Source organism: Xyrauchen texanus, chromosome 46 (assembly GCF_025860055.1).
Source record: "Xyrauchen texanus isolate HMW12.3.18 chromosome 46, RBS_HiC_50CHRs, whole genome shotgun sequence".
Lineage (NCBI taxonomy): Eukaryota > Metazoa > Chordata > Actinopteri > Cypriniformes > Catostomidae > Xyrauchen > Xyrauchen texanus.
In genome coordinates, this window is record NC_068321.1 from 18,239,030 (window position 1) to 18,368,411 (window position 129,382).

Sequence of the window (129,382 nt, forward strand, 5' to 3'; positions counted from 1 at the left end):
GGGAAGAAACAGAGGAAAATACAGTTATTACACACCCATGGGCTCATTTTTTCAGCTCATTAGCCACTGGCCTCCGTGACCAATTAGGCTTTGTCACCATTGCCGGGGTCATTATGCTCACATCTTCTTGCATGCTCATTCAGCTCTCTTTAGGGAGAAAATAAAAGATTCAGAAAGAGAGCTCATTGATTGAGGCAGGAAAAGGCAACACCTTATAAATTGATTGAAAATTAAAGAGAAAGTCACAGTGAGATCATTTTGCTGCTAATGCTGCCTTTAATGGTTGGGTCTTCATGAGTGTGAATGTGTGAAATTTACAGACGGTCCCTAAATGTCTCCTAATTGATGCCGAACCATTGGGTCACTTTTTTTTATTATTATTTTCATATTTTTGTCAGGTGCACAATCGACTGCATTAAAACATTGTGACAGTGCCCGTATCTACCTCTTTAATTTGTTAAAATGTTTGATGCTTTGATCCGGCAACTGCCTAAAGTCAGATGTGCATACATTTAGTTTTTAAACAAAGTGGTTGAAATGTTTGCCCAATGCAATTTTAGCAGTTTTAAGCTTGTATCACTAATGAAACAAAGTAACTTTAACTATAAGCAAATAATAAACATCTAACTGCTTACCTGAAGTCAAATTAATCTCGATTTAAAAACTCTCAGCGAGCAAAGTAAGGCAAAAGCCGGTTGAAAGATTGGTGTGTTACCTCCCCTGTGCAGGTCAGTTTCTGGCCAGTATGTGTAAATGGGGTCCATGGGGAGAGGGTAGACCCAATGTCAATCACAGAGTTAGCCCGTACAAAAGACCATAATTGCCGTGAGTCCACCTCATCCCTGCATCCAAGAGGACTGTTGGCACTGTGGGGCCTCGCGAACCCCCCACCACCCCCAGACTGACCACAGGCCATTTATCAGAGATGGGGGCAGTTTGGCAGCCCCTACACACACACTCCCCTCTGAAAGCAGTGCACACACACTCTCAAACAAACACACACACACACATGCATACGACCAAAACAAATATGTTGGGGACCGTGGCAGACACACCATGTAACAACAAATTTACAACAGCACCATGGAGATGGCTGGGTCAATATGATGACTAATGGTGTAACACTGCGTAGATAACAGAAAAGTGAAATAACCAGATTGCATGTTTATCTTTAGAGATCGGAGCATCATCGAAAGGCAAGAGAGATCATTCTGTCTGCAAATGGGGGCTGAAGTAACTTCTCAATTAAATTAAAGAAAATATCATTAAAATGAACATGGAAGATAATGAAAGATCATGCAACAACAAATAGATTGGGGTTGAGGCATAATATTTTAGATAAAAATGTATGAGATTTTTAAGTACAATGATTCCATATAGACTCTCAATTAAAATAAGGTAATTTAAACTGCATGAAAAATTCTACAAGAATGACCAAAATACTGTTTAAAATAGTTTTAGATGGAGTATATATAGCACATCACAGACATACAGACAGGACTCACTGTGCACTTTATTAGGAGTACCTGTACTACTTATTCATGCGATTATCTAATCAGCCAATCATTTGGCAGCAGTGCATAAAATCATGCAGATACAGGTCAGAAGCTTCAAATAATGTTCACATCAACCATCAGAATGGAGAGAAAATGTGAGCTCAATGATTTTGACCATGGCATGATTGTTGGTGCCAGACGTGCTGGTTTCAGTATTTCTGTAACTGCTGATCTGGTATTTTCACACTCAAAGGTCTCTAGAATTTACCCAGAATGATGCCAAAAACAAATAACATCCAGTAGTTGGTAGATCTAAGGACAGAAACACCTTCTTGATGAGAGAGTTCCACAAAGAATGGCCAGACTGGTTCGAGCTGACAGAAAGGCTACGGTAACTCAGATATCCTCTCTGTACAGCATCTCAGAATGCACAACACGTCAAACCTTGAGGCGAATGGGCTACAATAGCAGAAGACCACGTCAGGTTCCACTTCTGCCAGCCAAGAACAGAATGCTGAGGCAGCACAGGCTCACCAAAACTGGACAGTTTAAGACTGGAGAAACATAGCCTGGTCTGATAAATCTTGATTTCTACTGAGGTACACAGATGGTAGGGTCAGAATTTAGCGCCAACAGCATGAATCCATGGACCCAACCTGCCTTGTGTCAACCGTCCAGGCTGGTGGCAGAGGAGTAATGGTGTGAAAAATCCTTTCTTGGCACACATAGGGCACATTAATACCAATCAATCATAGCTTGAATGTCATAGCCTATTTGAGTATTGTTGCTGGCCATGTGCATCCCATCTTCTAATGGATACTTCCAGCATGATAATGCACCATGTCATATAGCAAAATTCATCCCAATCTGCTTTCATGAACATGATTCTGAGTTCACTTTTCTTCAGTGGCCTTCCTTGTGACCGGATCTGAATCCAATAGAACATCTTTGGAATGTGGTAGAATGGGTGATTCGCAGCACGAATGTGCAGCTGACAAATCTGCAGAAACTGTATGATGCAATCATGTCAACATGGACCAGAATCTCAAAGGAATGTTTCCAACATCTTATGGAATCCATGCCATAAAGAATTGAGTCTGTTTTGAGAGCAAAGGGAGGCCCTACCCAGTATTAGTATTGTGGTCCTAATAAAGTGCTCAGGATTGTAGATATGTTTTATGCCAGATTCCAGTACTTCTCAGCAGGCTGTGTGTTTGCTCTCTCTTTAAATGAATAGGAAACCAGGCTGCTAACAGAAGGCTGAACAGTAGGCTAATTCCCTGTGTGTAATACAAAAGGACCAATTATATGGTAATCAGCACATCTCAGCACAGCTTCAGCTCTCCATCCTTCACTGGCAGCACAAGAGTTAGTCATGCTTCCTTTAGGGCCACTGACTTACCTCAAAGTCTGTAGTTAAAGAGCTCTTGTGGGCCAATTTATTATTCAAAGTCTGCTGTGGAGTTCTAAAATTAATTGATTGAGAATTTGTTGAAAATTAGTAAAATAGTTAAAAATTTATTTCATTGCATTTGAAAACTAAATGACCAAGTGGCATTTATTTTAAATAAAGTCAGCAAACACACATTTCAGGACAAATGTTTTTACAAAAAGAAGTGTTTTCGGTTTTAACTTAAATATTAAGTTTAAAATACTGTTCAAAATAAATACAAGAAGTAGTTCAACACATTCTGGTTTACCAAACAAAGTGGAACATGTCCATAATTAATGTGATGAACTACAGCTGTGGTAACTCTGCTAGGACACTTGTGTGAACTTGAGGGGAAGTGGCATCGTAAATCCACAAAAATGACTGATGGACCACCACCAGCGCTCGACTGGCATGATCAGTGTTTCCATGGGAATGTTCATTGTTCCTAGGGCGGTGCTGATCATGCCAGTCCATGGGAGGTTTCCTCACCAGCCCCCGTGACATCTGTGTATTCTGGACGTTTTGAAGCCTGCATTTTGTATCCTACCCCGTATTCAGGTGAGGCTGAATCCTTCAGTGCATTCATCTCACAGTGTTCCCTGTTTTTTACGTTGCAACCCTTCACGTTCACCTCGGACACCATAAGGGTGGTTTGTGTCACTGCTATGTGGGACAACCTACTTCCCTGCAGCGCTTCATATCAGACATTTATTTCGGAGCTCCGCTGAGAGTTTGATCACTCGGCTCAAGTTCGGGAGGTGGCGAGGATTTTGTCTGGACTCTCCCAAGGAGATCGACGTGTTGTGTATTATGCAATCGAGTTTCGCACTCTTGCTGCTGATTACGAAAGGAATGATCACGCTATGAGAGATCGCTTTCTGCACAGGCTTTCTGATGATATTTACCTCCACGCTTCCATTGTTTGGTGGATCTGGCTTTTCAAGTTGATCACCACTCTATGTCACCATCACCACAGATGCCGCTTTCCACCTGCTATGGCGGTAGATCATCCGCCCTGCCCAGAACATTGACCTGATCATGAAGCCATGCAAGTCGCCAGGACTCAAATCTCCCATAGAGAGAAACAGAGGCGCCTTATTAATGGACTGTGTCTGTATTGTGCTGCCCCGGGTCACCTTGCTGCAGCCTGTCCATTAAAAGACATTGCTCGTTTGGTAGGAGAGGGGTTACTGGAAAGCGCAACACCATTGGAAAAATACCCTGGACTTCAGACACTTCTAGCTCAACTGCATTTTGGACTGGCTGGTGATACTGCTTTGATTGACTCTGGTGCTGAGGGTAATTTTATGGACCTTTAATAAGCATCCAATTGGCAACTTTCCACATTTCGGCTGGATAAACCTATCAACGTCCATATCCTGAGTGGAACATCACTGTCCCTCATCACTCATTCCACTTTGCCGGTCACGTTTATCTCCAAGAATCATACAGAACATTCCTCCTTATCATGTCTCCATCAGCTCCGGTAATGGTGGGGCATCCTTGGTTGGTAAAGCACAACTCACACATTGATTGGTCAACCAACACTGTTCTTGCTTTAAGTCCTTATTGTCTGTTACACTGTCTTAATGCTGCTGTTTCCCCCGTCCAGTCTTGTGTTTCGTTGCAGGATGAACCAGCAGACTTATCCGGAGTGCCGTCAACATACCTTGATCTGAGGGCGGTGTTCAGCATTACCCGCGCCGCATGTACTCCTCATCGCCCATACGACTGTACTATCTATTTGCTCCTTGGCACTTCTACGCCTCAGGGATGGCTGTATTAGCTCTTGGCTCCTGAAAGGGAGGTCATTCTGACAGCCGGTCTCATTCGCCATTCCTCCTCGCCGGCTGGGGCAAGGTTCTTCTTATAGATTATCAGGGGCTGAATGACATCATGGTAAAGAATCAGTATCCTTTGCAGTTTATGTCCGCAGCCTTCGAGCTCTTGCAGGGGGACCGTCTTTATGAATTTGGACCTACACAACACTTATCACCTTGTCCAAATTAGGGAGGGGGATGAGTAGAAGACTACATTAAAACACCCATAGGGGGCATCCTGCACTTGGAATATTTGGTTACACCTTTCGGATTGGTCAACGCACCTGCCGTCTTCCAGGGACTCATAAATGACATGCTTTGAGCCATGGTCTATCAGTCCGTGTTTGTTTATCTAGACGATATTCTGATCTTCTCCTAGAATATCCAGGACCATGTGCAGCATGTCAGGCGGGTGCTCCAGCGACTGTTAGAGAATCATCTTTTCTTCAAGGCAGAGAAGTGTGCTTATTATGTACAGCCGGTCTTGTGTCTGGGGTTCACCATTTCGGAGGGAGTGTGCATGGACCTGACTAAGGTAAAGGCTGCTTCTGATTGGCCTGATTTGGAGTTTCTACCTTGCCTATTCTAATTACTCCCGGTCCCGCAAATCAGTTCGTGGTGGAGGTGGAGGAGACAGAAAGATGCATCTGTGTGCTTTTACTCCGCATCTTTTAACCTCAGTTGAATGGAATTATGACATAGGCAACCGAGAATTATTGGCTGTCCCATTGACCTTGGGTGAGTGGCGTCACTGGTTAGAGGGTTTGGGGGTACCTTTCGTGGTCAGGACAGATCATAGGAAACTTAAGAGTATGTTCATAGTGCCAAATGTCTCAATTCTGTTGTATTGCCCAGGCTCAAAAACATCAAGCCAGACTCTCTCTCTCTCTCTCGATGTTTTGAAGTTGAGACTTCCACTGTCCCACTGGATACCATTCTACCCTCCACTCGCTTAGTGGGTATGGTATCCTGGGAGGAGGAGGTAAAAGTCCACATGGTGCTATGCAACACTGCGTCTCCAGCCACATGTCCAGCAGGTCGGTTATTTGTTCCGCAATCTGTCCGGATGCATGTCCTACAGTGGGGTCACTCATCTAACGTAGCTTGTCATCCTGGGGCGACTCAAACCCAGACGCTCATTAGACAACGATTCTGGTGGCCATCACTAGCGCAGGACATACGTCGCTTCGTTGCAACTTGCCCCATTTGCGCGACTAACAAAACATCCTGTGAACCCCAGCCGGGCTCCTCCAACCTCTACCTGTACCTTCGAGACCATGGTCGCAGATAGCCATGGATTTTGTAACTCCTTGCACTTCCAGTGCAGCCTCGGTTAACCACGCGCTCTGTTCCCTGCTCAAGTACCCGACGTCCAGTTTCCGTCCATTCACGCCTTTTTGCAGAGGTGCTAACACACCTGGAAAGCCACCAGAGAAGCCCTCATGCTAAATGGCACTCGCTTTAAGAGGTCTGCAGATCGGCATCGGGTTAAGGCCCCAACTTAGGCCATATGCCCACCAGAGCATATTTTGCCAGCTGAAAATGCCAGCCGCTCTTCTGAAAATACCCAGCTGGGAGCGCTTGAGAGCACTTTGGTGGCGCAGCATTTTTTCAGCTGAGACACTTTGGTTATTATGATACGGAATATCTGCAGAAGTAATGTGTTGTAAGTGCCTAATTTCTCGCAGATAGTTTGTATTATCAACCAGTACTGAATGTAAAAATGTCTGCACAAGGAAGAGTACTTGCTCTGGCCCTTGCTCTGGATGAAGGGAAAGCTGAAGCATTATTTTTCATATTAATATTGTGGTAGTCCAGGAAAGCCAATTTGTACAGACATGAATCCTCAGAGACCAGCAAACTTCACCATTGTTGTTCAGTCATTGTACAAATAGGATGTGACAGTTGTTTGGTGTGGTATTTGCCCTGCCCCTCCTCCACTGTGATTGGACAGCTGGGTAAAAAGTGACAGTGACGAAAAAACTGCAGCGCTCGGCATGGAATAGATGCTCAGTGCTTCGTCACTCTGCTGGCTTTTTAAAATATGCGGCACTCCCATTGCAAAGAATTGAATAAATATGCTGGCCTCTGAAAAAACGCTTTGGTGGACACACGGCCTTACATGTGTGGGCAGAAAGCTTGGTTGTTCTCTAAGGACATCCCTCTCTGACTCTCCTCACCTAAGCTGGGTCCCAGGTTTATCGTACCGGATGCATACGCTTGGCGATCTCCCATCGCCAAGGTCATAAGCTGGTGGTGGTTCGTCTCAAACTACCTCCTCACTTCAAGCGTATGCATCCGGTTTTTCATGTTTCTAAAATCAAACCTGTTTAATGTTCTGAGTTACATCCCGACACTCCCGTCCCTCCACATCTTATTGACGGCTCTCTGGCATACACCATCAGGAGACTGATCTCCAGGAGGCCAATCACGCCACTGCTTGTTGAGCAACACCTGTTCCAGCCTGACGAGTCCTTTTTTTACCCTAAATCTCCACTTTCACTTTCAGATTTAAAAATGAAAGTGGAGATTCAGGATAAAAAAGGTTTCTCACCCACATCTATCATATTGCTTCTGAAGATGCAGGTTTAACCACTGGAGTCTTATGGATTACTTTTATGTTCTGATTACCATACACTTGCATTGTATGGACCTAAAAAAAAATAGATTCTAAAAATCTTAATTTGTGTTCTGCTGAAGAAAGAAAGTCATTCACATCTGGGATGGCATTAAAGTGAGTAAATGATGAGAGAATTTTCATATTTGGGTGAAATATTCCTTTGAGTGTCCAAATACTTTCCGCAGCCATTGTATTTTAAAAGTATTTTGGTAAGCATCACTGTTTAAAATACATAGGGAAGTGTGTCAAGATGCAGTTGCAACCTAAAATAATAAATAAAATAAGGAACGGTTAAAAAGTAGGTCTGAAATTTCCACATAAATTCCTTATTCCTCACTTATTGCAAATGTCAATCACACCCACCAAAACCAGCATCAGCACCAGAAAAGCGCCCATAGCAGAGAGGAAGTGAGTACCCCATGTCTTGGCTAATGATTAGCAGCCCTTTTGTCTTTTCGCAAAATCAAACAGCATGACTTACAGTCTTTCATGAGCCCAATTCAGCTGAGGAGACAATTGTTTTAATATGAACTTCCTTAAGTGTTTTCATTAAGTGTAGACTAGCCCACTGCTATCCAAGCGGCCTCACCCCATTGGAATATCTCCACCCCCAAAGACCCAAAGAGTCTTTCTTAATCAAATGTACATTTACTAGTCGCTTGACTTGAGACATCTGCCCGAAGCAACCAGTCAATATTGTGGCCCCAGTTCAAAGCAGTCAGTTCATTAGCTGTGTCAGCTTTACAACCAGAAGGTAATGGGTTTGAAAGTGAGCAACGACAATGCACGGCAATGCCAGCCTCATTTAATAGTGATTTATCACCAGCCAAAAGCCCTGTTTAACCTTTGGCCAGTGCAGACCTCCCTTCCTCTCTCAAAGGATCTATTGTCAGCTCCCCAGGGTATCTTACTATGTGAATAAGCAAAAGATGATCTAGTTAGTCACATTTTATCAGTATCCATCCATATCATTATAAGTGGAGTTGTTTTTTACAGGGTAGAGCATCCGGTTGGCAATTCGAGCATGCAGACGTTTCTGTTATTGTAAAGTTATTTGGGTTTCCAATATCAGCTGAAAAATAATTTTTGATGCATGCAAACAGTTGTGTGCAAGATGTAATTTGCCATCACTGTTTTATGCTTGCTTGTGTCTATTGTATCTTTTTCATTTAACCTTCGAAACCCAAGCATTGACACTTTTGATGCATTTTCTTTTTCCCTTTTTGAAAGTGTTTTTAGGAAGCCACTCATAAAAATCTAGAGTTCTTTTTTCCGCATAATTTTCTTTGGGGTGAATTGGGTACGTTTTTACTTAAACAGGCGGTGAGATTTAATATGCCATTTTTCCCACCGTAAATGTTGATGTGACACAGTTAAAAGTGTCAGCTACTGTTGTGTAAAAAGGTATTAATGAATTGCTTAAAACAAATGTAATTCTGCTACGTTCTCTAAGGGTTAAAGCACATATAATACTATATAATACTTTATATAATACTAAACAGACACATGTCTATTTAAAATCCATTCATTACAGTCATGCCATCATCCTTTACCATTTGTGAACACATGAGCCAGTCACTGAAAGTTGCATTACAGAGAACAGAGCGCACAGAAATATGAAAGCATAGTGTTCCTTGCATATGATGCCCAAAAATTCTGTCTAGGTAAGTAGCTTTAAGGCACAGCCATAGACATAATTCAAAATCAAGATTTTTTTAAAATACAAACTTTTTTAACAGAGTAATAAAACTACATAAAAAAAAAGACTTCTGTTCTAAATAAGTTGATTTGGCCCCTTCTTTTAATTTTATTGTATTTTGGGTTACCGTCAAAGTGGTCTGCATAGGTTATGCTAGTGATCTGGTATAGTTAGACCAGAACAGTCCTGTTAAGTAGTCCAGTGACAGGTTGACAATAAGGAAGCTTGGTGTGGTCCATATGGACCGCTTCGGTCTTTGACAGCACCCTCTGCACTTTATTAATCGCATGTCTTACCAGTGCTTAGTAAACTGTTTTGTTAACAAAGCTTTGGCAGGAAGAAGAAAAAAGGGGGTCGGCGTTGAAAATGTGAACAGTTGGTGCGATGTAAAGATACGGAAAGCCTGATGGTACCTCCCCCACCCCACATCCACATCACCTCCCTCTCTGCCTTCAGTCTATACCACTCCGCCCCATCCTTACAAGGCATGGCTTAGTCACACCAGCTGCCTGGACCATTCTTCACAGGTTGATCTGCCCCCTGTCAGGGCCAGAAGCCAGAGACTTGCATCCACCCTGCTAAAGAGAAAATGCCAGACGGGTTAAGTGGGCCAAAGTCTGGGGGTCTTGAGATGAAGTGATCAGTACAAAACATATATCGGACCGGAGAACACAGAGAGCAGTATTGACAAGTTAGAAAGTTTGTTTAACAACTGCCCTGCTTTGAGTTCCTTTAACTGAAAGATTTAGATCAAATTCAGTGTTAAGACAAAAGCACATACAAACGTGTGTATACACGTACAAGTGTGGGTGAGAAACAGGTCAATATTTAAGTCCTTTTTTTTTACCATAAATCTCCACTTTCACATTCAAAATGTTAAAGTGGAGATTTATAGTAAAATAGGACACACATATTGATCTGTTTCTCACCCACACTTGTCATATCACTTCTAAAGATATGGATTTAACCACTTGAGTCATATGGATAACTTTTATGTGGCCTTTATGTGATTTTTTGAGCTTTAAAAGTCTGGTCACCATTTACTTGCATTGTAAGGACGCGCAGAGTTGAGATATTCTTCTAAAAAAAATTATTTGTGTTCTGCATATGAAAGACATACACATCTGGGATGGCATGAGAGTGAGTAATTTTTGGGAAATTAGCTCTCTCTTTAAAGAGGGAGAACTGAAGTCATTGCAATAACAGATAGAAGTATGAATTTTGCTATTAAAACCTTAGAAATAAAAATAGAAGACATTACATATGTATGGTCATTACATAATTCCCATACTTCTATTTGTGTTATTTTATAGTTTTGATGACTTATAATGATTATTCTTATAGTACTCGATTCTATGGCTATTCCATGTCAAATCAATATCAATATCAAATAAATAAATATAAATGAGACAAACATAAATTAGAACAATCTATATTGATAATATTTCATAAATAATCAATTATTTTGTAGTGTAAAAATGACAATAACAATTTGAGCAAAACTCTAAATGCCTGTATGAATGTGGCAGTGTAATTATTAAATTTTTACGCGAGATAGATACATCTGTTGCTACAATGAATTGACTTTAGCACCCCTCATTGCATTATATTCCAAAGCTGTGAATTAATAAATTGGGAAAACAATTTTTGTGTTGTTTTTCTAAAGTTGGAGTGCCAATAATTCCAAAAGAATGAATAATATATTTTCCTTTTAGATTCTAGTTCCGAATAAACGGTCATTTTGGTATCTTCAATTTTAGGGCTCAATGTGGTTAAATCCAAGAAAGAGGACTCTCAATGTGACTCAATCTATAAAGTTACATTTTACAGTTTGCAATGGTCGAAAAACTAATGTTTGTCACAAGGTATGAGGCTAGTTTGTCCAAAAAGACACAGGTCTGAAGTACAAATAATGTTGAAACTAGAAATGTACCCTAATTATTGTATTGTAGTATATATGTATTTTCAGTATTTTGTCACATTTTACTAGTTCCTTTTTCAGATATATTTTTCCTTTTGTTAAATATTGAAATTCATCAGAAGTTGAATGACAGGGAAACTTTAACCTATCAATTGGCAAAGATTGTGATCTTAGAATTAATCTGTCCTGATGAAATCCCTAAATCAGAATTCTAGTACAGATGTTCATTCGCCAGTTCACAAACCAGCCAACTAAACTAAAAGAAAACACACACACACGCACACACAATTCAGGCAAAATGACTGAACTCCATTTAGAGCCTTACAATAATCCTTTTCTACCCTGACAGAATTTGTAACATTTCAATTTTCTTTGAAGTAGTTTTCGGCACATTTGATGGCGAGCTTCGAAAGCACAGCATTATAGGCGCAAGAATGGGGCTTTTCAAGGTGTTTATAGATTTCAAAGATCTCTCTCGTAGAGCACAGATTGTGTGGTCTGATTGGGTCATTCCCTCAAGAGTCACTTGAAAAATCCACAGTATTTGGTCTTACTGCTGATACTATGCACAAGCCATGCTAAGACTCTAAGGCATTTGCTTTGTAGCGGAATCTGCTTAGTTTTTTAGTAAGCATACAGAGGTTGTGCGACACAAAGAAGCCCACAAAAACATTCCCAAGAACAAGTAGTAAAATTGAAGAACGGAGCGACCCATCTACTGAGCAAACAGAATGAACTAATGGATCAGCCATCTTCTCCTCCCATTCCAATTATACAGATTCCATGTTAAGAATATGGCCACATTGGGTAACGGCAATGCTAATACAGATAATCCCTAACATACATATACATATCACATTCAGACCGGTCAGTTAGCCACCAAGCCACCCAAGCAGTCAGAGTGCAGGAGTTGAGACCGCCATGAGAGAAAGTGCATCCTTCAGGTTTGAACAAGCTAATGAGGAATATGTAAATGCTGTTGGGGCTTATGAGATTACCACTAGTCTGATAGTTATTACAGGTGTAAGTAAACCAGAATTAGGAGTCTAGTTAATGATAGTCCATTCAGACCCTGATTGATCTCTTAATACTAGTGTTTGTAGATATGTTTGCTGCCCTGTGAGGACACAGGCTTGGGCTGTGGTGGGTCCACAGTGTGTACTCAATTCTCAGACACAAATTTGCTCTCTGATTTGCTCATTTTCTCACTTTTCTTTAGATTTCTCCCTCTCACACACTTGTTTCCACATGCACACAGTATTCAGTGACATAATATGCTTGGACAGCTTCAATAAGATAAATTCAAGCACATAGACGTCATCTTTCCCATTTTTGAGTGTCCCATTCCTATACCTTAGTCTATAAACTTCAGGTCTTCCGTGAAAGTCTCCATTTTAGATTTCTCTGCTCATTTGCTCTCTTTCGAACCAGCGCTTGCAAGTTTAAGTCATTAAGCTTATCCAGACATCACAAAAGAAAGATTTTGCAATGGCAAACAAGAGCGTCAAATCAAACAGATTTGCCAAAGAGGCTTTGGTGTGAGTTGGTGAGGTCCATACCAATTTGGAGATTTCAATGCTCTCATTCTCACTCCTGGGAAAACCACTGAACTTGTTTGAAGAAGACAAAAGCACTAAATATGAAGAGAACAACTCAAGCACTGATGTAAGAGATGAAAGATTCAGTATCCCGTTCCTCAAAGTGAAACTCTGATTTTTATGTGCACCTCTGTAGCCAGCCGAGTATGGAAATAAGTTTATTAGAAAATATATCCAGAATTTATCAACCATAAAAAATAAAACAATATTTATACATGTTAAAATCTAATATAAATGTATTTTTCTGTAGCCCTCAACTAGAAGATCAAACTTCCTTCTCTGGATCAACAATTGGCTGGACCAACTGACCATGAATATCCTGCGAGTCAATTAATGACAATAAGATATGACGATAAAGCAGTATGTACTACTGAATTTAAAGTAAAATTTCATTGCTCACTCCAATTTTCACCACCTGGCCAGAGCAGTATTTTTTAAGATTTGCCTCTAATGGGTTGGAAGGTTGTGGGAAATTGTTGAGCAGATCATAGACCAGAGACGCATAGCACAACATTCATCAAGAGTGTCCTAAATGACAACATTCTTAATTGGTCTAACTATTGAGTTTGTATTTATTGATCATACATCATTTCCTAATTGTATTGTATTTGATGCATGATCAATAAATACAAACTCAATTTAATTTCTCATGATCAGATTTAAGCCTGTTTTTCAAATAATTAAATGTCACTACTTTATAAACTTCATTATAAAGTTAATTTATCATTTACTATTTTATGGCACTAATTTATTAATTTATTATTATAATGCCAAATTCACAGATAATACATATTTATTTATTTTTGAAGAAACACTGAAAATGTGTAATCATGTTTCACTAAATCAGCTATAAACAGATGTATGCTTTTAAAAAATTCTGGAAAACCAAACATCCATATGGGCACACAACTAAAAATGTCTATGAAGAAAATCATTTATTCTATTTATTAATTGTATATACTTAATCTGTTATTAAAGACAGCTCATACAAAGCAGTCAAAAACTAATACATGTTGGATTGAGACAATTTGTTCTGCCTTTTAGCCAAGTTAGTCTGTTAGAATTTTTGGCAATAAAAGCATTCTTCTCTTGAAGATAATACAACATTGATTTAAAAAAGAAAGAAAATATTGCTTGCTAATATATTTCAATTGCTCTAACTATAAATCAGCTTCCATACATTTCCATATTTACTTAGCTGGGACTGCCAAAGTAAAGCCAGTTTTTAACTTTTTATGAAACAACCATATCACCTCTGTAAGAATTAAGTATTTATCATTCATATTAATGTGGCATAATCAGTGTACTACTTCATCGCAAGTTCATGGGTAAGCCCACTTAAATGGACTTAAATGGCCTACCTACTTTGATTGAATTATGAATGCAAAATACTTTCGCTGTCCGTGCAAATGTCGCCCTCTGCTGGCTGCAAAATACAACAGTTGTGGACGTACCTTTTAGAAAGTTTGGAAAAGAAAGAATGGACCCTTTTCACATATACGTGTTTGGAATACAAAAGTAAACGATCGATAGCAGGGAAAACTTGTAGAGCGGTGTATGGGAGACCACATCAAATATCAATTTTGTTTACCCGTTGCAATGCTTTCCAAACGAGAGAGAGAGAGAGAGAGAGAGAGAGAGAGAGAGAGAGAGAGAGAGAGAGATGGCAAATTATTGGTCACTTCCTCTCAACTAACTCGTTTTTGAAAACGTATTCCATGATAATCTAATAAAAATTATAATATTATACATTTACTGTACATAAATAAAACATTGCAAATAAATTGTGGAAAAAATATCCGAAAAGGTTTAGGCTACTGTGAAAATGGACTATAACGTTTTATTGAGCAAAAACAAATAAGACAACACACTCTCACGGCAAAATCGCAAGGAATCATACAACTTTTCTAATTTTGGCTAATTCGTATATCATAGGACTGAATTGAAAAAGCCAATGACGTCGTTGGACATCGTTTTCACGACAATTACTTGCTTCAGTCACACACAACATCTTTCCTGTCATGTTTACACACTCTACTGATCAGTTAGGTTTAGGGGGCTTTCACACTAGCACTTTTGGTGCGCACCCCGGTTCGAATGACGTCAGAGTTCGGTTCGTTTGGATGATGTGAACGCTGACTTCCGAACTCGGGTGCGCACCCGCGAACCGTACTCGGGTCCGCTTAAAAAGGTGGTCTGGGGTACGGTTCATGTGAACTCCAGTACGGTTCGCTGCTGATATGAACGCAATCGAACCAAACCGCGGAAGTGAACCGCTATTGATGACGTATAATGTGGTCATCAGTCTCACACGCGTCACTTTCAAAATGAGCGGAAAGAGTTTACATTCGTGCGTGCGTGCGTGCGTGCGTGTGTGTATACACTTACCTTGACGAAAAGCGGGATTGACGCACACGCACACGCACTGCAAGCAGAGAGATGATTTCTGCTTGCCTTCGCAAAAATTGTCTTCGGCGGACAGCCCGCTGTCTTTTGAACGATTTCAGTATTTTTGCGGCAGACAGACGCAAGTGTGTTTCTGTATCTTGATGTTGAAAACAAAACCAAAGTTTAAAAAAAAAGAAGAACAAATGTGAACCGAGCAAGTCTATTCATTGAATTTTGACGCCTTTTCATTTCGCGGTTATCAAGCAACAGGATTACGCACCAGCTGCAGCTTGATGACGCAAGCGTACCGCGGTTCGTATACAAATATATAACGTGAACACAGTCCATCGGGGGCAGGGGGGAGCAATCGAACTCGGGTTCGGAACAGGCAATCGAACCAAGTGTGAAAGCCCCCTTAGATATGGGGTTTGGGTAAGGGCATCATTTTAATAAGCATGGCTCATGCGAGGCGGAACTTGCGCTTACACATGATGAAATCATACAAATGTATTGGAACGAAATCATACGAAATAACCAACTCGTAAAATATGTATGAATTTTGATGAGATTGGGTTGAACAGGAAGTGTATTACTGTTTAAAAGGGACTTGATGAGGGATTCGAAATGTTCAGTGGCATATTGGCCTACTAGATATATTTGTTTGTTTTGGAGCAAAAATAAAAGTATTAGAAAACTTTTTTATACCAATAAAAATCACCGTAGACCTATATATTTAAAACATTTTTAAAGAAAGAAAGTCAGAAAGAAAGAATAGTTGACAAAGGGATCACAATGACAGAAAACAGAAAATGCCCATCAAATAAGATTTAAATGTGTTAAATGTGTTGATTATATGTGTGAAAACGAATGTTCTTTCCAATATTGTCACAGCAAAGCTGTTCCCTTGAGAAAACGCTAAACACCATGTAATTTCAACTCTGCCGCACAGTTTAAAAATTCATTGTGTTTCGCAACCTGAGACGAATTCGCACGATTCATTTAAAAGTTCTTAAACGCGATGTTGGTTTATTATGTTCCTCTTGTTCCAAATGTGACCAACAACACAAGCCTCGTCATTGTAACACGGCACTATTCCACTCTTAAAAAGACCAAGAACGATGGGAATTCACGATGCAAGCATTATTTCAGTGGTGCCACCTATTTGCTGCTCAGAAAAACAATATTTAGGTTGTGCTCGAGCGTCACCTCGCTGAATAGACCCTATTCATATGGGGTTAAGAGTGTAGCGTGGGTCCTGTGAGGAGGTAGCGTGGGTCCCTGTGTTTGAGGGAGGAGCTGTTTCGAAGGACATGGAGAACAGAGACCCGCCAGAATCTCATGCTTGGGTTCGAACCATGGCGATTTAACTGCATAATCAGATTGAAAGTGAGCCGCGGAATTTATGTCAGTTCACATTTAATCAAACGGCGAGTGTGAATTGAAGTCGACAGAACAGAGGGTTAATCCAGAACTAAAGGCAAAATAATTAGGGGGCCCCCATCTAATCTCCTGCTCATTCTAATACCCTTGAATGACATTAAAATATGGCAACGCTTGCTGTTGGCAGTCAAATGTGTTTCCCAAATTTAAATGGGCCAATCAAAGCCCGTGGAATAGCCAAAGTTTGGTCGATAATAGTTTTGGATGAACAGGGATGTCATCAGCAATGAATTATTCATTTAAATGTATTATGTCATAATAAAACATGCAACAACATTTATAGGAAAAACTGTCAATAGAAAAGCTGCACTAATGTAAGTATATCAATTCATATGAAAGAATTTAAATTTTGTAGTTAGTGTGTGGCGCAGACCCTATAAATTGTATTAAATACATCTCTGCAATGTGCTTCCAAGACACAAAGAAGAGCATTCTGAAAGGGAAATTAAGTTTGTAATTTTTTTTCCAGAAGTAAATTGTTAATGTCATATCCTGAATTCAGAGTCTACTGATAAACACTTTTCAACCTTAAAGGAACAGTAACCCAAAAACAAAACCACAGTAAAGTCGATACGACTCATTAACTATATTCCAAGAATTCTGAAGCCATATGATAACTTTGTCTGAAGAACAGAATTAAAGTTGTTATTCAATCTGAAATCAAATCATCAATAAAGTATTGAAATAAAATATGATGGTTACATCAATAACGTCAAAACTTTTTTCCTCCTTTTTAGAGTTAGACAGACCAGAGTCGTAAACACTGTTAAGACGTTTTTTTAAATTCTCCCTTTGTATTTCATGGAAGTATTCATGCAGGTTGGGGCAACAATACGTAATATGAGTAAATAATGAGAGAGTTTTCATTTTTGGGTGAACTTTTCCGTTAAGACAAAGTGTCATTTAGCTGTGATCATTTCCAAAAGTTCACCAAAAATTGCCTCTAAAAAACTAACCTCACCCAGATAAAATCTTAACCATGGCCATGACCAAACTAGCCTGTACTATGCAGGAATGTAAAGCCAACCTTTACTCTGCCACGGCACACTTTTTATGACAAAAATTCTACGACACACCATTATCCCACATAGCCTAACCATCATCAATATTTTTCCTTTTCAAGAACTTATCCATGTTTTCTACCCATCTTAGTAGCGTGTTTGCATGTAATGTTTGAAATTCGGCTATGCAAAAAAAAAAAAAAATAATAAGTCATATAGGTTGCAAGTGGCAAAAGCACTAAATGGGTAATGAAAAAACAACAACTTTGCTTCTTTAGATTTGTTCTTGCAATGCCACAACAAATTACAGGGATGCAAACTCATGAGGGGTGAACAAGCTAAGACAATCAATGGTCCACAAAACATTTTCTGGGGGTATTTCTTTAAAGAATAAGCTAAAAGCACCAATTCCAGCTATTTTAGTGATTCAAGTTTACAATTGTGTAGAATAAGCTGCAAAATAAAGAGTATTTTGGTGAGGCTTGCTTCTGTTTCACAAATTTGTTACATTTGATTAACTGATCAGTTCAGTGACCCCTTCTGGAAATGTCACTAGGTGGCGACAAACGAGTGTCTTATGTGCTATGAGTGAGTCAGTGAATCATTTTGAGTCATTCATGACCGAAATCTACCAAGATACTTTGTAGTGTTTAAGCATTAAAAGAAAAAAGCAGATCTATAGTCTTCATTCAGTCTGAGCATTATTTTTCATCCAATAATAGTGAGTTTCAATAACATCCTTCTCCTTTATTAAAACTTGCATGGCTACAAATCTATTGACTTCAGTATAAGAATTATCAACACAGAGTAGATCTATGGTATCATTTTCCTACAGTATTTAAAATGCTGAGCATGGCTTTTACCAGAAAAGACCACAATAATAGACAAATAATAATAATTTTGAGTTTTAATAATGTTCTTTCATCATTGTAATGCGCATTTAACTTGAGTTGAGTCAAGGCGTCAACGCTCCGTTCAACTCCAGCGTCAAGCGCCGCATCACCCTCCACATGACAAGTTGCAGAAAGCGTCACAGAGGGGGTGATATTACCAGTTTTCCACGTAAAAAAGCGGGAGGTGTGCACAATAAACATTGAAAACAGGGTTCGAATTATGATTTCATCTTTGTGGGGGTCTCTTAAAAAAAAACAAAGTAGCCTATAAGCAGGCGTGGTGTGTGTGATAAATAATTGCTTAACACTGCACTTGATTCTTTTGATTTCAATGTTTATTAATACAGGAGTACAGTGACGTGCGGTGATGTCTTAAAGAGGCTAGGCACTGAGTTATGAAAGCCAGATTACCTGATTTATTGTTTAAGCTAAATAATACGTAATAACACGATCTATCAGAAGCGATCTATCTACAGGAGTCTGCAGTTGTATGTAAGTGTGTTTATTTCATTGTTTTTAACGTTGTTATAGTGGTATTCATTGCTAGATCAGGTGCTGTTTGTTTACTGTCTTTAACGCGAGTTAGCTTAGGCGTGTGTTTGGTGTGTCTGGCGCTATATTTGTGTTGACTTGTCCCATAGTATTCAGCTGATAGAATTGCTAGACTTGTTTAAACTTGTCACGTAGGATTAGTTGCTAGATTTGCTTAGACTTCGGGTTGGTTATCCTGTGTGTGTGTAAAACTTTCGTCGTTTTAGTGTCTGCAAACAGTGCTTCACTGGTTTCAGAGTATTATTTATTGCTAAGTGCAGCATAATTTATTTGCGCTGTACAGAAGTTGCGTTTGTTCCAGCGCAACCCTGAGTTTCGGTTTCGGGTGACCACGTGACTAGCTTTGTTGTGATAAGTAGCATTAAGGCGTGGCTGCTTTTTTCCACTGAGCGGCTCGTAAAAGTTGTTATTTATTGGACTTAATGCTGGCCGAGGCGGCAGCGGAAGTGGTGGCCCTCGTGTGAAGCCCTCCTTGTGTGAAGACCTACTTGGGTAAAGACCAGCGAGTCTACCTGTGCGAGTCCACCGAGCAAGGACACCGACAAGGCACTACTCACCAAAGCACTTAAGTATTTTTCTATTCTATCTCTTTTATTATTTTACTTACATTCATACTAACATGTCTAGTTCACTAATAACACATGCCTTCAAGCACATCCCTGTTATCTGTTGTAGACCGTTCACAAGATACAGATGCAAGACAAAACGCAACCCACACAACCTACGGCCGCTTTGCACTTCAACACCTGCTCCACTCTCGTTCTCAGTGGGACTCTGGAACTGCCAGTCTGCTGTGAACAAAGCTGCCTTCATTCCGGCTTTCGCCACGCAGTCCACCCTCAGCATCCTGGCACTGACAGAGACATGGATACGTCCTGAGGATACAGCAACACCTGCTGCTCTCTCTAACAACTTCTCCTTCTCCCACACCCCTCGACATACTGGTAGGGGTGGGGAACAGATCTGCTCATTCATAATAACTGGACTTTTTCACCACATGCTTCACTATGTAACAATACATCTTTTGAATTCCATGCCATTACTACAATGCAACCCACAAAAATACATGTTGTTGTCATCTATCAGCCCCCCAGGTCAGCTGACAAGCTTTCTTGAGGAATTGGATGTCCTGCTGTCCTCCTTGCCAGAGGATGGCAGGCCACTTGTGGTTCTTGGTGATTTCAACATACACCAGGACAAACCCCAGGCCATTGAACTGAATACTCTTCTGGCCTCATTTGACTTGGAAAGACTACACACCACAGCAACTCACAGGTCGGGCAACCAGCTGGACCTCATTTTTACACGTAACTGTACCACCTCTAATATTCTTGTTACACCTTTACATGTTTCTGATCACTACTTTGTTCAATTCAACATGATTCTCCCATCCATTGTAAAACCGACCCCACCTTTGGTTTCCTTTCGCCGTAACCTCCGTTCCCTCTCACCCTCTCGCCTTTCCACTGATGTCTCTGCCTCTCTTCCCACAATAAATGTATTTTCCATGCTTGATGTGAACACTGCCACAGACACACTTAGCTCTACTTTAACAACCTGTCTAGACAACATCTGTCCTCTCTCCTCTAGACCAGCACGGACTACACCACCCAGCCCCTGGCTGTCTGACATCCTTCGTGAACATCGGACTGTTCTCAGGGCAGCTGAGAGGAGATGGCGGAAATCTAAAGATCCAGCTGATCTAGGTAAATATCAGCTTCTGCTCGCAACTTTTTCAAATAACGTTAAAACTGCAAAAACTTCATATTACCAGACCAAAATCAACAGCACCACAGACACTCGTAGCTTGTTTAGAACATTTAACACACTTCTCTGCCCTCCCCTCCACCACCTGACACATCACTGACAGCAGATATATTCAGCCACATTTTTTACTGATAAGGTTACAGCCATCAGCAATACATTCACAGCACCACACCCTGTCAAACACCTGGCTCCTGTATGCAACCCTTCTTTCACTATGTTCTCTCCTTTAACTGACACTGAGGTCTCTAAACTCCTCCTCTCCAACCACCCCACAACCTGTTCCCTTGACCCCATTCCATCACACCTTCTCCAGGCCATCTCTCCGTCCATCCTACCGGCACTTACACACATAATTAACACATCTCTTCTTGCAGGCACTTTTCCCACTACATTTAAGCAGGCTCGAGTAACCCCACTGCTGAAAAAACCTGCACTTAACCCCACACAGATAGAACACTACAGACCAGTCTCTCTCATCCCATTCATGGCAAAAACACTTGAAAGGGCAGTTTTCAATCAGATCTCCGCCTATCTCTCACAGAACAAGCTGCTGGATGACAATCAGTCGGGCTTCAAAAGTGGACACTCCACTGAGACTGCCCTGCTGTCTGTCATCGAGTCGCTGAGACTGGCGAGAGCTGAATCGAGATCATCCGTTCTGATTTTGCTGGACCTTTCTGCTGCCTTTGACACAGTCAACCATCAGATCCTACTCTCCACCCTCTCTAAACTGGGTATCACTGGAACTGTGCTTGACTGGTTCAACTCTTATCTCTCAGAAAGGTCCTTTGAGGTAGCATGGAGAGGAAGTATCCAAGCCACACCAGTTACTTACTGGGGTACCTCAGGGATCAGTGCTTGGGCCACTTCTCTTCTCCATATACACAACATCACTGGGACCCATCATCCAGTCACATGGTTTCTCTTACCACTGCTACGCTGATGACACGCAACTCTACTTGTCTTTCCAGCCCAGCGACACCACAGTGACCGTTCGAATCAGCTGCCTGTCTGGCAGACATCTCGGCCTGGATGAAGGAACACCACCTTCAACTCAACCCTGCCAAGACAGAACTCCTTGTCTTTCCAGCCAACCCTGCTGTTGAACACAACATCACCGTGCAGCTGGGTCCAACTACAGTTTCAGCCTTCCAAAGCGGTCAGAAATCTAGGGGTAACCATTGATGATGAGCTAAATTTCACAGAACCACATTTCAAAAACTGCAAGATCTTGTAGATTTACACTCTACAATATCAGGAAGATAAGACCCTTCCTCTCTGTACATGCCACACAACTGCTCGTTCAGTCCCTTGTCATAACTAGACTGGACTACTGTAATGCTCTCATTGCAGGCCTTCCTGCATGTGCTATTAGACCTCTCCAAATGATCCAGAATGCAGCAGCACGTCTGGTCTTTAATGAACCTAAGAGAGCACATGTTACACCACTCTTTGTCTCTCTCCACTGGCTGCCGGTTCATGCACGTATTAAATTCAAGGCCCTGATGCTGGCATATAAAACAGTCACTGGGTCTGCTCCAGCATACCTAAAAACATTTATGCAGAGCTACGTTCCCACCAGAAGCCTGCGGTCGGCTAAGGAACGTCGCCTTGTCGTACCAAAACAAAGAGGCACCAAAACACTTTCCCGGACTTTCAGTTTCATCATACCACGGTGGTGGAATGACCTTTCCAACTCAATCCGGGAAGCTAACTCACTCTCTATCTTCAAAAAGCGGCTAAAAACACATCTTTTCCAAAAGCACTTAACCGGTCAATAATAATAAAAAAAAAAAAAAAAAAAAAAAAAAAAATATATATATTTACATTTCTTGTTGCACTTAAATCTGTTTTGTATACTATTATGATGATAGTAAAACTTTGTAATATGGCACTTTTTGTACCACTGTCTCCCTAAGATGATTCGCTGATGTTCTTCCTCTTTTGTAAGTCGCTTTGGATAAAAGCGTCTGCCAAATGAATAAATGTAAATGTAAATAACAGTAAACGTTACGCACAAGTGCGGCATATCAAGAAATGTACAAATCAGGATGTATATCGTGTACACTCTCTCTCTCTCTCTCTCTCTCTCTCTCTCTCTCTCACACGCACACACACACACAAGCGCGTAAACAGTGAACGTTATGCATTTATCAGATCCTTCAAAACCTCACGGTTTTCCTTCACCTTTTCATTGTGGTAGGTTATATTCAGCTTCCTTTGCTCATCAAGTGCAAGGTTGATCCGAGATTTTCCAAAGATTTTCAGTGTAATTTGACACTGGATGTGAGCTGACGACTTTTCATGCTTGGTTAAAGCTGCTGGCAGGTTGTTCAAATCACAATATCCTGCTGAAGTCCAAACAGTCTGACAGGTTGAAAAAAGCAGGCAGGGATAGCAGTACAGCCGCTGATTGTTAGCGCAGCCACATAGCCAATCTTTTCTTACATACCAATCAGTTTGAAATGATCGGATAATTTTTGGGCCCTTTTGCTGTGCTAGTCCATCTAAGGCTGGCGTAGACCTCCCTCTTGCAATTAATTCATATTTGGTTATAAAATTTCCTAATTCCGTGATTACGGCCGGTGTTCTGTCATTTTGAATTTGGCGGGGATTAGGCATGTACGCTAGCTGTGGTGTAATGACAAAAGGCACAGCAGATTTGTGCTTTTTGCCGTACATGTTAAAGAATACAGGATCGAAGTGCGCATGCGCAACATGGGTTTTCCGCTTGTCGTCTGCAATGAATGGACCGTAAAAGCACTGCTTATTCTACCATTTGTTTTTAGTTGATTATGCATAACTGCTACATTTGTCATCATAACGTCTAAACAATTGGAATAACACAAATATTGCATATATACATCACAAGAATAAAAAGTAAAAATACAAATACAAGTTTATTATTTAATAAACATTTTATTTTTGAATTTTGGCAGGGTAGGCAGTGCCTAGTTTGCCTACCCAGACCGCACGTCAGTGCAGGAGTAGAGAAACGAGTAGACTGTCCTCTGATGATGTTTTTTGTTTTTTGAAATAAACCCGAATTTTGCCAAAGTTGTACCTGATGTTGGTAGCAGTCTTTTTATTTTTGGTGGCATGGTTGCTGGTTCTGAACTTTACACTGTTTCTAAAATATTCTAACTGATCCCCCAGCGTGAGTTATTCTAGGTGACCGTTATTTAGAACCTGTCACTTTAATGTTTCCATGGTGACGCATCATTGCATGTCACGTTACACAGCGCAACCACAACACAGCGCTGAATGAATGATGATCTGCTTTTATGTCATTTTTCCTTTTTTATACAAAATATTCACAAATGTATTAGCTATAACATGAAACACTGATATTCCGATTGTCAAATATGTGCAAGTGGATGTGTTTTGTTGTTTAAACGCCTTTATAACGATCGCGTTAAGTTAGTTGAGCTGTATGTGCGAGGGGCGGCGCCATGTTATTTTACAACACGTCAATTCCTCAACTTCTCACGAAATACATGAAAGTAAGTGGCCGGTGAACTGGGAGAAGAATAGAGTAAAATGTAAAGCTACTTACACAATGTGTATCTGATATGAAAACGTGTCTTATTGTAACGTAACGTTAATGGAAAGGATTATTATTGCCGCTTCCCTAGACATCAGTGTGTATTTTACAAACTCAAAATATTTTTTGCTAGTACTTATGTGTATTTAAATGTCTGAAACCTAAAATAAACATTATGTGGTTGAAAACACAGAACAGTTGATCTGTCTATGGTTGTGATACATGACAGCAGCACTGAGCGCGTCTGTCTCTGGCTCAGCGCCAGCCAAAGCGCGAAAGCACGTTTGAATTTAGCAGTTGATCACGTGATGCACTGACCGTTCTAATCACACCGGTGTTGATCGATCATACGTGCAAAAGGGTTAACATAAACATTGAAGGAATATATTGAAGGAAAAAATGCTTTATTTGTAATTTAAAATAATGGTGCTGATGATTTTTAGAGACCCCCACAGGTGTATGATTTTACTGCTTTCATGGGAGCTCATCCTCTCTCTATGGGAGCTCAGCTCCCACTGGCTCCCACGTAATTCGAACCATGATTGAAAACGTATTTGGAACAGAGGAAAAAGCTTGCAGTTGCTTTGATAACAGAAAATAATAAAAGTTTATGTTTAGGTCTAAGCATTTTCTTGGAGAATTTAAATTAGTTCAATAACTGGGGTCTCTGATATTCATAAACGATAAGGTCATATTAATTAAAAAGAAGACATTCAATGTCTTTTCACAAATTTGGACAGTTTTTAAATATTTATTGCTTAGTACTCTCAAAGACATTATTGGTGAAGCAAAAACGTGTGTGAAAAACACTTTGGTGTTAAGTCACTTCATAGATTCACATATACTATGTATATATACTTCACGCGAGTCGTGTGAAAGACCCTTAACGTATACATTTTTGCACATTAATCATTGCTCTTCACAACCACAAAAGTGACCGATTTTGGTTTAAAAACAGCGAATTTCTCTGAAAGGTGAGGAGTTTGGATCCCTGAAAATATTATTATTTTCATGCATTTATTTATTTTGTGGAATTTGATAATTTTCCATGGCACACCTGACAATCTTTCATGGAACACTAGTGTAAAGCATTTGTTATCAAGCAGTTAAAGTGTGTCTAACATTGTGAATTGATCTCTATAGACAGGCATTTCTAAAATGCCCTTAAATGGATAGTTCACCCAAAAATGAAATATCTCTAATCATTTACTCACCCTCATGCATCCCAGATGTCTATGACTTTCTTTCATCTGCTGAAGACAAATTATGATTTCTAGAAGAGTATCTCAGTTCTGTTGGTCCTTACAATGCAAGTGAATGGTGACCAGATATTTGGAAGCTCCAAAAATCACAAAGTCTAAGTAAAAATACTCCATACATCTCCAGTGGTTTAATCTATGTCTACAGAAGCTATATGATAAGTGTTGCTAAGAAAATGCGATAGAATTTGAAATTGAAAGCAGAGATTTATGGTAAAAAAAAAAAAAAGACTTAAATATTGATCTGTTTCTTACCAACACCTATCATGTCGCTTCTGAAGACATAGATTAAACCACTGTAGTAGTGGTTTAATCTAGTCCAAACAAAGAGGTTTTGCTTTCGCAGTGAAGAAAACAGCAACTTCTCGACATGGCAACAACACTAACCCAACTCATTCTGTCCTCTACTACTGGGCCAAAGTAGCCCTTATGTGTGTATTATGCAAATGTGTTATATAGTGACGTAGATACTTTACTGAAAAATGTCAGGACTACAATCCATCCGTTTCTTGTAGTTCTTGTGCAGTGTTGTCTGTGGGAGAGAATAACTCCCTTTTGCGCTTTGTAACTTTGAAGAACTTTTACATGCACAAAGCACATATTACACACTAAAGGAAAGGTAAAATCCCAAAAAGCATAATAGGGCCTCTTTAAAATTACAACAAATTAAAATCTGTGTCCTTCAAATCACACATTCTATTTTAAGTCTCCTACATTGCCAGTTTGTGTTGGTCAGGAGTGAGATTTTTAGGCACGTGTCATAAAGTGTACATTTGTCTGTCCATGTCTGGGAAAGAGGAGGAGAAGCGGGAAGTCAGCCCAGGTCAGGAATGTCAGACAGGAAGTCCTCCTGGTGTTTGGATGACTACTATTGAAATAGACTTCCTGTTCCCTAATGCTCTGATCAGTACAGTGTACCTCAGAAAGTAGGGGGTAACAGCACTACAGTAACAGTGCTAGATCCATGCTTGCCAGACTAATGCAATGTTATAGGTAAACCGGTAGAGTTGACACTTGTATGCTTGCTGACAGTGTGAGAACAATATGCAGCATTGAGAGATGGATCTCTACCCTTCTAGAAGCAGCAATGTCACTCCACATTTCAGTTAAAAGAAAACCATTACCATTGGCGGAAAAGCTCAGTTAGTCTGTCATGGTTCTCTGAATATTAGACAACAATGTCTAGTCAGTGCTATTTTTAGGATATACTGCTGCTAAGGAGCAAAGGTGAAAGATGCAAACTGTCAATAACCACAGAACAATATGAATCAACTAGAAGGAAATATACAGTAGGTAGGAATAATATACGGTTAGTGGGTCATAATTGCAAAATAACTCAGACAAGGTGATCAGGTTGGTATCACCCCAAAGGGGGTTGTTTTGTAATAATGACCGGATGACAATATGTTCTTCTACTTATTACATGGATATTTGACCTATAAATACATACATAGACATTAAATATTTATATGAGTTGAGTGTATTTTATTATGTGAGATGAAAGTGGAGTGAAACTAGCAGAGCTCTGTAGAAAATTGGTTGCAACAAAAGTCAATTATACAGTTTAGCTGTCATTACACAAAATATCTGACCACAGAATGCTATGACCAATCAGAATCAAGTACTTCAGAGAACCGTGTAATAATATAGTCTTTTTTGTATCAATATATTTTGTTTCTCATCAGAATCTATTTTCTAGCAGTGGATGGTGCATTTCATATATTAGTGAAGATTGTATCGACATGTGTTTGGTATGGAGACTAGTCTGGGGAGCCAGAGAGAGATGTAAACACAGACATGGGGTAAGTCACAGGCCACGACACTTACACAAACAAACACATTCATTAAGGGGCATCTGAGCTAAGATTCCTCTCATGTTTGCTCTACAACCCACAGCTGTGAACAATCACAAGAAAAGGTAAGAATATTCTAGAACAATAAAAATGATAACAATACGTCCATGACCATGTCAAAGGAAAACAAAATGATGTGGATTCATACAAAACCTCGGTCTGAGCACTTTAAAACATTCTCTAAAGCATATTGGATTATAACTACCTTAGACACAGAGAGGCACTGTTGTACAAGAAGCCCGCCCCCATGCTCAGTCACTGCTCACCATCTGGATCATTTAGAGGGAGGAGTGCCCGCATTCGCTCTGTCCCTCTTGCTCCCTTCCTCCCTTCCCTTCCTGCCGGCCTCTGAGCAGAGGATGTGTCTGGAAGTGTGAAAGAGGAAGGCTGGCGTTGAAGTGGGCATGTACCCTCTCTCTTCTTCCCCTTCTTCGCTCTCTCTGCTGATTGCTCTATCTGGCGACAGTAAGCAGGCCCTCTGGGCAGGGCAGTCTCTTAGTGGAACAGTGGATGGTTAAGCAACAAGCCTAAATGTCAGACGGAGACAAAATTGGCTGTGACAATCATGAAGGTACACATCCTTTCTTTTTACTGGCTGTATGCTTGCTATGTACTGATGCATTTAGAAAGTTGTTGTTTATAATGTTGAAAGATCTGTTTGAAAGAAAGAAAGATGATCATCAAGTCATAAAACAACATGAACATATAAAAGAGACGTCTTATTATTGCAATAGGCTTAATCAAAATGTACAATGTACCTAACATGCACAATATCCAAAGCCAAGTAGCTTTGACGTGAGTCAGTGTTGACAAACCTGGAAAGTTTAAATAAACCTGAACACAATGTAACATGGGGCTATATCCAAACCAGATACAGATGTATATACAGTATATAGCACAACAGAAGGGTTCTAAATATAAAAATCCCGTTCAAAATTTCTAAAAGTCCTTTTAAGGAATGTATAAAACTACCACAAGCTCCGATATTGTTAATCTATGGTTTAAACTTCTGTACATGCCACAAGTCATGTATAAATGCTGTTAAAGGACTACACAAGCCACATTCCCAATTCCAATAGGAATCTCTAGACTAAGACTGTTAAGCACGATGCTGTAATTTTTCACTGAGAGGGAAAAAACATGTACTTTCTGACCTGAAGCTGTTTCTCAGAAATATATTCTTACAAAATGTTTTAAGAGCTTGAGCATCCATGGGATTAACTCCTATAAAATTTAAATTCTGAAACTTTGACCTTGATTTAAACCCTGATTTAAGACTGATGTCAAACTCTGTTATTATGTAGTCTTGTGCTGGTTTAGATAATCTCAGTCTCATGTCCATAATAGCAAAATAATAAAAGATTTTCACTGTTAAGAGTAGGGTTAGGAATCATAGGAAATTGTACGATTCCGGTTCCAGTAACTATTCCAGTAATTCTTTTAGTAATTTGTTTTTTAATAATTATTTAGAAATGAGAAATGCAATTCTTATTGTATTTACTACCCTCTGCTGTCTTTTACCAAATAATGAGATCATTTCAGATTTGTACAGGGCAGATATAACAAATCAGAAATACATTTAATACAGTTCTTGATAAAGGTGTTTTTGCATACTTTTTAGAGACATATTTACAATCCAATAATAGATCCTTACTCTATTTTAAATAAAGAAATGTAAACAACACAAAATGTGATGACATATTTCATTAATTCATTTATTCTATAAAATTCCACTTATTACAACAAAACTTGTGGATCTTTAATTATAAATTGTCATATGAACAACCAGTCAGTAACTGCACTGCTTGATTTAATAGAAACAAATTATTCATCATTAAATAAACAGAAACAGTTCCAGAGACAATTTAGACTGTTTTGTAGTCTAAAGTTGTACTTCAGGCTTGTGAGACTTCAACAGATCTTATTTATAAGCTGGCTCAAGACTTGTTTAATTGGGAATTAAATACACTGATAGAACTCTGTAGAGTCAGTAGAGAGCTGCGCTGCTGCAGAGATGTGTTGCTGGAAACACTGTCAGAGTATTTGAGGATGGTTTTCCAGCCACAGCGGCAGAAAATTGCATGCTGGAGTTAATGGATCCGAAAGTCATGAAGATCATATGATTCCGCAATTTTTTAAAGAACGGAACTGGTTCTGAACAAGAACCGGTTCTCGGTTCCCAACCCAAGTTAAGAGTCATTTACTGTTCAAGTCAGGAAAGACTCTCAAAGCGTGCACTCTCGTGGTACACACAGTAGCAATAATGTAGCATTGCATCTGAACAAGTTTTCTCTGCTGTGTTTGTCACCCTTTTGGCTTAGTAGCATATGGCAGATAAATTTTTTCCTATTTTGTGACAGATGCCCTTGTCCCAGTGGAGGTGTGGCCAGAGCTGGAGAGAGCCGAGTGTTTGGCTCGCGGTGCTGCACTGAAATGGGCCTCAGGTGTCTTTTGCCGTCCAGAGCATCTGGAGAAACTTGGACAATATAGGAAAAGGGAGAGTCAACGTACCACTTCTATTCAATCCAGATTAAAGGTAAGAGTAAGAAGCGATAATAATTTAATCATAAAAACAAAGCAACAATTTTTTGTACGTTTGTATCTGCAGCAGCTGCAAGAAAAGTTACCTGCTCACTCTTACTTTTCTTATTTGAAGTCAGTTGTACAGTCCTATTTGGAAGGTGTTGATTGGGGTCTGGGTCAATTGCGAGAGGCACGCGCTGAGCTGAGAGAAGTGTCTTGTGACTTGCACAAGGCAAGATTGGAGACCAGTAAAAATTCTGATGAGATAACTACACTGGAGACACTTCGGGAGGTGTCTCTCAATCATCGCCAGCTTCTTGCTGCAGTTAGTAACTTGCCCCGCCTCTACAAAGGTTAGTGATTCTCCTTTCTTGAAGCAACATGGCATTTTTAGTGCCCTAAATGTCCTTCAAAATTTTGCATCCCCTTTATTAAAGGGTTAGTTCACCCAAAAATGAAAATCCTCTCATGATTTACTTACCTTTAAGCCATCCCAGATGTGTATGACATTCCTTCTTCAGCAGAACCTCAGCACATCTCAGCTCTTTTTGTCCATACAATGGAAGTATACAGGTGCTATTAGTCTGCTGGCTGGATTTGACAGTCCAAAAGGTAATCCACATGGCTTCAGTCGATTAATTAATGTCTTCTGAAGCAAATCGATAGGTTGGTGTAAGAAACAAATAGATATTTAAAACGTTTTTAACTTTAAATCCTTGCTTCCGATTGCTGTTTGAAATTACCTAACTCTTGCGTTACGTTCGTTCCTCTGTTGTATACCAACACGTTCACGCTTGCACGCTTGTGCAAGAGCCCAGCGCATCAATCTACAGACACTAAAAGTGCCCTCTGGCATCAGTTTTACGATGCATCCGGCAAGTGCGTTTTCTTCAACGAGAAATCTTTGATGTCAACTAACTGATGTGATGGGCATTCAAATTTTTGTATTGTTTAATTATACTTTGGGGTACAATTTTGTTATCGTGACATGTTGGGGGTATGATTTTCATTTCTTTTGAAATCAGCTACATTTATTCACAGTGGTTAATATTTAATCTGTCTCTACACATCCTGCACTGCTGAAGTGACCCGTTTCGTTCCGGGTGTATTTCGAGCCTTACAAGCATGTTTTGTGAAGAACAAACCTAAATGTAAATTTTTAGTCACCGATCCCGGTTCACCATAACACATTAAAAATGTTCTGCCTCAAGTGTAATGACACAGGTTTGTTGCCAGACTCAACGATTATGCCATCGTCTCTCGCATGTCGTGACCGATTGTCACAAGCTCAAGTATTTACCATTGGCTCTTGCGTGTCTTGTTACCGATTACAACGACCTCAAGTTTGGTTGTACATGTTTAATGGCACCTTTGGCATCATCATGCAGATGCTGACTGCTTCTGCACAAGCGTCAAAATTGGATGCTTAGGGAATGAGAATGGGTTGTGTATGCAAAGCGCGTGCTTTGACTTCTCACGTGAACGCACTATTGCACTTATGTCACTGATGTGTCAGCTGCTAGCAGGAAGCATTTTGTTTAAAGTTAATAAAGTTTTAATTATTTTTTACACAAACATACTGATTTGCTTCAGAAGACATAAACTGATCGACTGGAGTCATGTGGATTACTTTTATGCTGCCAAAATGTACCTTTCGGACCGTCAAATAGCTAGCAGACTGATGGCACCTCTATGCTTCCATAGTATGGGTGAATAGAAATAAGATGTATTTATAACAGTCTTTACTTCAGTTCTGCTGAAGAAGGAAAGTCATACACATCTGGGATGGCTTAAAGGTAAGTAAATCATGAGAGGATTTTTCATTTTTTGGGTGAACTAACCTTTTAAAATGTGTTGGGTAAGTTTTAAATGCCTAAGTGTCTCACTTTATCCAACCTTATTTCTGTCAGTGCGGAGTATGGTGCTAGAGACAGAGAGGCTTGTGGAGTCTCGGAGACTACTAGAAGCTCATGCTCGACTAATGGAACTAGAGCGCTGGCAGGATGAGGTATTGCTACAGCTCCAGGGACCCAAGGGACCATCCGGGACAGGGCTAGCCTCTGAGGATGAGGAGCTGGTGCTGAATTATTTTTCAGGTGTTGGACGCTTGGTGGATGCCCTTGCCAAGGAGCTTTGGGCAGTAATCGGGAGTGGGCTTTCGCTCTCTCATCAGAACCCCACACCTTTTGTGTCAGCTGTGCGTATAGTGGAGCGTGAAGAAGCGCTAGATGAGTTCTTTTTGGAGGAGCGAAGGTCAGCATCCGGACACAACAGACCCATGCCCCCTGGAAGGCCACGCTGCTGGAGGAAACATTTCTTTGAGGTTTGATGATGAGGAGCACTAAACTTCCTATTGAGAGAAGTACAGGCAACAGCTTTGAAGCCACTCTCAAAATTTTTGTTCACAAGATTACACCATTTATATTACATTTGTAAAATGAATTTTGAATGTAAATTTACTTAATCTGTACCTGTTCCTCATACTTTTGGCCAGGTGTTGGAGGAGGCAGTGTCATCCCGTTTCCGTAGTGTGTCGTACTTGCACACTCGAGGACCAGGTCTTGCTAGTCACTTGTCTGCACTACAGCATGGCATTATGGGAGACCTCTCAACAGTGCGCAATCTTTTGGAACAGTGTGTTCCACCCCACTATCGAGTAACAAGAGCCTACCTGCGCTCCTGCCACCAGTTCTTGCAAACACATCTTGGGCTAGTTACCGGATGGGAGCTAGAAAGTGGCGAAATATTTGCTGTTCTTAACTGGGTTTTGCACATTTATAACAGGTAGGTAAAGCAAGTGTGTCATTTTATTAGAATTTTGGCTATTGGTAATCCTAATGGCCTGCATATGAGAACATGTTCTTTAAGCTCAGAGATGATGGGTGATCCAGACCTTGTACCTGAGCTACACATTGAGGACCTGGGACCCCTGATATCTCTGGAAGGTATAGAGCAGCTGCAGAATAAATATGTCCAAAAAGTTCGGGTAAGACCTGGGTGGTGTATTAGATTCTAAACTTTTAAAATCTACATTGTCCTGTCCTGTCTGGCCAGAAGTACTAGACAAGTGTGGCTGTTATTGTTTGTAGAAGAGTGTCTCAGAGTGGATGCACAAGGCTCTAGAGGTAGAGCTTACAGACTGGCAGAGGGACCAGGAACCAGACATTGACCATGAGGGCTGCTATCACACCAGCCTTCCAACCATCATCACTCAGGTACTTTAGCTATGGCTTGTGCTATAGTACCTAAAATGAGAATGATTGCCTTGCATTGATATGCTTTAGACCTTAGTCAGGGTAGACACTATATTTAATTCCCTCCCTTAAACGTTTTGCTGTCTATTGTTTAGGGCTGGGTATCGAGTTCGATACATTTTAGGCACCGACCGAATTGCCTCTTAACAATCGACTATCAAAAAATGTCTTGTCGCTCTGTACCAAATTTCGATACCTAAGGGGTTAATCTCGTCAACGTCAGTGATAAGCATGTAGCATGCTAGATGTGCCCAAATCTAAAAGTGCAGATGATTGGCTGCGTTTAGGCATCAAGGAAAAAACGGTTACGCCCAGAGACGCGTCTCACATCATGTGAGGCTGTAGTGTGTATGCATCCCAAACCCATAGATGTAAAAGATGAGGAAAATATCAAAAGTGTGGCTACATTTCACCAGGCTCGAAGCTAACAGCGCGCGATGCAATATTGGCCACTAGTTAATTGCTGCCAAGACCGGCAAAATGACAAATCTGATGAAGCACTTGACAGTGCACGGAATAAACTTGAGCAGAAAGTTTCTCTGTCTTCGACTGCAAGAAGACCGAGCAGGTGCAGTCATCCTCTCAGCATCCTCATGCCGCAGAGCTTCCTTGAATATGCCCAACACACAAGTCCTCCTCCAAAACTACTGATGAATGCAGCAGCGCTATGACTGGGACTCCGACAGGTAAGGTTAACGTTTTGCAAACAAACCAACAAACAAAATCGGCTAAGTTGTAGTGGTAAATGCTTGTGTACTTGTTAAATTAACGTTCCTGTGCAAGGTGACACAGTCCTATAAACTGGGACCTACGTAACGTTAGATATTGTTTGGATGTATGGCTATAGATAGCTAGCTAAATCGATGCTAAAATTGCTTTATGGTTGACAGTAACTGATCAAATATAACTCACATTAAACTAGATATCTTGTTAAACTCAGGGACTTATCATTGGGGTTTGCTGTATTAACAGTTTAGCTTCCTTGTTTTTTTTTTCCCTCTTCACATTAATGATATAGCCTCTGCCCCTGGCATGATCGAGACCAGAAGGCTCGAGTCTTTGAGTCTGTAAAAAAGTCAACAGACTGAAAAAATTAAACCAAAGTTTGTTTGAGGTAATGTTCATAATCGTGTTAAAGTAGATTTCCTAAAATTGGTATCGAAAAACGTATCGTTTATGAACCAGTATCGGAAACTAATTTTTTGGAACGATACCCAGACCTACAGTTGATTCAGGCACCCCTAAGTGGTGCAAACATTGCATATATGGTTTTTAAGCGCCTGCATATATATGAACTACTCTGGTGACTGGATTTATAGATGCTAGAAGAAAATGCACGGGTGGCCTTGATGATAAGTGAAGCTTTGCGGAACCAGACAATCCTTATGGGTCTTTACGAGATGGAGAACCTCCTCAGTCGGTGTGTACGATTTTTACTGACATGTACATGACATTTACAGATTATAATTACTGACATACCACTGTTGAAATGACTAGCATATCAAATGCAACATTATTGTACTTTCCTATACTCTCTCTACATCAAAACAGATTTCGAGGTGCCATGATAGAATTTGGGAAGGAGCATCACAGGAATCCAACCACAAACAGTAACAAGTTCTACCTCCATTATCTGCTGGCCTGCATCAGCAACTGCATCATCCTCAAGTGAGATGGTGTACAAGTATCTTTTTACAGTATGTTTGTGCTGTTTGTTTGGAAAAAGTGTGCATTTCCTTTAATGTTAAAGTGTCAGATGCTTGCTTGGAAGAAGTATATTTACATCTTTAATATAAATGTATATCTAGAACCTCTGCAGAATGTCTGCAGCAGCAGTTGTGCTCCTTTCCCTCAAACCGGTTTTCACGTGTTCCACCCGGGCCCCTGGCTGCCCTGGACCGTGCTGTGAGAAAAGCTTGTCATCTAGTAATGGACCACCTACTGTTTGAGTTGCAGCCCCATCTACAGGGGCTCCTGTGTCGTACCTGGCTGGTACAGGAAGATGCAACCACAAAATTGTGTGAGGTTCTGGAACGTCACTGTGAACTCTACAACAGGGTGCGCCAACCTTGTCGTCAGGTAAGTCTTTAATCATTTAGTATACTTAAGGGCTGACCGCACAGAACTTGATTTAACTGGTTTTTTTTTGTTTTTCTTTTTAATAGTTTAAGACGAGCATAGCTGACCATTGTGCCATGTCTCGTCTCGCCTCGAGCATGATCACAGCGGTCAAGTTAAAAAACACTTTTTGTACTTCTTCAAGAATGAGCAAAGTGATATCAATGATTTTGCAGGTTGATGTATGGAAAAACTGGTGCAACTGCACAAACTTGAGAGATTAGAAAGGGCGATGTTTCTTATGCAATTTAACCACAAATATACAAACTTGTTACTGAAAATTGCCTATAAACAATTTATCTCTTAGCCTAAGCTAAAGTTACTAATATATGTCATTTTATAATGTTTTGTGATGAAGTTAATGAAAAACTATGCTAGTAGTGCTCAGTGGTGTAAAAGAATCTGTAGCTGGGCACAGCCAATGGACTGTGAATGGAAGCAGTGGTATGCATAAATTCATAAAAAACAATGGTTTCAAATTTTAGGACTCTGTATGCCATCTGACTGACATGACTGGTGTGCGGCCCCCTCTAAAGGCAAGACTTGATATCATTACAAGTGTCATGTGACCTCTGTTTATAGAGACTGAAGGAGGAGTGTCAGAGGCTAATTGTTGTTGAGTATGTCCGCACATTAATGCAGAAGAGAATGGTCTGTCGAAATAATGATGAGCGATGCCAGTTGGCCCAGCGCCTGGCACAGGATGCCCAACAGCTAAGGGAACACTTTCAAAGCATGGTGAACAACATTTACAAATACATTAATCTATTTGGACATTTTCAATGCTTTAACAATGATACAAAAATTTTCAATGTGATGTTTTAACATTTTAAGGAGACTGATGGGACCATAGGTGAGGTGAATCCTACTGCTTTGATACTTGCACTAGCAGACTTAATCAATTTGAAAGACCCGAGCGTGCTAACACTGGAGATTTCTGAATTGGTAAACAAGTACCCTGATATCAGGTGAGATTTCAGACCAACCACACACAACACAACCTCAGATCCTAAAATAACTTGTAATTCAGCGACTAGTCTACATCTTGTTCACAACTTATAAAGTGTTTCTTTTCAGTGAGGAGCATGTCTCTGTGCTGTTGGATGTAAGAGGGGATGTCCCCAAAGATGTGCGGGGGTCTGTCTTAGATTTTCTGGAGCAGAGTGCCCCACCTTTACCACCAGGATACCGCCCAATCTTCTCAGAAATCCTTGTGCCCTCTTCCAGCATGCCATTCTGTCTGCCTAACGCAAAGTGTACTTGAGAAGCACTCAGAGAAGCAATGGATATTCATAATTAATTAATCACTAGTCTATAAGATTAGCCTTTTCATTGTCAGTGTTGTCATGTCTGACCAAATCCTTGTTATATTAGTAAATCATACTTTGCAAAAATATTTACATTTATGATATTTACAGAAAAATACTTCCCTCAAAAAAAAGTGCACAAATTATACAATGGTAGACCAAAGTACAATCTGCCTCATTTTACTTTTTACATATTTTTGGAGGGAAATGCAAATTGTTGTCCATTTTAGAATGTAAATATATTACTGTGGTATTATTACCAAACATAACGTTCCCAAAGATATTTTGCTGGATATAATCTATTGGTCTTTAAACTTGTATATTGTGGATCACTATGTATATTGTGGTTGACTATTGAACAATAAAGTAATGCATTTTAATACAAGTCATATTTTTGAAAGCCATAATTCATAAATTCACAGCAATAAGTGTGCCTTCATACCATGGTATTTTACTGTCTTTTTTATATATCATTTTAATATGTCATTCTTTAGACTAATACCTTGGAGTCCCATTTACATGTAAATACTAAGATAATCATTTAGTACCAGAGTAGTGAAACAATGCCAACAATGGTACAGTGTTGCTCCGTAGCTACCATAGTATTATTATTCGATACCATAAGTGTACCATGGTACTGCCACAGTGCTTTTGTAAGGTTAAAATTGGTTATGTAGAAGCTGTTAAGTGCTTTCAACAGTTTTTGCACTGCATGCAGATCTGTCTGCATTTATAAGAGCTCTTTACAATGTACTGCAAATTGTTAAACGGATCTAATAATACAGATTGAGAGCTAAATTATGTGCAACAAACAAAAAAACACTGCAAAAGTGCAAATTATTTCATCCCCTTCAAAGTAGTTTTCGTTACCAAAAATGAGGACATTAACCTACCTTGATTTAAAACCGTAACATTGGCATGGATATTATCTCTTTTGTGTAATAAAAACACATCCATTTTGTAAGTTGAATGTCGTTTTGGCAATATCTAGCTGTAGGGAGGGCGCTCTGGTGATGTCATCTTAAAGGCGTGTCTTAGCGGAAAAACATGGCCGCGACCAACGAGATCATGTTGGATTAATCTTTTTATGCATGAGTAACACATTTATAGACCAAAAAAACATCAATACATAGGTTTTTATATCCAAAGACAGAGTAAAATGAAGACATTTTGCGGTCGTGCAAATCCAACAACCGGAGCCCTGGACTGGGTGGAGGAGAGCGAGGAATATGATTATCATCAGGAGATTGCCAGGTGCGTAAATGAGTCACAGAATTACACGTTTGGTTAAAACGCATAAATGTTAAATAATTCTTGCGGAATTGTGCTGGCCCGATTTGATATGTGATTTATAAAAATAAAAAAATGGAATAGTTGTAAATTGTTGCACTTGATATTGACAGGTGGACATGTTGCTGACTGTGACAAATCTTCAGTTATACTGAATCTAATAGTAGATTGTCATGTGCTCTCTTGTCATGGGACAGAGGGTAAATTCATTTGACGTGTCCTGATAATTGTTTTGTTTGTGTCTGCCAGGTCTTGCTATGCAGATATGCTCCATGATAAAGACAGAGTGAGTTTTGTTGTTTACATTCCCACATCCTCTTGCTTATAAATGTGAAAACCGTTCATGTAGATAGGCTGATATTGGAAACCACAGATTACAGTTTTAACAACCCTTATCACAGTTCCCACAATCATGGAAAACCTGGAAATATCAGGACATTTTGTATTCCAAAAACTGTGAATATTTCCAAGCCTTGAAAAGTAATTAAGCCACAGGTAGTGAAACAATGAATTATGACAGTCACTCGACCTGCCACCTCCACGGGCAGGTCTCACTCGACCCGCCACAGGCAGCTCTCACTAGACCTACCACCGCCACAGGCAACTCAATAAAATAACTTAATAAAAGGAATTAATCAATAAACTGCCAAACCTTTTTCCATTCTGTGTATGTGTACAGTATAGACACCAGAATAACCAATCACAAACAATTGTGCTGATAAAGATGAAGTGCACGTGTCTGTCCGCTGTTTTCCTTGAAGTAGCAGTAACCTCAGCTTATTATGATCTTATTAAAGAAAAAAACTGGCATAGAACCCATAGATAACTTCATTTTCTGTGCTCTATGTCAGGCACGTTTTAATTACCACAGAAGCACACAAAATCTTAATTATCACCAAAATGCAGAGTGAGATGTTTTTGTTTGCAAGCACCTTTCTTGAAGAGTTAAAAACGCCACACGATGCTGGCATTGACGCCCTGGCGCAAATTATGAATGCCGCTTCACGATTGCTGCAACAAAGTTTGTAGACACGGTCTACTGGCAAATTAATATTGTGGTGGTTGAGAGTTTAAGAAATGTAAAGCCCGTTGCAAGGAATATGCAACCTACTTGTGGGGACTCGTTTTTTCAAACTCCCACTAAAGACTCTGGGAATCGTTTAATGTTTCTTTAAATTGAATTTATTGAATAGGTGCTATTTTAGTGCATTGTCTCTATATTGTAGAAGGCTTTGTTTGGAAAAATTTTGGAAAGCATTATATTGCTACATATTGTTTTGTTTTCTTTCCTAATATGGAAATAAATGAATTTGACAAGAAATATATATATATATATATATATATATATATATATATATATATATATATATATATATATATATATATATATCACAATAGCGCCCTCAACTGACAAACATTATGAATCATAGCCTCAATGATCCACTTCAAATGAGAATGAGCAAAATTATTGGCAGGTCAATGTCCGCGGTCCACATACACTTTTTTTGTTTGCCGTTTATAAAGTCTACAGCTGTCACATAGATCGATGACATATCTCTTAGGACACTTATTTCATTAATATCTTTATGGGAGTTGGACAATTTTTTGCATTCTTTTCTATGAAAAAAAATCACTTGTACCTTTAAATATAAATATTTTGAATATAAAAATGTTAAAACTTGCACTAATGTCATTTAATAATGTATTTTGCTACATTTTGATCTTTAGAATGAGAAGTACTATAAGGGCATTCGAGCAGCAGTGAGCAGAGTGAAGGCACGTGGAGAACGAGTGGTGGTTCTGGATATTGGAACAGGGACTGGTCTGCTCTCCATGATGGCGGTGACTGCTGGAGCTGACTACTGCTACGCCATAGAGGTACCCAATAAAACACTTTCATGTGGCGAATAGTGATTAATAATTATGATATTTGGCATTTGAAGACAAATATTTGAAAACAACATAAATCTATGCTATGCATAGGTGTTTAAACCCATGGCACAGGCTGCTGCTTGCATCGTTCAGAGAAATGGCTTCTCAGACAAAATCAAGATCATCAACAAACATTCCACTGAGGTTACAGTCGGACCAGGTTAGACAACAACCAAGTATATGTGCTTGTTATACCAGTAGGCCTGACAGGTTCAGCATCTACTCTGTGTAAAACAGTTGTAATTGTAAGAATTAAATTGCATTGTATCTGCAGATGGAGACATGCAAGAGCGAGCGAATGTTCTTGTCACAGAGCTGTTTGATACTGAGCTGATTGGCGAAGGAGCGTTGCCCAGCTATGAGCATGCACACATTAATCTTGTCCAGGTAACTACAGTTCAAAATTTCAGTGTGCCTTAAAGGAGCAACACACCCAAAAATGCAAATTCATTCATTATATACTCGCCCTCATCTTGTTTGTTGTGATTGTAACATGATCACTTTCTTCCACTGTACAATTCAGTCGGCTCCGATGTGATTCACAACATTACAAACTTTTATTTAAAGAAAAGTGCCCACTTTATATTAGGTGTTTTTAAAGGTGTATGTCACCCAAAAAGGCCATCCCATATGTGCGTGACATGCTTTCCTCTGCTAAACACAAAGATTTTTAGATGAATATCTATTCGATACAATAGGTCCATACAATGCAAGTGAATGGTGGCTAGAACTTTGAAGGTCCAAAAAGCACATAAAGGCAGTTATAAAAGTAATCAATATTACTCCAGTGGTTTAATCCATTTCTTCAGAAGCAACATGATAGGTGTGGGTGAGAAACGGCCACATTTAAGTCCTTTTTACTAGAAATCCCTACTTTCACTTCCACATGTTTTTGATGTGCATATTGCCACCTACTGGGCATATTTTAAAGTTTAACGCTTTTCAGTTAATGACTTAAATTTCAGGCTGTATAAAAAAATAATACAGGTGACTCTCAAATGATATGAGAGTGACTAAATGGTAGCAGGATTTTAATTTTTGGTGCACTATCCCTTTAACCTCAAGTGTTTAAAGCTATTCTAATTGATGCAGGTAGGCTGTGAGGCTGTGCCACATCGTGCCACAGTCTATGCCCAGCTGGTGGAGTCTGATATGCTGTGGAAATGGTCACAGATTCAGCCTATCGAGGTGGATGGGCACAAACTGCTGCCCCCTCCTGCTGTACTAGAGTGTGCAGGAGCGGCCTCTGTTTGTGATATCCAGCTCAGTCAAGTGTCGCCACAATCTTTCACTCCCCTCGGGCCCATCTGCACCATGTTCCGGTACAAGTTTTTTTTATATAGATTAGCTCTTTAAATGTGGATTTTTTTCCTTCTATTTGACCTACCACAACTAACAATGTTTTTCCTCTACTTTAGTGTTGACTTCAGTAAGCCAGTCAGCAGTGCTGCTCAGTCATACAAAGCACAATTCAAGGCCCAGACTAGCGGGAGGGCACATGTGGTCTTAACCTGGTGGGATATCGACATGGACCCTGATGGAAACATTGTGTGCACAATGGCCCCGAGTTGGACCTACCCAGAACCTAATTCTTACCCTGTTAAGTATTGGGCCTTTGCCAATCCATCCTAATATGAAAATGTAATACTGTATATAAATGTGACTGTCACTGTATACAAGTGTATACACTGTATACAAGTGATTGGAGTGGTGGTGGCGTAGTGGCTAAAGCACAGGGCTGTTAATCAGAAGGTCACAGGTTCTAACCCCACGGCCACCACCATTGTGTCCTTGAGCAAGGCACTTAACTCCAGTTTGCTCCGGGGGGGATTGTCCCTGTAATAAGTGCACTGTAAGTCGCTTTTGATAAAAGCGTCTGCCAAATGCATAAATGTAAATGAAATGATTACTTACTGTTGTGTGCTGTGCAGTGGAGAGATCACTGGATGCAGAGCGTCTATTTCCTCCCTGCAGAGAAGAACGTGTCTGAGGGAGAAGAGCTCAGTTTAACAGTCTCCCATGATGACTACAGCCTCTGGTACAGCCTTTCACACAGGTAAGGGTGCATTTGATTGCAATTTGTTGTTTAAACATATAAATAAATAACTGTATAGACTTGAAATCAATAAAACAAATATAGGAAGACAGTTTTGCATTTTGAAGGTCTGTTTAACTGCTTTTGTGATCGGTTGGATTTAGTCAACACTGTGATGTTGGAGTGACACCTTTTCGACCGTGCTGTACCTGTCAGGCCCATCTGGTCTGGACGAGGCCTCGCTTTGGGGAACTGAATGATGAGCAGAGGACTGAGAGTTATGTGAATGCACTACGCAGTGTGAGTTGGACTTTTATAATCTCTGTTGATGGAAATATTAACTTGAAGTGCTGCTTTCTGATGACTGATCATATTTAAATAGGTTTTAATGTATCCTTACAGATTCTGAAACCAGACAGTGTGTGTTTATCAGTCAGTGATGGCAGCCTGTTACCCATCTTTGCTCATCTGCTTGGAGCTGGGAAGGTAAGCGTTACCATCTTTTTTTATGTCACTCAATAAAAAACAAAAAAAAACTGCTTGGGTCACAAGATTCACATATTTACATTATAATCATTCTTTCTCTCTAGGTGTTTAGCTTGGAAAATTCTGGAATGGCAAAACAAGTGATTAAACAGGTGAAATTTTAATGGTAACATGGCTGAAATGTGTTCCTACTTGAAGTTCACTCCTTAAGATACATTTTTACTGTCATTCACAGGTTCTACAAGCAAATTCATTGAAACATGGAGTACAGCTATTGGGAATCCGGTCCGAGCAGCTCACATTAGATGATTTGGAGGGAAATCAGGTACAAACTAAACCGAATCTATGCATCTATGCTGTCAATCATTTCATATTTTAATTAAATTCTTTGCATGATGTGCTGAATAATTAATTGAATTAAAGTTTAATTTATTAATGTTTTGTATGTCGAGTATGGCTTACACTGACACCTAGTGGTGTGGGTGCTGCATTATTCAAACATGGTAATTTTCAGTGACTAATGCCATTGTAGAAATTCACTATGCACCAGGGCTGGACTGGTAATCTGGCACACTGGGAATTTACCCGGTGGTTTGAACAGAGTGGGCCGAATTTCAAAATAACTATTCTTTAAAAGTTAAACTTTTTAAATTAGAAAATAAATTACTGAGTGCACCTTTAATCACATGTATCAATAATGCATAATTTAAATAATTATATAGTATAAGAATTCTGATAATTCAAATCAATAATTATTTTAGCAGATGACTAAAGCACTGATAAGACAATACAAAAAGTGGCCTTAGAGTATTTTTTCATTTCCATATAATTGAACAGAAGCCTATTATTCACCTATTATTCATCTACTCCCGACAGCAAGGGTGCGTTCCATCTGCTCTATTTAAATTTGTACCCATGCATCAGACGGAAGCTTTTGGTGTGTCTCACATGGGTTGCATTGCAGTTCAGCATCTCATGCCATAAATTCCGTGTTTTAGGATGCTGTGCTAAGAAAACCCTCGTCCCAAGATCCCTAAAGTCTTGGTCCAGCTGCCTTTCAATGCAAAAGCGTGTCATCTGTGAAAAGTAGAGTAGACAAAACCTTTATATCTGCATTTAGCTTAGGCAGATTTCCTGTGCGTTTGCTTGTGTAATAAATCTAATGTTTATATATATCATAGATGACCAGAACAAAATATTCAGTCCTGAAGGACAAGCATGCTAAACAAATCATCTGAAAAATGAATATTAGATATTAGACTGAATGTCTATGAATGAGCACATCTCTGAGGGCTCAAATGCCTTAGAGCACCACCTACATTTCAGATCTGCATATTGTGATGTAAGGTGAAATTATTTTTCCTTGTATTTGCTGCCATTGAGTGGAATTAAATAAGACTTTTTAAATGGAGATGGGTTGAACAGAACCAGAATTGCATGTTTACAAAGTTCAAATAAAATAATACTTTATCTTCACCATAAGACTGTAAACATATACTATATTATTTATGAATAAATGTAATCTTTTTGAATTATTATTTGGGGGGGTTTTCTAAAAAAAATTGACAATTTGTTTTGCAATCAGTCTATAGTGTGTGAATGGTGAATTTAAATCTGATTGTGAAAATTGCAGGCGGCAGTCAAAAAATGCACCATTTAAGGGGTTAAAGAAAAAGTTCACCTAAAAATTATTATCATTTACTCATCCTTATGCCATCCCAGATGGCCTTCTTTCTTCTGCTGAACACAAATTAAGTGAATCGGGTCCAAAAAGCAGCATAAAAGTAATCCATCAGTGGTTAAATCCATGTCTTTAGAAGCAATATGACAGGTGTGGGTGAGAAACATACATTAAGTCCTTTTTTAATTTTTAGAATCTAAATGTATGTATTTTTAAAAATCGCATATGTGAATATTTAAAGTGTCTTATATGACTTTAAGCATTGTTCCAACCCCCTTCAGATATCTGTTTTGATGGGAGAGCCGTATTTCAGCACCAGCCTGTTGCCCTGGCACTCTCTGTTCTTCTGGTACTGCCGCACCGCTGTGGCCCGGCTGCTCCAGCCCAATGCCACCATCCTGCCCCGTGCTGCCACCCTTTACATAGTTGCTGTTGAATTCAGAGTAAGTGACTCTTTGCTGACATGTTGGATTCTGTGACATACCCACTGTATGTAATTATGCACTTTTAACTCTCAGGATCTGTGGAGAATCAGAGTTCCATGCGGTACTTGTGAGGGCTTTGATGTCAGTCCCATGGACGAGATGATTCAGGTATGAAATGTTCTGCTTAGACTTGTACTCCTTGATGGTTTTTGGCCTGATTTGATTATGGAGAATTAAGGGATGAACTTTGAAGTCATTCATTTTCGTTAATTACTATTTTGCTTTCGGTGAGATTTTAATGCAAGTGAAAATCCGTACTGATACCATTTGATGCAAACTTAAATGCCCCCACACAGCGATCTCTGGATTTCCGTGAATCTTGGGAGGCAGAGCCACACCCACTGTGGGAGTACCCTTGTTGTGCCCTGACCAAACCACACCCAGTCATGTCATTCGATTTTACACAATGTGTTCCTGAGCAACCAATCAGCAGCCAAGGAACTGTGCCACTCACAGGGTAAAATCAGAACAGATAATAATATACACAAAGCAATGGTTTATCTTGATGGTTAATTTCATTTATATGGTGACATTGTAGGAGAGGACGTTGTCATGCCGTTGCTCTCTGGATGGAGTATCAGCTGACAGAGGACATCACCGTAAGCATGGGCCTAACAAAACCAATTGACGAAAAGGTATAATCTTCTATGATAGATTTGCATACTAAATCAACAAATCAGATCACCATTCACTGAAATGTCATGCATCTTCCACAATAACACTGAAAACTGATATTCAAACGAGGGTAATACAGTGAATAAATCGTAACCTATGCATCTGTCTTTTTTAAACAGGGAGCTTGTGAATGGAACCCACATCGAAAACAAGGAGTGTTCTTCTTTGGATCTACTAATGAAACTTCTGGAGATGGAAGGGAAGATCTCTCCTACAACTTAACCTTTGAACCTCATACTGGTGACATTAGAATGGACTTCTCTGTTGCAGCACCTTGACCAATGGCCATTATGGTCAGAATCAAAATGAACTACTAAGTCATCAGTTTAAATTTTGTTTCCATAATGATGTTTATCCAAATAATTTTTTACATGAGTTTATAGTTATTTTATCCTCCACATAATATTCAGATTCACAGTTAATATGCTTCAATAACTTATGTAAACAATCTGTGAGGCATTGAGATGAATAGCCAGATGTTATTACTTAAAACTGTGTGCTTAGATACATTTTATTTGCGTAGTATATGAAAATATCAAATTGTGTGAAACTACACAAGTTCCATCAAGCTGCTTTAAATAGTAATAAACATGAAATATTGCCATATGAAAGGAGAGACAAAGTCCATGTATTGTTTTAAGATTTTAACAGCTTTTTTTCTTTAGCTCAAAATAAATCAACATATTATACAGATGGCAAAATACACAGAGCTACTTAAAAAATATACACAAAGTGACGATTCCTGGCTTCTAAATAAAGATGAGGGATGGATCGATACATGATTAGAGATTTATTTAGATTGAGTATGAATTTGAGTGAAGTGCTGTTCAGTTGCTCTCTGGATACTTAAAACTCTTGGACAGATTAAAAATATAACAATCTGATGGAATGAGACACTTCCAACTGAACTGTGCACAAAAGTTTTCTATTGTGTCTTGTAATAACTGTGGGTATCATGATTTCTTTCATTATTTAGACATAATAACAACTTTCAGAGCTGTCTCTGTTGATTACAGAGATGGAAAGGTAATCCGGAGCCCAGAGTGAACGGAATGAAATTATATCTCATGAGTACCTATGCATCAGCTATGTCAGTGTTGGCCAGCAAAACCTTTTCTCCAGGTTTGAAGGCAGGCATACCGAAATACGGACAACTGGCGCATCGGAAGGCATCACCCAGATAACACTAAACACCAAGAAATATAATAAAATGTGTTAGGTCATGGTACCGTGGGTAATTTTACAAACTGAAAGGGTGTTTGAAACAGCATACTACCATATTTCTCCTATTGCTGCAGTACATAGCATGTATATGGTGCACAGTGTGCCGATTGTCTGTATGGACATTGCATAACAGAGCACACTGCACATAATACTATATCCCACAATGTAATCCACTTGTCCTTCCATTTCCAGTGTGATAGATGATCCGGAAGTAATTAAATTCTGCTTGACTCATTATATAGCATACTACTGTTTGAAATGTTCATCGTGAAATAATGCCTACTCTTTCACTTAAAAAAAAAAAAAGTAGGTAATAGAGGTAGACCGATATATCGGTTTTACCGATTGTGTGTTTCAGGCTTGTTTATACTGAAGTCCAGCGTTTTGCACCAAATCTTTTTTCTGGTTATTACTGGGATTTTGGTTGAACAAATATATGCATCTGGGATTTTATTAATTTTGGACTTTGTCTTTGCCTGCCTTTTTACATTATATAAATCGATTTTTTTAAAAACTATCGGCCGGTTAATCCGTTATCGGTTGACCTCTAGTAGCTACTATACATTTTATACTACAGTTTCAGTAAGCTAGTATTCCATTCTAAACAAAGCAGTTATGATATATTAAATTTCAGCAAAAGATAATGATATAGATTTTACTATATTTTAACAGATTTGATAGAAATACTTACACTTCCACAGGCTGATTTAGGCAGGCTGGCTTTCTGAGTGGTTTTAGTTTCCTGTTCCAATTCCTCAGCAAGACCACATGTGCTAAAAATAGACAACAATCATGTTAATCAACAAAAGCTTTGTTGATCTCGGAGGGGAGGTTTGTGTAAACAATGTGTTATTAATAGTTAGTTACACCAACTAGAAAAATAAAGAGTTAAAAATCACAGCAAAACATGTTGCTTGGGAAGACTTATGTGTCTCAATTTCAAGTAATCACCAATTCTTGCAGGCCTTTTTTTTCTTTTTTGAATCATCTCCACAGGGCGCCTTGAGCGAGGATGGGTCAGGCTTCTTCAGATCATCAGCATCCAGAAGTGCATCGGAGTCTACCAAATCCACATCATCGTCATCTATATCATTGGCTGAGAGTGTCCACATTTTAGCAGTAGTCGGATCAAGGGGGGGTTTCTCTGTAGAAAAAGAGGGGTAAAATTTGGATCGATCTTGTGTTTTTGTATCAATTAACATCCTATATGCCACGTTAAATGTTTAGAAACAAAAAAAAACTACAGACCTGTTGTGGTTTTCTTGCCAAAGGAGAGTTTTAGCTGGGTAGAGGAGCCAACCTCAAAGTTGGGTTTAGATGCAGACATACGCACCCTTGAAAGTGTGTTTCCAGAGAACTGATTGCGCTCCTTTAGAGATGCAGTTGCTTCTGGGCTCAAGGGCTCTGTCTTGACCTGTCAAAATTTTAAAAAAGTTAGACTTAACATGCATTCGAGATGCAGACTTTATTTCAATCTGGTTTATTAATACTGACCTCTGAAACCGACACTAAACCAGAAAGTTTCAGAGCTGACATCAGCTTCCCAGCAGTTCTAACACCATTCTCCTCAGATCCTAAAATGAAATATTGCAAATCAAAGCATCAGCAAATAAGGTCTAAGCTTTTCTCTTGTATCATCATACAGACAGACAGGATTCCATCTCACCAATCACTGGCTCTTCTAGCACAAGTTTCCCACCAGGTTTCATCACTCTGGCGATCTCTGCCAGTATTTCGGAGCTGTGGATGGGTGAGCTGTCAGTCATAAGGCCTGAGAGAACCCAGTCGTAACCTGAAGCTGGTTGAGAAGCTGAAAAATACAGTAGCTTTAAAGTGATTGTTCACCTAAAAATGAAAATTCTCTCTTAATTCTTCTGCAGAACACAAAGATTTTTAGGACAATATTTCAGCTCTGTAGGTCAATACAATGCAAATGAATGTTGCCCAAAAATTTGAAGCTCCAAAAATATGCATGAAACTAATCTATGTGACTCCAGTTGTTTAATATAGGTCTTCTGAAGCAAAGCAATCACTTTGGGTGAGAAACAGATCAATATTTCAATCCTTTTTTTTTTTTTATTATTATAAATATCCAATTTCACAATGTGAAAGTGAGAGTGGACCTTAACAGTAAAAAACGGCTAATATATTTATTCTTACCCACACTAATATATATATATATAGCTCCTAAAGATCATATGGATAACTTTTATGCTGAATTGATGTGCTTTCTGGAGCTTCAAAGTTCTGGCCACCATTCATTAGCATTGTATGGACCTACAGAGCTTAAATATTCTTCTAAAAGTCTTCCTTTGTGTTTAGCAGAGAAAAAAATTATGAGAACATTTTAAGTAAATTATGAGAACATTTTAATTTTTTGGGTGAACTATACCTTTAACATTAACAATCAAACATTGTGAATAATGACATTTTATAACTGAACTAGTAATAAAATGTGCACCAAAAATAAATATATAAATAAACTTGCATGCCTCTGTACTCACTAAGTTGTAGTCTCTCCATGTTTTCCAAAGACACCAGACTCTGATTGCCAACAAGCTTGCCGATACGCTCAGCAAACTCCTTCAATGCTGTGGAAGAGGATGGCTGGGTCCAGACCAGCAGAACTCGGTCTCCTTCCTTCAGTCCAAGATCTGCCATCACCTTCTATATGTAAAAAGAAGTTGGACTCCCTTAACTGACTAGTACCTTATCAGAAGTCTCAGATGCATGTGTATGGTCTCATCTCCTTTATTTTATAAATTGCACACTACTTCCAAAAGACAATAATGTGTGTGTGTGTGTGTGTGTGTGTGTGTGTGTGTGTGTGTGTGTGTGTGTGTGTGTGTGAACTGATAAAATGCACACTAAATCCACTGAAGGTGCAACAACATCTTTGGTAGTTGTTTTTTGTTTTGTTAAAAGACCCATCGAAGGCCATGTATAGCACAATCTGCCGCATCATGATGACAAATCGATAATTACAACACAATGTAGCCAAACGCCACTATTTGGAAAGAGACAGCGAGATATAAATTACCATTTGACGAAAGAGCATAAACACGTGTGATTAAGCTCCAAAAATAAATGACATTAAAACAAAACAATAATAAAAATATATATACATATTTTTTTTAGAAAATATTTATATCTGTCCAACCTGTTTATCGGGTCTCTAAAATGCCAATGCTGGTTTCTTCGCACCGATCACTATAGTCGCAGCTGTAATGCCGCAGGTTGTTGTTAGCAGTGTCGCAGTGAAATGATGTCACTTGATTTTGAAATCAAATAAGCAAGTAGAATGGAAGCTAACGTACACAGTTATAAAAGTGGGCGGTGATTAGAGTCCCAAAAGTGGGTTCTGATTGGTCACGTTCAGTAGGGCTGAAAAATAATTATACTATTTTAACATTTCAAAACAATTACGTTTAAAGTTTCTCAATAACATCAATAACATCCAGGTGTAAATTACTGTCCAGATTGCTGCCAAAAATATTACAAATGTCACCGTCTTTTCTTGTGGTACCTGTATAACTTTTCTCTGCGCTGCTAATGATGGGCCAATCACAGTCACTTGTGATTGATGAACATGGAATTAAACTATAAAGTATATATTTCAAATAACTGGCTATTATAGTTGCTCAATATCATAGACCACGTAGACGGCATTGCATCTGGTACCTGTTACTTTTCTCTGCGCTGCTCGGGAGGGGCCAATCACAGTCGTTAGTGATAATTGTATATGGTTTTTGCCATTTTAGTCTACTATTTCAAATCAATGGCTATTAAAATTGCTCAATATCATCATGCAGGTTTAAGTTGCTGTCCATTGCTGGCTACGTGGAACATTTTCCCAAATTTAATCTTTCAGCAGGTTATTGGAGTAGAGTGTTTATCTGTCAGTGAGGCCCTAACATACGACATAATTTTTCACCCCATAATTACACAATCTGGAATAATAGGGATATACAATATAATAATACAATTCCTAAAGGATTGGTTTGAAAATCATATAATATGGGTTAAACAGTTAATTAGTGAAAATTGAATGTTTTTAAATTCTACAGAAATTTTTTAACCGTTTTGGTAATTCCATCAGTCACAAGCAGTTTGTAAAAGAAGATTTCATATCCTTTATTCCTTTAGAAGGTGTTGATATTAGAAAGTGTATTAATACATTTATTAGATCTATTTGCAGAAGTAATAGTCAGTTTGACATCAAAAGTAGAGCATAATGTGATTATTTCAAATGTCACATAAATGTGGATTTCTTGCCTTGTCAGATTTTATAAATAAGATGTATTAGAGATTAATCAGCATAAAGTGGCCACATTCAAGATCATTTATAGAATATACCCTGTTAAATACTCTGTACAAATGAAACAGAAACATTATTCCATCTGTTTTGGGAACTACCACCAGGTCTCCTAAGCAACCAAACTGGCTCGGTTGCTAGGGAGGGTAGAGTCACATGGGGTAACCTCCTCGTGGTCCCTATAATGTGGTTCTCGTTCTTGGTGGGGCGTGTGGTGAGTTGTGCCTGGATGCCATGGAGAATAGCGTGAAGCCTCCACATGCACTATGTCTCCACCATAACACGTTCAACAAGCCACGTGATAAGATAACAAGGCACTCTCAGCAACAATGAGGTAAGGTATGTCAAATATAGACATATGCATATAGATATGTATGTAGATACTGTACATATATATCATGACACACACACACACACACACACACACACACACACACACACACACACAAATGTATATACTGTATATGTAGGAGTTGTTGTAAATATTAAAACCAAAAATTTAATTATTCTTTACTCTTCTCTTATGAAGGAGCTACCAATCATAAAAGACCTCAAAACAATTGTGAAATGGCTGCAAGGGAATAAACAGCAGTTCAGGAGCACGGTTGAAGAGCCTTGTTTCATACAGTTGGAAGAAGAGGACAAGGAAAGGGCCACCCACAATCTTTTTGAAGAACCAGAACTTTTCAGAACGACCTTCACATTTTATTGTCTTTTTAGTAATGACATGGAGATTTGTTTCCTGGAATTACATAAGATGTTGCTCTTTTGATTAGTTTTAAGTTGTTTAAAGTGTTTAAGATAGTCAGAAAATGGAAATAGATGTGAAACTGCCTGGAACTGCTAACCATTTGCTCCGCCCTCACCTCTGGCTTGAAACTGCTGTGGCTCCATTAGCTCTGCCCTAACCTCCGGCTTGAAACTGCTGTGGCTCCATTAGCTCCGCCCTAACCTCCGGCTTGAAACTGCTGTGGCTCCATTAGCTCAGCACTGCTGTGACATATGGCTCTGCAGCTCTGCACTTATATGCAGCTATCTCCCTTACATTTGAACGCTGCTCAATGGTAGTTTCGGCTTTTAGAGCCACCAAGCGCCACCTCGAGGAATTAAACTATATGTCTCAAAGAAGAAACGGTGTCATGCTATCCGTTACATGAACTTGTTTATTGCAGCGATTGTCTACAGTCGGTGGATATGGCGGCGCTGATTAGAGGACTGAGAGCTGGAAGGGCCTTGCGGGGTCTTGGCAGAGGTAAGCAGGGAAAAGTGCGATTGTGTCTGGTGTGGTTTGCATTTTAGTCACCTTTTCTCGTGTCTATAAGTTGATTCTGGTCATATGTTACAGCTGTCGTATGTGTTTTTGTCATGTTAATATTTCTGTCTGCTTCCAATTATTACAATGGCAAAAGTAGCAGTCCGTAATATCATGTCAGCTGGGAGACTAGGGCAAGGTCAAGGTGCCAATGAAGGGCACTATGTGCATATCCCAATCCGTACTATTTAACAGTCGAACTGTAGAGGCATTAATGAAGGTAAACATAAACTTTACATGTGATCAAACAAAGCTGAGGCGAATTGCAGCTAGTTAACCCTTTCCTAATATTTTCAAAGCACACGCCTCCTTTTCAAACGCTTTAATTAATAGGGTTGTCAGAGTTTCACATTCACTGCAGTGACAAAGAAAATGGCCCAAATAATTATCAAGAATAATCTGAAGGATTCATGTGCTAACTTTGTATTGTTGTAGTGTACTCATATATTTGTCTTGGGCATGTTTAATGGCTTCGTTATGGAGTATGAGGAAGCTTTAAAGGAATAGTTCACCCAAAAATGAAAATTATTTTATATTTTGCTTACCTTTATGACATCCCAGATGGGTGTAGTACACAAAGATTTTTAAAATAATATTTCAGCGCTGCAGGTCTTGTACAGTGCAAGTAAATGGTGAAATTTGAAGGATCAAAAAGCACATTTAAAGGCAGCAAAAAGTAATCCATATGACTCCAGTGGTCAAATCCATATCTTCAGAAGAGATATGATAGGTGTGGGTGAGAAACAGATCAATGATAAGTCCTTTTTTTTATATATAAATAATATACACCTTTGGTGACTTAATGTGAAAGTGGAGATTTATAGTAACAAAGGTCTTAAATATTGATCTGTTTCTCATCCACAACTATCATATCGCTTCGGAAGACATGTATTAAGCCACTGGATTCGTATCAAATACTTCTATGCTGCCTTTATGTGATTTTTGGAACTTCTGTTCAGGTCATCATTCACATGCATTGTGTGGACCTATTATTTAAAAAATTGAGTTTAAATATTATTTAAAAAATCTTTGTGTTCTGCAGAAGAAAGAAAGCCATACACATCTGGGATGGCATGAGGGAGAACTATACCTTCAACTTTTAATGATAATTATGTTCAGTTGCAGTTCAAGCCAAACTCAGTCCCCAATGTAACGATGTGAGACGTGGATTCTATCGTGCCACCCTGTTACGGCTCGCTGATGACCCAAAAAGTCACACATCTGTACCACCTCCATTTTACCATGAGGTCCACACAGTTGGAGAGAGCTCATCCACTTCTGCTCAAGGAGAATCTTCTGCCGGGCAGGAAGACACCCAGTCAAACACCAGGTTCGAGCCCTAATCCTGCAAACCTGTAGATTTACTACATGTGCTTTTAGATAGTTAAGCAATATTTAGCATATGCTTTGTTGTTATTTCATGTGTCAGTTATCAAGACCAGAGTGGTGAACACGGTGAGGATTATGAGACCGAAGAGCAGCTCCAAGCTCAAATCCTGACCTCAGCACTAGAGTTCGTTCCACAGCATGGCTGGACTGTGGAGGCCATTGCAGCTGGAGCAGAGGTTTGTTTCCTGACACAAGCCCTAATTTTTAAGCATTTTACTGATGTTTATATTAAAATATTATAAAATGTTGTCATTCAGACTCTTGGACTGTCAGCAGCTTCCACTGGGATGTTCAACAATGGAGCCGGAGACTTGGTATTGCATTTCGTTGCGCAGTGTAATGCTCATCTTGCAGAGACACTCGGAGAGCAACATAATCAAGTGCAACTTGGCCAGGCAGAGTGAGTTATAATTAATATATAATTGACATCACTGCTTTCCACTTGAGCCTTGTTGATTGTCTCATCGTGATATTTCCACATTTCTTTTCATTACATTTCACACTCTTTTCTTAGGTGATATTAGCAATACAATATCTGATTATTTTATTGTTATTATGAACATTTTTATGTTATGGTTATGGGTAGCCAATATGATGGAGGATTTTACTATTCTATGCTATTTTGTCTGTTTTTAGACAAAATATATTATTTTCATATTATGTGAAATCACATGTGAAATTGGGCATCAAGAAATTATAAGGTGCAATAGAAAAGATGGAAACCTGTTTAGTCTATTTGAAATTTGATAAAAGGCTTAAAATTATCTGCTTCCGATATCTGCCTAAAATATGGAGTTAGAACAATGACTAAAGTATTTGAATCTAAATTTTGTTAATTTGAATTCTAGATGTTTTCTGGCATCTTTTTATAAATGTGTATGTAACACTTTACTATAAGGTTCTATTTGTTAACGTTAGTAAGCAACATTAGTGAACATGAACTATAATTGAATGATACTTTTACAGCATATATTAATCTTAGTTCATTTCAACTAGAGGGAGACCGATATATCGGTTTTACTGATTAATCTGTGATAATTACTTTTTGGAATTCTATCGGTTATCAGCAAAATATATGCTGATAGTTTTTTTTCATAATATCATCATTATTGGTTGTTATTGTGATTTTGATTGAACAATAATATGCATTTGGAATTTTATTCATTTTGGACTTTTTTCTTGTAAAGTAAGAATAAGATTTTTTTTTAACGTTCTATAAATCTAATTTTAAATCTATAGGCCGATTATTGGTTTTGGCAAAATCCACTATCGATCGACCTATTATCTTTTTTAAATCAAAAGTTGTGTTTGTTAACATTAGTTAACAGCTTAGTTAACATTAGTCAGCACTATTTACAAACATGAATAATTAACATTAATATAGCGTAATAAATGCTGTAAAAAATATTGTTCACTTTTAGATACATAATGCATTAACTAATGTTAACGAATGGAACACTATTGTAAATGTTATCATTTTTATTTTTAGAAGGCAGATGTTTTAATTTTAAGAGGTGGAATTAGGGGGAAGTGTATGGGAAAGTGGAGGTTATCAGAAAATTCAAATATAGAATTTTGTCTAATCACAGTAATTAACTGGCATTCTGGTAGCTGTGTAGAACAATAGTTTGTTTACGATCTGAATTTCTGAGATCTTAATTTGAGAGATTTGTATTTGGAATTTCTTCTTCATCTGAAAGTTTGAACCTGTATCTTTGTTATCTGAATAAATTGTATTTATTTTTTTTGTAGAAGTGGAATTATCTGTAATTATTCGGATTATAGAATTTCAGATGACAGATGAAGGAAAGACCAGAACTCCAAAAACAAATCTCTCAAATTCAGACCTCAGAAATTCAGATCGTTTGCAAGCTAGGCCAAAGGTCAAGCTTCAATTGTCCACAGAGCTACCAGAATTCCAGTTAATTGCTGTGATTGGCCAAAATGCTAATTTCAAATATTCTGATAACCTCTGCTTTCCTCTGTACTTCCCCCTAATTCCACCTCTAAAAAATCTAAACAAAAAATATGTTGTTCAAAATTTTTTTATTTGTTGTCAAATGTCTAGAATTTAAATGAACAAAATTAAAATACTTTAGTCATTATTATAGCTCCATACTAATCAGGCCAATACAACAAAAATTACAATGGAAAATTAGAAATATAATGCTGATTAGGGCAGATAATGATATGATCGCTAGTTTTTTATTTTATATTTCTCTGATAAAATGGTTTTCTGTTAGTCCAAAGAAAACAGCTGAATTTCTGAAAGACGCAGTGGAGACGAGGTTGCGGATGTTAATTCCTTACATTGACACATGGCCTCAGGTATCAGCCACTTTATGCAATAATTGGTCTCCCAATAATGAAACCTTACTTTTATCATTAACCAAATCACAATGAAATACAGATCATCTTCTATACATAATATTTAGATATATTTAAATAAAATTATGAATGTCCTGAGTGTTTGTATCACTTTTGATTTTGTAGGCTATGAGCATTCTTCTCCTACCACACAACATACCTGACAGCCTGAAGCACCTGTCAACGATGGTGGATGACATCTGGTACTACGCAGGCGATCGCTCAACAGACGTGAGTAGCTCCTCTAATCCAAAATCCCCATCTCCTGCACTTTCACCCCCACCCCTAGTTGGTCTCCTCATCCACATGTATTTGACTGAGTTTCTGTGTGTCTTTCAGGTGAACTGGTACACCAAACGGGCAGCACTGACCGGGATCTATAACACCACAGAACTAGTGATGGTCCAGGACTCGTCTACTGACTTTGAAGAGACCTGGGCCTTTCTCGACAACCGTATGAAAGATGTAGTTAACATGGCTAACACTGCTAAACAGGTGTATATTGTTCTTGCTTTCCATTACAAATAGGAAATGGGCATATATGCAAATAATAAGTGTTTTTTCTTTCTTTCTGTGTCATTTCTTTTTTCTTTTTGGCAACTGTAATGACTAAGTATAGTCACTAACATTCAATCTTTGGTCTAGGTTCAAGCCACAGGAGAAGCTGTGGTTCAAGGACTCATGGGAGCTGCAATAACGGTAAAATACACTGTAGTTCATGAAGATTTGCTTAAACTTAGTCTTAAACATTGAATTATAGTTGTCTAAGTATTTGAGATAGTTGCAAGAATATTTAACACTTAGCATGTTGTGTGTGTCGGTAGCATGTTTTTGGATTCAGTCTTTTTGTCTCTTTTCTACAGCTCAAGAATCTAACTGGGATGAATCAGAGACGATGAGTCCATTTCTCTCTTGTCACCTGTCTTCCTTGCGTTTCCTCTACAACTCAATGACCCCTTGGCCAAGCAGCACAAATGTCTGACATCTCACTCAACATGAGATCAACAAAAGAAAAATGCATGGGTTGATCTATTATTATATACTTGCCACTTTTAATAGGTCTGCTGTGCCATAAATAACTTAATGAGAATCTAGTTTTTCCTCTTAGACATTTTTTTTCTTCTCTATCTCTCTGCTTTCACTTCCTATCCATTTGTAAAGAAAAATAAATAAGAATATAAATGTACATTGTATTTAAGAAGCCTATGTTCATTCGGTTTGTGTTTTACTCATTTGAGAGTTCCTCATTAAAAGAATTAAAGGGTAACCTATTTACAGTAAAGTGTCTCACTCTGTGATATTTGATGCAGCAATCACATACTAAGGTTCATACTAAGCTGCAAAAACTGAAAAATGACAAATTTTTTACAGTTTATTTACATGATATACTTAATATATCATGTAAATAGCATAAAAAGCAAGAGCATAAAAAATAGCATTTTTCAATATTGAAGCTTCACAGATCCTGCCAACACTTACAAAAATGGTTATAATAGTTTGTTGAAATTCCATAGTTACTAGAGTTGTTTCTACTTCAATAAAACTATGATCCCTTATTAAAAAGTACTGTGGAGATATGGTACAGCGGTGGTATTAGTCGATAACACCATTGCGCTTTGATATATATAATTTCACCCTGATCACCATCTTCATGTACTGTGGAATATACATGGTTCACAAAAGTACTTTAAACAATAATATGGAACTTTTTTGTTAGTGGTATTAGCAACCAATTCAATCAATTAAAATAGATAAAAACAAAATGACAGCTTCTGGCAGCTCACTATTAATTAATTTAGATTTTAAAGTCAAGTAAATTTTATTTGTATAGTGCCTTTCACAACATACATCGTATCAAAGTATCTTTACAAAAAATCTGGCATTAACAGAAGATAAAACTGTAATGTCTATAATGTCGATGAGTCATCATTGTGTAATTAGATAAAATCGAATTGTGTTTAAAAATAAATAATTAAATAATAATTGTATTTATAACCCCAGTGAGCAAGCCGAAGGCGACTGTGGCAAGGAACACAAAACTCCATAAGACTTTGGTTAATGGAGAAAAATAACCTTGGGAGAAACCAGACTCACTGTGGGGGCCAGTTTCAGTCTGGCTAGCATCATGAATATAATGCCAATAGGCTACTTACGTATAGTGCAAGTCATGGTTTAAGATTAAACTAAGTAAGTGTTAAGGGACAGTGTTTAAACAAAGATTTTGTATGAACTATAAGATTAATGACTAATGTCTTTGAAGTCCATCCTATTTTAACTGCAGAAGTCCACATAGATGCAATTGTCATTGTTAATTGACTGATGAAGGGTTTTGTTGGCAATCAATAGTCTATGCATTCCATTTCAAGAGTGTAGTCCATCAATAGACCGAGGTGATGCAGGCAGAGATTAGTGAGGTGCATCGCAGTTCAACCTGGCTGGTAATTTCGGTGAGGTAAAGTAATTTATAAATGTAGTAATTAAATACATTTTGTTTTCCTAATTCCTTTTTGTATCATTGTATGCTTTCTGTCTTTAAACCCTTTGTAAGTGCCTCACTGTAACCTCGATTTATTATTATTATTATGTATTATTATTTTAAAGAAAAGTATGGATGAGTCGAAATTATTTTTGTGGTAATCAACATTATGCTACAGGTGCTGTATTGAGCCCGGAATATTCCTTAACAATAAGGTTGAAAGTTTATGGTACCATAGTAGTTTTGTGTAAATGCTAATTTTACAGGAAAAATGACCAAATATTACTATGTTACTAAATCAACAAATTTGCAAAGAGTGGCTATTTGAAGAAGTTTTAAAGTTTGTAATTATTTCGTCCCTCCAAAGGTAGGACTTTTATTCTAGATTGACTTTTAGCCGGAAATAGTAGCTGGAGACGGATGCTAGCTAAATTAGCGCTGCCGTTTGTTTTGTGCAGAGCACGCGCACACCGCTACAGAGACTTGAGCCGTCGACCTAGCGTATAGTTGATATATTTATTACCGTCATTATAATCGTGGGCTTATTTTCACTATGCCGTATGCCAACCAGCCTACAGTAAAAATCACAGAGCTATCAGACGAGAATGTGAAGTTTGTGATCGAGAACACCGATCTCGCGTGAGTGATATGAAATAGAGACGCAAAATAATTATTTTAGTGTTTATTTAAAGCAAGTTTGATACGTTGTTATTATATTAAATATATGTTTATTGTTTATGCTTAAATTCAGATATTGGGTTATTATCCATATGCAGTAAATTATCATTGTAATACCATGGAATTGTTTAATGTATATCTGATACCTCATTGTACATGGTACCACCGTACCACTATACTGTTTATGATCTAATAATATTACATATGCATAAATCATTTATGTGTTATTTTGTTTAATGTAATGTTTTGTTTTTTGCTCTGTTGATTGTTACAGGGTGGCAAATTCTATTCGACGTGTGTTCATGTCAGAGGTTCCAACCATCGGTAAGAATCAAGCCATCTCAGTAATTTGTTTACAGAGTGTTTGATTAAATGCATATAATTCTTCATGTTTTGATCATGCACTTTATATGTCATCTTCCTCTTAAACCGAAACAATGTGCATATCTGCCAGCTATCGATTGGATTCAGATTGATGCCAACTCTTCTGTGCTCCATGATGAGTTTATTGCTCACAGAGTGGGTACGTATTTTGTAATCCAATTTCTTATTTTCATTGGGCTTTTTCTGTTTCATTATATTGCACTGTTGTTAGTATTAAGTTTGATTAATGATACCTTTTTATAGGGTTGATTCCACTTACAAGTGATGATATTGTCGACAAGATGCAGTACTCAAGGGTAAGTTTATTACACACAGCCCTGCATCAGATTTATTTTAAATTAAGGGGCTCAAAGAGCCATGCACGGTTTCTTATTTGCCACCTTTTGTTTCCTGTTAGGACTGCACATGTGATGATTTCTGTCCGGAGTGTTCGGTTGAGCTCACACTTGATGTCAGATGCACAGAGGATCAGACACGACATGTGACCTCTCGGGATCTCCTTTCCAATAACCCCAGAGTCATCCCTGTGCGTTTAATTTGCAGTAACTCTTTCATATACGTCTGTAATATTTTTTACAGTGCAGTTCAGTATTCAGTTGCGTTTTGTTCCTCAGGTAACATCCAGAAGTCGAGACAATGATCCCAATGACTACGTAGAGCAAGATGGTAGGTCTTATTTTACCATGTAATATTCTGTATCACTTTGCAATATTACGCATATTTGATATCCTCATTGAATGTGTTTATGTGTCACACAGACATCCTGTTGGTGAAACTGCGGAAGGGCCAAGAGTTGCGTCTCAGAGCGTATGCTAAAAAGGGTTTTGGCAAGGAACACGCCAAGTGGAACCCTACTGCAGGGGTGGCCTTTGAGTATGATCCAGACAATGCACTGAGACACACCGTGTACCCCATTCCACAGGAATGGTATGAGCTTTTATATGATCTTTTTTTTGATGACGTTATGAAGTTGTACAAGTATTGCTTAGTGACAGTAACAAATTTGCATAAAATCCACATATATGAATGATATGCAAGCTTTGTTTCCAAAATTGTATGTTATACTATTCCTGGTGGGTATTTGAAGTGTGCATCCATACATGCCCTTTTTTTCCATTTTTGTCTTTTGTTCCACTGCACAATTCTGACTTTCCATTTCCCTATTTGGTTTGTAAATAGTAGCACTTAATACACGTGCAAAACAATAAAAAAAAAATATTGATTTAGATAATGATTAACATTATTCCATGTTTGCCAAACATGGAGAGTGGTCCAAACATCATCTGCTTTTGATTTAGAGGTGAATGCGCTTAGTTGCATTGAGAGCTAGGATGCTCCCTATTTAGTGAATTACTTAAATTTAGTCTGTACTGGTCTCCGAACAGTTCAAATGCTCCTTATTTTCATCCTAACTTCATATAAAGCCTCTGAAAGCAACATTTTTCAACCTTTGGATGAACCCATTGATTCTCAATGTGATAATGAAGAGTAAATATAGGATTTATAAGGAAAAAATGCACTAAAGTACAAATTAGTGCACATTGTGTTTAGCAGGGTGGCGTTTCGTGATAAACTGCTCCAATTTCAAAAATGGCATATCGGATGTTACTAGAAACTATTCTTTGACTGAAACTGGTTTCAATTTAAAAACTTAATTAGGTTGCTTACCATATGTAGTTTCGCTGTGATCGGTGCCATGTTGTTTTGTCACATGAATCCATGTGTCTTACAGAGTCCTTATTACAGGGACAATCCCCCTGGAGCAACCTGAAGTTAAGTGCATTGCTCAAGGACACAATGGTGGTGGCTGTGGGGATCGAACCAACAACCTTCTGCTTAACAGTTCAGTGCTTTAGCCCACTACGCCACCACCCCCCCGCCACCCAAAATACGTCTTTGCATTTGGGCGCAGGGTCGCGTTAGATAGTTATAACCAGTGTAGAGAATTACCTTGTGCAGTATGTTGTAGCATATGTATATTTCTGTACCTTTTCTCTATTTTCAGGCCTAAAAGTGAATATTCAGAGATTGAAGAGGATGAGAAGGTTCAAGCTCCATATGATCCTAACGGCAAGCCAGAAAAGTAAGAAACATTAAATACTGTATTATATTACATATGTAAACACAGTATGAAAGTTTGTGTTTTATTTATGAAAAACATCTTGACACGGAGAACTACATGAACTACTAGTGTAATGTTGTGTTGTTGTCATGCAGGTTCTATTATAACGTAGAGTCCTGCGGTTCACTCCGGCCAGAGACTATCGTCATGTCTGCTTTTGCTGTGCTAAAGAAGAAACTGAGTGATCTGCAAACACAGCTCAGCCATGAAATTCAGAGCGACGTGCTCACCATTAACTGAAGTTCAGTTGCCAAAATGTACAATACTGCTTTTTTCTATTTAGATTAGAGGAATGTATGGGGATATATATATATATATATATATATATATATATATGTTCAGCTGTTATTTGTTTTTTCTTTGAAACCATGTTATGAAGTCTGGAGAATTCTATTGATAATAAACACAAAGTTTTTCATGAAGCATGTTTAGTTACATCAATTACACAATGCAGATAAAACATCATATGGGTTTTTAAAAATTATTATGTAAAGAGACCATTCTATTGATGAATATATGATCATGGCAAGAGAGTTTGTATGAATATGAGAGCATCGAACAGCATGCTGATAATGGGAAAAATTTATTTCAAGCAAAACAAGCCCTGTAATGGATATGTGACAAACTGACATAAAACCAAGCGAAGACAAGCTATGTAAACAAAACACATGGAAGAGCTACATGAGTTTGACAACAGATTTTGCAATCGTATTTATTTCTTCCTGTAAATTTTGTTTTTTTCATTACATAAGTTTTGAGAATTTTGAGGAAAGTGCAGTCACAAAAACTTCTCACTTTCATTTTAATCAGCACAAAATGACATCAACATAAATCAAGTGAATGCATTCCTCACAGCAAGTGTGTGAGAGACAACTATGAAGAATATTCTTCTGGAAACTCAGTGTCTTCATATAAAATGCTTTTTCACTTAAAATTGAAATCTTACGTTCAGTGCTGCCAGAAATGTTAAGGTGTCATTTGGTCATACACTCAATTTGGAAATGTTTTCACATATCGTACGTTGTTAAGTGGCATACAAATATGTGCTAGTTTTTGTTTCGTCAAATATACACACCACACAAATCGACATTTTAACTTCTTTAATTACATAATCTAAAAGAAGCAGGTGACAGCCATTATCTTCATATGTTCTAATTCACTGAGACCTATGTATATGTAAATTTCATTTCATAATATTATATACTGTACTGTGGAATACTGGCAAGGAAAACCCAAACAGTGTTCTTTATAACTTTGTGTATTGCTTCTTAACTGATACCATATAGATTTTTGGCACACCATATATCAGAGTTAAATTTCATAAAAATTTCATAAATATTTCTATAAATCTTTAAAATACTGTGCTGTTTCCTAAAATAAGATATATAGAGATGATAATTCTAACTCCTCTAAGGTTGAGAGATAAGCAAACATATATAATTTGTATTTCTGAATCTCTTCACTGCATACTTTAAACAGTCATCATACATTTATTTCATTCACAGGCATTCTCGACATCTATTAATTTTCCCTCAGTTCTGATATTACCCACAGTGTTTTGAACTTAATACTGAAGGTGACATGTATAATGCTGGCATACGATCTCTTCGTGTCTGGGGAAAGAATGTTTCAACCATGTATATATCACACAACTATATTAATATTAATCTCATCCCATACCTGTGTAGTTATGGAATATTTAAACAGAAATGGCTGTGGGACTTTTCTATGGCGTTTATAGTCCAAAACAATTGAATCAAGTTTTTGATAACTGACTGAGACAAGTGTCTTAACGACAGTAAAATCACAACTAAACAAGAGATGTAGTTGTGTCAAATTGTAACATGGATAGGCACACATTGCAGTTACATGTTTAGATAAAATGAACAACTTAATATGACAGCCACATCAAATGTTTCCCTACTTGTTGCACAAATGCCCTGTGGATCAGAAGTTTTGCAGGACATAAATGTAAACTACATTTAAATAAAAGCACTTTGTTGGGACTATTAATCAAGAATGTGAAAGTGATTTGATTGTGGACACACTTAAATTGCCTAAAGTTTGTAGGTTGTAAAAAGAAATCGAATAAAATGAATGTCTATCCGAATCAAATATCAAACAAAAATAAAAGTAGCCTACTACCCAACAATTTACAGATATGAAGTCATATCCTGTACCAGTTACAATTGACGAAATTGATATGTATAGATCAAGGTTTCCTATAGCGTTCTGGACATCCTTTTTTTACCATCAACCAAGGATCTAGCGAATTATCATTTCGAAAAAAACAAACAAAAAAACAATAGTTCAAATATTAAGAATCTGTCACATATTTAAAGTAAAAAACATACATACTGGCCCTTTTATAGAGTGATTGTGTTAGCATTCAACTCAAAGCTGTCAAATAACCGTCTTAAATCGTGTCATTTATGTTCATCCAAGAAACTCCAAATCTCGATATTTCAGTATACGCAACAGTTCAAACTTATGTGTTCCTGCAAAGACCTATTATTATAGTTCCAGTGAAAACATCTGGGAAATTATAGTGAGTTGGCAAAACTGAGCAACAGCGCAACCTAGTGTAGATTGAAGGTACAAATAAAATGTTGGTGGGAATGCCATAGACCTCCTTACCATATGGAAGACACCTAATAGTAAATCACAATTCAAAAAGACCCAAGAGAATTTTGATCATTCAGACAAACACCCAATGTTAGCGTATTCAATGACTAAAGATGGTGGAGAGACCTGCTGCTTGCTACTGTTACGTTTGTTCACACGTAGGGAGAATTTACCTCTGTTTCAAGTGACCATGCCCATTCTAGGACTGTCAGTGAATGAACTGAGGGACATGAATTTATGTCCACCAATCACATCTTAGAGATTCGTGTACCTCTTGGTCAAGGGTTTAGTAGGAGAAAAAAAGCAAGATATTTTATAGGCAGCTGATACATAGACAAAGGTTTCCTTTTTTCCTGAAGAAATATTCTCTGTAGAATTGTCTTAGCAAAGATAGAAAATGGATCCCCAGCTCTGCTGGTTTCAGTGGATTCAAAGGAGGTCAAAGTCCTTAATAGCCAAAGAATGGTAAGCTCAGGTTTGTGGACTCCAAACAGTGTGTTGGCTTCAATGTCTTCTCTGGTGCCGGAGCTCTTGGAACAGAATCGCAGGGAACCGCTTGTGCTTATGCGGATATTTTGAACGCTTTGTCAAATCTGTCGTTTCTTCAGGATGTGAGAGTCCCTAAAATCCACTGAAAGCATGATAGGACAACACATTTTTAAACCAAAATAAGGGAAGAGGGAAACAAAGCTTATGAACAAGATGCATTGAGTCCCAGAGAGGACGTCTCGCCCAGTCTCATCTGTCTAAGAGTACTTTTAGCGCCCGCTCAATGTTCATTCGGTGACCCACACGGGTCACACCCAAGTCGATAAGATCCTCCTTTTGCAGGTTAGGTAGGTGGCTGCCCTCAATGTCGTTGTCCATAAAGGCATCCCTGTGCTCACCCAGGTTCAAGCTCTCGAGCCAATCGGCCACATCCTGCTTGCTCCACATAAGAACAGGTTTGGTGGCGAACGGCTTGTTTGAAACAGCCTGGATGAGAGTGAGGGGGGAAGGGGAGCGGCTACGCCCTGTGCCCAGACTGAGGGGCGGAGTGGGCAGACCAAAGACGTCCGTCATAGTGGGGGAAGTGACCGAGGTTGGGAGGGAAGAGGCACAACTGAGGCCAGAGTCCGGAGGGGACATGATAGGGCTTGGTGCGTGGTGGTGGGGGGGCAGGCTTTCGGCCTGATGGCACGGTGATGGGACAGGCACATTGGGGCCAGGCTGGGTAGTGAAGGTAACGTTGGTGTTCTGCTGTGTACCTGAGATGAGGGATACACCATCCTGATTTCTGTAAAGAGAGAGGAATGAAAGTGAGGGATATATTGAGAAGAACATGAAACTTAAAGGAATAGTTTGATTACAATTCTGTCATCATTTGCTCTCCCTCGTGTAGTTCCGAACCCATATGACTTTCTTTCTTTCACGAAACACAAAAGGAGATGTGAGACAGATTGACAGCCACAGAACATAACATTCTACCCAACATCATCTTTCGTGTTTAATGAAAGAAAGTCATAAGGTTTGGAACAACATAATTTGTTGTCATTTACAACACGAGGGTGAGAAAACAAGGACATTACATTTTTTTAGATCCCTTTAAGGGAGAATGTAAAAGTAACTCGATTTTTTACATTTTGGGCGGCGGCGGGACTGCATCCGGGGAGTGAATTTTGAGGAGGGGCGGCGTTCCGGTTCAAACTGATTACATTTTAAGGGAATGAAGAGGATATTTATTGTTTCACCTTTTATCCACTGAATAGCCTACAAAAGCAATGTAAGTTACACACATACATGTAGTGGGATCTATTGCGTCTGTGGTTGCGAAACTTGTGTTGTGTTGACTTTCGTGAATGGATAGAAATGACACAATACATGCAGCCAATGGAAATGCATCTCTGTCAGTGTGTAACTCTGTGTCCTCCTCACATCACCTCAGGCTCAAACAGAGAAAATACTTCAAGTAAATTGACTTGAGTCTAGGGATGCACCACCGAACAATAATCTGAACAGACTCTGCTACATTAACAGATCCAATAACAGAATCTATTCAGAAACGATTACATTACATCGATAAAGCTGCGTGATCGTACGTGAAATGATCCAAGTGTCTTGCCGAAGAGCTCGCGTTTACAGTTGGTGAGACACGTATTGAGTGAAAACCTCATAACCTCCCACATATGTGCTCAACAGATTCATAATTAGTATGGGGATCCACAAGAACATGACAGATTTTCAAATGCATACATACATCAACAAATGCATGCAACAAATCCTCGCACGCTCAATTGACAAATCCAGAAACCAGAAGAATGTACAAACATACTTCACTCACGAGTCACAATACAATACACAAATAAACTGCTGTATGTGTAATTTAGTGCACAAATAAATTAAGTTTGTACACACACGAGTGCTTCATCATATGCTGAGGGCATGGTTTAGCATGGCTGACACAATTTACTCAGCACTCATTCATTATGTGGGAAAGGACAAATATCCAGTAGATTTGGCTATTTATAAAGTTTTTGTAGGAAAAAAAGTTAAAATGTTTTCGTATTGGAGCATCACTACTGAGACCATTTTAAATGTCCTTACTCATTTTACTAGTATAGCTAACTAAGCATTATATCCATAGTTATGTTAGCCTAAATGTGTATTGTAAATAGAAACTATGTATGTCAATATAGAGATATGTGGACAGAATTGTACAGGTCATTCTCTCAAAGCACAAATTCTGTTGAATGAAAGGTTTTTTATGCACATATATTTCATAAATGTTTTTCAGTGACCTTTCACCCCCCGGAACCCCATTAGGGTCCCCCCAGTGAATCTCGGCCATTTCTACCACTGGTGTCAAGTGGTTTCTAGGTGATCAAAATCAAGTGTTTGCTGGACAAGCAAACATACCGAAATGTATTTTTATGGTTAAAGGTTTATTCCAAGTTTGAGCAACAGTAATAGTGATGCTTGTGTTATACAATTTCTCTTTACAAATACCAAAGTGTATCAGAAGTATGTCATACCGTAGGTGGGTCAGCTTTAAGGAGGCAGTGGATGTGAGATTCTGGCAATGCAATGTCCTTGCCCCAGGTTTCAAATCTTTTTGTAACCAAGGTATGTTGGCATTTATTTAGTCCCAACATTTGCATCAAATGTAGCACAACAAATAAAACTACTTTGACACAAAACTGCTAAAAATTGATACAACGAACGATACAACAATATGTGTACCTAGTGCTTAAAGGAATAGTTCACCCAAAAAAAGAAATTTTTCTCATAGTTTATTCACCATCATTCCAGATGTGAACACATTTTTAGATTTTTAGAAGATTATCTAAGCTCTGTAGCTCCACAAATCGCAAGTGAATGGAGACCAAAACTTTGGAGCTCCAAAAAAACATAAATACACCATAAAAATAATCAATATGACTCCAGTTTTTTAAGTCTTCTGATCCAATCCAATGCATGATTTGGTTGATAACAGACCAAATATATATAAAAGAATTCACTATAAATGCTGACATCAGCAGTCTCCTTGGCGATCATGATTTCAAGCTCGATTACACTTCCAAGCATCATCTAGCGCTTTGCTCATTTGTCAAGTACTAGGAAGTGTAATCATTCTTGAAATCATGATTGCGCATAGAGACTGCTATGGCAAGATGTAGTTATGTTTTGGTCTGTTCTCACCTAGAATAGATTAGTTGCTTAAAAAGACGTGAGTTAAACAACTGGAGTAATATGGATTACTTTTATGCTGCCTTTATGTGTTTATTTTTTAGCTTTAAAGTTTTGGTCACCATTCACTTGCATTATATGGACCTACAGAGCTGATATGTTCTTCTAAAAATATTTGTTTGTGTTCTGCAGATGAAAGAAAGTGTCTTGAACGGCGGTGAAGGCGCCTCCTCAACCGGCCACCAGAGATCTAACTCACCTGAGTTTTAACCTAGAACCACATTTCCCATAACCCCACATACCTGGCCCGATTACCCCACAGCTGTTCCCTATCACCTCCACTCTATTTAAACCACGCGTGCCTGTGCCATCATTGCGAAGTCTTGTTTGCCCCGGCTGCATTTCTGAGCATTCTGATTCTAACTTCTATTGATCTCCAGACCTTGCCTGTTCTAACCACCACGATCGTCTGCCGCCTGCCCTTTGTTGCATTAACGCCTGTCTACCTGATTCCGATATCTGCTGCCAGCCTCGATCCTCTGCCTGTCTGACCACGAACTCTGTTGCCTGTTACATTCCAGTCTGCTCATTAACTGAACCTTGCCTGTTTTGACCTGAACCTTGCTTCTGAATAAAAACCGCAAATGGAGTCTGCGTTACAGAAGACTTCGCAATGATGGCACAGACATGTGTGGTTTAAATAGAGTGGAGGTGATAGGGAACAGCTGTGGGGTAATCGGGCCAGGTATGTGGGGTTATGGGAAATGTGGTTCAAGGTTAAAACTCGGGTGAGTTAGATCTCCGGTGGCCGGTTGAGGAGGCGCCTTCACCGGCGTTCATGACAGAAAGTCATAAATGGAAAGAGGATATGTAAATGATGAAAGAATTTTCCTTCTTGGGTGAACTATTCCTTTAAAGGGACAATTCACTCAAAAACAAGGAATTTAGATGTTAAGCAGAATGTTAGCCTCAGTCACCATTCACTGCATCTTTTTTCTTCTTCATTACAATGACCGTGAAAGGAGACTGAGAAGATCTCCTTTTCTGTTCCATGGAAGACAGAAAGTCATGGAGAATAACATGAGGATGAGTACATGACAGAATTATTTCTAATAATTTGGGCTGGAAAGTTACATTTCCAGCCCATATCTTAAGATAAAAATGCCTTGGTTCAAAGATAACTAATAACAACATGCTAACACGCAAACATCCATGCATACAACAAATCTACTTCTTTTCATAGTTAAACAGATTTCTGGCAGTGTGTACTACATAGCGCTATACCTGGGCTACCAGAGCATTTTAGGGTCAGTTCTCTGGTCTGTAAATAAAATCATTCAATAATGAATGAGACTTGGGACTCAGTGGGGATGGCACACCTCTGCCTGTACTGTGTGGCAGCAGAATATCTGCATAGATATGACTCGCACATGCACAAACAAGAGCTGTAGTCAATTGCTGATGTTTTGCAAAATAAATATGACATTCTCTGAAAATGGGAACTCCTTATTACCCTAAATGTTTTTGACGAAATGAAATAATAATACATAATATATGATTTTGCTTAAGAGAATCTGAAGATGTCTTGTGGGATCAATTCAAGTGATGTGATAACTAATTAACAAATGGACCATGTTGTAACAACAATCACATGCACACACCTCCCCCTTCTGTGGTATGGTCTGTGCTCATCATCACACTGACGTTGCTCATCTCATCCTCAAGGCTGTTCTCATTATTAGGTTGCTAGGCAACACTTTCCTTCTCTGGCAGAGCACACACACTAATCTGAGTGCCTAAATGTTTGCCTGTGAAACAGTTAGGAAAGGAGGGCATACCTCATTCCAAAGTGAGTCCTGGATCCCGTTGGAGAGTCTAATACTTCCCCTGGCTTTGGTGCTTTGTCCTTGTTCACATGCTGCAGAACTGAATTCAGCTCGCCCATTCCATGGGGCTTGGCTTCTGGGCCTTTCATCTCCGGAGGGTCGCCCCAAAGCTTTGAGGTCCTTTGCGTTGGGGTTTTCAAGGGCTCTGGTGGAATATTTCCAGGGGGCGGAGGTGGGACCATTGAGGGGAATCTGAAAGAGCTCACATTCTCCTCAGGCAAAGGGTCCTTGTAAAGTGCATTGCTCTTGATGGCAGGTTTGGGTTTCGGCTTGGACAGGATTTGAGATCTGTCCACCAGAAAGGCTTGTCCATCTGCATAGACAGTGCAAGTGTCCAGGGTCTCCCCACCTTCAGAAGACAAGGTGGAGATGCTGGACACAGTGGAGATGGTGCTGGTAGTCTCCATCTGGGGGTCACCACTGCTCCGGCTGTCTACCTCAATACCCGAGTCAGTGATTTGTTCGTAGGGCTCTAGTGGCCCTGGAGGGAAGCTGGGAGGTGTGCAGTTTGTGAGAACCGTTGGTCTTTTAATTTCGGAATTTCCGCCACCTAAAGCTGGGTAGTAGGGAGCAAGAGAAGACCCTTTTGTGCCATTCGTTTTCTGTTTTAGCAGCTCAGCTATACTTCCCACATGGTCCTCAGGAATGTCAAAACTGTTGGCAAACTCCAGTGGGGGCGGCAAAGGTTCAGCAAACACAAACTCTTCATCAATGTCGACGGAGGCCAAGGGTGGTGGAGGGAAGCCGAAGGGCAGCTTGACAGGCTCATCCACGGAGCTAACAGTTATGATGGTCTTGCCGTGAGGTGAATCTGATAGCTGCTTGGGAGCCGGGGGTTTAGAAGGAGCTGGCTGGTTGGGGTCGCGAAGCTCCCCGGGGGTGTTGTCGGGACTAACTGCATCGTCCCTGTCACCCTCTGACAAGCTGTTATCCTCAGATTTTGCCCCATCTGTGGTGTGTACCATCAGCAGACCAGCTGACTTCTGCTGCGAGGTGTCTACGATGTCAATGAGCATGTTCTTCTTCTCCTCTGGCCTTTTCTCGGGCTTGCCCAGATCGAGCTGATACTTGGATTCGGTCTCATATTTGGACTCTGTCATCTGTCGGCGCAGGCCTCCGCGGGGACGACCCATGGTGGCAGTACTCGAAAAACCAACCTCCACATTTGATCGAAGCTTAGTGTCGATGAAAAGTGGTTTATTAAGATCAAGTTTGGATAGGTCACTCTTTAGTGGAAGAGGTTGTGATTGCTCCCTCATGGCTCTGTCACGGGCTGCTAATGCTAAAGCTAATGGTGAATTGGGGTCTAACGGTTTGCCTGTAACCGGATGAACATAATTCCCGCCCCCTGAGCTGTAGGTCTTATGAGCAGGCAAGCTTAATGGGCTGTGTCCTGTACGCGTATTCAACAGTTCCCGTACCATGGTGGGCTCAGGGCTGTTGAAGTCTGTCACATTGCCACCACCTCTAGGAATGCTAAGCAGTGATGAGGGAGGTGCCATGAGCCTATGCAACCGCTCATCACTACTAAACATGCCTTCATCGATAGACTTTGAGTGTTGGAGACGTGGGGCTGGTGTTGGTGCAACATCCTCGTCACCTGCATCAGTAGACTTAAAAGATGGGGAGTTTCGATGAGCATCAAGCCTCTTCTCCCTGTCTCTGACTGCACCGGCGATCGCAGCTGCAAAGGGACTGGCTGGATTAAAGCCATCTTCAGGACGTAGCTGCCCTGGGTGGTCTGGGGTGGTCATTTCAATCTCCATACTGCTTCCCTGGCTGCTCTTGCCACTGCTGCTGGTGGAGGGCTCTTTGATTATTATAGTAGGAATAGGTATGGAGCAAGTTTTTTCAGGACTGTCCTCCACATTGGACTGCTTCACAAGCATGCCCTTTCTTCTGGCAGGTTTGTTGGGAACAAAAAGTCCAGCTTGTCCCATCTTACCCACATCTGAGTAAGGATTCTCAGGGATCTGGGCACGGCGCTTATGAAGACTCTGCTGGGCTGTTGGGCTGTGATTGTATCCCTCTGAATCATATTTCTCAGGGTTGTCTCGATAATACATGCCCTGATCTCTCCACCCGGGACCTTCACCTCTGTCTGGGGCTGTGTTGTTTGCATTTGGACTCTGGGAGCTAAAACCTGCTCTGATAGTACCATATCCCCGACCAGGTTGGACGAGAGCATTATTTTGAGGTGGAGATGGAGGGGATATGGCTGGAGGGGGTGGAATATCTTCCGATGTGTCGGGCATTGAAAGGCTTCTTGTAAATTTCAACATTGGAGGAGTGAGGAACTGCTTCTCTTCTTCGGTTACACCTGTAAAGAAATAAAACATGAAAAATAAACAAAACAACAACATTTAGGTTGCATTCACCAGACAAAACTATACCCAAGGAGCCACAAGCAAGAGTGAGTTGACCACTGATATAAAATAAATATTTGAATAATTTTATAGAAAGAAAATTTCACTTTGAGAAAGATTTTCTCAAAATGAAGGGCTGCGTACAAGTATACATTTCTATTTTTAACAATAAAACAACTTAAACAACCCCATACCTATAGACGTTTGTCTTCGTATGGTTCCCTTTGGTACACCCAGGTAAGGGCCTCTAGGACTCACTGGCTGTGGCAGCGAGTCTACAGCTGTATCCTGACTATTGCAGAGAGACTGTAAAAGACAGAAAAAGGCTGACATGATAAAAAAGGACTGGTAAAATTCAGCACTTTTGAAGTGTGTAAACTCAAACATTTAAACAGGCTCAATTGATTGAAATAATTTCATAAAATGATTGCTGATGTTAAGCAGTGAATTTGTTAACTCTGTGAAGAGCTACTATTGAAATTTAAGCAAAAACATTTTTAAAAATGTAAAAAATGTTTTGCATGCATGGGCAAATGTTTTATCAGACTTGCAAAAAGAGGTTATTACAGTCAGACTAAAATACAATTATCAACATTGCCACTGGAAACCAGAACACTATTAGGTGCATTAGGTGCAAAAGCAAGCTTACATTCATTTCAGGGTTGACAGCGAAACATTTGCTAGTCGGCCGGGGTTTGATTGCCGCCACCCTCACATCTACGTTTGAGTTGTCCCACATGGGTTTCTGAGGTGGCACAACCTCGTCCACTTTATCTGCAAGACAACAGTATCTCAAATTAGAAAGAAAGAAGCTACATTTAAAACAAGCTCAGTATAAAATTTTGCTAACGTCCTCTAAAAGAATCCTCAGGCCGAGGACTAGAACCGAGCAAGAGAGGCGACAGAAATAGGTACAACGACAATGGTCAAGGTCAAAGCCGTGCAAGCGCTTCCAGGTTTCGTTGGAGAAATCTTAGCACTTCTTTCAACGGCCACTGCGCAACATGCTAGCATTGTTTTAGACAGCTCCCATGCATGGGATGATTACTTAGTGTGACTTGAAATACAATCCTCTTCTTCAGACCGTCATTATCTGAAAGCTGATCATCTACACAGAAATGGAGGAAAGGGAAATTCAGTCTGGTTTCCTAGCATAAAAGTCATCATGGCTGAATCTAGTAAGGACACACACACACACACTTACATACACACACACACACACACACACACACACAAGCACACACGCGTTGGTGCGGCTATTCTTACGAGGACTCTCCATAGATAATGATTGTTATACTGTACGAACTATAGATTCTATCCCCTATCCCTAACACTCACAGGACACTTTCTGCATTTTTACAAATTTTTTACATGTTTTTAAAGTTATTTGAATTATGGGAATGTCCTCATAAACCACATTTATAGCATAATACCCTTGTAATTACCAGTTTGTAACCTAAAATATGTCCTCGTAAACCACCCAAACCCGCCCACACACACACACACACACACACACACACACACACACACACACACACACACACACACACACACACACACACACACACACACTCAATCAAATACATACACCTCTCTATTCTGTATAGTATGGACATAAACACTCTTAAGGAAAAACTGATTTTAGCAGAAATTTACAAAATGTGCTATTAAGGAGAATTTGATCTCTATTTTATATTCAGAACACAAATAACTATATAGCAAGGACTGCAGAGAGCAGGAAAGTGTATGTGTTTGTTTTTATGAACAAGTCTTCTTTTAATCCTTATATATGGATTTAAAAATTATTCTGTGTAAAGAACAAGACTTCCTAGCCAGCCACATTAAGTAAACGTAAGACTAATGCCTACAACTATTCGGAGCATTTCCACATGTGAAGACAAAGGAGTTCAGCAGTGTCAAAAGAAGATGGGTCATATCTGCACAACAGTCACACGCTGATCGTTTCTAACACCGGCAGTAGGTGTACACTGAAAATATGACATTACATTTTGCAGGTGAAATGTTTCTATATCAAACAGATGCAGCATTATTTCCGAGGCAACACCTTGTTTAAGAGTGATTTGAAGCTAGAAAGGTCCCTTGTATGATAATAGTTAAAAAGTTGTTCTTTAAATGTTGAAATTATCTTTAAAATGCCCAGCTTTAGAATGTTATCTTCTCAAACTGAGTGAAATGGGGGCAGGATTCATTATATCCATAGGAACAAGGTTTTACATCTGAAGGCAGATTTTTTAGCAAGGGAAATACATGGCTCCTGCTTTCTCAAACATATCCCTTTTTTAACGGAGGGCAGGCTGTTGAATAATATATTCCTACATTGCACTTTTGAAGATCTGGGTGGTCAATAAGTAAAGCTAAATGCTTATGGAGCATTTTCCAGTGTAAACACATTTCTTTTGTTTTCACAGTAAGCACTCTTCCATTGCACCATTACATTTCGATTATTTGAGAGAGAATAAGAATCATTTGTGCATTGCTTGCCAAAATAAGTTTCCACTTAATGGTATCAAGCCCAAAATTCACCCCAAAAATTTAGTAATGGCCAAAAACAAATCACTACTAAGTTGAGACATTTTTAAACAGTTTTTAGTTTTAAACTCACCCTTCTTTTTCCTCAAAGTGGCTTTAACATAAAAGAACAATTCAGCTTTATACATGTATACAAATCAAATAAGTTCCAGAAAATATGACGAGGAGAATTTTGGAATACACTGTATTCCTCTACATGGCATTGACCTGTGCATAATGTAATACCATTTTAGACAGAAACCAAACTATCAAAAACATCAAATGCATGCAGTTATTTTCCAATAATACTCCACAAGACAAATTGACAGACTGAAACCCTACAGATCAAAGTGACGAAAAACAAAATAAAACCATATACATCTAATTTCTGAAAAAATAACTTGTAACTGCTTACCAACTGTGCCATTCTTTAATTACTGATAATTAAATCAGCATGACCCATCAAACCATCGATTTAGTCGTGATTCCTTTTCACCAGAATAAATCCTTCAAAATCCAACAAGGATACGCTCAGGTGAAATGTGTCTCGCTTTAACAGTGAATGTGAAGGAAGTTGTGTGCTTTTAGTTTATTTAGTAGGGGGTACAACATGAGATCTACGTGTTGTCGCACTGAGACACACAATGTCCATATATTCACCAAAACAAATCTATACATCTAAAAAAATACATACAACAAAGGCACATGCATGTCAGAAAAGCACAACAGTAAAATGTGTACAGTAAATAGATAGATTAATTAAAAACCTCATACCTTTATCCACTTTTGGGACAGCATGCAGGAAAACAAAACAACATCAATGTTCATTTTATAATGAACGGTGGCTGTAGAACAACAACAAAAAAAGTGACCCATATTAAAAAATGCATTCTTAGGGACCGTTCTCACAGAACGCATTCTTGCTTTAAAAAAAGCTACATGCAGCACAATGAATGGAATAGAATGCAGGTGTCTAAAGACACGTTTTAAGCTTGTGTCTTGAAAACCATACGCTCATGGCAGTTGAGTTTAAAAACAGATAGACGAAGCACAAAGGAATGGTTTTAACAGTTTTTAACTTGACATCATGTTTTAACACAGGGCTTATGCTGGACAAACAACAAGGCACGATACAAGGCTTAAGATATCCATCTGTTGCATGTTTACATAGACCAACAACTTAAAAAAATCAAGATGGAAAGCAAGAACGTGACCTGTGTGAACGGCTCCTTATCTTGTAAAAATGTATTAAGTGACAATTTACATTGGATAAGATGTGGCATTTGCATTTGCTTGTTGTGATACGGCTTACCTAGGTCTTCTAGCTCTGAGGTCATAGATTTTGAACGCATGGACAGGGCTGTAGATGGAGCCCTCCGTGGAGGTGGTGGCGCTACAGCAACAAACCAAAAATATACAGCAGGTACAGTAGATGCTTTGCCATAGGCTGATTCTCCCATGGGGAGGCTTTTAGTATACAACCAACAACTCCATGCATTCAGGGTTTGCCTGAATTAAAGCAATTCTCAACTTAAATAATGAATGAGGGAGGAAGAGAGAATTGTAAAACACTTAAAAACACATATTGGTAGTGTTAGTAAAATCCACAATTACTTTAACCAATATTAGCATAATGGGAAAGAAATGGTTAGAATTTTTGCATGGAAAGAGCTATGTCAGTGTTTACTTCAAATTCACACATACAGTATTAATTAAAATATTCCTTAATTGAAAGTGTTTGTCAAAGAAATCCATTTACCTTTCTTTCGAGCTGTGTCATCAGGATCCATATTTCGACTGACCGTCACGACTTTGATGATTAAGTGGTTGCCGCCGTGACGAATCATATTGACTACTTGCTTGTGTCCAACTTTGACAACATTGTCTTGGTTCACCTATGAAAAGAGGACCAATTAGACATTAACTGTGTATTACAAATTAATAAAACAAATCTATATAAACCTTACAGGAATGTTTAGATTTTCAAAAAGCAATGATTAGTCAAATGCACCAGTGTCACACAATGGCATTGTTGTGCATAATTCATTTCCAGCCTTTTGAAGTGAAAAGACCCCATGAAGTGTTTTGACGAACACAATAGCCGAGTTCAGAATGATATACTACATACTACTCTTATTATTTCTGCCATAGAAATATATGGCAGAGATAGTAAGTGTAGTATGGTTAGTATGCCATTCTGAAGTCTGCCATTGTGTTCGTCAAAACACTTTTTATTTAATTTTTTGTTGACATACACAAATAAGCCACAACACTACCTGCCTAATATAGTTTAGGTCCCCCTCTTGCCACCAAGAGCTCTGACCTGTCGAGGCATGGACTCCACAAAACCTCTGAAGGAGTCCTGTGTTATCTGGTGCCAAGACATTAGCATCAGATTGAATTTGCAAAGTGGGGCCTCCATGGATCGGACGTGTTGGTCCAGCACATCCCATAGATGCTCAATCGGATTGAGATTTGGGGAATTTGAAGGCCAAGTTCACACCTTGAACTCTATTTCATGTTTCTCAAAACATTTTTGCTGTGTGGCAAGGAGCATTATCTGGCTGAAAGACACCACTGCCATCACGGAATACCATTGCCATGAAGGAGTGTACGTGGTCTGCAGCAATCCTTAGGTAGGTGGTACAAGTCAAAGTAACATCCACATGAACCCCAGAACCCAAGGTTTCCCAGCAGAACATTGCTCAGAGCATCGCACTGCCTTCTTTCCATAGTGCATCCTGCTGCCATCTCTTCTCTTAAACGATGCACACGCACCCAGCAATCCACATGATCTAAAAGAAAACATGATTCATCAGACCAGGCCACCTTCTTCCATTGCTCCATGGTCCAGTTCTGATGATCACGTGCCTATTGTAGGTGCTTTCGGCGGTGGACAGGGGTCAGTATGGGCACTCTGACCGTTCTGCGGCTACGCAGCCCCATACGCAACAAGCTGCAATGTACTGTGTGTTCTGACACATTTCTATCATGTCCAGCATTAAGTTTTTCAGAAATTTGTGCTACAGTAGCTCTTCTGTGGGATCGGACCAGACAGGCTAGCCTTCGCACCCCACGTGCATCAATGAGCCATGGGCATCCTTGACCCTGTCGACAGTTCACCGTGTCATTCCTTGGACCACTTTTGGTAGGTACCAACCAGTACATACAAGGAAAACCTGTCGTTTTGGAGATGCTCTGACCCAGTCATCTAGCCATCACAATTTGGCCCTTGTCAAAGTCACTAAGATCCTTACGCTTGCCCATTTTTCTTGCTTCCAACACATGAAATTCAATAACTAGCTGTTCACTTGCTGCCTAATATATCCCACCCCTGGACAGGTGCCATTGTAACGAGATAATAAATGTTATTCACTTCATCACAGTGGTTTTAATGCTGTGGCTGATCAGTGTTTTTCCTATTGAAACAGGAAGTTGGGGAGGGACATATCAAAGGTTTTGTTCTTTTTTCTTAAATTACTAATTTCCTTTAGTTTAAAACACACCGTAGCTACAGTATGTTCGGAACGGAATTCTTGAGTCCTACATAGTTTAGAGTATATACTGTATGCTATGAACTAGTTTTAAAATAGTATGTGAAACAGTATATTTTATTTTAAACGTACTGTATTCTTTATCTGCTAAAAGTTTATTTTGACAATTTAGGAGTGCACTAGCATTCTGAATGCCTAAAAGCTAAAAGACATGCCAAAAAAAAAAAATTCTGCAATACTAGTGCCACTGAATGGAATTGCAAAAATTAACAATGTTAACAGCTTTCTGAATATGCCCCTCATCTGCCGCTGTTCAAACAGTCAAGTCCCACCCTCAACTCACACTATTGGTTAAGTAACGTTATTGGGTGGGATCTAAGCATGTTGCTCAAAACAAACACAGGAATTTTTATAGTGTCACAGAGACACAGATTTTACAGTTTTTGAGAAAATGTACCATTGAATGGCTTACTTATAGTTGTCTCTGCATATTAAGATGGGATAGAAGAAAGTATTTTAAGACTGAAAAAGTTACATTCGCTTTAACTTCTGTATACTAAGTCATAGTGTAACAAATCTCTCAAGTAATTGGTCACCTAAAAAGTGATAAACTGGATCCTGTACACTTGCTTATACTATAAAACAGGCATCAACACCAAAGGAACAAAATATAATTTGATAGAGACCAGCTATAAAAACATCATTCATCTCTTGATGAATCACCATATTAACACCACAGATACAAACGATATATTAAACAAAAGGCCATTATTTTGTCCACAGTATGTTTTCATCTTTTAGAATGTACCTAATATATTCCTTTTTAATGGTCACAATTACATGGAGGGCCGTCATTGGAATGGCATAAGAGAGCTGTAAATCTTACTGCGTTTAAATGTATAAGTGGCATATTAAATCTGCAGCCGAGCCGTTACTGCCAAGCTCAATCGCATTCAGCTAAAGCAGAAATGATTTGCCAATGGTAATAACCATTGATATATGGACAACATTCATCACTAGATATTTTTTCCTCAACAGAGGTGTAAAGTCCAATGACTGCACTCGTTTAAATTGACATACTCTGCGGGAGAAATGATTTGTATTATTTATATATTTTGCCCATGCTGCACAAAGTGGAACAAACTCCCACTACTATTTGAAGAGGCTCTAAAATATTATTCATTTGCCATGAGCTCACAACACAACTTTAATAAAAAAAAATTTGAACACACAATTTTGTAAGATTGCAAACAAAACTAAATGTAAACACTTATAAATATATTTGAGGGGTACTTGCCCATTCGGAGCTCACTGCCACAATGCCAGGGTGCTGCTATGGTGTTCTAAGAGGTTTTCAGAGTAATGCTATGAGGTTGCTATGGTGTTTTGGGTGGTTGCTTATTGAAGAAAGTTCAAAGAGACCACCCCCAATACAATGATATACTGGCCCCTAGATAAGGCATGTGTCCCACCTTCAAAGTAAGTCTATTCGCCTGTTTATCTTTTGCCAGGTTAAAATTGAAAGTTAAACATACCTCATTTTAAAATTTTCTCTAAATTCCCGTTTTTATTTTGTGGACATATTTCTATTTTGTTTTTATATATTTCAGTTTCAGTTTTAGTAATTATAGTTTAGGAATTAACAGTATACATCCAAAGTTACCCAAAAATTAAGCTGTCAAACCTTTTTTCCTCAATCCATCAACACATAGTCTACAGTTACTTTGCGCTTCTCTCTCAGCATTTCCTTTACACAGCGAGTTTCCATTTGCATTTTTACTGCAATCATGGTATTAATTGTGCAGCACTTGGAGGGATGAACCTGGGGTTAAGAGCAGTATTAAAAGTTTAGAAAGCTGCCGAATCACACAGTCTAGTGACTGTCTCAACAAACAAATTTACAAGTGCATTTTCGTATTTCTTAAATTAATGTGAACTTGTCGCCCAAACCTCAATCTTTGTAAACACAAGGTCAGAGTCTGTTGCACAATGTCTACTTATTCCCAATTTGAGAGCTACTAGTACAGGCTTCATTATTATCAATGGTACTCTTCTTTTCCCGTATCTTTAACCATTAATGATTTTTATTCCTCGCGATGGTTGCTTTACAAATGCACTTTCAGGTTTGTGGGATTTTTTCCATTTAATTTTAACTCCACAAATTGTACGATTGGATGTAACAATGCATTTGATTTTTCCAATGGAAATAAAGGTGACCATTTTATAAAGATTACATTTTTTTCTAAAGTTTTAAAATTATAGCAGCATGACATAAAATCACTTACTAACCTTTGTGTAAAGTTATATGCAATATTAAAATGTTGTTGTCGATGTAACACGATGTAACACTGGTAAAACCTGTAATCTGGTAACATCCATAATGCTGGTAAATCCCTGAATTTATCACACTAAAATCATTTTAACAAATATAATGTTTACGTTTGTGGTTATACTTTTGAAACTGTGTGTATTTTAGTGTTTATGGACTGGTCCCATTCACTTCTTTTATAAGTACCTTACTATAACTATACTATAGTATAATAGAATTTTTTTTTTAGTTGGTGGTAATTATCATTATGTCCAAAATGCTGTTGATTGAGCTTAACTTGCATTGAGTTCTCGCAAACTTGCTGTAAATATACCACTCATTATTTTCACATGCAGAGTAGAAGTAGAAGTAAACCTGCAGAAAACCTTTAGCAACAATGGACAATGGTAATAAGGAATAGTTTGCCTCAAAGCTCATATGCATGTGAAAATAATGAGTGGTAAATTTGCAGCAAGTTTAACACAGGGGTTTGCCAGAACTCTCGATTTTTGTAAGGCTTTCTTTAATCGCCTTTGCATGCAAAACTAATGACTAAGATCAGATGCCTTGATATTAACTGTCTAATAAAAGGCAAAACGAAAAAAAAAAAAGCATGGTGAAAGAGATCAGCAGAGAGAAATGAAAGAGGCACAGGTTTGGAAGAGATTTTAGAGTATGCCTTTTACCGAAGAAAAGGTTACGTGTATAAGCTTGGGTAACCTAGGAAACAGCCGAGAGAGCCGAAGTCGTCTTCATGACGAACAGAACTGAGCTGCTCCTTTTATTCCATCGTGTTTGTGTGATTCATAAATGCTGTTTGTGTGACGGGGAATAGGGAATATGGGTATGTGTGTGATAGAGAGATATTGCCATTGTTCTAAGAGAATAATATTAGCTGAACAAGTTATAAAGCAAGCCGTAATCAATGTGGATTTGGGAGTGAAGGGCCCAAATGGAGATCCAGGTCTGTTTAAAACAAAATACAGATTTAAAGGTGCTGTATGTGTGTTTTTTTTAATGAAATTACATGCAGAAAATGCCCCTATTACCTGTGAGATATCACTGAAATAGGTGCCATGAAATATCACGTGAAACAGTGGGGGAAAAGATGTTTGTTTAGCCAATCAGAGGACTTTCTGCCTGTTAATCATTGTTTGTGTTCACAGGGCAGCCCAAATATGCTCTGGGTTTTGGAAAGAGGGGGCATGGCTAATTCAATGACAGGTCTGGTGGAAGTTGCAGATCAGCTAAAATCGCTTACAGCACCTTTATGTCAATCAACTTCAACATCTGTTCAACACCTCTCAGAAAACATCTCTTATTATCTGTTCAACATCTCTCGCAACTGTGGATTGTGGATACTGCTCATTTCAGAAGGTACCAGAATATAAAATAACTTTACATTACATCTTAGAACGTAACCTTATGACGAAACAATGAAATTATTTAAATTTACAGTATAAGTACAGTGAATCATGCATGAGGTGCAATCACAAACAATCCAGAGTTTTGCAGTGCTCCACATTTTGGGGGTGCAAATAGAAATTTCCCAGCATTCTCACTGACCTCCAGTTTCTCTGCATGTTACAGGCTGGTAATGAGATTTGAGCTCATTTAGGTAGTGCTGGGACCAGATTTAGATAAAGCTCACAAAGCAGCACAATCTCACCATGGCCACTTCATCTCGATAATCTAATTATGACAATAGACAAACTCTTACAAGCTGAGCAATCAGCACAGGGACCTGATTTTTGTTTAAATATCAGATTCAGGACATGAAACAAAAAGTTCACCCAAATTTGTATTTGCTTTTTTCTTCCCAATTTAGAATGCCCAATTCCCAATGTGCTCTAAGTCCTCATGGTGGCGTAGTGACTCACCTCAACCCAGGTGGCGGAGGACAAATCTCAGATGCCTCCGCATCTGAGGCGTCAATCCGCGCATCATATCATGTGGTTTATTGAGCGAGTTACCACGGAGACATAGCACACGTGGAGGCTTCAAGCTATTCTTTGCGGCATCCACGCACAACTCACCATGTGCCCCACCGAGAACGAACCACATTATAGCAACCACGAGGAGGTTACCCAGTGTGACTCTACCCTCCCTAGCAACCGGGCCAATTTGGTTGCTTAGGAGACCTGGCTGGAGTCACTCAGCATGCCCTGGATTCGAAATTGTGACTCCAGGGGAGGTAGTAAGCGTCTTTACCCAGGCCACCAGTTCACCCAAATATAAACATTCTGTCATCATTTACTCACCCTGATTCCAAAATTGTACATTTTCTTTTAGTTTTGGAACATAAAAGAACATTTTTAAAGATTAAAAAGAATAATTCACACTGCTTTTTCTCATTCAGTGAAAGCATGACCATGTTTTTTTAATAGATAATTTTTTTTTTTTGTGAACGCAATTCACATAAAACAATTCTACTACAACTCTACTATGATGAACATGTTATCAGTTTCTGAGTTTAAAGTCATTTTGATATATTTTCTGGGGCTTAAGTGGTGATAATCATCTGGAGACAGTAAAAAAAAAAAAAAGTCTCATTAAAAGCTGAAAGTCCAAAAAAATTTTTTTGGCATAAGTAGTTTGGAAAAAATATTTTATTATTATTATAAAAGAAACATAAACTGTCCGGGGAGCCTGGGTTGCTCAGGAAATAAAGACACTGACTACCACACCTGAAGTTGCAAGTTCGAATCCAGGCTGTGCTGAGTGACTCCAGTCAGGCTTCCTAAGCAACCAATTGGCCTGGTTGGGTGGGTAGAGTCACATTGGGTTAACCTCCTCGCGGTCGCTAATGTGGTAATGTGGTTCTAACTCTCAGTGGGGAGCATGGTGAGTTGTGCGTGGATCTCTGAAGTAACGTGCTCAACAAGCCACGTGATAAGATGTGCGGATTCACTGTCTCAGAAGCAACTGAGGTTTGTCTTCCGCTTCCAGGATTGAGGCGAGTCACTACACCACCACGAGGACTTAGAGCAAATTGGGCAAGCCAAATTTCAAAGTCCTCCAAATCAATGTCAAGTGGTGTAAAACTTACAGATATTTATGACTGAAAAATTTATATTTGTAAAAAATAAAAATAAATAAATAAACTTTAATAAAAATAAATGTTTGAAATAAATAATTAAACTGTGTACACTAACATGTATTCAAGGTGCAACTTAAGTAGAGTAATACCTTGATGGTTACAGCACTTGTCATTTTGAAAGCCATTAAATATTTTTTTTTTTTAGAAAATGCTTAAATGTTCAAAAATGTTTTAAACTAGATTTTTGAAAAAGATTTCTGAATTGTATCACCTTGGTAAACCTTATTTGTCAAAAGCTACGAAATCTCATTCACGTACATGCATTTTCAAACTTGGCACATCAATTCATGCTGCAAATTCCATTGGTTATCGCATATCTGACTTGGCAAGTTTGATATGCAGAAAGTGCGAATATGAGATTTCAGAGATACAGTGGAGAAGTTAATCGCTAAATAATGACTTAAATTGCTGCCTGTTCCTCATTCAAAACAAGCATATGTCTGTAGAAGCTGTATGGTGCTTTTTATCCTTTTGTAGCTTTACAACCACCGGCAACAACATGATTATTTCATTGTATGGAAAAGAGCAGTGTGAAAATTATTCAAAATGTCCTTTTGTGATCCAGGAATGAAGACATGTGGGTTTGGAATGACATGGTGAGTAAATTACATTAATCATTTTAATTTTATGGTGAACTATTCCTTTAAGATTTAACCATGCTGATTTGAGTCTCTCTATGTCACGAAACTGAAACTAGGTTAAAGACAGCTTGGGATGCAAAACTGGATTTTGGGAGGTGATGTTTTTATACACACACACTCACACACACACACACACACACACACACACACACACACACACACACACACACACACACACACACACACACACACACACACACAGAGAGAGAGAGAACACCAATGAGCAGTTGTAAAATTCCTTATTACAATGTTAAATTACATTGATTATAATAATTTGTAATTTTGCAGCGCAATAACAGACAAACATGGCACACATGGACGCATGCACGATTCTTCACTGATGGATGTGTGTGACATGTGGTGAGCATCCCACACTTGATTAAAATCTGATGAAATTAGCAGGCGGTTATCCTCTCCGCACAGAGTCAGCACACAGGAAATAAACCATAAAACGATAAGCCTTCCATTTGGCTAATCATATCAGTTCTGCTCAGGGTCATTCTGGTCACACTGTCCCAATACACACACATATAAATGTAAAAATAAGAACTCATAAACATGTATTTCATAGCTTCTCCACAGTCACCTAATGCACCACACAATGAGTTTATAGCACCATTCAGATGGGATTTGTTTTCCAAACAATGTTTGACTTACAATTATTAACAGAGCATGTCTGGGTTAATAATAGTGGGTGTTGTAATACACACATCCATGCAGCTTTGGTTATTGTATTCACTGAAGGTCAAGATAAATTAGGAGAAAATATTTGTAAACTTCAATCAGTCATTCCTCTACTGACGGTATTACGCTAGATTTCAGTAAGGACTTACTTCGGATTTCCATGTCCTGTTCGAATAGTGCTTAGATTGAATATTTTTCTCTGTAAATTTCATACAGATTGTGTGAGAAACACATAGACCTGTTTCATTCGCATGGGATTAAAATCACAAAGTATGTCTGTGAAACACAAATGCACATAACCTTGCTAAGGAAAAACTAGTCTTGTTTGAATTGGGCTTATGCTTGCTGTTCTATTCAAGGACCTTAGAATCTTGTGTGTGTGTGTGTGTGTGTGTGTGTGTCTGCACGTGCTGTTCATCCAGCTTAGGTTTGTAAGTGTGTGTGTGTGTGTGTGTGTGTGAACCTCCATATTTCATAAAGTATGATTTTGTGTCACATCTGGTCACTTCCAGAAGAATACATTTGTGTGCCACACACACACACACACACACACACACACACACACACACACACACTCTCTCTCTCTCTCTCTCTCTCTCTCTCTCTTTACGCAAGCACTTACTTGACATGCACAAGACATGTGCACACACACTCATATATATACTTGCTCAAAAAGCCATTATGTAACAGTCTATCTACGTTCACCCTCATGCTTACATAATGCCACTCAGTGAACTAGGAGACCCCCTCCAGGTATTTTGACATAGACTGAAGACACTAACTACTACTAACAGAACTGAGGATGCATGCATGACGGAAGACTGCAACTATTTTATTTAGTAAAAAAAGGAGCCAACCATCTACAGACCAGCACAAAAACATCTACACAATATTATGGTGTATAAGACTGACACAAAGACCAGTAAAAGTTTGAGGTCTTCAATTGTTAATTCCCTTTATGAAGCTATGGAACAGTGAGATGTGAATGTGCTCACAATTTGTAGGAGCAATTGGTTCACGGGGATCCAAGTTCATGTCCGGCTTTGTTATGTCCTCAACCCAACCCATTCCCACCCTATTTTTGTACTCTATACTATCCTATAAATAAACCCAAAAATAAAATGTATGTAAATGAGTGCATGCAGGGCTTAGCAATACGTTTTTTTCTTTTAGTAATTCAGATATTTACTTTCCCTGCCAGGTTTTTATTGGCCCTACCACACAAATCTATAAATTTTATTTTTTAGCAATGCAGGTACGTGCCAGAAAGAATATTTATATTTGGTTATGCTTTCTTTACAGAAGTAAATTAGTAGACTTTCAATTTGCAATAACATCTGGAAAGTATACAGCTATAATGTAACTCAATGACAGCTTGAAATTCATCACACATTACTGATTGGTTTGGAATTCTCAACCCATTTTTACTGATGCTTTCATGACTATCACACACATAAAATTTCTTGCTAAAATTTGTTAGCTAGTGGGATAACTACTGTGGTGACATTTTAAATCAGCACAGTATTGCATCAACAATATTACATTTTTCCAGACATAAAAACACATGTACATGATCAATTAATGTAAGATGTTGTCACAATGCAGCCTGATAGGGCAATTTATGGTTGCCTCAAATGGCCCAAAAAACCCTGCCATGGACCAGCAGGCCATACTTATTGTTGAGCTCTGGCATGTTAAAATATGTTCAGACACTTGTGTTAACTTTTAGCTACGTTAGAGCTCAACGTATTGTAATGGAAAACAAGTAATCTGTATTACGTAATAAAGATTACAAAAATCAAGTGCTTGTAATTTAATTAAATAGCATTTTTTTAAATACTCGTAATCAGAATACAATTACTTTTGTATAGATTACATGATTACATATTAACAAGGCAACGGCAGTAAATTGTTAATAATTTATTGATCGTTTTGATATCAATATCATCATAATCTTATCCTGAAGTGCAATAGTCTCACAGATGAACATTTTGAGCATATGCTCCTTATAGTACGTTACAACAGTAAGATCTGCACCTCAGCTAAGGAATAGTGATGGAGTATTACTAGTAAGGGTAAAAATAAGTGTGTCATAATTTTGAGCTATAAGCTTTGACCTAGCAATGTCATTGCTGTTGATTTCAGGTTCATTGAATGAAATAGACAGGTTTTTAAATTTGTATTATTATTTCTTAGTACCTCACCAATGGTGTGCTATCACATTGAATTTAACTGCTTCAAAGGATCTGGTGGATGCCATCTCTGTGGGTCCTGCCTGCAGGGTAGACAAATTAAACTGCAAAATGTGCAACAATATGGAACAAAGCCCATCGCTCTACCGTTGCTGCTAATGCAGTGGAGTCAACTGCATTAAACTTGACATAAAACTTGACACAATTGTTCCTTGTGTGACGCAGTGGAACTCTTTTTAAAATACAATATATTGTTCCTCAGCTTTGGAATAGGCAATGGACTATCAGTAAGCAGCAAGTGTTAAAATGTGTTTCAGTGTTTTTAGATGAAAGCTTTGACTTTTTTTTAATGGACATTAATGTTTGTAATGCTGCTTTTGTTTCATGCAATTAAAATGAACTTGATGTCTCAGTGTTTTGAAATATAAATTTTGGCCATGCACTGCTGTTAGATTTAATATTTATTTAATTCATGTAATGTTTTATGCACTTTTTAAAAATTACATAAGGAGCTCTTCATTGTGGGGCTCCTTTTGTTAGTAATAAAGAACAGAATGCATTTTCTTCCTCTTTGTACTTTTGTTAAAATGATTATCCTGCTCAAATGCATGTGTCATAAATTAAAATAGAATTAGGTTGAAAGTAATCACAACGTAATCCAAAAGTAATCAAATTAGATTACCCCAAAATGTAATCTATGAGATTACGTTACTGATAACATCAGAACCTGATTACAATTCACAAGTAATCTGCAGTTTTAAAATGAAAAAAGTAAACAATAACAAAAAAAAGTGTTTTACACAACACTTGCGCACATTGAATAAATGGATAAAAACACTGATAAACGTGTTTACATGCAGAATGAAATCGGGTATGTGGAGCGGAGGGGGGCGGTGCCGGGTCGGAATATCGTGCACCCGGTCCCCAATCGCCCTGATTAGGCGCGCGAGGGATAAAGGTGGCCGGCGACGATGGTTCGAGAGAGACAGAATTACGAGCATGTCCGTCATGTGTGTGTGTTTATGTTTATGCTTTTGGTTTAAGTTTTAATTATGTTGACAAGCCGGTTCTCGCCTCCTCCTTGTCCATCCTTTAACTGTGTTACAGGGTAAAAGAGCAAAAATGTAAACCTTTTGTGGCCTTAAAGAAAAAAACTGTTTAGTGTTTACATGACTTTACATGTTATCAGCTTATTATGCATAATAGTTGTACAGTAAACGCTCATTGAAAATGCATGACTTTTGGTCGCTTGGTCACTGAGAATCACTATCAATTGGATCAACTCTTGATAGTTCACACCAAAAGATATTATTTACACAAGCTTTGCAGGAAAATATAGTTCTAAATTTAAAGAAAACAAAAATTATTGATGCACCAATATAGCTATAGATAGCCGCTATTTAATATATGTTATGTCCTATAACCAATATGGTGACCAATATAATAAATCAATACTGTTTTGGTTACTTTGTTTTGGTAATATTTATTTTTGAGATTAAGGCCTTGACTGAAAATGTTACTGTTGAGAAAAAACAAGTATCAAAACATAATGTAAATTAATGGCATAAAAAAAAGAGAGTACAGTAGGGCCCTATGGTTTCTGCTAAATGGAAAACCCAGACGGAATGACGGCATCCAGTCATAAAAATTAATTAACCATGGAATGTCACAAATTTGACATATTCAGGATAAATTGAATATATAAATGCACAATTAATCAAAGTAAAATCATGATTAAAATTAAATAAATATACAGTCTGCATGTGCTATATAAAGAGAATGTGTGAAGCCGGCTGCTCATACACTGATAACAACTCATTATAAACATCTTGAATCTTCTGTGAGAGTGTAGACAAAGAGCAGAGCACTTATTTACTGTGAGGCGTGCAGAACATGCAGACTATATATTTATATAATTAAATTGCTGCTTTTTGCAGTTTAATAAGCACATTAAGCCTGGAAGTGATAAGCTGTTGTTAAAACTTCCATATATCTGGAAGTGATAAGCTGTTGTTAAAAACATACAAACTAAAAGTGCTTCGTTTGGTTTTCCACCAAAATACAAGCTGAAACTGAAGACATTGTGACAGTATTAATAAATAATAGTAATAACAATAAGAATATATCAATAATAATTACATTACATGTAAGCAATATCTCACAAGCAAGAGTGTGGTTGTACTAAATAATTTTTCATCAATATTCTTTCATTAATACTGTAATGCTCTGGGGCCTGGGTAGCTCAGCAAGTATTGGTGCTGACTACCACCCCTGGAGCCGCGAGTTTGAATCCAGAGTGTGCTGAGTCCTGCCAGGTCTCCTAAGCAACCAAATTGGCCCAGTTTCGAGGGAGCATAGAGTCACATGGGGTAACCTCCTCGAGGTCACGATTAGTGGTTCTCGCTCTCAATGGTGCACGTGGTAAGTTGTGCTTGGATCACAGAGGGTAGCATGAGCCTCCACGTGCTGGGAGTCTCTGCGGTGCCATGCACCACGAGCCACATGATAAGATGCATGGATTTACTGTCTCAGAAGTGGAGAATGAGACTTTTCCTCCCCAACCCGGATTGAGGCGAGTAACCGCATCACCACGAGGACCTGCTAAGTAGGAGGAATTGGGCATTCCAAATTGGGAGAAAAAGGGAAAAAAATAAATAAATAATGTAATGCTCTTCTATCCAGCACTGTATTTGACAAAACATTATGTGTTTTGTATTGTGTTGTGAGGATCTGCAAGCACTTCGATTTATAAAAATAAGGCAATGATATGTTATGTTAAAAAGTAATTGATCAGTTTTCATTTGATTAGACAGTATTTTTGATGAACATTTTAATTAAAATTTAAAACACATCATTCAGAAAAATTAAATGGAAAACATGGAATTTGGAAAAAATAAAACGGAATTCATAGGGCCCAAGTATAGGCCTATTGTTTAATTGGCAAAAATAAGCCCCGACATTAGCTACATCCAATAATCAGAGCAATTCCCACAACAAAAACAGTAATATTGGCAGATACAGATATTGTCACCAGTATATTGCAAATCCTTATTAAAAATCACTCTCAACAAAGCACACAGCTCCCATACGTAAATCCGTACGTCAAATCCACTGTCATTACCGAACAAGACGCCACACCAACATAACAATCTCTAATACGGACTAGAGAGCCCGCAATCACTGCACCTCTGGCCTGATTTAAAGATTTACAGAAGGTTGTCAAAGGGCAATCATCCAGTCTAGATGAAACTCCATCCCGCCAAATGTAATCTCCCTCTTCTCTGTCCTCTCTGGAAAGGAGGGCACTCTTTTGTCTTGAGTGGGTTAATTTTGAAGAGTACATGGGGATCTGGACTCTACACGCACACACACACCCTCATTTACAAGGCCTCATCCATTTCCCTGCCTGCTTTGCTCTGCGATTGCAGCGGAGCTATCGGCTTAGCCTGGCTTGCACTTAAAGAGAGGTTACATGATAAGACCTCTGTGGTCAAGTCCTCTATAGAGGAGATTAAAAATAAGATACTGTGATTGACTCACTGAGAGGACATAGAATTTTCATTAAAGATAGCAGAGCTGACTGCTTTCTGAAGTTTAATCAGGATAGGCTACATGCTGTAAATAATATTTCTGGATGCAGACAATGTCCTGACACATGTTATAGAGTTGTAAGCCACTGCAACTTGTATTTACTTGCATGGAAATAAAAAGGTATTACTTTGATATTACTTTATATTCATTTTTCAACTGGCTTTATTTGAGTGGTTATGGATGATTTGCTCTGAGAAGACTTGATTACAATTTTTATTTTGAAATCTGGTATTGATTTGGTTTGATTTAATTCAATTTGATTATTTAGGCACAAAATAATGCATGTGTGATGCTGTTTGCAAGCAAAGAGGTACTAAAGCGGTTGTCATAATGAACCTTTTCTTTGTTAACATCACAAAATCTTTATTTTTATGTTACAAACAATCACTAAATAAAGTTAAAAGCTGTTACCATTGGAGCACACTGTTTTAATGCAGTGATGCAGTCATGTTTTCTGATGTTAAACAAAAAATGCCTTGTCCCATTCCATCCGTAACTCATTCTTACCACTTCCAGTGCAAAAAAAGTGGAAGGGCTAGGTTTTTAGAACCTTATATTTGATGAACTCAGAATCCCATGCTGCATTGCAATGTTAACAATATGGCGGCGAGCATAGCTGGCAATCACATCTGATCTACCATAATCAGTCATTATAAACATGTTAAAAATCAAAAAAGCTAAAACTTTGGCATAAATAGTTTGGAATAATCATTAATAGGGATGTCAAAAGTACCAGTACCAAGTTGATCATAAAATTTAAACAAATTGTCACAATAGCAGCATTTATGCAGTACAGGAAGTACAGAGCACCGACTCAATTAGATAAAAGTGCTGTCATATGCTCACACAACAGATTGACATATTTTGGATAAAATTAATGCTTAATTGAATCCAATTTAAATCGTGATAGGCCCTATTATGACTATTAAACTGAAAAGGAGGAAATGTAATTAAATAAATATACTGTCTGCATGTGCAGCGCACTTTACAGTGAATGTGTGAAGCCGCTCATATGCTAAAACCACTGTATTAAGAGCATTGTGTGCTGTGCATGTTCTAATAGATGACAGAACAGAGCTCTGATCACTATAAAGCCAGTAGTGCCTACAGACTATGTTTATGTAATTAAATCGCAGTATTTTGTGCTTTAATAATCACACTGGGCCAATTAAACAACTGCTTATCCGGGGGTGTGAAGTTACCGTCAAAAAACACACACAAACTAAAAAGCCTTGATTTCAAAATAAAAGCTTGATTCAGAAATGTTAATACTGTATAGTAAAATCTAATATTCACTAACATGTAAAGTATGTTCACAATAATAATTATTATGTTTACCCATGACCAAGCAAACCCCATGTTTTTTGGACCTATACGATGGTAACACCACAATATTATTTTGAAGTACTGTACAGAACCATTGAAATACCATGGTACAGGAATAATATGGTTTGGTTTAAAAAGTAATATGGTTTTACCATCACTGAACCATAAAACCTATGTAGTACTAAGGGAAAATGCATTGCCTCTCTATTATCCATCCTGCAAGCATCGAAAACAAGCCTGTTTAGATTACCTCACTGTGCAGAAACTCTCAAAACAATCTTGGGAAGGCCAAAATGGAGAAAGCCAGGATCTCAAGGGAACACTGTCATATTGCATCCGGCAGTTAAATCCAGCTCTAAACTAACCATGAGAGCTAATTTCTAATTTCTAGCATGTAATAGAATTATTCTCCTTTGAAATTCAAACAATTAGGTATTGGAATCCTGCACAGAAGTGTATTTTTTGCACCAATACAAACAGGAAAAGAACTGTTTACATGTGGCCCAGTGCTGCACTCCAACAGAAAAAAACAAACTGCTGCCTTGCTTTCATCACTGTGCTCAGACACAAGGCTGGTGCCGTTGCTAGGCCACCGTTGCTCTGTGTTACAACACGAGACCTGGACCATCACATAGTACATGCATGAGGCTGGTCAGCAACATCACTAGATTTTGTTTTTGCAGAAGTATTATAAATAAGAACATCTGCTGATTTAGTCATCCACTGCTTTAAAATGGAAATCACACAAAGCAAAACCTGAAATTTTAGCTTTAAATTGATTGTCACCAACCAAACACATGTACTGTTCTATATTGGTTTACAGTGCATGAGTAGCAGGTTTTGGTGACAGGTTGTACGGTTATCAGGCCATGAGAATGCTTGCAGGCATCTCCTACAGTCCACAGACTTCCTCCCTGCTGGTTCTCTCTGTGCACAGAGAACGTTCTGGAGAGAGAGCATTAGAAACGAGGAAAGATGTCCAACTATCACCAAACACGTCATCATATTTAACATTTCCAATCTTTAGAGTTTTATTTAAAAACATGTTTTTTTATTTTTATGCCACTGTTACATTTTGACAGCATGACAGAGCTAAATCTATTTGAGGACCAAAAATACAACCATGCTGCTTTTTAAACAACTCTAATGGGAAAGCCAAAACATATAATGCTAGCACATGTAAACCATGTCAATTAATTAATATAACATTAATAATATTACATGGAAAATTATGTAATAATCTGTTTGTGCAGATATAATTATATAGAAAATGAAAAAGCTGTTTGCAAGATTTTGCTTGAAAATGCACGCACATGTTTTTTCCCACAACATGACAGAGCAAAACCCTAAGATCCAATAATACTACCATGCTAAACATTGATTTTGAAACATCTAGATCTGACATTTAATGCATTTACAAATCATATCAAAGGACAACAATATCCTAAAATGAAAATACAGAAATCATTACAGCAAAAATAAAAAGATTTTGCTCAAACATGCAGTTTCATGCAACATCCATGATTATGATTACCAGCAATTGAACAAAAGCTTATATTACTCTTTTAATTTATGGTGGTGAGCTTTGAAAATGTGATATGGGTCAGTAAACATTTATTATTTTATGGAATTAATAACTCAAGCCCTAGGCATACACTGTTCGCTCTTATAGAAATGCTTAATCTTACAAGTCTAAACTGAACTGAACTATTCAACAAAGATCTGAGGAAAAGGAGAAGAGATACGTATAAATCACTGGTAAGAATAGATGCAAAAACCCTATAAGAGCGACCAGATGAGAGTAAAGAGAGAGAGAGAGACTCATGCCCACACACCAAGGGCAAGTGGGTGTAGATATAGTTTCAGTATATCCATCAATCTATTTTGTACCTTCCAGGTTGATCACCAACACCTTTCATAAGCTACACAGCTGAATCTGTTTCTTATAGCCAATAAGATTAATCCCTTGGCTCTCAGAACCTTCAAGAAATGTTGGAGAGAGAACTTGCAGTTCACTGAAGGAAAAAGAAATAGCTTTATATATATATATATAGAGAGAGAGAGAGAGAGAGAGAGAGAGAGAGAGAGAGAGAGAGAGAGAGGGTTGGGAGGGTTACTTTTACACTACAGATTACAGAATGCATGATGTAAATGTATTTTGTTAGATTAATCAAGGTCAGTAACGTATTCTAAATACTTTGGATTACTTCTTCAGCACTGGTAGGTCATACTAGAAAAAAATAAATTATGATCCAATGTGAATTTTATTGATAAAAAATTATGATTGTGCCTGGTAACATGTGCACGTAAAATGGCCAGAAATAGCATTTTAGCTTAGTGTAAAGCTGAAAATTTACTCAAGGTTTATTTTTATTTCTTCTGCTCCAAACGTACTTAAAACTTACTTCTGTCTGTTCGTATGAATGTAACACATCATAAGAAAGTGTTTCAATGCTGTTCAAATCCACTTTGGCTCATATCATTTATGTGGATCATTTAAATGTTTTTCCATCTGAATGGACTACATATTCAATTAAACAAATAACAGTAAAATGCAAAGTAATCTCTTCAGTAATCAAAATACTTTTTGAATGTAACTATTCTAATTACCAATTATTTAATTAGTAATGTATAAATTGTATAGTGGAATACAGTTACTTATATGTTGTATTTTAAATACGTATTACCGTTACTGTAACATTAACCTTGTCCCGTTTTGCCCTAAACTCTTCTTTGCCCATTTTGTCCCTTTTGGTCTTCCGTAGTTTTACTTTCGTCCCTTATTTAACTCCACAGTCCCCTTGTTAGCGTTCATGTTCTCTGTTATTAGTTTCACCTGCACCAGCCCCGTCTGGCTCTCGCGCTCGCTCACAATCATCAGAGTATTAGTTTCACCCGCACTCGTTCCAATCACTAGATTATTAGTCTCACCTGCACTGTTCGTTTTCCCCTATATATACGCTGCCCTTTCGCTTCAATCTTGTTGGTTATTGTTTAGTTTACCCCTTCGCTTTGCCAGCTCTAGTGTTCCCCTAGTATCCCCTGTCTTTTCCTCTCGCTTGTCTCGCCCCTTTGATATACTCTGATTCCCCGGCTTCGACCTAACGCTCCCCTGGACTACTCTTCTGTGGACTTGCCCCTTTTGATATGTACTGATTTCCCGGCTTCGACCTTACGCTCCGCTTGACTACACTTCTCTGGATTTGCCCTTTGTACTGTTGCCTGCTTTTTTCAATAAAGCAGTTTTACCCCGACATTGTGACTGTCTCAACTTGTGTTCGTTACATAATAACCAACCCTTACAGAACAGTCACAATGGATCCCCCGGTGGATTTTCACAGCTCACTAGAGCGGATTTTCACGGCACGTTCTGCGTGAGGATCTACGTTTGGGAGGCATGACCGAGCGCTTGCGGCCCAGGGGCAGCAGGTACGTACTATTTCCAATTCATTTCACCCTGTTCCGCCTGTGTCTGTCCCTGAGCCCGTTGATGCTCTCAACGTATCCGCAAGCGCCGTAAGCTTTCCACCCCCGGAGAGGTTTGATGGCTCTTCGGACGCTTGCTAAGGGTTTTTTATGCAGGGCAGCGGTTTTAGAACTTTAAACCGTGCCCTTAACATTATGGACCCAGCGGCCCAACTCTTGGTTTTGCGTCAGGAGAGTCAACCCTTGGAGGCTTATGTGGTTGACTTTTGTGCCCTGACTAACCAGGTGAACTTTGATGAGGTGGCTCTGAAAGACATTTTTCAATGTGGACTGAATGAGTCAACCTCATCGTTCATGCCTGGTGGTCGCTGCTCCCTCAACCTTGCTCAATTTATTGACCTCGCCCTATTGTTCGCTGGTTCCTCATTTACTGTGGGAGAAGCAGACACTGAACCAGAGTTCCACGCCACGGCCCCAGTCTCGAAGCCTGCCACGGCCCCGGTCTCGAAGCCTGCCACGGCCCGGTCTCGAAGCCCGCCACGACCCGGTCTCGAAGCCTGCCACGCCCCCAGTCTCGAAGCCTGCCACGGCCCTAGTCTCGAAGCCTGCCACGCCCCCAGTCTCGAAGCCTGCCACGGCCCCAGTCTCGAAGCCTGCCATGGCCCCAATCTGGAAGCCTGCCACAGCCCCAGTCTCGAAGCCTGTCACGGCCCCAGTCCCGAAGCCTACCAAGGCCAGCGAGCCAGCGCCTGTAGCCTCGACCGTCCCAGAGCCAGCGCCTGTAACCTCGACCGTCCCCATGGCCACGCTCCCTGTTGGCCGAAGGAGAAAGAGAATGAAGAGGGCACCTTGTCCCCAGTCTCGTCTTGTGCTCAAGACCACAGAGGCACCCTCAGAGTCTTCCACGGCTCTGCCGGCCTCTGCTCCGCCCTCAGAGTCTTCCACGGCTCTGCCGGCCTCTGCTCCGCCCTCAGAGTCTTCCACGGCTCTGCCGGCCTCTGCTCCGCCCTCAGAGTCTTCCACGGCTCTGCCAGCATCTGCTCGGCCCTCAGAGTCTTCCATGGCTCTGCCAGCCTCTGCTCGTCCCTCAGAGTCCTCCAGGGCTCCGCCTCTCGGGCCTCCCAGGGCCCCGCCTCTCGAGCCTCCCAGGGCTCCTCCTCTCGAGCCTCCCAGGGCTCTGCCTCTCAAACCTCTCGAGCCCATCAGGGCTCCGTCTCTCGAGTCTTTCAGGGCTCCTCCTCCTCTCAAGCCTCTCAGGGCCTCGTCTCTCAAGTCTTTCAGGGCTCCTCCTCCTCTCGAGCCTCTCAGGGCTCCGTCTCCCGAGTCTTTCAGGGCTCCTCCTCCTCTCAAGCCTCTCAGGGCTTCGTCTCTCGAGTCTTTCAGGGCTCCTCCTCCTCTCAAGCCTCTCAGGGCTTCGTCTCTCGAGTCTTTCAGGGCTCCTCCTCCTCTCAAGCCTCTCAGGGCTTCGTCCCTCGAGTCTTTCAGGGCTCCTCCTCCTCTCGAGCCTCTCAGGGCTCCGTCTCTCGAGTCTTCCAGGGCTCCTCCTCCTCTCTCGAGCCTCTCTCAGGGCTCTCAGCCTCTCGAGGTCTCTCCAGGGCTCCTCCTCCTCCCGAGCCTCTCAAGGCTCCGTCTCTCGAGTCTTTCATGGCTCCCCCTCTCAAGCCTCTCAGGGCTTCGTCTCTCGAGTCTTTCAGGGCTCCTCCTCCTCTCAAGCCTCTCAGGGCTTCGTCTCTCCAGTCTTTCAAGGCTCCTCCTCCTCTCAAGCCTCTCAGGGCTTTGTCTCTCGAGTCTTTCAGGGCTCCTCCTCCTCTCGAGCCTCTCAGGGCTCCGTCCCTCGAGTCTTTCAGGGCTCCTCCCCCTCTCAAGCCTCTCAGGGCTTTGTCTCTCGAGTCTTTCAGGGCTCCTCCTCCTCTCAAGCCTCTCAGGGCTTCGTCTCTCGAGTCTTCCAGGGCTCCTCCTCCTCTCGAGCCTCTCAGGGCTCCATCTCTCGAGTCTTCCAGGGCTCCTCCTCCTCCCGAGCCTCTCAAGGCTCCGTCTCTCGAGTCTTTCATGGCTCCCCCTCTCAAATCTCTCGAGCCCCCCAGGGCTCCGCCCCTCAAATCACTCGAGCCTTCCAGGGCTCCGCTCCTCAAGTCACTCGAGTCTTCCAGGGCTCTGCCTCCAGAGCCTCCCGAGTCTTCCCCGGCCTTTCTGCCCGAGCCTCCCACGGCTCCGCCTCCCGAGCCTCCTACGGCTCCACCTCCCGAGCCTCCTACGGCTCTGCTCCAAGGGACTCCAGAGCTTTCTAGGGCTCCGCCTCTCGAGCCTCCTATGGCTCTGCCTCTTGAGCCTCCTACGGCTCCGCCTCCCGAGCCTCCTACGGCTCCCCCTCCCGAGCCTCCTACGGCTCTGCTCCCAGAGACTCCAGAGCTTTCAAGGGCACCGCCTCTCGAGCCTCCTATGGCTCCACCTCTCTGGCCTCCTACGGCTCCGCCTCCAGAGCCTCCTATGGCTCTGCTCCCAGAGACTCCAGAGCCTTCTAGAGCTCCGCCTCCCGAGCCTCCTACGGCTCTACCCCCAGAGACTACAGAGCCTGCCAGGTCTTCGCCTCAGAAACCTCCCACTGCGCCACCTCCCTTGGCTCCGCCTCCAGAGCCTTCCAGGTCTTTGCCCCTAAAGCCTCCTTCGGCTCCACCTCCAGAGCCTTCCAGGCCTCCGCCTCTAGAGTCTCCCACGGCGCCACCGTCATTGGCTCCACCTCCTGAGCCTTCCAGGCCCCCGCCTCTAGAGCCTCCTACGGTGCCGCCTCCATCGGCTCCGCCGCCAGAGCCTTCCAGGTCTCCGCCTCTAGAGCCTCCGGCGGCACCACCTCCCTCTGCCCTGTCTCTTGGGCCCCCTATGGCACCGCCTCCTGAGCCCCCCGAGCCTTCCTCGGCGCCGCCTCCTCAGTCTCTCAGTGCCCCACCTGCCGAGTCTCCCACGGCTCCACCTTCCAGGACTCCGTCTCCCAAGTCCTCCACGGCCCGCCTTTCATGGCGCCGCCCCCAGTAACCGTTCCTCTTCCCGGACTTCCTGACCCTATTCCTGTCCCGTGGCCACCTCCCAGGTCTCCTAGTCTAGTCCCTGTCCTGTGGTCACCTTCCAGGCCCCCGGACCCAGTCCCTGTCCTACAGTCGCCTTCCAGGCCCCCTGACCCTGTCTCTGCCCTATGGCTGCTCCCCAGATCTCCCAGCCACCCGCCTTTCCGCTATGTTCCCCATGACCTTGCCTTGTACTGCCATTGGCCCCGTGGACTGTTTAATTTCCCTTTGTGCCCTTGTGGACCTTCTTATTGCCCCTCGTTGCCCCCTTGGACTGCCTGTCTGCCCCTCGTTGCCCTCTTGGACTTCCTGCCTACCCTCTGTGCCCCTTGGACTGCCCTCAATTTGTTTTTGGGTTTTTGTGGGTTTTCTGTTCTGGGGTTTTGTTCGTTGGGATCGTCTGGTATCCGATCCCTTGAGGGGGGGCTATGTAACATTCACCTTGTCCCGTTTTGCCCTTACCTCTTCTTTGCCCATTTTGGTCTTCCGTAGTTTTACTTTCATCCCTTATTTAACTCCACAGTCCCCTTGTTAGCGTTCATGTTCTCTGTTATTAGTTTCACCTGCACTCGCCCCGTCTGGCTCTCGCGCCAGACGGGGCGGGCATTGTGCAATTGTGACTGTCTCAACTTGTGTTCGTTACAGTTACATGTATTACGTTACTCCCCAACCCTGTACATATATATATATATATATATATATATATATATATATATATATATATAGGCATATATAGTATTATATCAGTTTAGCGTTAATTCAGTGCGATTCATTTTATAAAAAATAACACGTTAAAAAATTTACGCAATTAAGGAAGATTCATGAGAAATGCAAGCTTGTAGTACCACCTGTTTACTCCAGAGGGCAGTAATTGAAATTTCAGCTGTGTGGCAACGCGCAGTTTATACAGTGAAGAATACAACCATCCAGCAGACAGAACAACACAGACATGCGTTACGTTCTTGCATTCAAAACACTTGATGGAGCGGATTTGAACTAAGAGATCTCAAGATATGTGTTCTAAGTATTAAACTATATTTAACTTGACACAGTGACCTAAAAATGTTATGTTTATGATGCAACGCACCCAAGATGCTACACAAGCATGTCTGACACAGGTATACATTGATGGGTCCTTAAACAAGCCCTCATCGAACTGATTGACAAATTCACTTGTGAAATGGATTGTGGTGAACTGAATGCCAATGACTGGTTTATGTTCAATACTATAGTAGTAAACAATACATTGTATTCTAAAGCTGCTTTTTGTATCTTATCAATGATTAACTCTTCTGCTACAGGAATGTAATGCATTTTATTTATCTGAATATATATATATATATATTTATATATAGATATACTATGCATATATATATTTCATCATATATATTTGTATATTATTGTTATATGAGGGCTTACTCATGCATAATATTTCATCATTATATGTTGTAATTATTGATTATACGAGGGATTTTCATGTAATTAATTTGATTATAAATTGTAATCGATTGAGAGCCCTGATATATATATATATATATATATATATATATATATATATATATATATATAGCCTATATATATATATATATATTTATTAATGGACATCTACAACCTACAAAATATATTGCATGCATTCACCATCATTGTAATGTAATTTGGCTAGAAACTAGGTCAAGTTCTCTGCCAGAGTTTTTCCTTGCTCAATCCATAAGACTAGATCTTCCCTGGGCACTAACACATTCATACACCAAGGTGTGAGAGAGCAAAGCGGCACCATACCTCAACCTGATGTGATCCGTGAAGCTTGCTTGGCTCCTGAGGGACTGACGGTCAATATTATTGACTGGATGATTAAAACGTGTTTATTCTTTCTTATGTATTTGGGGGGAAGAGACGATGAATGAATTTATGTATACAAACACTCGCTCTCTCCCTGTTATTCTAACCCTTGCCGTTTTTACATACACAGTTCATGTCTGACTAAAATTGATTTTGGAGTGAAAGTCACCACTAGGGTTTAGAATACTCTAAATAGATTCTAAATTCTGATTAAACTATAAAAACACACCTATAGTGTACACACACACACACATACATTCTATATTAGGCCATGTCCACACTTTTCAGTTTTTTTGTTGCAATTAACTATTTTTATTGATTCTAATGACAAATCCTATAAACATAACAGGAAAAAAGGAATCACATTATATAAACCTAAACCCTTCCCAATGAACATTCCCACTAGGGATGTGCATGAGTAATCAAATATTCGAATATTCGTTCTGCAATAATTATTCGAATAGTAAAAATACTATTAGAATTTCACAAAGTTTTTCTTTGCTGGCCATATATACAACAAGGTGCATGTTAAATCCTGAACACACAAACTAAAACTGGCAGTTATAACAGAATAAACTGGGTGGTGCTGTTGAGAGTGGACACAAGTTGATAACATTTGTCTGTCACTCGTAAGTTTAAATGGCCACCAAAAAGTGGGTTCTTGTGAGTATGTGGCTTACTGTGAGAAAGCTGGGATCCTATAAGGGACATTCCATCATTTAAATTGGTGTGTATAAATGATTATAGTTTACTGAGTGGATATGATTGTTTTTCTCAACAAAAACATGAGATACAATATAAACATGATAACTATTATATACCGAGTGTTCATAGTCGTCCTGTATGTTAACTGCGTCAGTCTACATCATTAGCAGTTTCTTTTTCTTCGCTTTGCTTGAGCTTAAATGCTTTCATTCTATTCTTTTTTGTTTTCATGCGTTTCTTGTTTATATATATATATATATATATATATATATATATATATATATATATATATATAAAATACAAATAAAAACATAGCACATGATATAAGCTTGTTTTGAATATAATTATAAGCTTGTTTTTTTTAATGGTGACCTAACTTTTTGACTAAAAATATAATTATACAATGTCTCTTTTTCATTAATTACCTTTATTTAAATAAGAGAATATTAGAATATTTGATTTTATGAGCTTAAATATTCAAAAAACAAATTATTGATGAATGCCCATCCCTAATCCCCACCCCCCACCCAACACAAACACACACACCCCCCAGTGGCCTGACATCAAACCAATAATAACACACAATATAAACAATAAATCAACAGACAGTATTTAGAAAAAAATTAATAAAATAAAGAAATAAGAAAAAATTAAAAACAATAAGAACGTACACGCACATTAAATATTACCCATCTCCCTCCACCGTCTCCACCCAAGAGCTCTCCACAAAATCCATATACCTACCCCATTTTTTATCAAATAATCCTGTGTTGCCCAGCCTTCTACAAACCATCCCCTCAAAAGCAGTCACCCTGCCCAACTCCACGCACCACTCCAAAAACAAGGGCCCCCCAGCTGATTTCCATCCCCTAAGGATGACTTGCCTTCTGATCATGACACCAGCCAGGACCCAACTCTTCATGAACCCATCTCCTACATCAATGACTATTCCATCACCTAAAACACAGAGCCTGGGGCAAAATGAAACCTGAGCAGCCAACACCTCACAAATAAATTCTGAACCCTCAACCAAAAATCTTGAATCTTTACACACCCCCAAAAAACATGGGTTATGTCTCCATCTTCTGATTGGCATCACCAGCAGGTGCGTGTGTCTTTGAGACAGAGTCTATACAATCTAGAGGGGGTCCAATAGAATTTATGTAAAATCTTAAATTACATCAGATGCACCCTTGCATCTCTAGATATAGATAGAATCCTAGCCCACACTCCCTCCTCCAATTCCAAATTTAAATGTTTCTCCCATACTCTCTTAAGAGAAGTTGAATCTCCATCACCCAGACTCTGAATTAACAGGAATAATACACTGATGCCTCATGACCTTCCAAAGGCAGTTATCACCACTTCCAAAGTATCTGCCTCTTTAGGGGGGGGTGCTACTCACAAAAACAGTGCAGAGCAGGTGGCACAGCTGTAAAAATCTATAGAATTGAGATCTGGGAATCCCAAAATGTTGAATAAAATGTTCAAAAGATCTCAATACTCTACTCTCATACAGGTCACAGAGTGTATTAACCCCCTCATAATCCAGTCTGTCGTGCAGAACGGGGACTTAGTAATACATAGTTAAGGTTCCATAAGCTCGAGGCAACATTTAGATAACACTCCGAGTACCGAGTGCAAATGCGAATAACGGGGTGTGATTTAACTTCTCTGGTTAGATTGATAGAAAGGCTTTGCAATGGCAAAATAGGGGTAAGAACTTCCTGTTCAGCAGAAAATCTTGGGTAGGCCTTGCCCACCTTTGTCAGTCGGCCTTTGTAATTTGATGAAATGTAGTCTGGGACGTTTACCATTCCAAATTAAGGACTTTGCTATGCTATCAAATTGCTTAATAATAAGAGAGGGGGACATCTATAGGGAGAGATTGTAGCATGTAGTTGAATTTTGGAATACAGTTCATTTTAATAACATTAAACTTCCATCAATAAATGTAATGAAGCCCACCTGTCCACATCGCTCTAAAACCTATTTATTTAAGGGTCAAAGTTAACTCTAACTAAATCAGACATATTTGCTGAGAATAAAATACCCAAATATTTAATGCCCTGTTAGGGCCACTGGAAGGCGTCTGGCTGGAAGGCCATTACTGGACTATACGCTGTCAGAGCCAAAGCTTCGGATTTAAACCAATTGAATTTGTATCCTGAAAACTTGGAAAAGGAATTAATTATTCTGTGGAGACAAGGCATAGATCTGGTAGGGTCAGAGACAAATAATAAAATATCATCATAAAGCAGAAGCTTATGCGTCACATCTCCCGCCATCACACCTGGAAAATCATCCACCTTTCTTATTGTGGCTGCTAATGGTTCCAAGGCAAGATAGACCAATAATGGGGAAAGAGGGCAACCCTGCCAAGTGCCCCTATCCAGAGTAAAATAATCTGAAATTAATCCATTTGTTTGTACCACTGTTAAAGGGTGTCTATTAGGGCTGAAACGATTAGTCAACGTTATAAACAACGTCGAAAATAAAACATTGTCGACAAAATTTTTAATTGTCAAATAGTCGTTTGATCTCATTTAACTTAACATGAGAACACATTAACCTCTAAGGATGACGTGCGAGAGCAGCAATGCAGTTCGCACCTGATTGAGAGGAAGAATTACACAGCTCACAGTCCAGATGCACTCTAAACTTTCCAAATAGCTTCAGCTTATGTAGATCGCAAAGTACAAGGGAATTATACAAAAATACCAAATAACTAAATACAGAAGCACTCTCATTGTGGAGCCGGAGCTCTTTAAAGGAAACACCCTGGTGTTACATCTTAAATGCAGTTTTAATGCATTATAGCTTTATAAAAGTTAAAATAATACAGGAGCAGGTCATGTAATTAACTACAAACTCCGACTCTGGCATTTCTCTGTGCAGTCAGCGCCTCTTCTATGAGTTGAGCGAATGTAAGGGGGAGAGATGGAAACTGCACCCGGCTGATGCGTATTCTGTCGTGGGGACGCTTGTCCCTCGAGCCCGCACTTGCTAAAGTTAGATTAAAATGTATTGGCTCAGGAATTATTGAATCATAATAAATGTCACTGTGCATTTCTTATCGTGAAGAAAATTGGCAATACGCAGCTTTATTACTAAGAGAGAGGAGAGTGAGCAGAATAGTGAGAGAGGCAGTCTTCACCCCATTATACACTGGAACAAATAACTGATTTGTTTTGGCTTGTTTTCCAATAGAAATATCTAAAACTAAGTTAAAACAATGTATATTTATTTCAGGAACAAAACTGCAGAATAAATTTTTTTTATCTGAGAATGTTGAATATAATATTAAAAATAGAAATATTTTAAAATATCTAAAGAATAGATGCATTCACCTGAGAAGCAGCATATAAGATATTTAGACTTGCTTATAGAGAATAGATCTTGAATATAAGTATATTTTGTCTTTCTCGCAGAAGTATATCCAAGTGAAATAATTATACGTATATACAAAACTTACACTGTGTTTAAGATACATTCTCTTAAAGGAAGTCTAAATATCTTATATGTTGCTTCTCAAGTAAATATATCTTGTTTTAAGGATTTTTAGAAATTTTTAAATAGAAAACACTTGATAACAATAGGATTTTGTGCAGTGAAATTCTTTACTGAATTAAACTTAAAAAGTATTTGTTTTCCTTTTAATTCAGTGAATGTCATTTAGAGGTATTTTTAAAAGATGATTTTGTCCTCTTTATTGTTAGTAAGCATGTTTAGTACAACATTTTAAGTCGGGGCACAAGCTGAATAATCGTTTAAGAGCTAATGATTAATCGTTGCAATAATTGCAGAATAGTCGAATAATCGTTCTAATAATTGTTAGATTAATTGATTATCAAAATAATCATTAGTTACAGCCCTAGTGTCTATAAAGTAGGGTTATAAATTAATCCAACCAATAAATGTACTTCCGAACCCATACGTTTCCAAAATTTAAAAAAGATAATCCCATGCTTCTATATCAAATGCAAATGCATTTCGGCATCAAGTGAGATGGCAGCGAACGGAGTCTGATCATTCGCCACTGACCACATGATATTGATGAAATGCCTAATGTTATCAGAAGAGCTATGGCCCGAATAATCTCCACCTATATGTATAAGAGATGTCATAACTTTACTTAATCAGTAAGCCAACATTTTTGACAAAATGTTTACATCTAGCAGGATCAGGGAATTGGACGGTAACTTTTACACGTGCTTGGATCTTTGTCCTTTTTAAGAATCAGACTGATCCGGGCTTGTGTCATGGTTGGTGGAAGCTTTCCATTCTTTAATGGTTCCGTATAAACATCTAACTAATGTGGAGCCAATTCTGTAGCATAAGATCTAATAAATTCAGTGGCAAAACCATCTGACCCGTAGGTAAAGCCTTTATTACCTCATCAAGCCCCTCCAAGGTTATCTCAGAATCAAGGAGGAGCTTGAATTTTGCTCAGTTTAGGGAGATCTAATTGTACAACAAATTTTCTAATATCATCATCAGTAGATGAAGATGTGGAAATATATCAAGATAGAACTCTTTCAAGGCATTATTAATATCAATGGCCGAGGTAAAAATATCACCACTAGCAGATTTCACTGAGGGAATGGTAGAAAAAGACTCTCTCTGCATTAAATATCTAGTCAAAAGCTTCCCTGCTTTGTACCCCTACTCAAAGTATGACTGTCTTGCCCTGAATAACCAAAACTCCACTTTCCATGACAAAATAGTATTATATCTGTATTTTAATCGGGTCAATTCTCTAAGGCTATCAGATGACATTCGGCCCTTCAGCTCTGCCTCTGTCCTTTTAATATTCCCTTCCAGCTCCACAAGTTCTTGTGCTTTGGATTTTTTGGTGAATGAGGCATACTGTATGATCTGACCCCTAAGAAACGCCTTAAGTGCCGCCCAAGCCACGCCCACAGAAGATACTGAGGACCAGTTGGTCTCCATATAAACACTGATTTTAGTCTTTAACATTTGTTGGAAATCAGGATTTTGCACAAGGGATACATTAAAGCACCATCTATATGATTTCTTTAACTCAGAATGTAGCAACATCTCTAAACTCACAAGGGCATAATCTGAGACTAAGATGTTTCAAATTGAGCAATCCACAACAGATGAAATGAGGGACTTACATATAAAAAAATATATATATTCTAGAATAAATCTTATGGACTGATGAAAATAATTTATAGTCCCTACAAGATGGGTTCAAAAGTCTCCAAATATCTGTAAGACCAAGATTCTTAGATTCCATCAATAGATTAAAGTCTCCTCACAATATTATATCATGAGGGGTGCACACGTTTTGCAACATCCCTTGAAGATCTATAAAAAAGCCCTGATCATCAGAATTAGCCAAAATCAACCTTTGCCCCTGAATTTCAGTTAAAACAATAATGACTCTTCCTAATTTATCATTAATTTGTTTGAGAAATTTGAATTGCAGATGTACTTCTATCAATATAATGACTCCCCTGATTTTACTTGAGTCAGCACTAAAGAAAACATGTCCACCCCATTTATTCACAAATTTTTCAGATTCCTGCGGGGAAAGATGAGTTTCTTTAAGAAACACTATATCATATTTCTTACATTTAAGAAAATAAATAACCTTCCTCTTTCTCCTCTTTATGGGGTGCCCCAACCCACTCCATGTGGAGAGAGATAATCCACTCATGTTAACATTTAAGATTTTGATATAATAGAAAAAATAAATTGTGTGTCAAAAACAAAATTATAAAGACCACATTTCAACATTAGTGCAACAATAAAACCCAAACCTCCCCCGAACAAAACAAACAGAAAAAAGAAAAACGTATGCATTAACCCAGCACACGACAGTGCCAAACAGCGTCAATCCCTCTAAACTCAAAGAGTCCATGCACGCCTACGAGAGCAACTTTACTATGCTCAAGTCCGGTTCTTCTATACAAATTTTGTGAGGCAAAATTACATAACAGAAAATATTTTGTATAACAAGCCAATAGAAGGCATAAGCAAGAACAAGCAGATTAATCCACAGCTGTCCCGAAGGTATGTTCCTCCACGGAACAAACTCTAGCCGCTAGGCGGAACCAGCTCAAAAATAAACAAAACAAGCGTCCTGGTTCCTCGGACAGTCAAGTGTATATTTAACGAGTCAAGTTGACTCAGAGGCCACATAAGAATCACACCATGATTTCCTCAATCCATCAACTTTATAAAAGACATTGCTTGTTGTAGGCATGTAGATATTTTGCGGTCATCCTTATCATTGGCCGGGAACTTCAGTGTAAAAGCAATCTTCCCTCAATGCAAAAGTTTCTGGAAGAAGTGTTATTCCACAAAACAAACTCCAGCCGCTAGGCGGAGCCAACACAAAAAGAAACAAAAATGCCGCCCAGCTTCCTCAGACAGCCAAGAGTATGTACAGCCAGTCAATCCACTCACATGAAAAACACCAAATGGCTTACTCACTCCAATGTTTTTATGAAGGACAGTGCTTGCTTGGGGCATAGATTACTTTGCGGCCTTCCTTAGTATTTATACTCAGTTTGGCTGGGAACATCAGTGCAAAAGTGATCTTCCATTGATGTAAAAGATTCTTGCATTCCTTGAATCGATTACGTTTCTCTATTGTCGAATTCGCTAAATCTGGGAACAAGAAAATGTTGTGATTCTTCCAAGAAAGCTTTAATTTGCACCTTGCCTCACATAACACAAGATCTTTATCAGATGATCTCAGTAATTTGGCCAGTCTCCCTCAGCTGATCTATGAGCCAGAACCCTGTGAGATTCCAGCTTATGGCCTGTTATGTTGAGCAGATTTGGGAAGAGCTCGTCTGCCCTCCTCATGCTCAAGAATTCCAACAATTCCAGTTATTCCTGCATCTCCTATTCTCAAGATCTTCAAGTTTTTCAAGAATGTGTTCCAAATCAACTTTGGTCACCAGCGGATTATCAGATAATTCCCTCTGATGATGACTCCAGATAATTGATCCATTTCTCCTGTTGGAGTTGGAAACCAACTGTTTCCTTTTCCGTAATCAGTCGACGTATTACAGCGAGATCTTCTAAGTCAGCAACAACTTTCATCAGCATCACATACATGTTGAACAGTTGATGCTGAATTTCTCCAAACTGAGTCCCTGGTCTGCAGGCCCATCAGTGGTTTCAGCTTGAGCACGTAAGTGTCTTTTAATATCTCCAGAGCCCAAGAATTTTAAATTTTTTGACATATTGACTTCAAAGAACAAATATGTAGCAGGGTGTATCAAATCTCACCGGATTAAAACACAAAAAAAAATTTTAACTAGCATAGTGTGCAGAGCTCATCGTCTACACATCTGCTCCTTGCATGGCATCCCGTTACCGAAAACCATTTTTCTGTTTCTTAAAGGTGCACTATTAAAGTAGTTTTACTCCTATAGAAATTAATTGTAATCTTGAAACAGCTATATAATATCATGACCACTCACATTAGATGAAGACTCTAGTCACATCAGTTACCTTACTAAAACCATTTTATTCTACATGGAGAGGGTCCCCTCATGGGGGTTGTCATGTTAGGATCACATGGCCAGCCAAATACTACTTGTTTAATCTCAGTAACTGCTCTATTTTTGGACACTTTAACTCATGGATTAAATCAATCATGGCTGACTGAGATTGGTGAATTTCTACAATGGCATTTGTAACTGAAAATGATACAGTGCGTCTCAAACAGCTTCCTATCTCCCTATGTTGTGAATCAGTATATCATGAACACTAATTCGGGCACTGGCAAGGGTGTTTATCCACTGAACAATGGGACACTTATGACTCAATCGCCTGCAACATGATTACAAGCTTGCACATTAAAACATAGCTGGTATTAATCACAGACATCGCAGTATAAATGACACTGTCCTGCATTTTTGCTGTTGATATTCAAACATAGTGTTATTATGAATAATTAATTACTTAAATGAAAAATTATATAAATTCTACCAACTATAATAATTAAAAGATTGTTTCCTTTTCATGGTAATAATGGAAGAAAGACATTACAAAAAACAATCTCTTTTAAAGAGAAAATAATATTTTTACTTAAAAGTTTTACACTTGTGCTCATCTTCTAAGGACTTAAAAGACTTCAGAAGACATGACGACGTTTGCCATAAGGGAACTATAGCAAGGTTAAAATGGGAAAGGAGGAGGTGGGAACCGGCTAAATAATCAAATTAGTATTTGAATAGGAACTTAAACAAAAAGACACAAAAACATAAACGCACACATGGCAGCTGCAGGTGGCTCTCTCTCTCTCTCTTGAACTGCTGCGTTCCACTGCACTTATCCCTCTCCTCGACTAATTAGCCCAATTGGGGGCCGGGCGTGCGTATTCACAGCTCGGCCCCACCCTCCTCCTTATCACAGGAACATAGTGAGCAACGATGCTAACCTGGTTTTTATGATGCATTCTAAGAATTTTTAGGGAGCGAGCATTTCAGTGCACTGGAACAATTTTGCAATTGGGACAGCCCTAGAAATGGCCAACTCCCTGATCAGTGCCCTGACTACTGATCTAGGGAGCTGATTGAGACACATCAATTGATTTTGAATGATGTTGCATCCACACCGAAAGATATCACTGTAACAAACAAAAAAGTTACTGAGTGCACCTTTAATGTCATCATTTTCCAAAGTATGTAATACAAGAGAGCATTTCTCAGCCTTTCGTGGAGGAAAGCACTGTACCAGTGTGGATGAGAGAACAAAAACATATTAGAGTGGAAAGTTGCTGCAGTTAAACTAATGAACTATAGTACTTGGCATAGGAACAATTCATTCTGATTATTATTTTTAATATATTCATCTATTTAAAATTAACTATTTGAACATTGGTACCTTTAATCATCCTGCAGTTTTCAACATTTTATAAAACCAATAAGCCATGAAAGGCTGTGAGTTACAGTGATTTTACCATGGTTAAGGGGGTAAGAATAGCTCTTTCCAATGGTAAAATCACAGTAACACACTGCATCTCATGGCTTATTGTTTATTATTTCATGGTTCTCCACAATACTCGATTCTAAATGGTCAATTGCTCCTCCCAGCGGTCTGATATTTCTGAATAATGACCACACAGCCAAAGATATTTCACCAGTCTCCCTTTCCTACTTCTCATATCACCCTGATATCTCAACAAGTAAGCTAATAAAAATATTTCAACTGGGAAAAAAAAAATATTAAATGTCCATTTAATTATTTATTTGGAAGTCTTATAATAAGCTGGATAATGAAAAATCAGACGGTAATTTTCACACTGTAAACACCACAGAACTCCAATGCAAACCAGAGGTTGAAATCAGCTGTTTCACGGTCTCTTTCTCCTCACATAATATAATTTGAACTCAAATCATCATTTCATGTACATTTAATTATTAACTTGGTAAGTAGCCGTGTAATAAGCGGGATAATCTACTGCCAGCCGGTCATTATCCCAAAATAAGCCCCTTCAGGGTGATACAAGACACCTAGTCAAGGTCCTGACCACTCATTTGGGGTTTATTTGCATTATGAACTGCTGAATGTAAATTATCCCTTACATATACACCTATATTGTATTTTTATTCAGTACATACTGAGGAAGTACCAATTGGATACAAAATCTTTTTTTGTTTTATCATGGAGTCCAGTACTTTGAGAATGCAGAATGAATTTCCTGTAAAATTACATAATGAAAATGCAGCTACTGCTGCTCTATCAGAGACTTTCTGGCTTAGATACATTTGATTCTTGGATTATTTTAAGGAGCTAATAATTCATAAAATCTAAGCTGCTCATGAGAGCCAATCGCTTTCCTCCCTTATCGGACCTTCCATGCACAGCAGAGATCTTGGATCTGCTCTGTGTGGTTTAACACAAAGTAAGTGCTCTCTTGAATTTTGCATGAAAATGAACTTATTTTGCTGATGATGAGAGGAAGTGTCCTATGGTCAGTCTTTGCTGAAGTGTCAATTCAACCAGAACTGAAGGAGGAAGGGGGTGTTTAGCAAATGAGCAGGGATAGCATTAACAGAAAATTCTGTCATTTACAGATTTGTTCAAACATAGGCTCCATAGCCATTTAAACCTGGTAATATGTGATTCTTTTGACTACCTGTGTTGGGATTTCAAGTTGGGGTGGATATTGTTACAGATGTCCCAATTCGATTCCGATTCACAAGCTCTCGATTCAATTAAAATCTGATTTTGATTCGATTTGATATGCATTCATATGGGTATATGTCAGTTACAATATCCTTTTGCATAAATAATGAAAGAAATTCTATGCCAGGTAATGCTGTTAATTATACGGTGGACCTACAAAATAGGTATATTACGAGAATATACGTTTTACTAATTATACTTTATTAGTTTTTCATCATTTTTGGTAACATTTTTGCTTTTAAAAATGTATAAATCCATGTATTCAATGAATAAATATAATATACTGTATATATAATTTTTTGATACATGTTTATTGTTTATTAAGATCATTTGTACTATTTACAGGTATTTACATTGATTTGTTAAACACGTGTTAAAAATGGGTACTGTCTCTTTAAGAAAGATGGCTTTTCTTTAAAGAGAGTTTGTAAATGAGCGCATGTTAACAAGGACTCGATTAGCTTTATCTCATCTGTCCTATGCATGATTACAATTAAATGTTTCTTTTTTGTTGTTTCTGATCAAAAACTGACTCTAGAGAATAGAAAGTGTATTAAAAGAGACATTATTTAATGACAAATCGGTTGTGTGGATCTCATTCTAGTGTGGAGATCTGTAAAGTTTTGAAGGCTATTGATCCAAAAAAGTCACCTGGACCCGACAATTTGGATCCTTATCTTCTAAAGCTTTCAGCTGATTTTATTGCTGAGCCGATTGCTCAAATGATTAAACAGTCACCAGATTAATACAATCCTTTACGATCATGTTGGAGAAAGAATCGTCATTGTCTACGCAGACTTTTGATGACATGTAAGCATAATGTAACTAAACTGAGAGAGAGGGCCTCTTCATATATATTCACGCAATATAGTTTATTGTAATTTTTAAGATTTTGCTTTATGATTTAAATCAAATTTTAGCTTTTTAAAAAGGTACAAATTTCACATTCTATCAATTTATATGTCATGAAATAATTTTATAAAAATGATACAAGCTGTTGTCACTGTCAAGCTTTTTGGAATTATCTAAGGAAGTCCCCCAAGGTTCAATTTTAGCCCATGTTTTATTTTCTATTTTTATAAACAACATTGGGAGGGACATGTCTACAGCTAAAGTGCATCTTTATGCAGACGATCCGATAGTCTACTCGGTTGCCTCTTCTCTGAACAAGGCTGTTGTTGATCTTCAGCTTGCTTTTCAAAAGCTACACTGTAAATGGAATAGGGGAAAGGAGGAGGCGAGAACCGGCTTGACAATATAAATAATAGTTTAATGAAGAACTAAACAAAAAGACACAAACACACACATGATGGTCAGCTGACCGTAAACGATCTCTCTCTCGTCGCACCACCTTCCACAGTCGGCCTTTATGCCTCTCAGAGGCTTAATTAGCCTGATATGGGACCGTGTGTGTATAATCACGACCCGGCCACACCCTCCACCCTGTCACATTCCTCCCTCGTTCTCTCAGGCTGGGGAGCCCCCAGCATGACATACATCCCCCCCCCCTTTCCCTGGGGAGGGGCGTGCCTTCCGCCCCGTCTGCCGGCAGGTCATCCCCGTCTACCTGGATGAGGGAGGGGACAAGGGGAGGGAAACAGAAATAATTAAAATAGGGCGGTACTTCCTGTAACAGTGTAGTACACACCCTAAAAAAAACACTGTAAAATTTAAAAGAGAGGGAAAAGGCCAATGCGGAGAAGCAGTGAGAGAGAGAGGAGAGAGAGATGAAAAAACAAAAAACAAACACTTACTAGCCAGTTCTCCGATATGCCGTAGCTTGGTCCTCGGCCACTCCTCCACCCTCTAACGGATGACAGCCGTACCTCCCCGGGCAGATCGGAGGCAGTCCTCCAGACCCTGGCGGACGGAATGCCCCGCCGCGTTCTCGGGGAACAGAAGGGGTCTCCCCCACCCCTGGCAGCAGTTCTCCCACTCCAGGCGGTCGGCAGCGAGCCCCTACCTGCTCGGCTGTCTCAGACCCCGCCGCGTTTCAGCGGCTGGTAGGGGACTCCTCCGCCACTGGCAGTGGCCCTGACTGTAAACTATATCTCTCTCGTCGCACCACCTTCCGCAGTCGGCCTTTATCCCTCTCTGAGGCTTAATTAGCCTGATAAGGGACCGGTGTGTATAACCACTACCCGGCCCCACCCTCCGCCCTGTCACATACACGTTTCATTGTACAAACTTAAGCTGCTAGTTAATGCTAAGAAAACCAAATGAAGGATCTTTTCCAGAGCACACTCCCAGACCTCTAGATATTGTTGGCATTTATACTTCAATTGAAAAAGTATCAACTTATAAGTACTTGGGTATCTGGGTGGACGACAGGCTCTCTATTAGAGTGCATACAGAACACCTAGTGAAGAAGCTGAAGGTTAGGCCGGGTTTTTATTATCGAAATAGGGCCAGCCTTAATTTAGCAGCAAGGTAAAAGCTTGTACAGGCTGCATTCTTAAGTGTTCTAGATAATGGAGATATTATTTACATGCATGCTGCTTCCTCTATTCTTCGCTGTCTAGACTCAGCGTATCATTGTTCTCTTTGTTTTATAAGCAATTCATTCTCTAGCACACATCATTGTGTACTTTATAATTTGGTCTCTTGGCCTTCATTAAGCTTAAGGAGACAGCATCACTGGTATTTTTTTTATTTATAAAGCCATACAGGGAAAACTACCTCCTAATTTGTGCATTCTTCTGTCACTTATCAATAGCTGTTATGATTCTTGCTCCTCTAGATGACTACACTACAGGGTACCCAGGATTTGCTCTGATCTTGGTAAAACAGCTTTTTCTTATTTTGTGCCTTGGTCATGGAATTCCCTCAAGAAGACATTGCATCTTAATCACTTTGTTACCTTGGGTGAATTCAAATCTTTGATAAAAAAAAAAATATTGTATGACTGAAAAGTGCAATTGCTATGCAAAAGTTGGATTCTGTAATTGTAGTCCATTATTTTTATTAATGTGTCTTATTTGTATCTTATGTCTGTTTTTGTTGTGTTGATCTTAATATCTTTTTTACCTTGTATTTACCTTGGCCAGGTCTCCCTCAAAAAAGAGATTTAATCTCAAGGGACATCTTGGTTAAATAAAGTATCTTTGGACATGCATTACATGGAACAACTTATACTCTCAACAAGCAGTGAAATGCTCTTGCTACGGAACACTCCACCACTATACTACACAATCACCAGTAAGTGAAATCTAAACATTTACCAGACAGTTGCCAATATACATGTGTTACCTGTGTTAATAAGCTTCAGATGTGCGGGCTTCTCATCTGTGTCACTTTGTGTTGATATCAGACACACTGATAAGTTCAGTGAATTTGTGCATGTGTGTATGTACTTTTTCAAATTTTCAGATTGGATGGTAATTTCCTTTTAAAGCCGCACGTAACCGGCAAAGTTAAAAAATCTTGTTTTAGCACAGCGGTTGATTGAGAGGTAGAACTTTCACCACACTTTCTTGGAAAGTCAAAATTCTATTATATATCCACAGTCATGTGTATACCATTACAATGGAATGCTACAGTCCTGAATGCCCTAGTACTAATAAAACGAAAAAGTATGGCAGATAAAAAAAGACGACGACAACATTTTTACAATTCAGTTCGTCAGAGTGATGGATAAAGATCTTTTCTATCGCAACTACTGCATATAAGCTCTATTTTGGAACTTTGGGATTTGTAGAGCCCTAATAAGTGCATTTAAAGAGTTAGTTCACCCAAAAATTCACCCAACGTCATGTCATAAACTAAAATTACTTACTTTCTTCCATGGAATGAAAGTGAATGGGTACAGAGGCTATTAGTTCCTAATAAGGGGTTTGGAATAACACAAAGGTGAGTAAATGATGACATAGCTTACATTTGTTTGGTGAACTGCCCCTTAATATAATACCTTAGTTTTCCCCAAAGCAATCTGGTAAAGGTAACAGGATGTTAATCCTATATATTGAAATAGTCAATGTAAGCCCTTATCATGATACCTCTTGTCTGTCTTTGCTGCTTTTTTTTTTGTCTTGACAGGTTACAGATCCAAAGTACTTCTGAGACATTAAAAATTTACAATATCCAATAAATGCAAAATCACTCTCAGACAACTGTATCAAATTCAGACCGGACTTCTACAGACCAGACCAGACTGATGGGTATCTCTGGCCTGACATTTTCAATGAATACAAAGTGTCAAGCTTAGAACCTTTTTCATTAAAAGTGAGATTAAAAAAAGATAAGCAAGACTGCCTGTGCAAAGGTTAGAAGTTTAAATGTAACTCAGACCAACGGCTCAAAGGAGTTCACAAGACATCAGGAAACTGAGATTTTGCACAGGACCTGTCCCTTTGCTCTATGCCTTCACAGCTTTTTCCAGGAGTGCTCATCTCCTGCCTCTCTAATCTTTTCTCTCTCTCTGTCATGTCACCATGACCTTTCCTCATATTCACAAGCTCAGATTGTGCATAAACATTCTCCTGTTTGCACTAATGTGTGAATGATTCAGCAACTCAGCTCAAGATGAAGTTCAGACATCACTCTCTGCAGCAGACCTCTTAATCCCTTCACCAAACTGTAAAGTTGGTCTCAGAACTGCGGCAAAAATAAGCATCTACCTTTCAAGAAACTGTAAGCTTGTGGAAACCCAATCGTATGCTTACCTCGATGAGGAAGTCTCCAGTTCTCAAACCAGCTTTCCATGCCACTCCACCTTCATCCACGGACTCCAGATACTGCAAAGCCGGAAAGGCTGGGGTCGGGGTAAACTCCTCAATGGGGGTGTCAGCTAAAGGTCCATGCCGAGCCAGATAAGACAGAACCAAGGAGAGAGATTATAAAAAAAAAAAAAAATGCAGGGCTAGGTTTTAGGGCCCAGGTTAAAGGCATAGTTTACCCAAAACTGAAAATTCTGTTATAATTAACACACACTCAATGTTGCTTGAAACCTGCATGATTTCTCTCTTCTGCAGAACACAAAAGGTGATTTTTTTTTTATTATATACTAGCCATTTATAATATACTAGCCATATACTAGCCATTTTTGCATTTAATACATTTTGAATGAGGACTGTGATCCTCATGCGCTATATTCCAAGTCCTCTTAGTCATGCAACAGATTTGTGCAAAGAACCGACCAAAATATAAGTCGGCATCAGAAGACTTGGAATACAATGCATGAGTTGTATGGACCACTTTTATGATGATTTTCTTTTTTTTTTTTTTTTCATTTTATTGCTTGACAGCCACAGCCCTAATTCACATTCAGTAAATGGACAATATTTGAAAAGATTTTCTTCAAAAATTCACATTGTGAGTTCCACGGAACAAAGAAAGTAAAACAGGTTTGGAACAACATAAGGGTGAGCATATAATGAGAATTCTCATTTTTGGGTATTTATTCTTTTAAAACTAATCCTGGACTGCATTATATTTCCATTCAAGACGAAACATCTGAAATACAGTGTTTCTCAAATCCAGGATTAAGCTTGATATTAGTCAAGACAAACTGACAACAGCATGCTCTTAGATGACGAGCACACACAGTAGATTCTGTTTTAATATATATGATGCTCAAATGGTGTGAAAAGTAAAATTCTTATGAAAATAAGTGATGTCGAGGAGTGCCTTGGTAACACAGTTGATAATGAATGAGGCTAAACAAGAGCATCTGGTCTGACGATACATGATGCAAGCTGCAATGCGTCCATCCAACCAAATCAAAAATGAATGCAGGAGTTGGGACGTTTATATAACCAGAGAAAATGCATGCATGGATGTCACCACTGACAGTGTGGGGAGAAGCACTGGTCTGGAGCCTGACAGAACAGAGGGCATCGCAAAAGCTGATGCAGAGAGCAGCCACAGTGCAGCACTCTCAACTAACACTCTAAACTCCAAGCACTGATTGTAGAAGCATTGCAGTTGTGAATGAGGGCCTAGTGCAAACTAATTCTTGCTGTAGTTCTGTGAGTCACTGCATTGCATAAAGATTTGTCATAGTCTATATAAGTATCTTTAATGCATTTGCATAATTTAAAAGAGCTATAAAACATATATTTAGTGTCTTGAGACACTTAAAGTGGACTGCAGCGGACTGTCAGAAAGCCCTCCAGCCAAAGTGCCAGTGCCCTAATGCAGTCCTCTGGCGCTGAATGCCCCAAGTGACAAACACAAGCCAAGCACATGGAGCAGAGAGTCGGTGGGGGCTGTTTACATTCAATTTTTTTACAAAACCACTTAAATTCATTGCAAGCCAAGTAATGGAACAGCTGACACCGAGAGATGCACAAAAGGAGTTTGAACTTGCACCAATTCAGAAGTTCTTGACATGGATGCAATTCATGCAGCTCGAGCCATGCAGACACATGAAATCAAGTGTGAGGGATGACGTGTCAGTGGTTGAAATAAACAAAAATGACGTGAGGTGGGTTAAAAAAAGACAACAGGAGGGAGGGACAAGAAATAGGGAGAAATGAACGACCAACACTGTTCAGTTCTCTCAGGGTGTGAAACATGAAGTGAAGAACAGCGTCGGAGATGACGATGGAGACGAGGGGTCCGTCTTTTTTTCCATACCTTTCGCCCCTCGCAGCACGAAACCGAATCCCTCGTTATCCTTCTTCTGCAGCACGACCGTCTTTTCGTTGATAACGCAGTCGCTGTGGAGAAAATTCCGCGTATAACGACCGTTATTACAGCCTGTCATCCTCATCATCGCCACAGCCGCGCGCGCGGAGTGATGCTTCATTCTGACAGGAATCGGCTGAGCGGAATTCATCATTTTTGCGATATGACGAGAGTTGTAACCGTTGAAAAACGCAAAGCCGACTTTATCTGTCGAAGAAGGAGCTGTGACACCGGTTAAGAAATGCAGGGCCCGGTCGCCGGCGTGATAGCGTGTCGTAAGCGCGAGACATAACCGCCTGATGAAGGATGAAATTCACCAGAGGAAAACATGAGCGGTAATCTTGGAGGAATGAGAGAGAGAGAGAGAGAGAGAGAGAGAGAGAGAGAGAGAGAGTGAGGGAGGGAGGGAGGGAGGAGAGAGAGAGAGAGAGAGAGAGAGAGAGAGAGATTTACAGTGCCACAGAGGAAGAGAGCGCGCGAAAGAGAGAGGGGAAGAATGTATGCATGTGTGTGCGCAAGCATTGGCCTTTGATGAGCGCGCGACTAAAAATAATTTTAATTGTCCATTAAATGTAAACGTGTGCTGCAATTCATTGGCGACAAATTATTTATCTCTCTTTGATAGGCATCTTGTCCAAATACGTCATAGTTACATAATATATTGTTACTAAAACCTTTCAGTTATTGACTATTGAAATCTGTTGCTTGAAGGTTCCTTGCACTTGGTCCTAAAAGTTTTGCACCTCAGTGGATTTAAGGTCACTTGTACTGAGAGGTTTAAGAGAATTCATTGGTAATTTTTTCCTAAAGGAGCAATACAAAACATACAAAAATTGCAATGTGTACAAGTAAAAGTCAGATTAATCAACATTTGTTTGCACTACAAATCTATGTTCATATTGGAAATTTACTGCAGCCTTAACACAAATTCTTAGAAGCTAATATGTTGGTTAAAGATATTCAGTTGTGGTTGATGCACTCAGTAAATAATTATCAAATGGCCTGCCAAATGTCCTAATTTTTGATGGACAATTGATTGAAAATGCATGTCTTTTATGTATTTTTTCCTTCTTATGTGCGAGAGGCCGAGGGTCATCTGGAAAACTACTCATTAGGCCAACATAGAACCATTACCTAAACATACTGTCCACCCACTTATTCAGACGTCTGAGTTCCGTCAGTATTTTCCCCATTATTTTTTTCCTATAGACTTTTCATAAAATCCTCCATAAAAGAGTTGTAATCCATGAACCAAACCAACCAGCTCCAAGGTAAATCACATCACAAACTTTGTTTTGAGGCAAAAAAGTATAAAAAAAATTTGACAAAAAGACAAAGGTACAAGGCTGTGTATTTGCTATCTTTAACGAGGTCATGAACTACAATCCATGAAGCATTGCGAACGATGTAATTGAATAAAAATCTATGGGAATATATAAAGCTATTGATTTTAGGTTGTTGATTATAAGTATAGAAACAATATATTTTAAGTTTATTGCAAAATATTAAAATATGTACAAATAGATAAGTAGTTCAAGGGTGAAGAGAGACAGGCTCGACTACATCATTCACAGTGCATCATGTGAGCGCACAGTCGCTCCGAGGCAGTTGGTCACCGGTAATAACACTGTCTAACACATTTTTTAAAAAAGGAAGTTGAAATAACATCGATGGATGGCTCCAACAGGATATACCATTGATGAACAACCTCAGAGCTCAAGGTAGGTCTGTCTTTAAAGGTTTAGAAGTTATTGTAGGAAATCAGTTTGTCCATGGAATAAAATAATAACATTTTTACTTCTGGAATCAGACTATTGCGGTCTATTGAGATGAGCGGTTTAACTGCCTGTGGTTGTCATGAAAGAAATTACATCTTTGTGACACTAAAGGTGAGTCCCACTTCTGCACTATTCTATGTCATTTTGTAGTGCAAGTAGTGCCAGTAGCATGTTTACACCTAAAATGCAGCTAAAAGAAATCTACTACGAGTACCCGGATGATGTACTTCTTCAACCGAAAAAACGGAGTGTGGAATGTTGGACACTTCATCTTGCACTCAATGGTTGCGGCTTGCCTAATGTAGCAAAAGGGGCTAAGTTATATGGCCACATTGCTGACCTTACAAAACAATTGTAAATAAAGGAAAACTTGGCAACTAGTTAAATGTCTGTGGAGACAGCACCTTACACATGTGACCCCACGCTGTATGAATATGTATATTATTTGAGATATAAGTGCTGAAATTAGTTTGGCTAATGTGCTAAAGCTGGTCCCTACTTTTCTTTAAAAATGCAAAAATCTGGGTTACAGTATAACACTAACAATGGAAGATAAAGGGGCTAATCCGTAAATGTTAATATTCTCACTGTTCAAAAGTAAATGCCTGTTAAAATGATTTTAGTGTTATAAAATGGCTTGCTTACCTTTTCTGCGTAAAGTTATATCCAATTTTACAACTTTGTTGCTATGATGATGTAACGCAGTAAACCCTAAAACGTCTGATAAAACAACTATTTAAACATCTTTACAGCTAAGAAAGTACATGAGATAATGTAAGATATTTTATACAAATATATGCTTCACATTTCTGCCTTGAAAACTTCCCCAAAATGTCCCCATTCACTTCCATTGTAAGTGGCTCACTGTAACCTCAATTTGGCTTTCTACAAAGAAAAGGAGGGGCAAGTTGAAATTATTTTTGTGGTTAACAACATTATGCCACAAATGCTCTCGACTGAGCTAAAATTGACTGAGGCCAATCGGCTCATGAGAAGGAATTTAATGTATCACTTTCCATGAATAATTCAGTTAATTCACTTAACTTGAACCTGGCATATTCCTTAAACTTTTTAACCTTTGTTTAACCTTTGAAGGCACAGAAGTCTACATTTAGACAAAATGGGCATCAGGCAGCATGACCAAGAAATCTTAAGACTATGTGATAAAAAGTTGAAATTCAAGCAAATGCATTTTTGAAATCGAAATGGCAATCTTTCCCTGAAGGACAAGAGGACTTGCCATCTTTTAGATGGTGCCTTATATCCAGTCGATGGCCTGGAAATCAAGCCTGGCCACTGAATGGGTGCTGAACTGCTCAAACTGAACTATCCATGGGAGCTTTAACAAAGAGCTAGAGTTTCATTTACACTTGGTACATTGTCTTCATTCATATCAGCAAATGGGATTGCAGCCTGTGCCATTTTAGTGCACCTAGTATCTTTACTATGTCTTTAGAACTGATTAGACTTTCAAGATCTAAAGTAAAGTAAAATGTACAAATTGTACAGGCCGTGAACAATGGCTCAAAAGTTAGCCTGAAATAACCTGAAATGCATTCCAAAATCAATTGAGATCTTCAAGTTTTGAAGTGTTAATAACCCCATAAAAACTACAGTTGTCATATTGATAAAATGGTCTTATCCGGTGACCACAAAATTTACTTACTTCACAGACTTAAACTATTATATTAAGTCTTATTGAAAATTTCAAATAGCTCAGAACTCAAAAGGCAGAGAGCTGACTCCTGAGGAATGATGCATGGTTGTCAAGGCAACATAATCTGCTTTGAAGGGGACACTGTGGCGATGTCACAGAGCAACAAGGTCATTAATATCCTGGCCTGTTAGAACGGGCTCAATAGCTGGGAAATATTATTTTTTCATAATGTATTTATACCTGTGTGGTATTTGAGCAAAGTGATCTCGTTCCAAATACCTCTTGTTGTCTGCAACTTAATACATTCAGACCTCCATCCATCATGGACCAGTTTTTATACTGTACTATATATCATTGTATGTTAGCTATTTAAAGGGATAGTTCACCCATTGATAAGAATTCTGTCTCATATGTAGATCCATAACCCACTATTTTCAGTGGTATACCAAAGGTGATGTTAAGCAAAACGTTAGTAAAACAGTCACCATTCACTTTCATAGTAAGGAAAAGATATGTAATGAAGGTGAATGGTAACATTCTGCCAAATACCTCTGTTTGTGTCACAAGGATCCACTTAAGAAAGTAATATGTGTTTGGAACAACATAAAGGCGAGTAAAAGATGATAGAATTCGTATTTTGGTATGAACTATGCCAACTAAGAATAATGATCTGACTACTTATTTGGCCGATTTCCATTCAGTTTGAATTAGAATCCATTGCTAATTTATTTATCATAAAATCAAAAGGAGAAAATCATTCATTGTGTCTTTAAGCGAGTCAATACATGCATCAAACTGATAACAAGGCAGAGGCGACAAACAGGTATCATACATGTATCTATGACAATGGAATAAGCACTTGAGCAAGTTCACCTAAAAGCACACATGTTACTCTGTCTGCCTGTCACTCAAGTTCTCCTTGCAGCAGGAAGTAGTCCACACTGCATTGCCATGGATTCTCTGTCTCCATGACAACCAGCTCAGAGCGAGGGGTGTGTCTGCTGGTTTGGAGTGCTGCCGGATGTGAGAAGATCTTTCTCTTTTTTTTCTTCGGTCATTTTAGCACCCTGTGCCTGTTTGAAGTTCACGGTACAGCAAAAATTAGCTCTTCAGAAAAAAAGTAAAACTATCCTTAAAGGGATAGTTCACCCAAAAATGAAAATTCTGTTTTTACTTATCAACATACGACTTTCTTTCTTCCATGGAACACAAAAGGAGATATTAGGCAGAAAGCCATAGGAGGTTGGAACAACATGAGGGTGAGTAAATGATGGCAGATTTGTAATTTTTGGGTGAACTATCCCTTTAAATAATCGAGAATTGGTGTATTGCTATCCATCTAGACAGCCATTTTATTTTCGATTCATTATGAGCATCACCATATGTGAGGCTGTGCCTTGCTAAATTAGAATCGTTTTTCAGCCACATAATCTGACATCATAATGTCATAGGGCTGATTTTTTTAAAATGTCATCAACTTGTCTGCATGACGCAGTAACGACCCCAAGCTCAAGCTTTGCTTACATAACCACCCATTTAAAGAGAGTTTTCACACACTTCAAACCCTTTTCCCCCTGTGAATAACAATGTACTTGTGCAGTACCCTGTGTTGAATGAAAGTGAGAAGTCAAAGTTTTGGCAAATGATGGTTTGCATGGAAATCAATAAATAGATGGATGAGCCGGTAAACTTGATGTATCATACTGCACTTTGATGGAGTGACATGAAAATAATTCACGCAAACTATCCACTGAGGAGTATAATGCAAAAAAAAAAAAAAAAGGGATTCTAAAAACTAAATATACTAATAATGCTTTGTTCTGACTAATACATATTGCCTTGGAATACACTGTACTACAACCATACCAGCAGTCTGCTGTTTTAAACAAAGTCTCTCACCTAAAATGACTACAGTATTTAAATGGCAAAAATCTCTCGGCCAAGAAACTGAGCTAATGTTTGTTGTAGTGGGGAAGATGTTAATGATTCTACTCTAGAAAACGTTTTACAATCAATTAACCTTTTGCCTGTAAGTGCCTTCAAAGGCTAGCGAGAGGCCAATCGGCTCATGAGAAGGAATTTAATGTATCACTTTCCATGAATAATTCACTATTGATCTTTTCATCAACGTCTTTGCTTAGACTTTGTAGATTGATCATCCAGTAGACTCAAATTATTCATTTAGTGCAAGTAAATAACAAAATTTAAAAGAAAAATAATAATCTTCTTATAATTTTTTAGGAAATCAAAGCAAATTCTGTTACCAAAATATTAAAATTGCTAAAATTAGGCCACATAAAATGGAACTGTCAACATTTCTTGCTTGCCGTTCAAGACACCGGACATCAACATAGCGGGCTTTTAAAATGGGAAGATGTATTTATTAAATTTGAACCTGCAAAAGTCTGCATGCTAATAAATGGTTAAATTCAAGACAAGGCTTAACATAACTGTATCTTTGTCTGAACTGCAAATATATATGTAATACAGAGCTCATTTAGAACTTGCATGATGTAAGAAAATGATATAAGAGATACATTCTTGTTGAAGAAGACTTTGATGAATTTGAATCTATCATCACTTTCTAATATATAGTCAGGAATATTAGGGAAATTTGTAATTTTACCTTGATGCATCAAAACTGTCATAAGATCCCACAGTGTAATGTCGAAAGAGCTTGCGTCTCTCTGATCGGTCTGCCCGGGCATCTGTGAAGACATATATTCAAAAACATTAACTTTAGATCACCGCAATTAGGTAATTTTTAAAAGTTGAAAACTACTTAGAATCTGTGCAACTTCCTAAGTTCTATAGTTATTTGTATTTAGATATTTTATATATAATTGTAGGCTTCTTGTCTAACTTTTCTGGTGTGACCGTGTTCAAGAACTATCTTGTCAAACTTTAAAAGCTTAAAAGAGCAGTCAACATTATCATCACATTCACATTGAATGTAAAATGTGCAAAAAGAATAAGAAAGGAGGAACAGAATTTTTGTGAAAGACAAAAAAAAAAACAAATACATTTTTTTTTACAGCAGATGTGATAAGTGAGAATGTTATAAAAAGTTCAGTTCCATAAAGGTATAGAATTATTATTATATATTTTTTGAAAGCTGTCTATAGTCACAAATTTATCTTAATGTGTGCCACATGTCACCAAGTTCCAGGTACCATTTTTCAAACAAATGTAATCATTCAGTGCATGCGATACCAACTGTGCTCTAGAAAATAAATAAACAAACAAAGGTGGGTACTGTTCCACGAGCAAGCACTTTGACATGCAAATTGTTACAACTGAAAATCAATACCAGCATGGGGATTTATCACACTAAAATAATGTATTTCTCTGTCACACACACACAGAGCCACTCCAACAACCTTGATGAATGCAGCTAGTGATTTTAGAGTGATTAAACAGTCAATCCAAAAAAAACAGATTGCATAAAATAGCATAAAACAGCACAGGCCTGCTAGTTTTACAATAACTATAGCACCCTCCCTATTTTATTGCAACCAATAAAAACCCTTTGGAAGACAGGGACCATTTGGCCCATAATGGAGTCAAACTAGACAGTCCTCAGAGAGAGCTCAGGAAGGCCAAATATTGACTGCGTTTTATGGAGGGAACGCTAAGAGCCAACAAAGCTAATGAAGAGACTTTTTTATGTGGCTATTAATCGTCTGTGCGGCTCCACTCTTCAGATTAGCCGAACATCTCTAGGGAAAATGTTCATTCTAGGCCGTTCCCATGGCATCATGTTTGTTGCGCTTTATGGGAAGTTGCGTCACGAACAAGCTTACAACACCTACACAACCAGTCTTACTCATGTTTCAAATATGAAACAACTGTCCTTAAAGGGATAGTTCGCACAACAATGCAAATTCTCTCATGTTACCCTCATGTTATTCAAAACCTCTATTAATTTTGTTTCCTCCATGGGACACATAGGAGACATTTTTAAGAATGTTGTACTCTTTTCAATACAATGAAAGTGAAATGAGACTGAGGAAGTCCTTAAAGGGATATTCTGGGTTTAATACAAGTTAAGTTCAATCAACAGCATTTGCAACATAATGTTAATTACCATAAAATATTATTTATTAAATGTTAAAATACTCACTGTTTCAAATGTTTAGCCACAAGACAATATGCATGTTAACATAATTTTAGTGTGATAAAATCACTTACGTTTTCTGTTTAAATTTATGGCCAAATTTACAACTTCACTGCCATGACGATGTAACGTCAAACAAACCCTAAAACCCTTAAATAACTGTAAAATGACAGTTTAAATTTTTTTTACATTTCAAATAATAGACAAGTTTTAGCTGAACAATTGTTATTAATTATGTAAGTGCTTTTATAAAATTATAATCTTACATTTCTGCCTTTAGACCCTACAAAAATTGGCCCCGTTCACTTCCATTTTAAGTGACTTACTGGAACCTCAATTTTTCTCTTTTTAACAGAAAAGGAGGGACAAGTCTAAATTATTTCCTGTGGTTATAAACATTATGCCACAAGCACTGTCGATGGAGCTTAATTTGTATTGGACCCAGAATATTCATTTAATATTTTCCTTGTTACTCTAATACTCCGTAACATCTCCTTGTGTTTAGCAAAGTAAGTAAATTTTACAGGTTTGGAAACGGCATAAGGGTGAGCAAATGATGAAAGAATTTTAATTTTTGGGTGAACTATCCCTTTAAGGGTGGTTTAAGTGATGACAATAAAGATCCATTTCCTAAATAACAGTGTTGAGCTGCAACCAACGGTACAAACACATTATTTATTCCTTAATAATTTCTTATGGAGTTTGTTCTTTGCAGGCTGCAGCTTCTGAATCAGAAACGTTAGTATTGTCCTCTGCGTTTCTGTTGATACACGATGATATCAGTAGTCAGGAGGCTGCGTGGGATTCAACACTTTCCCCTTCCAACCTACTCACTGGTTAGCTTTTAAAGTTACAGAAGCTCAATTCTTTGTTGAGCTGAAACATTTTGATGTGCAAACAAAAGTAGGTTTAGATTCAGTGTAATTCTACAGAGACAATCTGTATGACTGCTAATGTAAGATGGCCTTCCAATATGTCTGTGTTCTTTAAAGTATAAAAATGCTCTAATCCAGATTGTGCTAAAATATACATGTCAAAATGCGACCATCTAAATGGATTTAGGTTAAATTAGTGAATACATGAGATTAATTGTTAAATAGGCTTTAATAGCTTTACATTTTAAATATGAATCATGACTCTTTCTAAAAGTAAGCATAATTGTAGTATTAACTTTTATTTGGCAGATACTCGGAAATGAATCATACCACATAATATTGAGTCAAACAGAACATATTATACATCAAACAAATAGATCAAAACTGAATCGTTTGTGTGTGCAAGTGAATCATCACATTCTGAGTTTGATGTTACCATTTATAGATGTGTTTTGTCAGGTTGTACCTAATCCAGCTTTTGAGCAATACCAGATTTTATGTACATGAATTTTTCAGTATTATATAAGAGCATTTTGCAGTAGACTTTAGAGAAGATTTTAATATCAAGAAATACCTACATTATAATTAACTAGATTAAACATGGGTTGCTGCCATCTTCCCATCTCTCTTTTTATTTCTCTTTCTCACATCTTAATTGAACACCCTGACAGTTTTCTTTAGCAGCTGTCTTCTTTCCAACAAAAAGCTTTCTAGCTCATAATCGCAGAGCCACACGTACTTGAAACAAGCGTTGTTCCTCCATGGACAATGTGAGAAAACAAGTCTATTGGACATGAGGGTGAGCAGTGATGACAGCTGCTACAACACCAGATTTCAAATCACCAGGGGTAACTAGCTCTGGAGCTCACTTGATACATTTCGTAAAGATAGTAAACGGCAGTAAGTTAGACAAAAACTTTTACGGTAGTGAAAGCCACACAGGATTTAAGGGATAGATCTTCCAAATAAGAAGATTCTGTCATGATTAGTCACCATCATGTTGTTTCAAACCCATACGACTTTCTTTCTTTAATGGAACAAAAAAGTAAATGTTAGGGAAAATGGCTCAGTCACAGTTAACTTTCATTTTATCGAGAAAAAAAAGAGTAAACAGTGACTGAGGTTAACATTCTTCTTAGACAAGAAGTCACTCATATTTAAAACTACATGATTTAAATGATGACAGAATCATTATCCCTTTAAGTAATTTCTACAATATTCTGCCAATCAATAATGAGGTTTTACAAACTCCATGACTTGAATACAATTTCAATAATAATGCTTTATGCTGATTTTGCACTATTTATCTTTCATGTCAAAGATGAAAAACAACAAATAAGTGAATAAGATCTTTAAAAAAATTATTACAAAACCATAAGTTTTCTTGGATAACATAATTATTCTTTACAAGGCTCCAGAACGGACAAAGTATAGAGTTTATATAAGTCATTCGAATGTAAAGTGACCTCAAAACTTCAAAAAGCCTTTAACTTAAAAGATATATACAAAAGAGATTCAGCAGTTGAGAACAAACTATTTTGCACTGCTAGAAAATTAACATGTGATTGCAGAGCATTCAGCTTCATTTGATCTTAATCACTTATACTATAATTAGTGATCAACAACAGACTCCAATAATCTTTCGAACACAACTGCCCACATTCACAATATATCAGCGCAGAGCAAAACATAAAATTACCTGTCGTAATTCATCACAAACCTTGTCAGTTTTCCACATCATCCAATCAACATACCTCCAAAGTGAACCTTCTTTCTGGATCTACTATTATCATCCATTGGTCCCCTTTATAATTAAATCGTCAATCCCAGAAACACTCAATTCTGCCTGAGGGGCGGTTGCCACTTTTGTCGAACCCTCAGGCCCTGACGCCTAACTTTCCATCTCCCAAACCTCTCGCATCTCCTTGTGCTCCCAGGTGAGAGCTGACCATCAGCACCACACACATGGATAAGAGAACTGTGGCATTGAAAAAGATTGTATGTAAGCGCTGTTAGTGCCGTGAGAGGGAGAGAGAGTGTGTGAGTGAGGGAAAAAAAAGCCACAAAAAGAGGAAAAAAATCTTACCAAGGCCCACTCCTTAGCAACAGGGTTTATACAGTGTAGAGCATGTTTCCATGGAAATATATCAATCAGGGATGTGCATGAGTGTTGCACGGAAAGGTTCAAGAGACTTGTGCAGAATACTTGTGCTATTACTAACCAGCCGATGCTGGTTTAACAGTGAGAGATTTTTTAATATTGCATTGGATACATTTTATATGGGAAACCCCTTCAAATTTCTGAGCTATCAAGCGGCATGTGAATGAGAATGTGATCTATTCCGACCACTTCTTGGATTTCGGTTAAAAATAAGTAAAAACTGATTTATGCAACATTCTTCAATAGGTGTGATTACAAATAGCACAGAGAGCATCGCCATGGCAACAGAGTGACTCTTTTCTAAATAAATGCTGTCCTTGCTACTCTTCTCTAACATAAAAACAAGCATTTCACCCATGAGTTCTTGTGACATGCATTGTAGTAGCAATGGATTTCAAGGCTACTGTTTTGAATGCCAGCCAATGGCTCCCATCACAACTGAGCATTTATCACCTCTTCACACCCGTCCTGCTCCTTTAGCAACACTAACAAACATGGATGAGATTCAAAATGCATCAAGTGACACCTAGATCAAACATAGCAAGCATTTTCACCTCAGAATACTGCTAAAATGTATGGAAATGAATCAAGCCAAATACTTACACATAACATTGCAAACATAAGGAATACATATGGTATATAACACACAAAAGACCCACTTTCACCCAGAAAAAAGATTTTGCTCATCAATTTATAACTTATAACAACTTCAATAATTTGAACATACCCAGGGCTGGACTGGTAATCTGGCATACCGGGCATTTTCCCAGTGGGCCGACATACTTTGGGGCTGATCAGGGGCAGACTGACCATCGGGAGAACCAAGCGGGCCGTTGTGTCGGCCGCGAAACGCGCCGAATGGGCCGCGATATGCTAAAATGAGCCGCCGCGTTATGCAGAACGGACAACAAAACAGTGCTGCGAAATGCAGAAAAGTTTTGGGCCAGTTGCCATGTAAAATCCCAGGCCGATTTCTCTTCCCAGTCCAGCCCTGAACATACCTAACTGATCTCATGAAAATGACATGATTGTGACGACATTTTTACAAAATCACAATGTGCAGTGATCCACATATCGCGTCAGATCTGAGGTGAAATTTCCACGATGAGGTGCTAAAAACAAGGTAAATGTTTTTTCCAAAAAGAGGTTTTTAAGGTTATGCTCAATCAAGTTTTAAATTAGAGGTCGACCAATAGTGGATTTTGCCGATACCAA

The 129,382-nt window shown here is 38.9% G+C and overlaps 7 protein-coding genes across 12 annotated transcripts; 5 read left to right on the forward strand and 2 right to left on the reverse strand.

Moving 5' to 3' along the window:
• Positions 1–19,288: 19,288 nt before the first annotated feature.
• On the forward strand, positions 19,289–20,698 carry LOC127638604 (uncharacterized). Of its 2 annotated transcripts, XR_007969880.1 has the most exons (4): positions 19,289–19,429; positions 19,536–19,804; positions 19,955–20,135; positions 20,451–20,698. XR_007969880.1 is itself a non-coding variant. In XM_052120186.1 (3 exons), exons 1-3 carry the CDS (start codon positions 19,480–19,482, stop codon positions 20,564–20,566), a joined length of 654 nt encoding a protein of 217 aa, XP_051976146.1. In that variant the 5' UTR covers positions 19,437–19,479; the 3' UTR covers positions 20,567–20,698. The 2 variants fall into 2 exon arrangements, 1 of the variants encoding a protein (XP_051976146.1); XM_052120186.1 differs by lacking the exon at positions 19,289–19,429 and having other exon boundaries at positions 19,437–19,804; positions 19,955–20,167.
• Positions 20,699–27,568: 6,870 nt separating this feature from the next.
• Positions 27,569–36,836, forward strand: exoc3l1 (exocyst complex component 3-like 1). 2 transcript variants are annotated; one of them, XM_052119847.1, is made up of 13 exons: positions 27,569–27,854; positions 29,644–29,819; positions 29,940–30,159; positions 31,717–32,129; positions 32,301–32,590; positions 32,675–32,792; positions 32,896–33,021; positions 34,380–34,480; positions 34,612–34,728; positions 34,869–35,139; positions 35,761–35,916; positions 36,013–36,146; positions 36,256–36,836. In XM_052119847.1, the coding sequence occupies exons 1-13, from the start codon at positions 27,815–27,817 to the stop codon at positions 36,440–36,442; spliced, it is 2,349 nt and encodes a 782-aa protein (XP_051975807.1). In that variant the 5' UTR covers positions 27,569–27,814; the 3' UTR covers positions 36,443–36,836. The 2 variants fall into 2 exon arrangements, with proteins under 2 accessions (XP_051975807.1, XP_051975808.1); XM_052119848.1 differs by lacking the exon at positions 27,569–27,854 and having other exon boundaries at positions 29,692–29,819; positions 29,944–30,159.
• Positions 36,837–37,530: 694 nt separating this feature from the next.
• Positions 37,531–45,362, forward strand: prmt7 (protein arginine methyltransferase 7). Its single transcript, XM_052119635.1, has 17 exons — positions 37,531–37,739; positions 38,025–38,061; positions 39,504–39,653; positions 39,759–39,867; positions 39,982–40,094; positions 40,800–41,029; positions 41,126–41,306; positions 41,639–41,763; positions 41,907–42,042; positions 42,145–42,228; positions 42,333–42,380; positions 42,464–42,553; positions 44,191–44,352; positions 44,428–44,502; positions 44,691–44,851; positions 44,933–45,029; positions 45,189–45,362. Exons 1-17 carry the CDS (start codon positions 37,645–37,647, stop codon positions 45,345–45,347), a joined length of 2,052 nt encoding a protein of 683 aa, XP_051975595.1. The 5' UTR covers positions 37,531–37,644; the 3' UTR covers positions 45,348–45,362.
• A 100-nt stretch (positions 45,363–45,462) lies between these two features.
• On the reverse strand, positions 45,463–49,555 carry LOC127638213 (anamorsin-like). Its single transcript, XM_052119636.1, has 8 exons — positions 49,454–49,555; positions 48,798–48,960; positions 47,960–48,103; positions 47,788–47,867; positions 47,542–47,707; positions 47,245–47,437; positions 46,985–47,066; positions 45,463–46,255 (listed from the first exon to the last, which is right to left on the reverse strand). Exons 2-8 carry the CDS (start codon positions 48,952–48,954, stop codon positions 46,145–46,147), a joined length of 933 nt encoding a protein of 310 aa, XP_051975596.1. The 5' UTR covers positions 48,955–48,960; positions 49,454–49,555; the 3' UTR covers positions 45,463–46,144.
• A 2,036-nt stretch (positions 49,556–51,591) lies between these two features.
• LOC127638375 (ubiquinone biosynthesis protein COQ9-B, mitochondrial-like) lies at positions 51,592–56,943 on the forward strand. Of its 2 annotated transcripts, none has more exons than XM_052119868.1 (9): positions 51,592–51,860; positions 53,040–53,250; positions 53,350–53,485; positions 53,567–53,709; positions 55,553–55,637; positions 55,803–55,907; positions 56,016–56,171; positions 56,322–56,375; positions 56,540–56,943. In XM_052119868.1, exons 1-9 carry the CDS (start codon positions 51,803–51,805, stop codon positions 56,573–56,575), a joined length of 984 nt encoding a protein of 327 aa, XP_051975828.1. In that variant the 5' UTR covers positions 51,592–51,802; the 3' UTR covers positions 56,576–56,943. The 2 variants fall into 2 exon arrangements, with proteins under 2 accessions (XP_051975828.1, XP_051975829.1); XM_052119869.1 differs by having other exon boundaries at positions 53,046–53,250.
• Positions 56,944–58,568: 1,625 nt separating this feature from the next.
• polr2c (RNA polymerase II subunit C) lies at positions 58,569–61,741 on the forward strand. Its single transcript, XM_052119980.1, has 9 exons — positions 58,569–58,791; positions 59,105–59,154; positions 59,285–59,353; positions 59,458–59,510; positions 59,612–59,740; positions 59,829–59,880; positions 59,973–60,141; positions 61,220–61,297; positions 61,432–61,741. Exons 1-9 carry the CDS (start codon positions 58,706–58,708, stop codon positions 61,574–61,576), a joined length of 831 nt encoding a protein of 276 aa, XP_051975940.1. The 5' UTR covers positions 58,569–58,705; the 3' UTR covers positions 61,577–61,741.
• Positions 61,742–61,943: 202 nt separating this feature from the next.
• Positions 61,944–117,882, reverse strand: LOC127638632 (SH3 and multiple ankyrin repeat domains protein 2-like). 3 transcript variants are annotated; one of them, XM_052120241.1, is made up of 10 exons: positions 117,529–117,882; positions 115,614–115,738; positions 76,168–76,303; positions 75,721–75,801; positions 75,183–75,191; positions 74,503–74,523; positions 72,529–72,653; positions 72,059–72,185; positions 69,466–71,839; positions 61,944–65,237 (listed from the first exon to the last, which is right to left on the reverse strand). In XM_052120241.1, the coding sequence occupies exons 1-10, from the start codon at positions 117,731–117,733 to the stop codon at positions 64,700–64,702; spliced, it is 3,741 nt and encodes a 1,246-aa protein (XP_051976201.1). In that variant the 5' UTR covers positions 117,734–117,882; the 3' UTR covers positions 61,944–64,699. The 3 variants fall into 3 exon arrangements, with proteins under 3 accessions (XP_051976201.1, XP_051976199.1, XP_051976200.1); XM_052120239.1 differs by lacking the exons at positions 75,183–75,191; positions 75,721–75,801; positions 76,168–76,303; positions 115,614–115,738; positions 117,529–117,882 and adding an exon at positions 72,928–72,987 and having other exon boundaries at positions 69,466–71,833; positions 72,074–72,185; positions 74,503–74,615; XM_052120240.1 differs by lacking the exons at positions 74,503–74,523; positions 75,183–75,191; positions 75,721–75,801; ... (1 more) ...; positions 115,614–115,738; positions 117,529–117,882 and having other exon boundaries at positions 69,466–71,833; positions 72,074–72,185; positions 72,529–72,834.
• Between the last annotated feature and the right edge of the window lie 11,500 nt (positions 117,883–129,382).

Coding starts and splice junctions, on each gene's coding strand:
- LOC127638604 (XM_052120186.1), top strand. CDS start 19,480: ATGTCTAGTTCACTAATAACACATGCCTTCAAGCACATCCCTGTTATC. Junction 19,805..19,954: donor CCACACCCCTCGACATACTG/GTAGGGGTGGGG, acceptor TCAGCCCCCCAG/GTCAGCTGACAAGCTTTCTT. Junction 20,168..20,450: donor GCTGGACCTCATTTTTACAC/GTAACTGTACCA, acceptor TCTCTCCTCTAG/ACCAGCACGGACTACACCAC.
- LOC127638213 (XM_052119636.1), bottom strand. CDS start 48,954: ATGGCAGATCTTGGACTGAAGGAAGGAGACCGAGTTCTGCTGGTCTGG. Junction 47,438..47,541: donor TGGCAAGAAAACCACAACAG/GTCTGTAGTTTT, acceptor CTTTTTCTACAG/AGAAACCCCCCCTTGATCCG. Junction 46,256..46,984: donor CTAAATCAGCCTGTGGAAGT/GTAAGTATTTCT, acceptor CTTGGTGTTTAG/TGTTATCTGGGTGATGCCTT.
- exoc3l1 (XM_052119847.1), top strand. CDS start 27,815: ATGTCAGACGGAGACAAAATTGGCTGTGACAATCATGAAG. Junction 33,022..34,379: donor TTCCAACCATCATCACTCAG/GTACTTTAGCTA, acceptor CTGGATTTATAG/ATGCTAGAAGAAAATGCACG. Junction 35,140..35,760: donor TGCGCCAACCTTGTCGTCAG/GTAAGTCTTTAA, acceptor CTCTGTTTATAG/AGACTGAAGGAGGAGTGTCA.
- polr2c (XM_052119980.1), top strand. CDS start 58,706: ATGCCGTATGCCAACCAGCCTACAGTAAAAATCACAGAGCTATCAGAC. Junction 59,354..59,457: donor GTTTATTGCTCACAGAGTGG/GTACGTATTTTG, acceptor ACCTTTTTATAG/GGTTGATTCCACTTACAAGT. Junction 61,298..61,431: donor CCTAACGGCAAGCCAGAAAA/GTAAGAAACATT, acceptor GTTGTCATGCAG/GTTCTATTATAACGTAGAGT.
- prmt7 (XM_052119635.1), top strand. CDS start 37,645: ATGAAGACATTTTGCGGTCGTGCAAATCCAACAACCGGAGCCCTGGAC. Junction 40,095..40,799: donor CACACATTAATCTTGTCCAG/GTAACTACAGTT, acceptor TAATTGATGCAG/GTAGGCTGTGAGGCTGTGCC. Junction 42,554..44,190: donor ATGATTTGGAGGGAAATCAG/GTACAAACTAAA, acceptor AACCCCCTTCAG/ATATCTGTTTTGATGGGAGA.
- LOC127638632 (XM_052120241.1), bottom strand. CDS start 117,733: ATGATGAATTCCGCTCAGCCGATTCCTGTCAGAATGAAGCATCACTCC. Junction 72,654..74,502: donor CACTTTGAGGAAAAAGAAGG/GTGAGTTTAAAA, acceptor GTTGTCTTGCAG/ATAAAGTGGACGAGGTTGTG. Junction 71,840..72,058: donor TATAGGTATGGGGTTGTTTA/AGTTGTTTTATT, acceptor TGTTTTATTTCT/TTACAGGTGTAACCGAAGAA.
- LOC127638375 (XM_052119868.1), top strand. CDS start 51,803: ATGGCGGCGCTGATTAGAGGACTGAGAGCTGGAAGGGCCTTGCGGGGT. Junction 53,486..53,566: donor CCATTGCAGCTGGAGCAGAG/GTTTGTTTCCTG, acceptor GTTGTCATTCAG/ACTCTTGGACTGTCAGCAGC. Junction 53,710..55,552: donor GTGCAACTTGGCCAGGCAGA/GTGAGTTATAAT, acceptor GTTTTCTGTTAG/TCCAAAGAAAACAGCTGAAT.